The sequence below is a fragment of the Cibotium barometz genome, chromosome 5, assembly GCF_041138505.1.
Source record: "Cibotium barometz isolate CiBa-2024 chromosome 5, ASM4113850v1, whole genome shotgun sequence".
In the NCBI taxonomy this organism is placed as follows: domain Eukaryota; kingdom Viridiplantae; phylum Streptophyta; class Polypodiopsida; order Cyatheales; family Cibotiaceae; genus Cibotium; species Cibotium barometz.
The window spans coordinates 25,627,691-25,771,869 of NC_141050.1; the positions used below are offsets into that span (position 1 = coordinate 25,627,691).

Below are 144,179 nucleotides of genomic sequence, written 5' to 3' on the forward strand. Positions count from 1 at the left end.
GAGTGTTGGTTGACCTAACAAACCCCATAGCTCGAGGGTCATGAGATTGTGTTCTCGTGGTGGTGGATAAAGTTTTGCTTGTGCTGTGGTGATTTTATTTGCAATTTCCAATCCAACCAAAATCCTAGGGATCTTTTCAGTAAGATATGTTGGAAGTTCCAGCTCCTGCAAGGTTTCTTCCTCCCATAAAATAACAATTGTACATTGCTGGCAGAAGTGTTCAAGGTGACTGTTTGCATGGATTCATCTAGTGAATACAACGATTCACTTATCCAAGGTCCACCAAAGACGACATTATACTCAAGGGAATCAAGGGTAGCATGAAATGTAAATTCCATATCGCCATCGATTGTTTGAGTAGTGTATCTAAAGTATACACTGAGTTGTACCCTGTGCTCTGTGCTTCTCCTTCTTCACTGCTGCTCTTTTGCTCCTTGTGGCTCTGATACCACACTCTTGACAAAGTGTGCATGGACAGTGTGATGAAAATGAGACAATGACATAGAGTTCTTTAACCTTCCTCCATCTTCAGCTTCTTCGTTCCATAGTCTATTGAGTACACATACCTTATTTTCTCTACACTCTTACTCAACCCTATCTCACTTATTCTAAGGGTGAGTTCACACCACTGACACCCACACACACTTACATAATCACGGGGTTATATTTCAACATCTCTCTCAAGTTTCTTCAGTCTCCACTCTCCTCACATCATGGAGACTAGTGGCATGACCAGTCTTACCATTGATGGTTAGAAGATGGTCAAAGATGCAAGCGTTAGTTGGGGCTCGGGATATGGAGAATATTCATGGAATATTTCCTAAGATACCTAAGTTCATTATTAGTGGGCGGTGGATGGTTGTTGGTGGCATTCTTGATACACATGGGTAGTGAGATTGCATCCATAAAGGGTAACCGACCACGTTGTATATGCTTCTACCACACCACCTCTACAACACTATATATGGACATATTTATCACAAGCTAAGATATCCAATGCTTATGAGTATCCACACCCTCTACACTTAGTATCCAATGCTTATGAGTATCCACACCCTCTACACTTAGTACTTCCTCCATCTCCAGAGTTTGTCTAGATCACTATCTAAGCTCTACTTGAGAGCACACAGGTGGACATCGCCATCATATTGTACCTATCCTCATAAATTTTAAATTCTCTATCTATTGCATTGTCTATTGCAATCTATCTTTACATTGTGCTTTATTCTTATAGTGCTACTAAAGAATTTTGTGTATTATCATACATGTGTTTATTAATGTTTCATGAAAATGTCAAAAAACTGGACATTTTGATTATACTTTGAAGTTTATTCTAGAGAGAAGCTATTGGGAATATTAGAGACATTGAATATACCTCGTGGTCTCTCGACCATAACTTTGACAATTTGTTGTAAATAATCACCATTGAATATCTTAAGTAACACTCAACAGAGAAAAGCATTTTGTTGTTGGGAGATGTGTGCCAAGCATGCACACTCCACCATGATATGTAAAAGTGTTGAGCACTTGTGAGGATTTTATAGTGTTTGATTATGTCATTAGGTTTTCTTTAAATTGCATTGTCGATGCCAAAATTGATTTGTTAAAGTGGGGAAAATCTTCTTGTTGCAAGGCTTTTATTCGCGAGATTTTTCAGCAAACCAATTAAAACTGTGAGATTTTCTTAAGCCCTATCGTCATCCTCTATGCAAATCACCCCTTTCTAAGTGCACGTGCCTACCTTATCCAAATAGGCACTTTAAGCCACACATAATACTAACAAATGTTTTGAATGAATGATACCTTTTTCATTGTGGATAGATACCTACCAACTCCAATTAGTCATCCTAAACTATAAAGTATCAACAATTTGAATGAACAATATGAAATTTCCTTTGGCATTGCTTTAAATTCTCTTCACAAAGAAGATATAAACATAACATAGCCTTCCTCAAAATATCCTTGCCAATATATTATTTGGCTCACTCTATGTTGATCCTAGGGCGGTCGAGCAATGAGATGAGTCCAAAGTCAAGAGACTTAACACTATTTTAGAACAAGTATAGTCCATCAAAGAAAACATACGTAGTCTAAATTCTTCCAAAAGTTTCCAAACAAACAAATCTATACAAAAAGTTCTTCAAAGACCTTACAAAAAGTTTCCATCTATAAACGTTTATGTGTTTAGGATGGCAATGTATCGGGCCTACTTGTGTCCTACAAAGAGTTAGCTGGTGGATAAACGTATCCTCATTCTTATTTAAGCGTAAAACATGGAGAAAGATGAAATATATGTGTTCTAGAAAGAGTTGGCTGGTGGATAAACATATCCTCATTCTTATTTAAGCCTAAAACATGGAGGAAGATCAAATATATGTGTTTTCAAGCTAGGTAAGGTTTTCTAGAAAGCTCCCTCTTTTGGAAATCAGGACAAGTACACATGGGCTCAGTTTTGATGTGCACATCATAGATTTGGACAGTCTCACTTGCCAATTGACACACACAATGATGTCCAGACTCAATTGTTCTTTCCCCAACCAAATTGCATGCATAGTCTCTACACTATTCTCTTCTTGGCCTCCTTTGATATTCCATGCCTTCATTTTGTCAATCTTCTGGACATTGTTGATGTTGATTGTAGTGTATTTTCTTTGAAACCATGATCAACATCTCTAGGAGTAGCAGCAACAGCTGGGATGTTCTCAGTTAATGAAGGCCCATGAACTGTGAGTGCGTGTAGCGTATAACCACCTTTCAATAATTTGCTTATCTCAGAAGATGTGATATTTATCCCCACATCCACCATAATGGATTCAAGAAAACTAGGCTGGTATATAATGTTTGGATCTGGGTGCAAACAATGTGTATTTTTATCGAGGTAGAACCACATCATTTGTGGCTTGGATCACAAATGATGGCTTTGTGACATACTCGGCCAGGTGGCTTTGGACCACTTGGCCTAGTATGTCACCTCTCGAGTCTCCTCAGAGAAGAAAAAAGGAGTCACCACCCCCCTTGAAGAATTTGGAATATCGCGATTACACTTAATTTTTTTATCTATACACCCCAAGCACTTCACCTTTCAGTTTACTGGAGTTCTTCTTATAGCCCACATAGAACGATTCATTGCAAATTCTTGAACTAAATAAAATGGGTCCCCCTCTTTAACTGTCGGTGATTTGCCTATGTGTGACCTTTGTCGATCCTCAGCTAAAGGTGGAAATTTCTCTCTCCCTTGTCCTTGAGTTGTGTTCGCATTGCTTGGAGCTCTACTTTCAAACCTGATTTTGCGTGGTCTCCCATGCTGCTTACGTTCCCTAGTCTCCATCACATACCTTGGCCTATGAGAGTTTTTCTCGACATAAGTGCCTAGTGCTTGTCTTCTCTTCCTTTGCACTGTCTCCTTATCACTATGTAAAGTCCCTAGCTCTTCAAACATTAGTGCTCCTACCATAGCTTCATGCACCACATGTGCTACTTATGGTGGTGTGGGTGTGTGTCTACTTTGAGCCCTATCTAACAAATTTTCTAGGCTAGGTCCATCTACAACATGCATACCTACCATGTAAGCATGCTACTTCGCACTCATTAGTAATGCATTTACCATGTCAGAGAAACAAGAATCATACAATGTAATCTTTGTCTTGTACCTCTCTCTAGACAACCAGTTGCCATGCATGCTCTCTGCAAGGTTTGTCCTTGGTGTATGTGCCTCTTCCATAGGACTCTTCATTACCTCGGTCAAAAAACAACACAATGGAAGATTTCCTAAACGTGTGAAGTGAATATTTCACAAGTCAAGTCAATAATTTTTTATATTGGGAAAAAGTATATTGTTGTTGCCATGAGATTGCCTCAGTGTGCTATGTGTACTTCCCACCAACTCAACCATATGTCCATCACAAAGTGAAGGAATCCCTCCCTTATTTACACTTTGGGTTGTAGCTTCTTGCTTTATGCTACACAATCTCCATTTTCACACATATCAAGATGTTCTTTTCGTGAACCCTCTAGCACAAACTTTCTTGTGTGCCTATGCAAGCTTTGCTCTCAATGAAATAGGTAGGTACGTTCACGATGCACCATTATCTTATCAGGACCTCCGTTGAACACAATCCCCACTACAAGCCAATTTTCTCCTGCCTCATCGGCCATGAAACCATGGAAATCTGCTAGTGGGTACTCACATTGCTTCATTCTTGCATTCAGCATCTCCCAAAATAGAACCTAGCTTTGAGTGTCTTCCTCCTTCATTTTGCATCTAGTGATCGTCATGAGTTCTTATACAGTGAAGAGATGGATAACGATTTCAGATAATGATTTTATGGATTGAAATGGTCATAACCTAGAGGTCATTATCATACCTTGGATCATATACGTGACATGCCATTGTGTTCCAAACGAATGACTCGATGTGTATGATCAAATTGCACCCATGACTAACACAAATCTCTAGTGCCTCCTCACCTCATGCAATTCACAAGATCCACTCCTGATGCGGGACCCTTTGTCGACATTTTTAATACAAAGCACTTCTCATCAGCCCTGCCTGGGAAATCTACCTACCACGAAAGAAAGTGTACATTGATCTCCTTTAAGCAGCATTAGCAGGATATCATAGCCCATCCCCAATAGGCATCCTTGCTTTTTTCTCTTGTGTGACAATTTGTCGAAACATACAGTATTACACTCAATTAGTATTCATGAATACCACTGCTTTAGAAAGAGTCTATTTATCACAAATGTGCATGCCTCTGGTTCTCGACTAGTGGAACAAGTTCCTCCAAGAGGTTATTTATTTAATTCTGCATCTCCAACAATGTTATTATCAACAGAGTCGTACAAGGAAAACATGGGCATTTCCTTGGCCACGGTCATTTGCACTCTGCGAGGATCGGCCTTTTTATCCACTTTAACAATGTTCACTACTATAAGCTATTTTTGTTTTTTCTATCATAACCTTAGATGTTCCAATTTGTACCCGAATGAAGATGATCACCAACATGAACCATTATCCTCTTCATGGTTACATCGTGCGGCATGACATAATAAACTATACAAGGACAAGTGTCCACACAATAGGTAGCCCTACGATAATAGTGGCATATTATTTTGTGATTTCCTTCTTCAACTTGAAGGCCAAGTGCAATTTTCTTTTCCAAACTTCCTCTAAAGAAGGATGTGTTGTATTTATTATTATTAATATAATAAGGACAATTCACCCTATGACACTCCAATGCTCCTACACAATAGAGCTGAGTCTGACAGTGCACTGGATAGACATATTAGTTGCTGAAGGCCTCGTCCATATATGCCCATCATATTTCTGCTCCATACCATCCATTCCATTAGTTTTTCCAAAGGTAAGAGTAAATTACAAAATAAGATTGCCGTTGTACTCCCTTATTATCTCCTTCACATGGATCCTCTTTTTTTATGTTCATAATCTTGGTTTTTAAGATATTATTTTTCTTGCTCTCCATGAGGCATGGAAAAATACTTTGGCCTAACTAACAATCCTCATTATATTTTGAGGGTTTTATCATTGTCTCCACTATCTCCAATGGTTACATGCACTATCTTTTCCCTAACAAAAGTTGATGGACCTGCCCAGTGAGGCTCCAAAGTTGTGAGGTCCTACTTGTGAAGCTCCAAATATGTCATCAAGTTTGACATAGCAAGATTTTGAGCCTTCATATCTGATGCTAGCTAAACCCTCATCTTTATCTTGGCACCCTATACCTTTCTCAATGCACTCCACCTCATCCTCATTTTTGGCAATAATAGTTGTTGGTTTGACATGATCCTTGTCTACATCAACACCCCCCTCTTCTTCACATACAACATTAGCACTAGCACCCCGTATTGAAGGCCATGTATCTTCTAGATCATCAAAACTATCATTACTATCAAGTGCCCCATTAATGCATCATGAAGAAGAACAAACCTCTTTGACAATGTGGAATCAAGAAGATAATGTTCATTGCCTTCTATATCCCAATGTGAGGATATCTTCACCTCCATTGATGGGACTCCTTCTATAACTGTTTTGAGGCTCCCAAACTGATGGTGCCCAAGAGGAAGAAGAGTTTGTAGGAAATGTGAACTTATAATAATGCTCCCACCTCTCAGCGAGATAGAGTGGCTCAACTTATCACCATTGACTGTCTAATCTATTGTGGCCTCCTCTTCAGAAGCCATCATGCATTTGAGGAAAGCTCAGATGAGCATAGTGAGGATACTCAGCGAAGAGGGTCCTAATATTATTGGAGGCTACTGAGCAAGCAATAAGATGGTGGAAAATAAGAGCACTATAGAAACAATGCTATTAGAGGTTAGTGAGCTAGAAAAAGTTATGCAAGGTGGTTGTGAAAGAGAGGTCATGGCCATATTCACATAATGCTCCCATGAGGTTGTGGCCATATTTACCATGTGCATTTATTATATGTAATGGGTAACCCATGACAATTTGTCTACTAAAGGTAGACAAATTGTCTACTAAAGGTAGTTGGTATAGTGGACAATGTGTATGGGTTAAAATTGAAGGTCGTTGAAATGGAATTTTGGTATAATTATTGCTGATAGCTCCTATTAAATGCAAGCCACCCTTAATATTTGGTATTGTTATTGTTGATAACTCCTATTAAAGATCTTAGTACTAATATACATTACTAATATTACTATTATATTAATATTATCATACTAATAAATATTACTATATTAATATTACTAATAGTATTATTTCTAATAGTGCTAATATATATTACTAATATTATCATCTCCATCCTCTACCTTCTCCATCTCATCCTTGAATCGATGGCTCATCCTCGAATTAGAACGCTTCCACAACTAAGGTATTCCTCCGTCTCCATCCTCTACTATCTCCATCTCCATCCTCTACCGCCTCAAAGGCCAGTTTCATTGGCCTCATGAGGGAAAAAAAAGGGGAGGCTCCTAACCCCCTGTGGTCTGCATCATTAATGTAGACCATGTCCTACTTGGTCAGGGCTTTTTTTTTCTGCATGGTGGCTAGTTCTGTTGGCCTCATGAGGAAAAAAAGGGGGGGCTCCCCAACCCCCATGGTTTACATTAACACATACCATGGGGGGCTGGGGAGCCACCCTTTTTTTCTTGTTTTGGATAGTCTATTTGCTTGATTTTGCTTAATCTATTTTAGTTTTTGCTTAATCTATTTTTGCTTGTTTTAAATAGTCTATTTGCTTGTTTTTGTTGTTTTTGCTTAATCTATTTGTTTTTTTGCTAGTTTTTCTTAATCTATTTAGCTTATATAGTTTATATATTGTAGTTTATATATTATAGTATAGTTAATTATACTATTAATATAGTATGTAGTATTGTTAATATATTGTATGAAGTATAGTTAATTATAGCTATTATATAGTTTATATATTGTATGTAGTATAGTTAATTATACTATTAATATAGTATGTAGTATTGTTAATATATTATACTACATAATATAATATATAGTTTATATATTGTATGTACTATAGTTAATTATACTGTTAATATAGTATGTAGTATTGTTAATTATATTGTTAATATAGTTAGCTATGGTTAGTATAGTTAGTTATTATATTGTATATGTATGGAGTGTACATATGGAATATATGTAAATAGTGGCTAATGGTATTGTGCATATTGCAAATGCATGGAGTGTACATATGGAATATATGTAAACTATGTCTAATGGTATTGTGCATATGTATGAAGTGTACTTATGGAATATATGTAAATGGTGGCTAATGGTATTGTGCATTGCTCAATGTAGATTACTTTGTTCTAAGAACCATCATACCCACTTGTATTGCGATGACAATACTACATAACCAAAGATTGTGAGTATTTTTTGTAATAATTCTTTTGCATCAAATTCATAGTGAGTGAAGTCTCTTCTTTGACATTGTGACATGCCTTGTGTGCGTTTTCATGAAGGGTGAATGCATTCTTAGAAAAAGTGGATGCCAAAAACCTTTCATATGATGGAACTCCATGTGCCACAGTAGCTGACCTGGTATGGGCCGACTTTCCTATAGGTATGGGAGTGGAGATTGTGCCAAGTGATGGGTGCTCAAACTAGAATCAGTACTCGAAGGACTTGGCTTGGGAAACGGCCCAACTTGCCAACGTTTATGTGGCCGATAAGGGGTGGTATGTGACATGTGGGGTAGTTGCAGCATCCAAATGAAGGAAACCAAACTGGGATTCCTATTGTATCGTGTGCTTACCCTTCATGTTGGCTATGGATATATGTATGATAATGGAGATCATGTACATGACCATGAATGTTTCTTGTTGAGTTTCTTATTTTGTAAATTAGTCATTTAACTAACGTGTAGTAAATTTCTCAATATATCAAGACATTACACATTGCTTTGTTTTGGTAGGGGAAGTACAATGTCCCAAACACAGAAAGAGAGGCAGGACAAACAATATCCCCTATACTCTTTGATGCAAAAAGCAATTTAATAACTTGTGAATCTGGCCAACAATACCCTTTTGAGAGAACAAAGGTGGGCAGCAGTGTCTAAATTTGTGGAGGTGCAGAGCGGTCACTCCATTTGTATAAGTAAGTTACTAGTATCCCATAAGATCCTCTATGTAACCATCCCTCGCTTTGTAAGTAATTATACAAGTTATAATGTTCATGGCAGGTGGTTGCTTAGAACTTTCACTGATGAGAGTGATGCTGTGATTGATGTTTTTTTGTGGATGTGGGGAGCTAGGACGTCAAAGTAACGAGATGCTTCGACACTATATAGGCATCAAGAGTGACACCTCTCTTATTAACAGGGTCCTCTCAAACATTCCATATATTGATATTCCTTCTTAGTGTCATGCAATCCTTGTACTTTGACATGACCTTTAGCTTTTAGACAAACTCTTTTTGACATAAACCTTTGTCATATTTATGTCTTTAGAGGTCATGGTCTAACTTTAGCTTTATCCTATTGTTTTTTTATCTACTTGATAAGCATAACATGTTTCATACATTATATAACATGTTTCATGGATTCACATGTATGATTTTGATATAGAAAAGTATGCAATGGATTTGAACTTTCTAATTGCGATATATGAAAGTATGATATGGATATATAGGATACTAATTAGTTGGCCTAGGAAATACCATTTGTGTAAGTATTCAATCTATTGAATTGAATACTATTGAATTTCTCAATTCAATCTATTGAATTGAGAAATCGGTTTTACATTTTAGTGATATGTCTTGATCCAGAAAATGGGTAGTGTTTAGGGTGCTCTTTTTGAGCCCTTATATTTCTTAATTAGTGTTGAGTGTGAAAGTGACATTTCATATATTGTTAGGATATATGATGCACACTAGCCTTATGCCAAGATTCAGTCTATTGGAGTTGTATTGGCATGTTTTTGAACCTAATCAATGTGCCTATTCGTGAATTGTGTGGAATGTTTGAGGTCTGCTTGATCTTAAGTGCTTTTGATGGCCTTATTCTTTTCAGTTTGGGATGAGGCAAGGTGTATGTCTCAAGGGTTGAGAAAGAGAGGTTTGAATGGTTACTTGGGGGTTTGACTTCATAAGGGGCAAGTAGGGTCAATTCTAGTGTTGAGGACATGGAATCCTAAATTTGGCCACCTGCAAACATGTTTCAAGGCTGAACTAGATCTAGATTTGATTGAATGGAGTTGTCCATTGGATGAGGTTTCCAAGTATATGTTTGGTAGGGTTTTCTTGGTTTATGTTCATGATGCAAGTGAATGTCCTCTAGACATTAAAAATAGGCTTCCAATAGTGTGCATACTTGTTGGTAGCATGGGCCAGATTCACAAGGGCTAGATTCTTGGTTTTGAGGATGAGCTTGCAAATATGCCAAAGATGAGAGTGGAAAAGATGCCATGAGTTTATATGGCTCAATTGAAAAAGCTTGCAATAAATTGGGTTGAAGTCATTATTGATTTGATATTTTTCAAAAAAGCCTCAAATAACAAATCGAGTGTAAAGATTATTGGAATCGATAGCTTTTAATGATAAGGTGCTTGTGCGGGCTTTACATGAGTCTCGTATGAGTAATTTATATATATATATATAGAGTCATGGGCATAAAGCACAAAATAACCTTATCTTTTGTTCTAAAATTTTAGATTTGATCAATGTTGTCTCTTGGGCCATGAACCAATCTTCAACCTTGAAATGTGAGAAGCCTTTAATAATATAAGATTTAGTAGCCTTTGTATAAGGCTTATTGGAAAGCCTTGTAAGCTTTAATGGTTAAGTCTTAAGGCTATAAACCTTGCATAGGCTTAAGGCTATAAACCTTGCCTAGGCTTAAGGCTATAAGCCTTATAGCTTTTTCCTCACAAAAAAGCATGCCATTGGGTTGCTCGAGACATCGTGCACAATCCAAAAAAGAAGGAGAGTCGCAGCAGCCAGCCATTCATTGAAGAGAAGAAGCAAGAGTGATGTTAAAAATTCTTCTCAAAGTGGAAATTAGACCTTGTTTATTTGCTGATTCAATCCATGGAGTCAAATCTTAAAGAGGTTAAACTTTGGGAAAAACCACCTTTCATGAGAAGAATGGTTTTGAAAAGATGTAAACCCACTTTCCCTCCATCCTTTGGGTAGTAAATTATAGATTTTCTTGTCTAGTGGATAAAGAGACTTAGCTTTAACTCTTCCTTAGCCCTTTACCTTGTCCTTGATGTAGATGCTAATTCACTTTTTACAAAACCTGTTGACTTTTTTCCTTCATGTAAAAGACAATTTCAATATATATTGAAGCTCCCAATTCGATCAATTCCTCTTATGCTTCCACCAAATTTTTTTTTAAAATTCATCACAAACCCCATGCTCAAATTCTTCCTTAATTTGATCGTGCTTTGATACCACTATAAAAGATCTATCTCCTCATGGGGATTTGTTTTGTCCAAATAAACTAATAAAATAGTAGAAATCTTATGAGCATAAAAATTAATCTTGCAGCGTAGACCAAAAATCAAGGTAATAATCATCAAGAGACACAACATTGGGTACAATCTCCCCCCTGATGTGTGTGTCTCCCTCTCTTACACACACTAGTTAAATTATATTTACTAAAATAGCCCTTGGAGCCATTAATAGAATGCTTTTCCCAGTTTGGGCTTTACTTTTTATAAAAGTGACCTTTTGTCCAAAGCTAAGGTATCAACAATAATAAACCCTTTGCCCAATATCTATGTGCAATGGGCTTAACCATATTAATTCCTAAATGGTGCACACGTGCATTAAGCCAAAAATAGTGATGGCGACTAGGGAGAAGTTTGAATACGAAGCCATTTGAACTCACTCCTCTCATAACCAATTACTATCATGTGAATATGAAGTCATTTGCTCACTCAAAAGTAAACTCTCACATGCTTTCATGTGAATATAGACTTGTTTAGACTCGCTTACAAGTCAATTCTCACACGTATGGTACAAGCACAAACACAACCACCTAAACCCACACAACCATATATTTGACCTCAAGTATTAAATAGAATCACCGATGATACTAAGCCAAATACAATAACATATTAAGTATCCCCCTAGTGCACCATAGAGAGAGAGAGTACATGTCACATGTAATAATTTCCACGAATATAGCACCCAAAGGCCCACACTTGGGTAAGATGATGCTAGTCCAAATCCCAAGGATGATGAGAAAATTTGATGGAACTAGAGATCCCGTTTAATACCTAAAGAAGTTTGATCAATTTTACAAAAGCTATCATGGTGGGAAGGATTGATGATCCCACTAAGATCAGTTTATTTAGAATTTTCCTTCAATGGGTTTAGTGCTTTAAGGCACTAAACCAACGTGAAAAGCCCAACTACGTGGTCTTAAGACATTCATTGTGGGATTCTCACCCTTGTGAGACCCCTACCCTTTAATAACTCTATAAATCTATAGCAAAAAGCTAATATAAGGGTAGAATATCTCACTTCGGGGTCTCTTGTATCAATATCCTAACTTTATCTAGCTAGCAGCTTTCATGTATAGCGGAACTAGAATAATTCTTACATAAAGAAATAAACATGATTCCTCCAGATGAGTACTCCCTTCATAATTTCACAATTAAGGCCTCAACACGATGGCCTAATTCCTTGATTATGACGACAACCATGTTACCATAATCCCCTAAATTTTGGTTTCTATTTTTCCCAAGTATTTGTTATCAAAATAGGTTGGGTATGGTCCATGTTCCCATCCACTTTCCAATGTTTGATCCTTTATAACTAGGACTAGGTCAATAAGCTTAGCCTAGCCTCATCTAATCCCACGGGTCTCAATACCTGCATTCCCATGAAAATATATTATGACCATTCAAGGCAAGGTGTAAACTACAAGGGCATATACCCTATTTAACACATGGACCTTGCTTATAATACAAACACTTAATTCTCATGCTCTTGATTTCACTTATCTACTATCAATCATTCATGGGATTTTAGGTTTGCTTTCTAATTTTTTAGCCTTTTCTTGCTTCTTTATTTGTTGATGTATTTTATAAATATTTTTGCAAGCTTCTCTAACCATTTGAAGTTGGAACACCGTGTTCTCCTTGAGGTGTAGCTTTTTATCCATTATTTAAGAGTATCAACTAAGAATTTTTTTAAATACTTATTATGGAGTTGTTCTTGTACCTTTCGTATGTGCTAGTATATAGAACACATAAGGTAAAGGTACTAGCTTAGAGAAAACTTAAACAAAAATTACTAGTTTTGTATAAATCATTTCTATTTAATAAACTTATTTGAAGTGAACAAAACACTGCATGATACTTATTTAAGAAACTTATTTGAAGTGAACAACACATTGCATGATACTAATATAGGCTATGACTTGATAGCTCAGAAATTACCTTAACCACACAACATGCATGTATACATATTCTCTCTTAATTAGCAAGAATATAATAAACCTTATGAAGATTTGATAAGAGAAGACCCTTAGTAGCACTTAAGTAAGGTCTTTAATTACTTTGAAGACCCATAGTAGCATTTAAATAATGTCTTTAATTGCTTTCAAGATGCATAATAAACCTTCTAGTAGATTTGCTAAGTGAAGACCCATATTAGCATTTAAAGAAGGTATGTAATTTCTTTGAATGAATTTAATGTTGTAGGTTTTGTCTAAATTGAAACTTAGTCTTTTAGAGATCTAAAAAAATAAGTTCTTAAGACTTTATGCAAGTTGGTAAATATGCTCTCCATATTATATTATGGATGAGCTATAAAGAGAAAGATCATAAACTCTCTCTCTCTCTCTCTCTCTCTCTCTCTCTCTCTCTCTCTCTGCATGTGCACATGCACATGTGCATGTCATGCATGTAAATAGATAACTTGACATAGATTTACTTTATTAAACCTCTAAAGTCTTATGGTGGGATGAGATATTTTAGATAATTCAACCAAGAGTGCCTTATCATAGTTATTGTCACATAATATTAGGTACAATTGATGCACTTAAGATGAATTATTATCTATAAGCCTCTACGATTCTATCCTTGCATCAAGATTTAAATTAGAACCTTCTTTTTAAAATCAAACCAATAATATGAGAATTGGAGCAAAAAATGATGTTTGACATATAAAATAATTCCTTGTCAATCTTTGGGTGGAAGGTTTCATTTACAAGTCACAGAATCTTTGGAGGGTTTCATTACAAATCACACAATCTTTGGAGGGTTTCATTACAAATCATACAATCTTAAGCACAAGTGATGCTCTTGAGATGAATATAATCTATAAGCCTCTATAATTCTTTTCTATTCAAAATTATAACCTTCATATACCAAAATTTTTAACATTAAATCAACAAGATGGGAATAAAAAAATGAAGCTTTACATTCAAACAATTCCTTATACGTCTTGGGAGGGTTTCATTATAGAAAATAGATGAATATAAGTTTGTTGGCCTAGTAATTTATGTAATCGTATGTGTTAAAGAATATATTAGCATGTCTCCTAAAACAAAAACAAATAGGGCCATAGTACCTAAAGGGTTGAACTTTTAAATTTATTAATAGTACCTAAAGGGTTGAACTTTTAATTTTATTGATAGTACACCTTTGACTCCCTCAATAAGATGCAAGGTAGTTAAAGATTGACCTAACTTAGTTTTTAGTTAAGGATGCATGGGTAGAACATGGAAAGTCATCTGTAGTCGACAAGTTGAGAAATTATATCTCTAGGAAATGAGGTGTACTTGCAATGTTACTATCTACTATTAGCACGTGAGAAGTGCAAAAGGCTCAAGTGAAGCATCTAGTAAGTTGTGACACATTTCATGATGGTTAAGTTAAAAAAGGTTGACTTTCTTGATATAAAATTATAAACAAATATTTGATGTCATGATAAAAAATGAAGCATGGAGAGAGACCATAAGGACTTATCAAATAATCTAAAATTTAGTGGGTGGTATGGGATGTTGAGAAAACCATGGGGGGTTACATACTGGATAATGCTATATTCATCTTATAATAACTTTCAAGTGGTAAGAATAGGCCCCAACACCATTGGCCCATTGTTAAATTTTTTTAATCATGATAGCCACTCATGGGTTTCAAGAGCATGATAACACTTTCATTTAAAAATCTTTGAGAGTCAATGGCTACCCTCAAGTCATGGGTTCCATTAATTAGCTCATTAAGTTGGATGACTCCCTAGCTCTCATTTAAATTCAAGGACTTTATTGTCTTTTTGACTTTTTTACCAATAAATAGCTCATTAAGTTGGATGATTCCCTAACTCTTATCTAGATTTAAGGACTTTATTGTTCTTTTGACTTTCTTGCCAGTAAATAGAGTCATAAAGTTCTTTCTAACCATAAATGAGATAGTTTTTAAAAGCCTACAACATAAACATGTTATTTTACCTAATATGATCATTAAGGTAACACGTGTGGCAAGGCATTAAAGGAGGTATAACCAATTTGTAGATCAAATGGATGACCTTGAAATATTAGTACTACCTTTAAAGATGTCAAGTTCTTGAAAATGAAGATTTTCTTTGTCTAAGAGCAAGGGTTTTCTTTTGAGGTGTAAGAATGGGCTAAGAATGACCCTTACATGCTTGGGACATATAAAAAAAGTGGGAGGTGCATGAAGTGCTCATTGATGAGCCATACGATGGTTGTTAACCACACTCATAAGGTGAGGTGTCCCCTTAGCCAACTGGTCACATAGATTATTTTATAGTACTAGTTGGGAACCCGTGCGTCGCACATCTTTTGAGGCTTCCAAAATCAAATTCTACCCAAACCTCCTCCTCCCCTTCCCGAACCTCCAAATTCTTGCTACGTGGTAGCTTTGTGAAACTCTTCCTTAAGATAATATAGAGAAGAGAAGCTTAAAAGAACATGAATGAAAAAAAATGATTATTATAAATGATGGTTTGTGTAAGCTTTTACCCACCACAAAATGATGGATTAGGAATGACCCTTACATGCTTGGGACATATGAAAAAGTGGGGGGTGTACGACGTGCTCATTGATGAGCCATAAGACGGTTGTAACCACACTCATAGGGTGAGCTATCCTGTTAGACAACCAGCCATGTAGATTCTTTTAGAGTAAGCTTAAAAGAACATGAGCAAAAAAAAATGATTATTATAAATGATGGTTTGTGTAAGCTTTTACCCACCATAAAATGTCTATCACTATTGATGACTTTAGATCGTTCGCAAGGTGAAGCTAGCCTTTCTTAAAGCCAAATTCACCAAAATAATATGGAGAAAGGAAGGTGCCTTTCAAAATAGGCAACATTGTGTCTTTAGAGAGAAAACACACATATAATATAACACAACATGCATGAGTTAAAATTTGTTATTTAGACTATTATTTTTTCCCTTAAAAAGAAAGCTCTTGGCTAGAAGAGACTTATTTCATAGTGAAAGTGGCAACATCTAGTGTAAGAATAAGCAACAAAGTATAATCGAAGATAATCACACTGGCACAAATTTGAAGCTCTTCAAATGTTTAGAAGTGTTACATGGCCTTTCTTGTTATAGTTTGTAAGAGTTCTCAAATGCTATATGACCTTTGATACATCATAAGGGTGAGAAATTGATGGGTAATTAGTGACGTGAATATAGGGTACAGGAGGTGGAATGGGATCCTTAGCAACCCCCAATCACCCCCCCGGTACACAAGCTCCACTACTTGTAGATGTCTAAGGTTAACAACCTTGACATGTCAAATTTTGTTGGTTGATGCACTGATTTTTCAAATTTCCTCTTACCAACACTACTTTCAAAGAGAGACTAGGAGAGTATGATTGGGGATGCTAACCCCCTTCACCTTGGAAACTTAAGAGTTCTACACCTATGTGGATACTTTCTCTCTCACTAAAATTTCATTGAGGTGGTGGTTATTTCATACATGAGGTGGAAAGGTTGATAATTTCAAAGCTAATTCACTAGGAAAGAAAGTCATTATCAACCTTTCAAAGGTTGATAATTTCAAAGCTAATTCACTAGGAAAGAAAGTCATTATAAGTACTGTTAATATTATAAATATCTATTTTCCAAAAAAAAAGAACTTGGAAAGAAAGACATTATAAGTAGCAAGTAACCTTAGGAAAATAAATGATGTGGCATAGGTGTAACAATTGAGCTTACTTACCCAGTCACTACATGAGGGGGGAGGGGGCGGGGGTCCGCTTCAGCTTTTCTTTCATTGCGTAGAATGGGTCCACGCTAGGATGGCTTTGTTTGTGTGCTGCCTGAGTACCGCAAGAGTAGCTGGGGTTAGAGCCTAGCACCTACACAGAAAGGGAGTACCACAGGACTAGTAACTTGTAAGTGTAAGGACGAAGGGCTCGAGAGAATACCTAGGGCTACGAACGAGAGGTACAGGAGGGGCATCGTGAGAGATAAACAGCCAGGAGAGGAAATAGAGAGAACAGGAGCCTGCGGAGTGCAAGTGAGAATAGAAGATTAGAGAGAGGAGGATTTCAGTAGAGAGAGAACATTAGGAGATTGAGACGAGTATATAAATAATGACAGAAAGTAGAGTGAGAAGAAGTGGGCTTTTACAATTAGCAACAAGCGCTGCTGAAGCAGACAGCTCCGCTTCAGTAGAGCGACAGGTACAGGGGTGAAAATGGAAGGTGTTTCTGTTAAGGATGGTTGGCCAAGGTCGCCATAGCCAACAAACCAAGTGTGGGAAGAGACAAGGATCGCCATAGCCAAGATTCTCATCACCCACCATCCGCAGAAGAGCTTCAATCAAAAGAAACAATTTTTTTTCTTCACCAGAGAGAGAGAGAGAGAGAGAGAGAGAGTCGACCATCCATCTCTCGCAGGCTTTCTGGGCGGTTTTAGAGCCCCTTTTATTCGCTGAGAATTAAAACTGTTGTTGGGTACTCTTCTCCCGCCTCGCCTCTGCCTCTGCGTGGGTTTTCTCTATGCAATTGGGTCTCAACGTGAACAGGGACTGTTTGATCCTTTTTTTTTCTGTCTTCAGATTACATTTGATCGATTTGTGGATGTGGGTTTTCGATTCTGGAGGTGTGTTTGAGCTCGCAATTCGATTCGGGAAGCCTTGTAGCATCGCATTTTCAGTTTTCGGCGCATGGGGCTGCATTCTTTAGGCCGGTGAGCGATGCAGCGGATCGTCACTTCCGGCGCACCCCTCAGGTCTTGAATGATCGGAGAACACCCTTTCCGTGCACAGTTTTGGGTCCAACTCTTCGCAGGCCATGCCAATCTCTGCACAGGAAAGAAAGCCTCGGAAAACAGCAGCTCAGCTCTATTACATGATATCAGAATAGGGACCTGAAACCTCTCCCTGCACAGAGAGACCATGGGTCAGTGTTATGGCAAGAATGCATTAGACAAGCAAACCCGCCATAGCTCGAGAGCTTTGGAGAATGGCAACTCTGGCAATAGAGCCACAAAGTCCTCATTTACAGTGTCTCCTTTACCCTCTGCAAGCCCTCTTCCTACCTTCTACAGCCCCCTTCCCAGCACAAGTTCAGCCCCCAGCCCAAGCCCTTCTCCCGCTCGCTCCACACCACGCCGCTTCTTCAAGAGGCCCTTTCCCCCTCCCTCTCCTGCAAAGCACATCCAATCTTCCTTGCTCAAGAGGTATGGTCCAGCAAAGCCCAAGGAGGGACCCATCCCTGAAGGAATTGAACAGGACAAGCCTCTTGACAGAAATTTTGGGTATTCCAAGAGCTTCTCAGCTAAGTATGAATTGGGACATGAGGTCGGCTGCGGGCATTTTGGCCACACTTGCTTTGCAAGAGTCAGGAAAGGGGAGATGAAAGGCCAAGCCGTGGCTGTAAAAGTCATTACCAAAGCAAAGGTGGAATCTTTGGCCAATCTACTTGTGATATGTAAAGCTTGTATGAATGCATACGTTTTGGATTATCTGTTGGTTTGTAGCATGATTTGTAAAATTTTGAATTTGATCATATACTCATGTTAAAGGAAGGTCTGTTTGTTGTACTCTACTGCAGATGACAACAGCCATTTCAATTGAAGATGTTAAAAGAGAGGTGAAAATATTGAGGGCATTGTCCGGACACAAGAACCTTGTGCAGTTCTACGATGCTTGTGAGGATAATCACAACGTTTACATCGTCATGGAGTATGTGACTAATCACTTTTTATCTTTAGAAATAATAGAATGTTTTGGAAGATTGGATAGTTGATGTTATTAGCCTTGTAAGAAAGTACAATAACGGGAGCAGAACCTTCACAATACAAAGCACTGAATTGCAGAAAGAACCAGAGAGTAAATAATATTATTGCTTGCAAACTTTGATTACAAACTGATGGTTGTCTGTCCACCGGTGTGCTCCAGGTAAGGAGCTTTGTTGGCGATCTAGACAGACTGTGGACGGTGGATGTCTTGCTTATAAGAGCACTTGAACACAATGAACTCGACGATGAACAAAGGCTGCCAAACTAATCTATATATAGTGTCCATGTAGGCATGGACATAGGTCGGTCATGTCGGCATGGACGTGAGTTGGTCATGTCAGCCAATCTAGGACTTGAACGAAAATGACCAACTGACTATATCATGATCACAAATTGATTGTTGTCCGTTCATCCGTGTGCTCCAGGTAAGGAGCTTTGATGGTGATCTAGACAGACTCCAGAAGAGGATGTCTTGCTTACAAGAGCACTTGCACACGATGAACTCGATGATGAATAAAGGTTGCCAAACTAGTCTATTTGTAGTGTTGTTATGTATCTAGACACTAATCTACAGATGGAACTAATCCAATGGGGTTAGGGGGCTTTGTGATTAGGGATTAACAGGTTGGTACTTGGCTAGGGTTCTTGGATTGATAAAACAAGCTTAATGGCCTTTAATAGCGAGTTAGCTATTTATGGCGTAGTTATCACCATATAAGCGAGAGCTTGGGTTATTGAGAGACATAGTTGTGCGGATGCACCACTAACGGTCTGGCTTGGACTAGGAGAGCAGACATACGCATGCTACGCACATGGCGAGTATGTAGGTTGGCGTGTCAAAGGTCTACTGGCAGGCTTTGGTGGTATGGGACGTTGGAGTTAGACACGGGTCTATGGGATTGTGTAGGGAGTCCTAGCCTTGGCTTGGGGGAGATCGGTGGATGCCGGTCACGGTTGGGAGGTGAGCTAGCCTATTATCTCATGATTTGGTGGAGCAAGACACAAAGTGTGGTGATCACAAATGCAAGTCAACTCTTACATGTGAGTCACATCCATATAATATCCAAGTACAAAAGTTATATGGATAGAGTGTCCTTTCACACTTGATATTCAAGGGGAAAAAACCACATGGAAAAAAGTGCCCTTGGTTAAGCCCTGTTCACACGGAGCACTACTATAAGTGAGCATATGCCTATAATCCCCCCTGTAGTGTAAGTGTGAACCTGTACAAGGTAGCAGATCACTCTCGATATGAGAGTAAGCCCAAAGCTTTACGGAAAGCTTCGAACTTCTCTCGAGGTAAAACCTTTGTGAATAGATCTGCAACATTATTTTGATCTCCCTTGCATGTAACCTCTCTCTGACATAGTGATAATAAATCTCAATGTGCTTGGTACGTGCATGAAATATGGGATTTCGTGCCATGGCCATAGCACTTTGGCTATCAGGGAAAATAGTGGTAGGTGTCTGCTGACACCCATGAAGATCAATCAATAATCTCTCAACCATACACAATCTACTGTAGCTGTGAAGACTGCCCTGAACTCAGCCTCACATATATGCGGGAAAACGGGAGGACCGCCTAGCTCCCCGAACCCTGACCTGCGCCCCTCCGCCTCTGTGTGGCTGCTTCGCCCCCTCCTTCCTCCGCCTCCCTTCCTTCCTCCATCGCTGCGCCCCTCCGCCTCTATGCCTGCTTCGCCCCCATCCACACTCCGCCTCCCATCCTTCCTCCATCGCCATTCGCCCCTGCCTCTGCCCGCCCTTCTTCACCTCATCCTTCCCCACTGTTCGCCCTTGCCTCTGCCCGCCCTTCTTCGCCCTCCAGTTTGCGTTGTTTCGCCTCCCCTCCTTCTTCTGCCTCTTCCCTTTGCACAGCCCTGTTGTGCTGCCCTTCCCCCGCCCCTCTTCGCCTTTGCGTCCAGCCATCTCCCCCTTGCTTCCCTTTCCTTTTTGCTTTTCCCTTTTCCACCGTCCCTTCCTTTCCTCCGCCTCCTTGCCTACCTCTTCCCCTTGGTTCGGATTGCTCCTCATCCGGGTTCAAGTCGGTCTTTTTCTTCGATTAGCATCATGGCTAATCATTCTCCCTCGGCCGGGCGAACCATTGTTTTTTCCGAAGCCGAGCTTGCGGTCCTCTACGCCGAAATAGAGAAAGACTCCAAAACGACCCTCATTGCCAGAATCTTTGGATCTCACCCGTCTCGTCTCCAGGCTCGGGATTGGGTCCTGGCGGCTCTGCCCTCCGGCCTCGCTCTCTACTTTTCGAGATGTCAGGTTGCTTGGAAGAGGTTTCTTCCAAGTGGATTTTGATTCTGAGGACGCAACCTCAGAGGTTTTGAAGGGCAGCCCTTTGCCATTGGGCCCGAGGAAGATATTGTTTCTTCCCTACTCCAGCTATTTTGACCCTGTTGAGGAAGACCGGAACCATTTCCCGATTACTCTCAGATTCCCAGGTCTTCCTCGCGCATATTGGCCCATGTTAGAGGCCATCGAGTCTGCCTTTGGGCTGGTTCTTCAAGTGCCCCCACTTCACGTCTTGCCGACATCTTTTGCCCAGGTGGTCACTGCCTCGGCGGATGTTGTCCCCAGGGTCATGGTTCTTGCCTGTGACATTGAGCTCTTTGAGGACTATGTTATGCTTCCGGGCCCTTGTGGCCCTTTGAAGCAACATATGGAGATTGCAGGTAAACCCGATCAGTGCCGGGTTTGTCACCAATAGGGTCACTTTGCTCGAGATTGTCCTCGGGCGCGAGGTCGTAGGAGGCCTCGTAAGCGTGCTTCTCAGGCGCCACCTCCCTTGGTTCCTTCCCGTCCTTCAGTCCGCCAGGTTTGGCGAGCTGTCTCTCACGCCCGCCCCCCTGGTGCGATTGATGGGAAGGCCTCCTCGGATCATGTACAGATAGATGATGTTTCTGGTCAGAGGGATGTGTCAGCTGATGCATCTTTGCAAAGAGATGATATCTCAGATCAGGATGAATTTGTTGAGTCCTCTCTACTTGGAGGGGGCGATATGCAGGATGTTTAGCACAGTGGGGATCATGTATTGCAGGATTTTCAGCATGATGCCATTGCCCTTGATGCCCCGCAAGGCGAACAGGTTTCTCGTACATATGCAGGTACTGTGCAGGGCCTCGGACAAGGGCATGTCAGCGGACTTTGCCCCGTGGATTTTCCCGTCCTTCAGCATTATGAGAGGCGTCCTCAGGCTGCCCATTGTCTTCTTAGATCGGGGGTCAAACCCTCTTCTCTTCCATGAGAATCGTCTCATGGAATGTTCAGGGCCTTGGAGGGCTTCCCACTTGTGGTAGGAAGCACCTTCTAAAGGACTAGCTTCACCCTGCTGTTTTACAGGAGGGTCTATGGATGTGCTTTTGTTGCAGGAACACAAATTGGATAGATCTCAGTGTGGCAAAACTGGTAAGATGCTTTCTGGCCACACCTTCTGGTCCTCGGCATTGGGACTAGAGGGGGTGTTTGTATTTCAGTGGCAGCATCTATTATACCTCATGTTATTGGGCATGGTGTTATCATCCTTGCTAGAGCGCAGTGGATCTTGATCATGCATGAGAGGTGAAAGGGTGGCCTTTTGGGACACCATTACAAATGTCATTCCCCAGGTTGATCATTGGATAGTGGGAGGAGATTTTAATATGGTTGAGCATCCTTCTGACAAGAAGGGTGGACGCGAAGGGGGTTTACACCCTTTGGAGCGAACCTCATGGGAGAGGTTCACGCTTTCCTTTTTTGGCAGGGATTGCTGGACTAAGGATGATTTCCAGAGAAGGCCAAATTCCTTATCTTTCTCTTGGCATAAGCGCAGGAGCGGGGATGAGAGCATCTTTGCACGTCTGGACAGGTTTTATGTGGATGATTGGTCCTTGGACAGAGGAGGCACCATTGCTATTATGCCTGGCACCACCAAATCCGATCATTGCCCCGTCGTTTTGTGTCTCAGGGAGACTGGGGCTCGCTCGGCCTCTCCCCGTGTCCGTATCCCTGACTCTCTTTATCTTGATGCTGACATTTCCCTTGAGATCAGAGAGAGATGGAGATCTTGTGACGGTCCTGATCCTCATCATAATATTGCGCTAGCTCTTGAGAGGACCAGCCATCATTATCATAGCACTGCCTTGTCTAAGAAGAAGGAGGCTCTGGACAAGGAGAGAGCTATTAGGCATAGGATTGCTGCTCTTCAGAGGGAACATGAAAAGCATCCACATGCGACTTGGATTACAGACCTCTTGACCCAGTTAGAGCAGAGCTGCAGTTAGCCATGGACAGAAGGGCTGAGTTCGCCTTTCATGCGAATGAGGCCTTTTGGACTCAGATGGGTGGTAGATGCAACAAAGAGTTTTTTTCAGCACACAGGCCTTCCCATAGCAGGGATTCTGTGAGGTACTTGCAGGACTCACAGGGTGAGGTTCAGATTGAGCCCGATAAGGTGAGGGGTATTGCTTCAGAATTTTATCGGTCTTTGTTGACTGCAGAGGTGCCCTCTCCTTAGAGAGATGTGGCACGGCAGAAAGTTTGGGAGTGCATGCCTAGGCTCATTACAGATGCTGTGTGTTCTTCCCTGGATGCCCCTTTCTCGAAGGATGAATTCCTCCATGCATTGCATGCTCTTTCCAGTGGTTCATGCCTTTCTTCCGCCTTCTTTATTCTTTTTTGGGATCATATTGGAGATGCTATCACTGTTGCCCTTCAGGAAATGTGGTTGTTGGATATGATGCCTCCATACCTCACGGAGGGGCTGATTCACCTTATCCCCAAGAGTGGGGACAAGACTTGACATCAAGCAATGGAGGCCCATCACCCTCCTTGGATCTGCATATAAAATCTTAGCTAAAGCCTTGAGTATAAGGTTGCAGCCGATTCTCCAAAGGACTATCCATGATACCCAGAATGGTTTCCTCCAAGGAAGGAGTATATTTGATAACATTTTTTCTTTTTGGGAAGCTGTCGAGTGGGCAAAGTCTAGTCAGCAGCCTCTTGCCATTCTTTTGCTTGATTTTGAAAAAGCTTATGACAGAGTGGATTTGAATTTTTTGGAGGGCACTATGGCACACATGGGGTTTTCCCAAAATTGGATCAGAGGGGTGTCTTGCCTATACAGGGAGGCTCATAGCACTGTTTTAGCCTGTGGGGGGCACAGTGAGCGTTTTCAGATTTCCCGTTCAGTGAGGCAGGGCTATCCCCTCGCCCCTTTACTGTACCTCATTGTAGTTGAGGCTATGAGCAGGTTTCTTCGGGCTGCCCCTGGTGTTGTGGGTCTCAGGCTGCCTTTATGCACGGAGGAAGAGTTTTTGGACTCTGAGTTAGCAGATGATACGGCGTTGTTCCTTGAGGCTTCACATGCTTGTTTATGTTCTTTCCGGACGGCCTTGGAGGCCTTTTGTTTGGCAGCAGGAGCTACTATCAATTGGCATAAGTCAGTTGGTTTTTGGATCAGTGATTCTCCTCTTGCAGATTGGGGTACAGATGTTGGTTTTACTTGGATTGAGAGAGGATGCTCTGCCAGATACCTTGGTTGTCAGGTGGGTGTTGACATCTCCCCTCCACAACAGATTGCTCCAGTGCTCTTAAGCATTAAAAGCAAGCTTCATCATTGGAGTAGGAGGAAGCTCGACTTGGCCTCTAGAGCTTTGGTGGTCAACCAAGTTTTGCTAGCCACGACTTGGTTTATCGCTTCATGCTAGATTTTTCATAAGGGCTGCATTGGCCAGCTTCGTCGCCTTATTCGGAACTTTCTTTGGTCAGGGCTTGATGGAAATGCACACACCAGGGCTAGAGTTGCTTGGGAAACCATTATCAGGCCTAAGCAAGAAGGGGGATTGAATATCATTGACCCTGAGGTGCAATGTAAGGCTTTGCTTTGTAAGCTAGTTGTTAGGGGCTTTCTTCCAGGCACTGAGCCGTGGAAGGACTTTCTCATGCAGCAGATCACGAAGTGTGTCCTTGTTCGCGGAGGTGAGTGGACTCTCAGCTCACGCTTTATTTTTTCGGATGCAGTTCACCGCTCCCCTTCATCCCCCCTGGTTAGGTCCCTCCTACGGGCCTGGGACTGCCTGAGGAGTTTTTTGGTACACATCCCTCCGCGTTCAGCGGAGGAAGTTAACTGGCAGCCCATTCTGTGGAATGATTTGATCTTAGATGTGCATGGTAGGCCTCTTGGGGCAGCTATGCATATTCTTTGGGCTGGCTGAGAGACCCTATGCCCCATAGTACTGGCTTGGAAGAGGTTTCAGAGCCTCACCGAGGTATAGAGATTGGATTTCACGCAGCATTTGAGAGGCTCTAGCCGGAGGATTGCATAGATTGATGCAGCCATTCCCAACCACTGGATTATTGGATCTTTCTTGGAAGGCCGTCATCATTCTTGGTTTGGGGTTTTTTCTGGGACAGGTGTTCCTCTTTAGGTTATGGGTCTCCCCTTGCCTAGGGAGGATGATGTACCGGTCTTTTTTTCTGTACAAGATGGATGGCAGCTAGAGAGATGTGACGTGCAGGACCTTATTGAGGGCCCCTAGATTCGTCCAGTCAGAGTTGTTGGCAGGTTAGGGAAGCACGTCTTTGTTGACCCCCCCCCCAGGGATGATCACAGAGAGTGTTAGTCTTTGGTTGTATGGTGGGGGCTGCCCTATCAGACATTTGCATTGGGACCTCGGTGAGTGGGAGTGGAAGGATGCTTGTAACCCTTTGAAAAGCATGCCTTTTTTCAGTTATACGGTGCGGAATGCCAGACATCTTATCTTGGGACACATTCAGAGTGTCCCTACTCTTAGACTCCATTGGGAATCTTACGGCATTTCGACTGACATTCAGAGGGTTTTTTGGTGGAGATTGTGGCATTCTTATAGGAAGCCACATGTTTCCTCCTTTATCTGGGTTTCTCTTCGTGGTGGTTTGGCCACCAATCAGTGGAGGTGTGTTACTGGTGCTTGCCCTGCATGCTCTAGATGTGCAGGAGTTTTGGAGTTAGTTTACCATTGTTTATGGGAATGCAGGGAAGCACAAAGGGTTTGGTCTGCAATTGCACCCCTCTTTGGTAGGATTGGGATGCTATCATTTCTTTTGGTTCTATCATTTGGTTGACATAGTCTGGGTCTCAGCTGATATTCGAGGGGACTGACAGGAGCTTGGCCATTATGGTTAGGCAAGGAGTTGCTCGACAGTGTTGTCTTCAGGATTTGCCACTTTCACACTTTGTCCCTCCGGCACAGAGGTTAGACAGCTCTTGGGAGATTATTGCTAGCATCTCAGCCTGGAATATTTGGAAGGCTAGATGCACCGAGGCCATTGACGGTCTCGTTCTTGTTTCTCAGTGTCTTTGCAGGATTTGGAGTGATATTATTCACACCATCATGGCTACTTGGGCCAGAATCCAAGGATCTTCGAGGGCTGCGGAGAGAAAGCGCGGCGAGTTTATGAGAGAGAGGGACATTGGACCCTATTGGCAGCACAGGGCTCCTGATTGGTTGAGATCTCCACCTTACTTGGTGTGAAATCTCCACTTTGTAAAATTTTTTCATACTTAATAGAAGTCTCCTTTCTGGAAAAAAAAAAACTCAGCCTCACAAGTAGATGTGGCAACAATGGGTTACTTTTTGCTCAACCAAGATATGCATGAACTGCCAAGAAAACAACAATTCCCATTGGTGGATTGCCTGGTATCATAATCACCAGCCCAATCTGAATCACTGTATGCATAAAGCTGCAAGCTGCCCCCCCCCTTGGGATAGAGTAAACCAAGATCCAGGGTACCCTAAAGATAACGGAAAATGCGTTTGACTGCTTGCCAATGCTTTGTGCTTGGGCTGTGCATGAATTTGCTCAACAGAGACACCCCAAAAGATATGTCAGGCCTCGTGTTACACAAGTAAATGAGGCATCCCATTGCCTAGCTGTAAATGTTGGCCTCAAAAGGCTCACCAATATCATGCATAGTAAGTCATACACCTGGTTCTACAGGAGTAGAAATTGGCTTACATTCTTCTATGTGAAACCTTTTTAGCAAACTTTTTATGTACTTAGTTTGCTGCATAACAATGCATCATCTCTATGTATAAACTGTATGCCAAGATAGTAGTGTAAAGGCCCCAAATCTGACATATCAAATTCAGCTTTCAAATCAGCCTTGAAATCTGAAATTTGTTCTTTGCTAGTCCCTGTTATGAGCATGTCATCCACATACAAGATGACTATGAGAATATGGACACCAGTTTTCTTGACATACAATGTGCTTTCAGCTGGACTATTCACATAACCTTGGCTGGTTAGATGAGCATGTATTTTGTCATACCAAGCTCTTGGAGCTTGCTTTAACCCATACAATGCTTTGTGTAGCCTGCATACTTTATGTTCCTCACCAGGAACTACAAAACCAATGGGCTGATTTACATATACTTCCTCTTGTTAATCCCCATTTAAGAATGCAGTTTTGATGTCCAACTGATGCACTTTCCATCCTTTATGTGCAACCAATGCAATCACTGATCGGATTGTAGTCATCCTTGAAGTAGGAGCAAAAGTCTCCTTGTAATCTATTCTCTTTTTCTGAGAACAGCCTTTAGCCAAAAGTCTTGCTTTGTACCTGTCAACGGTACCATCAGACTTCCTTTTGACTTTGTACACCCACTTTGCTCCAATGACATTCTTGCCTTTTGGCAAGTGCACAAGATCCCAAGTATTGTTCTTCATAATAGAAGAGATTTCATCCTGCATGGCTTGCACCCAGTGCTCATTCTACTGCGCTTCTTCATAAGAAGAAGGCTCTTCTGAATCAAAGAGTGGTCATGGCTAATGCAGACTCCCCATGATGCATATTCAATGCATGGTTGGAACTAGCCCTGTTCTACCTATCAGTGGAGCTGTAAGTTCGCTATCTTGCAAAGTTTTCGGAAACCATCTTGGCACTGACTTGGCTATGTGTATGGCTGTTTATATTTCCTTGACAAGATCTTCAATTGCTTCCATAGAAGGGGGCTGAATTGCTGGCTGTTCCACGTGTTCTACATGAGTATTTTCTTGTGTAGGGGCTGGCTGATCTGAATCCCTGCTAATTGCAATGGATAATAGCCCATCAAACATGTCTTGGGTGGCTGTATCATTACTTTAATACAAGCTGTACATGGGTTGAACTGAATTTTCAGCAAATACCACATCTCTATTGACAAAAATCCGGCGTGTTGCTTGTTGCTGGATTATAAAGACAGTATCCTTTGCTTTCATTGCTGTAGTCCACAAAAATGCATTTTATTGCTTGATCATCTAGCTTTGTTTTGAGTTGTTTTGGCACATGTGCATATGCCAAACACCCAAATGTACATAATCCACTTTTGGCTTTCGGCTATACCAAGTCTCAAATGGTGTTATGGTTTTCAAAGCTTTCGTTGGACACTTGTTCAACACATGAGTTGCACACATTATAGCTTCCATCCAAAAGTTGTGAGGCAACTTCTGTGCTTTCACCATGCATCTTGCCATTTCCATGAGAGATCTGTTTTTCCTCTCAGCTACACCATTCTGGTATGGTGTATAAGGCATAGTACATTGGTGTTTGATGCCCTTTTGAAGCATATAATCTTTGAATGCATTTGACATGTATTCTCCACCTCTATTTGAGCGGAGTGTTTGGACTTTACATCCACACATATTGTCAGCCATTGCTACGAAGTGTCGAAAGCATGTAAACACCTTTGCTTTCGCTTTCAAGGAGTAAACCCAAGCAAACCTAGAGTAGTCATCAATTAATGTGACAAAATAAAGATGTCTCTCTATGGATGGTGTCCGCATTGGACCACATACATCACTGTGTATGAGCTGTAATTTATTTTCAGCTCTAATAGCTCCATCCCTTGGGAATGGTTTTCGATGCATCTTTTTCAAAATACACCCCTCACATACATGTCTTGCTGAAGACTCAAGAGGCGGCATATTATCAACCATATGATGCTTCTGCAAAAGAATCAAACTCCGAAAATTTACATGCCCAAAACGAGCATGCCAAAGTTCTGCATCAATAGCAGGAGTGTGGGCAGCCCTGTATGTGCATTGTAAGTACGCTTGTTGTAGCTGTCTAGCTTATACAAGCCCTTGTATTGTGTTCCGGAAGTGACTATTGCGTAACCCTTTGATGGATCTTTCACCAAACACTTCCCATTTTCAAATTCAGCCTTTAAACCTTGGTCATTTAATATGGATGAAACTGAAAATGGACTTGCCACTTATGTAGCCAAGTGTCCACGATCTCCTTGGTACGCTGCTTTTGCTCGCCCCCGAACTGTTCCGGAGTAATGTTGGAACCTAAAGCAGAGGCCAAGGTATCCATACCCAAAAGAGTAGATAGGGTAGTGGTCAAAAGAGAGATGGAGTTCTGCAAAGCTTGCATCTGCGCGGCGATTTGTGCCTGACGTTCCGAAGAAGAAGCTTCGAGAGCTACTTTGAACTCTTGGAAATCAGATTTGGACACATAATCGTCAAAAAGATCGGCATCGGTATCTTCCGTAGTCTACAAGCCTTCGTGATCGACAAGGGGCTCCAACTCGGATTCTTGGTTCGACATCGTGAAGAGGGCAAGTGGAGAGAAAATTCGATCTTGCACAAGAAAATTGCGAGAGAACTTGAGAGCTTGAGAGCTTGAAAACTTGAGAGATGTGTGGCAAGAAGCCCACTTAAGGGGTTTATATAATCTTCCCCAAAAGCAACTTGAGCTTTTGCTTTTGTGTTATATATATATATATATTCTGTTTTCTTAAAAAAAAAACTTTTAAACCTTAGGGGGCCTTTAAACTCTTAAAAAAAAAAGTTTAATCTAAAAAAAAAACAAAAGCAAACTGAAGTTGGCGTGAATGCTTTTACTGTTCTTTTTTTCTCCCCTTTTGGATTTAGCGCTGCCGGTGCCTGCCTGGCTGCCGTCGCCTACCTGGCTGCCGTTCGCAAGCTTTCCTGCCGGCGCCATCTTCACTCAGCCGTCCGGGGTGGCCTGCACCGGCCTGCGCTAGCGTACGCCTGGGCTTGGCCGCCTGGCTGCGTAGGCCCAGGCGCCCGCCAGCCTGGCCGCCTGCCTGCGTAGGCCTAGGCGCTTGCCAGCATGGCCGCCTACATAAGCCTGGCCGGTTGCCAGCCTGGCTGCCTGCGTAGGCATGGCTGCCTACACGCCTGCGCCTACAACTTCCGGTAGCCCATGACCAGCACGCGACCACGCTTAGCCCATCGGTCGCTTCTCTCGCTCTGACGGGCGGAACCTATGTACCAAGCTGGGACTAAAGGAGGATGAGCCGCTCCCATTCACTAGAGTATGGAGGACAACCCCAAAGGACTCCACCAAAGGCAAGGCCTTAGTGCTACAGCTGCTAGCTACAGAGGATACAGGGACCACTTGGATCTCCGCTGACGGAGGAGCTGACAGCACTGGATATGGGCAACATTTGCTGGAGCTTGGGGCCCGACACCATCTCATTATTTATAACAGGATGACTCAGTGGCCAGATTCAGGTGGGTTGACTTGCTTTCCAGTGGGGGGTGGCAGTAGTACAGTGGACTATGTGATGGGATCCCGGGAGGCAGCAGATATGGTCTCTCACTTTACCGTACCACCATGCCCCATTGGGGCGCATCATACATATCTATCCCTCACTTTCAGGAGCTTACTGGAGACCCCACCCACCCATCATACAGCCACCACGCACTATTTTCCACTTCACTCAGGACCTAGCCGATGTGTATGACTATCCTGTTCATGATCAGCTATTTGCCTTAGACCCATCGGCACCCATGGCTATGCTCACCTTCCAGCTCTCACATGTACTGCACTCCGCAGCCGCGAGGAGTTTCCCATACCACATACAGATAGGACAGCCACCTACATCTGGGAGCATGCCCCAGAACCGATGGTATGATGATGAGTGCAGAAACCTTTCCTGCAGTCTCCGAGTGCAGAGGGCTTGCGGGGAGATCACCCAGAGACAGGCAGGCAGGAGGATGCATACTCTCACCCGCCGTAAGCGGCGAGCTTATGAGGAGGCTCAGTACTCGGACACATATCACATGCTCATGAGCAGAGATGCTGCTGCCGCTTGGAGGAGACTCAGAGAGCCCCGTCCTCCCACACCTATTACCGATCCTCAGACCTGGCAGACATATGCAGAGAGACTCTATGATGTGCCTGCACAGCCCCCTATACCACAACCCACAGAGCCATGCCCACAGTCTCCGCCTTCTTCACCCCACCTATGGTTAGGAGGGCCATATGCTGACTCCAATATGGACGGGCGACAGATTATACAGGATCACAGGGAGAGCATCTCATCTATGCTATTGATACACTGGCACCATTTCTTGCTCATCTCTTCAACAGAGCTCTGTCAGAGGGGTTTTCAGCTGAGTGGACAATGCACACTATTGTGCCAATCCATAAAGCGGGAGATGTACTAGACCCCGAGAACTACAGGACCATCATGATTGGCCATATATTGGCCAAACTATACGGGGCAGTTTTGGAGGCAGAGCTGAGCACTCATGCAGAGGATGGGGGATTGAGAGCAGCTGTCACAAACCCCTATGTTCTAGGGACATGCGGATGCGTGTCAGGCCTAGAAACATGCGGATGCATGTATGTATTATACCTGGGCATGTGTATGGATCATATGAGTGGATGCATATGAGTCCAAGGACATGGCAGGACATTTGTGGACTTTCGGGCGGTGCCCGTGTGGATTCCGGCCATGCACACATGGTGTGTTATGATGGCAGGCGGAATATTTTCAAGTACAAGAATGATGATAGGTGGTTCTCCAAGTTTACATGTGCACAATGCATAAATGATGCATGCCATAACTTTATTTTACTTTGTGTGACATTGTCTTGCTGCGTGGACAATGCTTGTTATTTTGGCTTGTGAAGTCCGCGGGACCGGGGACGCCCGGGCACCTTGTGGACGCGTGTGTGCACTCCTGTTTGGGCCTAAAACTGTGGGCTTATGGGTTTTGCAGGTGGTAAGTGTGCCCACACTCAATTTACAGCTTATTTCATTTACTACTAAAGTTTATTGGTTTGTGGGTCCACACTCATTAATAAGTGGCTGGACAACTTATAATGCGTTCGCATTTGGTTGGATCAAAATTAATGAAGTCCGGACAACTTATGGCCATTTCCCATTTGGTTGGACCTAAACTTATACAAACAGGACAAATGGAGCACTACGGGCAGGACACCTACCTGGACACCTTATGGGGACACTTGTCAGCCTGTATGTGTACCCACCAAGCCCCTTAGGTGGCACTGGAGAAAGGCACCTCCTTCAAGAGGCCTTTTGGGCTGTTTTATTCATTACTCAACACATTGGAGAGCTGGTTGGAGCTTTGGGAGTTGCCACAGGGCTGGTTGCTTGCTTCCCGGACTCACACAAGCTTGGATAATGATCCCCACACTCTTCTAAAGGGCTGGTTGGTAAATTTCAGACCTGTAATTTCTGGTTATTGCGAGTTTTGGGCTGGTTTCAGGTGTCCAAAGTCAACTTGGACAGTATAGGACAGCTCTAGGGACCTCCACAGGGCTGTAGGACCCTTTACAGGTGGATTTCTCGCGATAGAAAGTTGCTGTTTTGAACTGGTTATTGCACAAAACAGGCCGGACAGCAATGGAATATGTGAGTATGGATGTGTCTCAAGGTTTCCTGGTATAACAGGTGCTTAGGGCAAGCATTGGGGACACTTGCTTGCGGAGAACACAGGTTTCTGGATCAGTTTCTCGCGTGGAAACAGGGCCTAATGATCCATTTACATCTTGTGCAGGGCGGAGTACCTGTGAGGATTGTGATACTCTTGTGCAGGGCGGATGTACCTGTGAAGAGACTTGTGCAGGGCGGATGTACCTGTGTGTAGGGCGGATGTACCTACAGATTCTCTTGTTTGAAATGTATTCATTCATGATGTATTTGGAAGAATCAGGTGCAGGCTGGTGGTGAATCCCCAGGCACCCGTAATCTTGTACTTTGCAGACTCTTTTGGTAATATAACCTAAAGGGGGGGGGGGGGGGGGGTCAGCCTATCATCGGCCCCTTTATGTGGTGTACTGTCATTTTCAGCTTTGTGGTTGTAATACTCAAGTGTTAAGTGCTCAGAATCTTGTTCACATTTATACGATTCCAATACACGCGTCCGCTTCCCGTTACATTGGTATCGGAGCTCAGTTTTTCCCCTCATTGGAAAACGGTTTGAGGCTTGGAATCATAAGTGGTGACCTAATTTGAGTGTCATGGACAGCCACATTTCTGACAGTGTGGAGAACACACAGGACCGTGAATTTCATGGTACAAGGGATGCAAGAGATGCTGCAGGCAATGATGTCTATGGAGATGCAGGTACTCATGACATTATGCATTCTGATTTGGAATCTTTGAGGCGTCAAGTGCGACGCTATAGGGCTGAAACCGAAGAGCTTAGGTCATTGAAAAATGACCCGGATGTACAAAAGGTGTTGGCTGCAAAGGCAAAGGCTTCGGTCCATGAAGTCACTTTTGAAGCAATTGCAAAGGAAATGGATGTTGAGAAACCCCGAGAGCTTGCACTTGCATACCTAATGGTTAAGGGTGATGTATACACTGAAGCAGATGGTAGTTTGGCTTTCAAGAAGCCACCCCTCATGGCTACCCGTGGTGATGCACATGATGCACAACAAGCAGAAAGAGCACAGCAAGTGCCAAATGCTGAAAGGACAAGAGTCCCTGGTGCTAGGCTTGATGCAGGTCAAGAGAAGAGTAAGGATGAGGGATCCTCTACTCATTCCCGCTTTACTCCAAGAAGACATATCCGTTCTCGTGTTGAGCTTTCCACTCATTTGGAGAGTGTGGCTCAAGAGAGAACGAAGAGGGATCGTGAATCTTCATCGCGGCATCATCATCATGCAGATGAACAGGATGTACATAGGGATGCATATAGAAGGAAGAAACCTCGAGAGTTCAAATCCGGTGACAAGGATGTAAAGTTTGAAAACTTTCAGGGACGGATGGACTCTACCAAAGCACTTGCTTTCATTAGACAGTTTGAGATAGCTTTTTGCAATGAAGACTTTTCAGAAAAATCTATGCTTAGGCATGTGGGAATGCATCTCAAGGATACGGCAAGTGATTGGTGGCTTGCAAAAATACTTGATGGAAGTGCTGCCCCAACTTGGTCTTCTTTCAAAATTCAGTTTTATGATCAATTCTTACCACCAAACTTTGCAAAGGATGTACGCAAGGAGTGGGATTGGCTGTCCCAAGATGAGGGAGAGTCCGTTGCTTCATACATATCAAAGTTTTGGAAAGTCCTTCTCAAGGTTACTCCCTTCATGAAGATTGGAGAGGACGAGAAGAAGAGAAAGTTTGAATCGGGGCTCCATCACATCATCCAACAAAGCTTGGGAGTGTACCCAAATAAGACCATACAAGAGCTTATACACTCAGCCATGATTGCGGAGAACTTGCACATAAAAGCACCCACAAATAAGCCATTTGCAGGTCAAAACAAGAGCAAATTCAGGGCTGGTTATGACCAGAAAAAGGGTGGACAGCCACCTAAGAATGCTCCCAAAGATGGCCGAGATGCAAAGGATGACTCCGAAAAGAAGTCGGGGGGTAAACGCCACAATTTTGGGCTCTCAAAACAGCAATTGGAAGAGTACAGGAAGGCTGGAAAATGCTTTAAGTGTGGCAGTAAAGATCATATATATCCTAAATGTCCACAGAATCCTAAGAATGCTGAGCCTAATGTGGAAAAGCCTCTTGTGAATGTTGTACCCGATGTGCAGGGTAATACAGGGCATGAGCCCAAGAGTAGAGTCATATGCAAGGCTTGGGGCAAATTGAAGGATCAGCCCGCTTTGTTTCTTTTTGATGATGCTTCCACAGATAACTTTATATCCATACAGATGGCTGCCGCCATAGGTCTCAATGTGGAAGACATGGGAATGCAAATGAATGCAGATGCCGCCTTTGAGGGCAAACAGGTTGATGTAACTCCGGTCATTGGTAAACTCCGTGTACAAATACAGGACTACCTCGACTATGAGAGCTTTCTAGTGGCTCCTCTTACAGGTTGTGATGTTTTGTTGGGGATGCCCTGGCATCACCGTTTAGAGCCTGTTAAGGCTTACAAAGAGAAGAAAATCAGCTTTGTACATAGAGGCCGTGAGCACTCTATAGATGCTGGTACTACTGGAAGTACCATACCTCTTGTAAGCCATGTACAAATTAATAAGGCAATAAAGAAATCAGCTTGGTTCTTACTTGGTTTTTGTACGTGATACCATTGAACATTCTAGTGTTGATGTTAGTGCATTAGATCAAGACAAGCTTAACTTTTTGAATGAGTTCAAAGATTGTTTTGCAAATGCTTTGCCAGCAAGGTTGCCACCAGAGAGGCCGGAAGATCATTGCATAGATCTAATTCCCGGTAGCTCTCCACCTAATAGGCCACCATACAGGGTGAGTGCTAGTCAACAAGAAGAGATTATGGCTCAGGTGAATGAACTTTTGGACAAGGGTTTGATTCGGTCTAGTTCCTCGCCATATTGCTCGTCGGTACTTCTTGTTCAAAAGAAGGATGGTACTTACAGGATGTGTGTTGATTACCGTGCCCTCAATAAGTTAACCATCAAGAATCGGTTTCTGATTCCGCGCATTGATGACATCTTGGACAAGCTTGAAGGTTCGGCATGTTTCAGCCGAATAGACCTCAAGAGTGGGTATCATCAAGTGAGAGTGGCACCTCAAGATGTTCACAAGACTGCATTTAGAACAGCCTTTGGCCTTTATGAGTTTTTGGTGGTGCCTTTTGGTCTTACAAATGCACCCGCTACCTTCAACAGGATGATGGACAGGGTGTTCAGAAAGCATAGAAAGTTCACAGGTATATTCTTTGATGACATTATTGTATTCTCAAAGAATGAAGCCCAACATCGTGAGCACCTGGCTATTGTGTTTAAAGAGCTTAAGGAAAATCAGCTCTACATAAATGCAAAAAAGAGTGAATTCTTCCTCCCAGAAATTCACTATCTTGGTCACATTGTATCAAAGGATGGTGTGCGCATGGATCCTGCAAAGATACAAGCCATGCAAGAATGGCCAGAGCTGAAATCAGTCCATGAAGTAAGGAGCTTCCTTGGTTTATGTGCTTACTACAGGAGGTTCGTCAAGCATTTCGCTTTCATTGCCGCTCCGTTACATGACTTAACGAAGAAGAAAGCAATCTTTAAATGGACACAAGAAGAGAGAGATGCCTTTCAAAAGTTGAAGAGTGCAATCATCTCGGGACCGGTACTCATTATTCCGGATTTGCACAAACCTTTTGTGGTGGAATGTGATGCATGTGGGGACTGCATAGGGGCTGTTTTGAACCAAGAAGGACATGCCATTGCCTATGAGAGCAGACGCTTGCAACATGCAGAGCTTCACTTACAGGTTTATGAGAAGGAGTTGTTGGCTGTAATTCATGCCCTTACTATTTGGAAACACTATCTTTTAGGGGCTGATTTTATGGTCAAAACTGATCATCAAAGTTTGAGATACTTTTTGACTCAAAGTAAGCTCTCAGAGAAGCATATGAGATGGACAAATTTCCTCTCAATGTTTCATTTTCAGATTTTACACACTCCAGGGAAAAAGAATGTGGTGGCAGATGCTTTATCTAGACGACCACAGGTTCATGCTATTACAGTTGCATACCATGAGGATTTATCGGATATGCGTAATACTTATCATCTGGATGAGGATTTTGCACATGTATGGGCTGATTTGCAAGAGGGTATTGCTGTCCCATCTTATGTCATAAGAGATGGATATCTCATGATGCAAAATCGTATGCGTGTGGTAAAGAACCTTCGCCATAAGGTTATGGATGAGTGCCATGCTCCTCCATATGCAGGTCATAGAGGCATTTTGGCCACAGCACAAGCTTTGGAGAGGTATTTCTTTTGGCCACATATTCGCAAGGATATTGAAGCATTTGTACGTAAATGCATGGTATGTCAAAAGGTTAAGTTTGACCGACATAAAGCACCTGGATTGCTTCAACCTTTGCCTATACCAAATGAACCATGGGAAAGCATTGCTATGGATTTCATTATGGATTTGCCAAGGACGCCACAGGGAAATGATGCTATTTGGACCATCATTGACAGGTTTAGCAAGCAGGCACATTTCATTCCCGTGCGCAAGACATTAAAGCCAGATCATATGGCTAGGATGTTTTCGGCACAGATATTCAAACACCATGGCATGCCTAAATCTATTGTGGGGGATAGAGATCCTAGAACCACAAGCTTATTTTGGCGCGCATTGTTTGACAATATGGGTACAAAGCTGAACTTCTCATCAGCTTACCATCCACAGACAGATGGGCAAAGTGAAATAGCAAATTCAGCCGTCCTCGACTTGCTGAAATCTTATGTATCCGACCGCAAATCGGATTGGGAGAAGTATTTACCACTTGTGGAGTTTGCCTACAACAATACGGTACATACTTCTACGGGCAAGCGCCCTTTGAAATTATCTATGGCAAGGTGGTACTACCGCCCATCCTTCGTACAAAGGATGAGATTTTTGCAGAGCAGATGAGTATGTCAGAGACTTGGATACTGCATTTGCACAGGTACGGACAGCCATAGAGAGGTCTCAAACCAAGATTAAAAAGGCAGCTGATAAGCATAGAAGGGATGTACAATTCAAACAAGGTGATTGGGTCTTGCTGAAATTTGAAAAGGCACGCCTTCGGAAGAGGCCAGGGAAAGAGGGAAAGTACCCTAAACTTTCCAACAGGTATTATGGACCTTTTCAGATCTTGGAGAAGATCAATGATGTTGCATTTCGGCTTGTACTCCCTGATCATTGGAACATGCATAATGCTTTTCATGTGAGCCTATTGAGGCCTTATGTGGGACCGACACCGTTTGAGCCGGTTTTGGAAGACCCACCCGAGGTGGATGAGCTAGAAGAAATTCTTCAACCTGAACAGATTGTTTTTCACAAGGAACGAAAGCTTGCGGGAGGCAAACTTGTTCGTAGGTACCTTGTGAAGTTCAAGAATTATTCAGCTTTGGATGCGAAATGGATGGATCAGGCCTACTTCGAGGATTACCCAGATCTTTTGAAGGCCTATCTGGAGGCTTTTCAGTTGCGGTCAACTGATTAGAAGCCGGGGGGATGTCACAAACCCCTATATTCTAGGGACATGCGGATGCGTGTCAGGCCTAGAAACATGCGGATGCATGTATGTATTATACCTGGGCATGTGTATGGATCATATGAGTGGATGCATATGAGTCCAAGGACATGGCAGGACATTTGTGGACTTTCGGGCGGTGCCCGTGTGGATTCCGGCCATGCACACATGGTGTGTTATGATGGCAGGCGGAATATTTTCAAGTACAAGAATGATGATAGGTGGTTCTCCAAGTTTACATGTGCACAATGCATAAATGATGCATGCCATAACTTTATTTTACTTTGTGTGACATTGTCTTGCTGCGTGGACAATGCTTGTTATTTTGGCTTGTGAAGTCCGAGGGACCGGGGACGCCCGGGCACCTTGTGGACGCGTGTGTGCACTCCTGTTTGGGCCTAAAGCTATGGGCTTATGGGTTTTGCAGGTGGTAAGTGCGCCCACACTCAATTTACAGCTTATTTCATTTACTACTAAAGTTTATTGGTTTGTAGGTCCACACTCATTAATAAGTGGCCGGACAACTTATAATGCGTTCGCATTTGGTTGGATCAAAATTAATGAAGTCCGGACAACTTATGGCCATTTCCCATTTGGTTGGACCTAAACTTATACAAACAGGACAAATGGAGCACTACGGGCTGGACACCTACCTGGACACCTTATGGGGACACTTGTCAGCCTGTATGTGTACCCACCAAGCCCCTTAGGTGGCACTGGAGAAAGGCGCCTCCTTAAAGAGGCCTTTTGGGCTGTTTTATTCATTACTCAACACATTGGAGAGCTGGTTGGAGCTTTGGGAGTTGCCACAGGGCTGGTTGCTTGCTTCCCGGACTCACACAAGCTTGGATAATGATCCCCACACTCTTCTAAAGGGCTGGTTGGTAAATTTCAGACCTGTAATTTCTGGTTATTGCAAGTTTTGGGCTGGTTTCAGGTGTCCAAAGTCAACTTGGACAGTACAGGACAGCTCTAGGGACCTCCACAGGGCTGTAGGACCCTTTACAGGTGGAATTCTCGCGATAGAAAGTTGCTGTTTCGAACTGGTTATTGCACAAAACAGGCCGGACAGCAATGGAATATGTGAGTATGGATGTGTCTCAAGGTTTCCTGGTATAACAGGTGCTTAGGGCAAGCATTGGGGACACTTGCTTGCGGAGAACACAGGTTTCTGGATCAGTTTCTCGCGTGGAAACAGGGCCTAAAGATCCATTTACATCTTGTGCAGGGCGGAGTACCTGTGAGGATTGTGATACTCTTGTGCAGGGCGGATGTACCTGTGAAGAGACTTGTGCAGGGCGGATGTACCTGTGTACAGATTCTCTTGTTTGAAATGTATTCATTCATGATGTATTTGGAAGAATCAGGTGCAGGCTGGTGGTGAATCCCCAGGCACCCGTAATCTTGTACTTTGCAGACTCTTTTGGTAATATAACCTAAAGGGGGGGGGGGGTCAGCCTATCATCGGCCCCTTTATGTGGTGTACTGTCATTTTTAGCTTTGTGGTTGTAATACTCAAGTGTTAAGTGCTCAGAATCTTGTTCACATTTATACGATTCCAATACACGCGTCCGCTTCCCGTTACAGCAGCAGGCCAGGCAGGCTTCCGACGAGCCTTCTCGACCATCGACCACATTTTTACATTGAGGTGCCTGATTGATTAGGCCAAGGCACGGAGGCAACAGCTCTATTGTTGCTTTGTGGATTTCCGCAAGGCATTTGATACTGTGCCCAGAGAGCACCTCTTTCAGCGACTACAGACACTAGGCATACCCTCAGACATGATGTGGGGCATATACAGGCTATATCAGCAGGTCTTTGGGAGAGTCCGATGCCCAGGAGGCTTGTCCGACACAGTTGCTATAGCACCATTGGTGTGAAGCAGGGGTGCCCGCTCTCCCCCACGCTCTTTGGGCTCTATATTGATGAGGTGGACAGGGAGGAGGCTCTGGGGTTGAGCACTGTCCATGTTATGCTTTATGCTGATGACATCGTCTTGGTATCCGACACGTAGGTTGGGCTTCAAAGACACCCTATGGCTCTTGATGACTTCTGCGCACAGCAGGGTCTCACAGTGAACCTTGGGAAAACCAAGGTTATGATCTTCCACACGCAACCCAGCCACGATGTGCAGCCAATGCAATGACACTCCTAAGTGTTGACATACGGGATGTAGGAGCAAATGTCTCCTCATAATCAATGCCCTTCTTCTGTGCATAGCCCTTTGCAACTAGACGGGCTTTGTACTTGTCAATGGATCCATCTGCATGTCTTTTCAACTTATAGACCCACTTAGTACCAATGGCTTCCTTGGCTGTCCTGTAATGTCCTCAAATACCATCTAGGTATATGTCTGACGTGTGGAGCCTGTTGCCCCATATGTGGCTCAACTTCTGGCTCAATCTCCTGCTGGATTTATGCACCACCTTCATGATTAGCTGGCTGTCCTGCACCCTCATGGGTTGGATCACCAACCGTGGAATGAAACTCCATAGGTAGTAGACCTTCAAACACATCATTTTCAGCCTGATTTGCATCATAACTAGCCATGGATAATTCTGATTTTTCATCAAAAATCACATCCCGACTAGTGAATATCTTCTTGGACAGTGGGTCATATAACCGGTAGCCCTTTCTCTCACGGCTATACCCAACAAAAATACATTTTGTGGCTTTATCATCCAACTTCCTCCTCAACTCTTTGGGTATGTGTGCATATGCAAGACACCCAAAAGTACAAAAGTGTGATACCGAAGGCTTGCGGCCATGCCAAGCCTCAAAAGGAGTAATGGAAACCAATGCCTTTGTGGGACATCGATTCAAAATATGACAAGCACACATAACAGCTTCCACCCAAAAGACATGTGGTGGCTTCTTTGCCTTTAACATACATCTGGCCATCTCCATGAGTGACCGATTCTTCCTTTCTGCAACCCCATTTTGCTGTGGAGTATAAGGAGTAGTATACAGATGCTTGATACCTCTACTCTCAAGAAAGGAATTCAACATGTGTGACACATATTCCCCCCCTCGGTCAGAACGGAGAGTCTTAACCTTGCATCCTGACTCTGTTTCAGCAAGTGCTACAAAGGCCAAAAATGCATCATATACCTGTGATTTCCGTGTCAACGGATAGACCCAGCATATACGAGAGAAGTCATCAATAAATGTAGCAAAATAGAAGCAACCTCCTAATGACTTCGTCTGCATGGGACCACAAAGATCACTGTGTATAAGCTGCAACTTTGCAGTTGCTCGTAGAGCCTGATCACGTGGAAAGGAAAACCGATGCATTTTTCCCAAAATACATCCTTCACATATGTGATCTGGAGGCTTCTCCATAAGAGGTAGGTCTGTCAACATGTTATGTCGCTGCATAAGCATAAGACTACCAAAATTTACATGCCCCATGCGAGCATGCCATAACTGCGCATCAACCATAGCTGGAGTAAGAGTGAATGCATTATAAGCAAACTGATCCACTGGCTGAAATGCATCCAACTGATAGAGTCCATGACATAATGTACCAGTAAGCATCAAGGTCAAGGCATTAGCTTTGTCTCTGACCATGCATTTGTCATCATCAAAGTTGACTTGCATACCACACTGTGCTAAAGAAGAAATGGACAACAGACTCTTCTTTATCCCTGGTACATATAAGGCATCTGTAAGGTGAAGAATAGAGCCATCAATGGCCGTGAGCTGAATCTCCCCAATGCCACGAATTGGATATGAAGCATTATTGGCACACTGAACAGTTTTGCCAACAGGGACAGGGCATACATTACAAAACAAATCCCTGCGAGATGTGATATGCTTTAAAGCACCACTATCAAAATACCAAGTTCATGCATGCTCAGTCACACTGAGTGCCTGTGAAGACCAAGAGGCATCATAACTGCATGTGTAGAAACAGTAATCCCTGTCTTCAACAAAAGAAGCAGTCTCCGGAGGAGCTTTAGAGGCATCGTCTACAGACATCCCAGATTCCTTCGCCTTCTCTTTGGCAATCCTCTTTCTACACTCTGTGATGCAGTGACCTGGCTTCTTACAGTAATGGCATTTGCCCTTTTTCTTGGGCTGCCCATCACCTTTCTTGGTATCCTGAGATGAACCACCATCACCTGAATTCTGATTTGAACTCTTTGGCTGAGACTTGCCTTTCCCTTTTTGACCTGTCACAAATGCTTGTTCAGCACTTGTGTTCATGTTCATGTTCTTCCTGATTTGCTCTTCCTGTAACAAGAGAGCAACAAGTTCCTGATACTTTAGGGGCTCAATAGCATTCCTCATGCTGAGGTTCAAAGAGGTATGAAAAGCGAAGTAGGATCTTGGCAAAGAGTTTAAGATGGTGGATACAAGCTGTGTCTTAGGAATAATCTCATCCACATTGATGAGTCGCTCTCTCAAATCCTGCAGCTTGTTCAAGTGGCTAGACATATCATCTCCTTCATGCATCTTTTGATTTTCCAGCTCTCTTTTCAAAAATGAGATCCGTGCCTCATTACGAGCAGCATACATCTGCTCCAAAGTCACCCATGCATTCCGTGAAGAGCCAGTTGAACGAATATGAGGTATTGTATTGACAATGCAATAAGTGATAAGGCTTGTGCATCTTTGGCATCCCATGTCTTCTGAGCATTTGTTCTTTGAACAGGCAGTGGCTGACCTGGTGCCTATGCCTGTTGTCCTCTTCCATGAGCACCCCCTTGGGGAGGAGTCTCTGGAGCCAATGGACCTGGACGTGGTTCATCACCACCAACAAAATCCCAAAGACCTTTTGCCACGAGCACATTTCTCAGCATGAAACTCCACAATGAGTAATTCATGCCATCCAGCTTGTCTTCCTTAGACAAGTACGTGAACACATCACTCTGCTGTTGATTTGCCATTATGCCAGTGCACAATGCTGTACCTGTGTATCAAAAAACCCAAAAGCAACAACCCTGAAAGCAACTGTACTCCACTGAGTACAACTGACCCAAATATGCTTGCACTCTCAATCCTCTGAATGTGCAAAACAATGCACCACTGACTAAGTAGAGCAACAAAAGTGGCTCACAGTGTGCCAAAATGCCCAAAATTTCTGCACCCAAAACCTTGCAAAAGCTTGTAGAGGTTTCTTTGCAAGAGAACCTCACTGTATCTCCCAGAAAAGCTTTCACAAAAAAAACGCCCAAGTTTCAAAAAATGTAAAGCTATAAATTTTTACCCAAAAGATTTTGCAGGTACACTCGGCTGTAGGCTGTACGGAACAGCAGCAGGTACTGGTCGTCTGTAGGCTGTACGGAACAGCTGTCAGGTACAGGTCGACTGCTGTCTGCTGTATGGAGCAGACTGTGTACTGAATAGCTGTACGGAACAGGGCAGGTGCTGGTCTGCTCTGCAGGTATACGCAGCAGGTGTTGGTTTGCTGCAGGACTGTACGGCTGTCTGCGCTGGAGTGGCTGCAGCTGATGGCGAGCTTGCAGGTGAACTTGTACAGGCAGTTGTTGGCGAACTTGTACGGGCAGGACAGGCGAAGGCAGCTGGTGGCGTGGAACTGTACGGGCAGGGCAGGCGAACCAGCTCTAATACCAAAATGTGGGATTTGGCTGTTAGGGTTAGGGTTTTGGAAGGCACATCAACAGTAGGCGTGAGAGTGAGAGAGAGGAACACGAGTAGGCGTGAGAGTGAGAGAGAGGAACACGACTGCTCATGTATTGATTGTGATAAAATCAAGTAGTGTGTTTACATGGTCCGGCCATAAATAGTGCCAGGTGGACCAAACCACCTATAAACCTTTATAAGTGAAACTAAGCTAAATTGGGGGAAAAAACCTCCACTAACTGAAGTAAAAAGTGCCCCAGTAACCTATTGATGATCGCTAGCACTCCCCTGGGTGCATACACAGCATAAAACCCAACAACATAAATACTTAAATACTTAAATACTTAAATACTTAAATGCTTAAATGCTTGAGTAATTAAATATTCTTAAATATAATTAAAGAGATTAATACTTAAATACTTGAGTAAACATGAGGCAACGACCGGAAAGCTGTGCTGTGCTGCATGAGACACAAGGCCTTGTTAAATAGGGCTTGAATAGATACAAATGAAGAGGCACATCCCTAACGAAAGGGTGTGTCTCTTGAATGAAAAGTTATGTCCTTTGGATGTAGAGATGTATCCTTTGATCAATAGATGTGTCTCTTTTAAGAGATGTGTCCTTTGGTGATGACCCATGTGACAGGGTGTGACGCTTCATTGGTGTCCTTTCCATGATTGAAGGCTAATCAATAGTAATTAGAGAGATTAAGTCAGAATTGTGACAACTGTCCACACCCAAAGAGGGTGTTCACACTGACTAACTCCGAAATACCCGACAAACCTCCCTTCTAAGTGATGGAGGTGATGCTTGACAAACCTTCATCAGTTATTGTGATAAGGACTGACTCAGACCAAAATCATAAAAACCTCTAAAAACTAGGCTAAACTAGCTCTCGAGGGTCGGGGATGTGAACCCATAATCTCACGTGAAAAGATGTATGCATATGGACACATGAGCCGTGAGTTTAGACAGATGAGCCATGGGTCTAGATACATGAGCCTTGAGCCCTTTAGTATCGGATTATCATATACTGAATAGTTATATTCTTGACTGTAATCAATACTTACACAAAAAAGGCTTAAGGCTTGTAAAGAGGAATTGGAAAGAACAAAGGACAAGTTGATAGTAGGAAGATAAAAGAGGAGTAAAGCTAAGTGGGTAGATGCATGGTAAGGTGGTACACTTTGGACTAGGAGAAATAGTGGTTTGTAGGTTGTGGTTGGCAAATTGGAAATGAACTTTGAATTGGAAAAAAATAGAAAATATTTTGAAAACTAAGAAAAGAAAATTTACATAACTGAAAAGATAGTGGGGGGGATAACTTAAAGTGGCGGGGTAATTATTATTTTTTGTATGCATTCTCTACGTGCATTGTCTCATTTGAAAAACTTAGACTCAGTAGATCTTTTCTCTCTTCCTCCCCCCCACTGATAGTTGCTTGAGAACATGTACACACACACACACACACACACACACACACACACACACACACATGTCGTCAAAGGGTGTCTTTGGCCACTCTCAGATCAAAATCTTTGAAAACTTGAGCCTTGCTTTTTTCTCCTACAAGCGAAGATGATGTGGGTATTCACATAAATGATGCTATGGGCTACTTCTTAACCTCCCAAGCCCTTGCATTTTGCAGAGAGGAGCCAGTTCTGATTTGGTGGACGATGCTGTGGAGGCTCAAACTCACAGCTCAAAAAAGCGCATCATTGCTTGTTTATGAAACATAGCTAAGGTGGCTCTGATAACTTGTTAGCATTCATGGTGCTAGGAGTGGAGCATGTGCAAGAGAGAGATGGAGGTTCAAGCCCTGATGAGTTGATGCACACACAGAGAGAGAGAGAGAGAGAGAGAGAGAGAGAGAGAGAGAGAGAAATGAAATGTTATATTAACGTCTTCAAAAGGCCATAATGACCTATGAGACCAAAAGTTACATCGTGGTGGATCTGATACAATGTCTGGATAAAAAAACCCAGAAAATGAAAAATAAAGATGATACTACTGGCACCTAGAAAATGAAACTGGAACTGGAATATAGTGAGGGGAGGGTACGCTATGGAGGTGAGTGGAATATAGTGAGGGGATACAATATCATGTGGGACGGAGGGGTACACTATGGAGGTGCCTCCATCTCATAATATGTGCCGCATCGGACACTGGCGGATCTCCTCAATATCCTCTGTGGTCAACACCCTGACTGGGTGTCCGGCATGCCTCGCAAGAATAATCCGAATCTGCCGCTGCAACCTCCGTCTATGTTGGGATGCCGCTGCAACCTCCGTCTATGCAGAGAGAGAGAGAGAGAGAGAGCAAACAAGAGAGGAAGATTGCACAGCTCAAATGATGCTCAATGTTAATAGAACCGCCCAAGTACATGCTTTTACAGGTATCAAGCCTTATCTTTTGACCAAAAGCAAATAAGGGCTGTTCACACCAACTAACTCCGAATGTCACATGCGGAAGCTTCTGTGGCCAGATCATTACTCAACGGAAACACACAGCACTCCCACTGGATGCTTGATGCACAAAGAACTGCAGAAAACGCAAGAGAGAAAGCAGTAACCTAAACTACTCAAAATCTTATTCATATACTTGTCTGTTACAATGCCATGATGGAAGCTGACCTTCCCTTGAAAAGGTAACTTGTACTCCTATCTATGACCCAAGTCCCAAGTGGGAACTTGAATGATTGACATAAAGACCTGGCCGTGGCATGCACTGACACCGAAGTACCCAACAAGCTTGTGGGTGATCCAAAGACTATCAGCTCTCTAGTCCAACAATACGATGAAAACAAGATCAATCAAATATGTCGATGTCATAGGTTCACCGGGATCCTTGCCTGCGAGCTACCAACAAGAGAATCCCATCACAGGTGTGGTGGGCTATATTTATCAAAATGGCCTGATGTAATGAAACTAGTAACTGTCCAAAAAGACTATTGAAGCGAAGAGGAATGATTGGGAGGAAAAGCTACCATATACCCCCTAGGCTTACCACATTGGACCAAGAAGCAACAGCAAAACCATCTATTTGAAAGCAAATTTTCTCTGCTATCAATGCCAGCCTCAAATAACGAGCATCGAAATTCAAAGTGCTTGATTTACAACAGCAAGAGCCTCACAACTATACATGGATTGGTAGTAGAAATAGTGACTCTGCATAGCCAAGAAAGGAGCCCATTTTTGTTTCTAGACGAGTTCAAGGTTGTGCTCCCCATTGGGCATGCCAAGTGTTGATGTGGAAAAAAAAGATAAAGAGGCTGGACAAACCAAAGAGGCGCAAAGGCAGCTTGGAAAAATGCTAAATGAATAAGGTAACCAACCTGGTGGCAAGCAATGCAAATTGTACAAAAATGAAACTGCAAATGGATTGCAAGTTCCAATGCCATGTTATCATACCACATCATCATAAGGACATATAACATATTTTTCATATGATATTTTCAATAAGAGTTGCATAAGGATATGTATCTAGATTTCTGTGGGAAGAATAGAAAGATTAGTGTCAAACACACTCCAAGGATTGTGTAGAGCTGTAATCATTTTTTGGATTTAAGGGCGACCAAATCCAACTTGTATGTCAATGGTGTGGAGATTTGTTGGGAGTGCTGTTGGGGACCGGTTGGCTGGCAAGTTGGGATGCAAATGTGGGAAGGTCATTGACAATCTTGGCATACATGAGAATGGCATTGGGACACCAAAAGTGGCCATTTTGATAACTATCAGATAGAGGCCAATCAGCAAAGAGGTGGAATCAAGCAACAATAATAGCAATAAAGTTTCTCCTTTACTTCTAGAACGGGCTCAAAACAAACATTAGATGCCAGTGCCAAGGATGATAGGCTTGGGTATTCCGGTTTGTGCTTCAATCAAGTTAACAATGCTACTTCAGGTCTTACACATGCAACAGGTGGTGGCGGGAGGGGTGGTACTAATAGAGGATTTAGTTAGAGGGGGTGAAGGGGCTTGTTGAGGTGTAGTTCTCCACACACAAACCCAACCCCACCCCCCGTCCCCCCCCAAAGGTACCGGGGGTTTGCTGGTGGGGCCCCTGAATTCTCAGGGCTTGCAAGAGTAATTGAAGTGGTTTTTTGTAGGGGTTGGTGCCTTGGGCTCCGCTCTTTTGAAGGTATTTGTTTTTTGATGGTTTTTTGGGACTATATTTGCTTGATATTCATAAGCTTGTAGTTTTATCATGTTGAATCCTGTATTTGCCTCACATGGTTCGTCACAAGTATGCACACTTTCCAGGCTATGCGAGGGAGGAGAGCTACTTGATCGAATTCTATCAAGGTATAGTGATGTGGGGATTTTTGCACATGTTGCAAGTCTAGGTGCTTATTTGGGAGGCTTCTGTGTATACTGGTACAAAGCTCTGTTGGGGTGACCCTTAATTTTCTTTGGCAGGGGTGGAAGGTACTCAGAGGAGGATGCCAAAGTCATTGTTGTACAGATTCTGAACATAGTGTCTTTCTGCCATTTACAGGGTGTTGTTCATCGGGACCTCAAGCCTGAGGTCGATTATCCCACAATTAATTCCTGTTTCAGTGCTCATAAGAAAATAAGGTGTCATTGGTTGGTTGGTTGCATTTTACAGAAATTAGTTAGTGGATGTGTGTGTGCGTGTGAGGCATATGCGTGCTTGAGAGAGAGAGAGAGAGAGAGAGAGAGAAAGAAAAGAAAGTTGTATTAATGTCTACAAAAGGCCAAAATAACCTATGAGAGAGAGAGAGAGAGAGAGAGAGAGAGAGAGAGAGAGAATATTATAGTAAATGTCCACAAAAGACCCAAAGGGTCTATGAGACTTACATGAGATAACATGATCCTGGAAATAAAATAAAATAATCTAGATACATCATCATAGTGGGCACCATGGGGAGCATGCGGATACATGCGAAAGGTATATCTCCATACACAAAAGAGCTCATGTGGGTGTGATGTCATCCTCATCCATTGAGGTTGTCCATTACAGGGGAGTCGATGACTGTAGAGACTTGCTATGTCCACTGCTAATGGGAGGGTGTCTCTATGGCATTGGAGAATCTCCTCTGTCTGGAGCTGTCGTGTGGAGGGCTGCTGCCAACTAGGTCACTGTACAGGTCGAGTGCTTGTACCTGGTGGTTGTGGTTGAGGGTGACTGAGGAGGTCGAGGTAGGCCATGGGTCGGTGCAGGATGTCGTCTGGTCCTCGTGGGTGGATCGACAGGCTCAGTCACCTCGCTAGGTCGTCAGCTCTTGTGCTTGAAAAAGCTAGTAAGAGAGAGAGAAAGAAAGAAAGAAAGTTATATTAAACGTCTCCTAAATACCCAATTTGTATATATAGTTTTTAAGCCTAGGAACCACAGAAACTTGTGCATAAAAACTCAAGAGTGAACAATTTGAAGCCTATGGCTATCATAATTCATTAAATCATAATGATATACATTCACATGGCCCCAGGCCCCCATGGGTCTGGTGGTGGCAATGCCAACTTTAATATTGATTTACCAATAACCATTCAACATTAAGCATTCTCGTTTTTAAAAAATCGCGTCCCAAAAGAAAATTATTTTTTTAAAATTTTAAAATTGTTATTTTTTTAAAAACTGCCTTTAAAAAAATGCGTCCCAAAAACTGGGACGTTTTGAAACGTATACGTTTTTTATTTTTTCAAAAGAACGCTTTTTTTTTTTTGGGGGGCAAATTTGCTCTCCCTCCCCCTCCCCCTCTCCTCCTCCATTCTTGACACCGATTGTATCCGCAGTAGTTCACTCTGCCCTGTCCTCATCATTCAGCCCCCCCTCCCCCTCCCCCCCCCCTTCCATCTGCCTCTCCAGAGCACTCCCGTCGCCCCCCGGCAGCCCCTGACCCGGAGCGGAGACAGCTAGCGAGCTCCGTTCGCCGCTTCTCTGAGCCGGTTGAGATGACCATTGCCGCGTGTCGATCTCTGCTAAGAGAAACACCTCCCACGAGCTTGAGCTGTGACTGGTCAATGGCTTGGTCGGTGTGGCGAGGGCACTTGCAGAGGTGAGTTTCCTCGGCATTGTGGTGATGGCCAACGTTTGTTGGCTTGGCTCTCCCAACGCACCACAGTCTTGTTACAGGGTGGGACACACCATGTAGGTGACCGCTATGGCCTAGTGGTGCCCTACACCAGGCCCAGCGTGGAGAGAGAGAGAGAGAGAGAGAGAGAGAGAGAGAGAGAGAGAGAGAAATGAAATGAAATGATATATTAACGTCTTCAGAAGGCCAAAATGACCTATGAGACCAAAAAGGTTACAACAATTGGTGGATCTGATACAATGTCTGTGTAAGAAAAGCTAAAAACAACTAAAAAACTAACTAAAACTGAAACAACTATGAGGAAAAGTAAGGTACTAGGAGCTCCTAATGGATAACATCTGGGAGGAAAACTCCAGCAATAAAAGTAAGCATCATATACATCACTATCCAAAGATGTCTCTCATCGGTCGATGGCGAATATCCTCATTGTCCTCCATGGTGAGTACTCTGACTGGACGTCTCCCATGCCGTGCTAGTATGGTCCTGATCCTCTGTTGTAGTCTCCGCCGGTGTCGAGATGGGCCTCGCATCTTGGGGCGCCTGGACCGCCCCAGCTCTATAGCCCGATCAATCGCTGTACCTATGGTGCGGCTATACTCTGGGGCTAGCTGCAATGCCTGCTGGCCTGACTGCTCAATCTCTGGTCGAAAAGAGTCTGTAATCTGCCTCTGTAGGTGTCTCTCCCTCTCTGATCCCCTCCCTCTCAAGAGACCCTCTCTATGTCTACGCAGCTCTAGCAAGTATAATCCGAGGCATCTCTGATCTTGGTATCTCATGACTCTAGAAAGTGGTCCGAAACCCTCTCTGAACAGGTAGTGAAAACGGCGTCGTATCTCATAATATACTGGACAGTGACATATGTAATGTAACAGCTGTCTCTGGCTCCATTTGGCACAGCTGACAAATCTTGGCCTTAGCTGCTACTCCTCTGAATCTGCTAGTCTCAATCTCTAGCTGGTGTGAGGATGTGCGCATCTGACCAATAGCACACCGTACCCCATGAGAAAGATGAGTATCCATGTAGCTGGGTCTAATCACAAACCCATCCTCCGTGATCTGGAGGAGATGATCTCTATAGAAAGCCATCTTCGTACCAAGCTCGCGTGTCGGTTGTATCCATGTCCTCCTAGTGTCCAGCTGAGTCAAGTCATGCGTGAGAAGTCTGGTAATCTCTGCCCGTGTGAGAGAGAGGGAGGGTGCATCCAGGGAGTACTAAAATGGAGGTAGCCTGTCCATACTAAAGCCATGCAGTTGGAACCAAGCTGTCATCTCTGCATACCAACATGATCCGTCTCCCTGTGATGCCAACTATCGTGAAGACTCCAGGGCGAAGCGAGCATAATGGGGGGGCAGCCATCTTTGCACGGATAATATCATGTGGTACGAAGGCCTTGGCCCTAATCATCAGGGAAATCATAGAAACCAAGGGCCTCTCCATACATCTCCATCCATCAGTGCTACCAGCTTGGCTGTGGTGATCCACTGAGGGTCCCCATATCTCCACTCCATACAGCATGGCTGAAGTGACCAAAATGTCAAAGAGCCAGAGCTTTGTTCGAGGTTCCGGAAACTGAACCTGCGAACACATCCTCTCTAGTCTCCCCAATGCTGCATAAGCTCTGGTCAATCTGGTCTCCGCTGCTCTCCTCAAGGAAAATAGTGGGCCACTAAAAACCACACCAAGGTAAGTATATGCATCTGTATACTCCACTGTCTCCTGACCATATGTAAAGGTGGGTACTGACCTCCTAACCCACTGTGTTGTGGTGTTAAACACCATCACCTTGGTTTTACCAAGGTTAACAGACAATCCACTGTCCTGTGCAAACGTGTGCAATGCATCCAAATGACGCTGCATCCCCTCTGGAGAATCTGAGATCAGCACAATATCATCAGCATACAATAACAGTGGAATCCATGTCCCTGCTAGCTGTCCTCCTCTGTCACCCTCCCGCTCTACATAGTCCGAAACCTCATCCACATACATCCCAAATAAGGTGGGAGAAAGGGGGCAGCCTTGTTTCACCCCAATAGTGGAGTGAACCATCTCAGATATACCCTAAGTAGTACGTACCTGCCCCACAACTGTCCTGTATAAAGCCATGATTCCCCAAATCAGCTTTGTGGGCACTCCCATCTCCTGTAGTCTGCGCATCAGTCTGGCTCTCGGTACTGTGTCAAAAGCTTTGCGGAAATCCACAAAGCAACAATAAATCCTCTTGCCATATAATCTGCCCTCCTCAATAATAGCTCTGAGTGTCAAGATATGGTCAAGAGTGGAGAAACCTCTCCTAAACCCTGCCTGCCCTGATGCACGCATGCCCTCTCTCTCTGCCCATCTACTCAACTCCTGCTCAAGAATAGATGCATATAATCTGGCCAATGTGTGCCTAATCATGATTGTATGATAATTCCCAGGAAGCATGGGATCCCCTGACTTGAAGATAGGCACAATCGTGGACATATTCCAAGTCTCAGGAAAACCCTCACACATGGCTCGGTTAAACATCATAGCAATAAGCTCTGCAAGCATATCGTTGGCATGAATAAAGTGTTCTGCTACCAAACCATCATGATCATATGCTCTCCCAGTCCTCATCCTGTCAATAGCTTTTCTTACCATCTCAGCAGTAAAGAAAGCACATGTCTCTGGACATGGCTCCGATGGGTCTGGTAGGGGCGGCTGTCCTGGTGCTGTGTACAGGGATGCTGCATACTCACCCCAAATCTCTGTGGAGGTAATGGCTGGTGATGGTGAATGCTCATGGAATAGTCTCCATGCCTCACCTGAGTCCTGACTCATAAATAACTGATACAAATCCCTCTCTAACTGAGCAAGATAAGCTCTCTTCTTCCGTCGCACTAGGTGCCGGAAGGTAATCCGTGACTGTCTGTGAGTGGTAACACCCATGAGCACCTCTCTCTGTAATCTGATCCTCATCTCTCTGCACTCCTCATCATACCAGCTGTTCTGGGGCATGTTCCCAGATCGTCTCCGTGTAGGTTGACTATGGGGATATGCCTCTGATGCTGCAGCATGAAGCGTCCCGGCTCCTCGGCACATAAGCGTCTGTATATCTCATCTGTGTACACGGTGTCAGTCTCCCTCGTAAAGGTATAACGAGTGTGTGTGGAGACCTATCCCAATGGAGCGGTGCTGAACTGAAATGTGAGAGTGAAGGACAAGATAGCATGATCCACTGCTATTCCAACCGGCCTAGTGCCTACCATAAAATCCTGAAAAGAGGGAATGAGACTGGGCTGAGCCATAACATAGTCCACTGTACTAGCACCATGCCGATGTGGAAAGCTAGTGAAACCACCCGATGTCGGGAATCTCTGTAGGCCATTCAAGATGGCCAATCCATGTGCAGTCCCCATGTCTATCAAATACCGCCCATACACTGTATGTTCCTCATCCTGTAAGAGTCTACATAGGCCCATATCCCTAACATCAAGCTCCCTCAACATCTCCTCTGAGGTATCATAAAATACTGTCTGGTTATGGGCAGTCCTGGCATTGAATTCACCCAGGAGAATGATGTCACCATCCCTGGAGAACTCCCAAATGTCATCATCCAAAATAGAAAAGGGAGACTGCCCGCTAGGTGATGCATACACTGATGTACTAGGAGCAAAATAGCATATAGCAATGTAGAGATGCCCTCAGTCTAATCCACATGTACCTAGCCTGCTCATCTCTGCGGACTATATGTATCAGTGGCTGTAGCTCCTCTCTAAACAATACTGCCACTCCTCCTGAGCCCTGTCCTCTATGCTCTGAACGAGTCTCCTGTCTACAAGCTGTCTCCCATTGGTATCCACTAACATGTGGCATGGATTGTCCAGGAGCCTGATGCGTCTCATAGTAGAAGATGATGTCCCTCCCAGTGAAACTATCCTCAAAAGCCCCTACATCAAGGCGTAGAGATCCATTACAATTCCAAGTAGCAACTTTGAGTGTAGTCCCATAGGTCTCGTGAATGGGAGAAGAAGAATTAGGGTTAGAGATTCATGTGGGAGACATACATAGAGAGAACAAGGGAGAGAGAGAGTTGTGGGGATAAGTCAACTCATGATATGAGTGTGTGACTCCCCTATCACACATGTATATTGCACTAATACACATAGTGCACTTAGTACATTAAAAGTACTAAGTGTACTATGTACTATAACTTATGGGCTTGTACACACTATAAGGGTGGGCATAATGCCTTTACCCCAACAACCTCCCACTTAAAGGCAAAGTGCCCTTAAGTAAAGGAAAAGAAAAAATCAGCATGTACATGATAATATACAAGGCCATATCAAGGCTGAAACTGGCCTCATCCAATGCCCATCAAGTGTCTGCAATGAGCAAACCGCTCCGGAGGCAAACTCTTTGTCAATAGATCAGCCGGGTTGTCATCCGTATGAATCTTAACAAGCTGAATTTGCTTGTTCTCTATCACCTCTCTGATGAAGTGATACTTCGCATCCACATGCTTCGTCTTTGCATGAAAGACAGGGTTCTTTGCCAACTGGATGGCACTCCGATTGTCACAATGCAACAATGGAATATCCCCTGTATAGCCCAAATCAACCACTAACCGAGACAGCCATAATGCCTCCTTGCAAGCCTCTGTGGCTGCAATATACTCGGCCTCTGTAGTAGATAAGGCTGTGCACTTCTGCATCCTGGATATCCATGACACAGCACCTCCTGTGAATGTAAATACATAACCGGTAGTAGACTTCCGGTTATCTGGATGACCGGCATAATCCGAATCCGTGTAGCTATGCACTAATGCATCCTGTTTGCCAAAACATATGCACATATCCTGTGTGGCCTTCAGGTATCTCATGACACCTTTCACTGCTTCCCAATGCTTCTTGCCAGGTTTAGCCATGTATCTAGAAACTACTCCCACTGCAAATACAATGTCCGGCCTAGTAGCAACCATGGCATACATGAGACTGCCACAAGCTGAAGCATACGGAATCTTGGCCATATCAGCCCTGCCACTATCTGACTGTGGGCTGTCCATAGCACTGAGTTTCACATATGGAGGCAAAGGAGTACTAGTCTTCTTCCCCCCGTCCATATTGAACCTCTGCAAAACTTTGCCAATGTATTCCTTCTGAGACAAATACAACACATGCTGATTTCTGTCCCGAAGTATCCGCATACCCAAAATGTGATTTGCATCACCCAAATCCTTCATATCAAAGGTTTGATGCAGCCTCTGCTTCAAGGCATCCATCTCTTTACGAGATTTCCCGGCAATCAACATATCATCAACATACAAGATGAGGATCAATAGACTGCCATCCAAAGCTTTCTTGGTGTACAAGCAGTGATCTATGTCACTTCTCCTGAATTTCTGGGATTTCATGAATGTATCAAATTTATGATACCATTCCCTTGGTGCCTGTTTGAGCCCATAAAGACTCTTTTTCAGCTTGCATACAAGCTTCTCCTTTCCACTCATTGCATAACCCTCTGGCTGCTGCATATATATCTCCTCATGGAGATCACCGTGAAGAAAAGCAGTCTTCACATCCATCTGAATCAAGTCCAGATCATCATGTGCAACCAAAGCTAACACAGCTCTAAGTGTGGTCATTTTGACCACTGGAGAGAAGATCTCCTCAAAGTCCACACCATATTCTTGCTTGAAGCCCTTAGCCACTAACTTGGCTTTGTATCTTGGCTTTGCATCTGGTGCAACTTTGAGCCTGTAAACCCATTTGCATGGCAAAACCTTCTTGCCTGCAGGCAAATGCACCAACTTCCATGTTCCTTTTTGTGCAGAGAATCCATCTCTGACTTCATGGCACGCTCCCAAAGAGCCTTGTCTGCCCTCTGTAAAGCCTCCTTATAACATGAGGGCTCCCCACAGTCAGTAAGCATCAAGTAGTCAACCCCTGGAACAAACTTGTCAGGGGCTCTGGAGGGTCTAGTGGACCTCCGTACCCAATGACCATCATTTGCAGGTTGCTGTCCAGGCTGCATATCACCCATTGGTGGCTCCTGTTCCATGCCATAAGGCTGAAAAATCATGCCCGGTATCTCCTCTAACTGTGGCATATCCATAGGGATATCTTCTGCCATCTTTGGCTGTCCATTTGGACCATTTTCAGCACCATTTAAGGGCTGGTTTTCCTGCTGTAATGGCTGATTTACAGCCCTTTGTTGTTGTCCATGATCATAGTTGTCACGGTACGAAAATACGATACCGTACGGTACGATACCGTACGGGAATATTCGGTACGATATGAAATTTTGGGATACGGTACGATAAAATACGGTTTTTATTTTTTACACTTACAAGCTATGGAGCTTCAAGCTTGAATGTGAGGGAAGGTTGGGAGGGGAGGAGTCTACAGTGCTTGAGAAACCAGTACATGGATATGTGTCTCTCTCGGTTGGATCTCCCGATTGTCTCCAAAAAAGAACCTGGATGGGTAATGCAATACCAAAGGTCTCCCAGTGTAGCGTTTATGACTAAGGGACCGTCCTTGCACAAATACGAGGAGTGCATCTAGGGTGATAAGTTTAGGGACTCCTCTCTAGATCAAAATGGCCATGTCCAAATGTTCTCCCTTGTGCATAACTTGAGAATCTAATTGTCTAGCCTACCTATACCAGGGATCCCCAAGTGATGTAGCAAGATTCTCTCATCCTACCAATCAAGTGTACACTACCAGTCTACCTCGCCAGATTTTTTAGGTCTCTCCACAACCCCATATGGAATACTTAGTGGACACGAAAGTTGCGAAGTATTGTTAGCATTTGGGATCTTCGTAAAGCAGGGTTTCTATTTTTTTTTAGCATTTGGAATATTTTTTTCAAGGAAAAAAAAACTTTTTGGAAAAAAAAAAAAAAAAAACCTAACTCGTACCGTACGATATCGTACGGTATCGTACCGTACGACTCGTACGTACGAATAGGTTCGTACGCGTACGAGAAACAACTATGTCCATGATGTCCATCATCATCAAAGATGACTCTGCTAGGCTCCTGTTGCCTTGCAGGCTCCTTATACATGCATGTTTCATAAAAAATGACATCATTGCTGCGTATGATCTTTCTATTCACGGGATCCCAAAGTCTATATCCCATTTCACCTCTGTCACCATATCCTAGGAATATGCATTTGTGAGACTTAGGATCAAGTTTGGTGCGCATTTCCCTGCGTATGTGCACATACGCAACGCAACCAAACACTCTCAAGTGCTTGTATGACGGAGGCTTCCCTGTCCATACTTCTTCTGGCACTTTCCCACCAAGTCTCGTGTTAGGTGATCTGTTTATAAGGTGAACGGCTGTCATAACAGCTTCAGCCCAAAAACCATGAGGTAACGCAGCATGTGACAACATAGAACGGACCTTCTCCTGAATGGTCCTGTTCATCCTCTCTGCTGTCCCGTTTTGTGGAGGATCATAAGGAGTAGAGAGCTCCCTCTTGATGCCTTTAGCATCACAAAAGTCCTGAAACTGTTTGGACATATACTCTCCACCATTGCGGAACGCAAAGCCTTCAGTGTTTTGCCAGTTTGATTCTCAACATGAGCAACAAACTTCTGAAACACTGAGAATGTATCACTCTTCAAACGAAGAGGATAGACCCACACCTTGCGTGTGGCATCATCAATAAAAGACACAAAATATTTCGCCCCTCCCAAAGAAAGCTGAGGCATCTCACATACATCTGTATGCACAAGCTCTAACTGAGCATCTTTCTGTCCAAGAGCTTTCTTGTGGGGGCACTGTAGTTGCCTACCATATATACAATGCTCACAAAACTGAAAACTTGAAAACTTTAGAGAAGGCAAGTAACCCAAACGAGACAATTGCTCCATTCCCTTGACACTCATGTGTCCCAACCGGCTATGCCACATAGAGATTTCCGGCAGCTCGGTTGCATTTACATTAGCATGGTGACAAACACATGCATGCATGAAGTAAAGAGTGTCCACCTTAGAGCCTCTGGCAACAACGAGTGAGCCCTTACTAATTTTCCACTTTCCACGACCAAATGTGGTAACATAATCAGCATCATCAAGCTGTCCAGTAGAAAGCAGATTCTTCTTGATCTCAGGCACATGCCTGACATCATGGAGCATAAGTTGTGAGCCATCTGAAAACACAAGCCTCACATCACCTCTGCCAAGAATCTTGCATGCATGGTTATCACCCAAATAAACCACTCCTTCATTGCCAGCAGTATACCTGACAAACAAGTCTCTGCAACCTGTGACATGAAAGGAGGCACCTGAATCAATGATCCATGAGTGCATACCATGACCACCTGTAAGAAGTGAATGGGCATCAAGTGAAGACGTAAATAGGACCTCATCCTCACTGTCACCTGCATGTGACACATTGATTTCTTCAATCTTGACTCCACTTTTGCCCTTTGGCTTTACATCTTTGGCTTCATCTTTGTCTTTGTCTTTGCCTTTTCCCTTTTCCTTTTGATCATTTTTCCATTTGTAGCATTGCTTTTTGATGTGTTCCTTCTTGCCACAATAATGGCATTCCAAGTCCTTTTTGGAGCGAGACTTGCTCCTTCCCCGTTCTTGGCTTTTTTCCCTTTGCTGGGATCTCCCACGTGCATTCATTGCATTGGACTTTCCAACAGAGTTGTTTTTCCTGTTCATCTCTTCTTGAAGAAGAGCACCCTCAACATCTGCATATGACAGCATAGCATGCGAATTGCTAGTGGCTGTCCTGAATGTGTCCCAACTCTCTGGCAAAGTGCATAAGAGAAAAGTGGTTTTTGGAGCGAGACTCGCTCCTTCCCCGTTCTTGGCTTTTTCCCCTTTGCTGGGATCTCCCACCTGCATTCATTGCATTGGACTTTCCAACAGAGTTGTTTTTCCTGTTCATCTCTTCTTGAAGAAGAGCACCCTCAACATCTGCATATGACAGCATAGCATGCGAATTGCTAGTGGCTGTCCTGAATGTGTCCCAACTCTCTGGCAAAGTGCATAAGAGAAAAGTGGCTTTGAACTTATCGTCCATTGCCAACTTTTGATTTATAACTTGGCTGACAATACCATTAAACTCATTGAGGTGGGCTGCCATAGACGCCCCTTCCTTCATCTGAAGACCTATGAGTTTCTTCAACCAATACACTTTGCTTGAGGCACTTTGCTGGGCATACAAGTCCTGCAATCTCTGCCACATTCCCCAAGCTGTCTTCTCTTCACGAATGCTGAAAAGTAAAGAGTCTGACACAGACAACATGATAGTAGATCTTGCCAGCTCATCCATATCTTCCCACTCTTCAGCAGTAAGAGAAGCGGGCATTACACCCCTTTCTTTGATAGGCTTGTGCTGCTTCTTCTGGAGCAACACATTATAGCACTGGGTTTGCCAAATATCATAGTTATGTGAGCCTTCAAGCTTCTTGATGTGAAGCAATGAAGAGCTCTCACCTGTGGTTGCCATAGCAATATGCAACCTGTCAATGCCTGACTCCCTGCAAATTGTGCAAACACTGCACCAAAGGCACACAAAGTGCTCACAGTTGTTCTCCCAAGCTTTATCTCCCACTGCGGAAGCACAAATGCAACTTTTCTCCCACTTTATGTGATGAAAACACCAAAATCTGGTTGCTGCAGATTTAGGGCAGCACCTTAAATGTGCTCTGTTGCCCTTCCAAAGTACTGTACAGTTGTACTAAGTGCTCACCAATAATGTACTAAACCTGTACCGGCAAGTACAGCAGCTGAAATTGATCCTTTTCCTCACTCAAATCAGTGTACAGCCATGCCAAAACTTGTACAAAGCGGTACCAAATCTGTACCAGCAGGTACAGTAGCAATAAATGCTATCTTGGCTGTCCAAATGAGTGAAAATCAGACTTTTACAGTCCCGAACACTGCATACAACAGTTCCGAACAGAAATTGGGCAAAAGCCCCTTGACTGCAAGCTGATTTTTGAGGATTCAAGGCATAAATGTCTTGCCTGCTGCTTTGCCAAGCTTAACAAGCATAAAATCTTGAAAAGCCCCTTGATTTAAGATCAATTGCTGATCATACATGGTACATTGACGCACATGAAGGCATCCAGAGTGTTCGCGATGCTTCCCCCAGGCCACATATACATCCAATACATGAAAGCCCCTTGATTTACAGGCACATTGAGTGCTTGTAAGGCATCAACACATTGCCCAAAGCATCAACTGCGAGTGCCTGCATGCAAATCAACCAAATCAGCACAGAAGCCCCTTGATTTGCACTGCAATTTGCTGTAATTTTGCCCGAATGTGCGATTTCTCACACCATACAGCATGTATGAGTGCTTAATTGCACAATTACATCAAAAACCCCAAATTTCGACATCCAATTTCCTGCAAATTGATCCTGATTGTGACCAATTTCCTACAAATTGATCCTGATTGTGACCAATGTCACCCAATTTTGCCAATTTTGCTCAAAAAATTGAGCAATTCGGCACCTGTATCTGCTCAATTGATGATTGTACCTGCTCAATTGCAAATCCCAAAAAAAATTGAAGCAAGATACCTTGTAATTTTTTGATTTTCTCTGATATACAGGCTGAATTTCTGTTGTTGCATTTGCTGTTGATGCTGCTGTACACACTGACTGTGTGTATGTTGAAGGTACTGCTGATGCACCTGCAGCTGTACGGATGGCTGGGCAGCGTAGCTCTCCTCAGCAGGCAACGTGTTGCTCTTCTTGGGCGTGGCTTTGAGAGGCGCCGTGGCTACCACCCTCTTCTGCCAGCTTCACGACATAGGCCGCCTGGTGACGTAAAGGCGGGCCTTGGCGGACTGCACCTTGGGTGACGTGGACACGTCGCCTGCTGTATTGACGCCTAGCGCAGGTAGCCAGCCGACGACCAAAGCCTCCACACCTGCTTCGCCTAGCGCCAGTCTACGCCCAGCGCTCGAAAGCCTTCGCCTAGTTGTATTGACGCCCAGCCGACGACCAAAGCCTTCGACGCCTCCACCTAGTAGCGCTACACGCGTTGTGCGCCTTCGCCTGTGTTCGCTCCACGCTCAGTTGCCGCCGCCTTGGCCTGCGTATCTTACGCCTTGTGGGCCAGCGCTTCTACACGCCCTTCGCCTAATAGCGCTACAAGCTTCGCTGCTCGAGCTTGCATTCACGATTACACGCCTGCGTAGCCTTCGCTTCACACACCTTGGCCTTTCCAGAGTATACACAGACGAAAGGGAGTCTTGGGCTTTCTTTGCTCGATCAAACGGAGAGGACAGGCCTGCTCTTGCTTCTGCGCTTCAGCTACGCGTTTCTGAAGAAACTCAGCGTCAACCCCTAGTCGACCTGCAGGCTCTGATACCAGTTGAATGGGAGAAGAAGAATTAGGGTTAGAGATTCATGTGGGAGACATACACAGAGAGAACAAGGGAGAGAGAGAGTTGTGGGGATAAGTCAACTCATGATATGAGTGTGTGACTCCCCTATCACACATGTATATTGCACTAATACACATAGTGCACTTAGTACATTAAAAGTACTAAGTGTACTATGTACTATAACTTATGGGCTTGTACACACTATAAGGGTGGGCATAATGCCTTTACCCCAACATCTCACGCCGTCATGAAGAGCGCCTCTCCATAATCACCACTCTACCATCTCTATAGAAGGCCACTTTCCCTTTCTCTCGGGCTGCCCTTATCTCGGGCATAACTTCTTTCATGTGGGCAAGTTGCGAGAGTGTGAGGTCATCTCCAAGAAATATTCCCGTCTTCTTGAGTGTAGGACGTCTCTTCAAGAAGTCCTTCTTCGCTTCCATGGAGGGGAAACGAATGATAAGTGCTCTCTCCTTAGAAGATTCGCCACTACCTTCTCTCTTCTTTCCCACTCTCCATGCCTTTGTGTGCGTGGCTTCAATGCCCATCATAGAGAAGAGCTCCTTGGTTTCCCCTTCCGCATCATCACGGGCTTTTAGACCGGACACTCGTACATGTAAGGCCCGGGTCTTCCTCCTTTGCTCCTCTTCAAGGGTCATGTTGATGATGGTGGGAGTGGGGATGGGTGGCGATTCTTTACCTTTCCCTTTCTTGGCGACCTCGATCCATTTCTCCGCCTCGTCCATCTTCTTTTGTGTCTTTGTGATCACCTCCACCCATGAAGATGTCTTCTCTTTATGTTGCTTCTCCTCCTCTCGAATGATCCTCATTTGTTCCTTGATGGTATTCAGCTCTTCAATAAAGGAGGGCTGAAATTTTCCATCCTCAAGCTTGCCTTTTGAAGTGGCTTCCAACTCCTTTTTGAGGGCTGAGATTTCAGCCGCTTGACTTTTAGCATGCAATTTGGCCTCCACTAGTTCCTCCTTTAAGGCTGAAATCTCAGCCTCTTGTTTGGATCTTCTTGTTTTCTTTGATAATTGTGCCGAGCTTGTCCTCCGGAGCTCCTCTTTAACTCCGGTCTTGGCCATGACTTTTTGCAGAACTTCCCACAGCCAATGGACTGGAAATTAATCCATGACACCAGCGCGAAACAGCAGCAGCAGCAGGGGGGGGGGGGGGGGGGTTCAAGCCATGTAGGGGAAAGAGAAAGAGAGAAGAGACTCAGCAGAGAGAGAGTTATGTTGCTGCCTTGGGGGCCTGGCGAAGAGAAAGAAAGATGCAGGGGGCGCATAGATGCAGGCAGCGGAGAGAGAGAAAGATGCAGGCGAAGAGAGAGATTCAGGCAGCGAAGAGAGAGAAAGATGAAAGGAGCGCAGAGATGGAAGTAGTGAAGAGAGAGAAAGATGCAGGGGGCGCAGAGATGCAGGCAGCGAAGAGAGAGAGATGCAGGCGAAGAGAGAGATTCAGGTAGCGAAGAGAGAGAAAGATGAAAGGGGCGCAGAGATGGAAGTAGCGAAGAGAGAGATTCAGGCAGCGGAGAGAGAGAGAGAAATGAAATGAAATGTTATATTAACGTCTTCAAAAGGCCATAATGACCTATGAGACCAAAAAGTTACATCATGGTGGATCTGATACAATGTCTGGATAAAAAACCAGAAAATGAAAAAGAAAAATAAAGATGATACTACTGGCACCTAGAAAATGAAACTGGAACTGGAAGGCAAGCAGAAACCCTAGGGTGTGAATATAGTGAGGGGGGGCTACGCTATGGAGGTGAGTGGAGATAGTGAGGGGAGACAATATCATGTGGGACGGGGGGGTAAACTATGGAGGTGCCTCCATCTCATAATATGTGCCGCATCGGACGCTGGCGGATCTCCTCAATATCCTCTGTGGTCAGCACCCTGACTGGGTGTACCGCATGTCTCGCAAGAGAGAGAGATTGTATTAACGTCTCTCTCAGGCCAAAGAGAATTGGCCTATGAGACAAAACCATGTACAATGTATGTGGTATCTCTGAGTATCAGATGGCGCTCAGTGCACAATACAACAACTGGAAGAAAACTGCTACTGTGAGGTCGGGATGTATGTACATATATAAGGATGGAGCACTACTGGGGTAAATGCACAACTATATGCCAGGGTGATACAACGATGCTCAATGTAGGCATGCTCCTAATCAGCTCCATCCTGTGGTGAGGGGGGGTGTAATATGTCATACATGTCAGCACCAGTTGTAATGATATGCAAGATGGCCGCCAGATCAATGGGTCCCGATTGTCCTCTCTCTTGTAGTCGCCTTTGGTGTCGTGCCCAAATGTCCCTGATCATATGTCGATGTCTGTGGGAATGTCGGTATTCGGGCGCTCGTGGACGCCGCAATGCTCGAATCTCCTCTGCTCTCCTCAAAGTGACCCCTCAGCCCATCACTCTGGGATCTGGCATGGCTGTCCTCTGGAAGAAATCAGTCAGCTGAGTCTGTCGGATCTGGGCTCTCCTCTCTCTTGACTGGAGTAACTGCTCACTGTGTTGGTACATCTCTAGTAAGAAGCGCCCAAGTACTCGTTGGTCTGATATCTGCAGGATGGACTGAAAAGATGTGTTTGCTCCTTTGAAGAGAGTAGGGTAGGTGGCTCTGACCCCATCATAATATGGACATCTGCATACAAAGTGTGACTCGCTCTCCACATCCTCTCTGCATAATCTCTCCTCCCGCGGGATGCGAGCTGCTCGTCCAGCCTCAATCTCTAGGGGGTGTGATGAAACTTGGAGCTGTCCAATCACTACTCTCAGAGCATGTGGAAGATATAGATCCATGTAGTGCGGTCTCTGAATGAAACCATCATAAGTCAGCATCAAGAAATGATCCTGTAGTATGCCATCTTCGTACGGAGAGGCTGTGATGGTGTCACCCATGTGCGCTTGATATGTCTTTGAATCAGCTCCTGCCTGATGACTCTATTCCTCTCAGTGTTTGAGAGGGAGAGGTGTGGGGGCATGATGTAGATCATACTGGGTAGGTGGTAATCAGTCCATATCATACCTCCATATCATACCCAAAACTCTGGAGCCACTGGACTACCTGTGTATACCATGAGTGATTGTCCCCCGACTCTGCAAGCTGCCTGGATGCCTCAAAAGCAATGCGCGGGAGTCGGTCCACCGGCATGTCACTGAGTCTGTGCAAGAAACATACTGTCTGAAAGAGTGCCTCCGCTAGCATCGGTGGTGCAACAAACTCTGCTCTCACAATGTCATGGGGAACGGATGGCTTGCTACGAACCATCCGGGATAGCAGTATGACCTGCGGGCGTTCTATCTGGCTCCATGTGGAGTGTGCCAAGCCTGGTGTCCAAATTGGGGCCGTGTACATCAGGGCTGGGGTGACTAAAGTGTCAAAAAGCCACCCTTTTGTACAGGGCTCCTGGAAATGTGCCTGATGGCTCTGTCTCTCTAGCATAGCCAAGGCTGCATAGGCTCGGGTGAGTTGATCATGGGCTGCCTGCGTCATAGAGAATCGCCCGGCTCTGCTGGTGAATGTGTAGAGACCTCTACTTGGCTGCCCTCAAACATAAAAACAGATCTCCTCCTCATTGCTGGCGATGTATGGAAGATCATAACCTTGGTTTTCCCAAGGTTCACTGTGAGGCCTCTGTCTCTGCAGAAAATCTCTAGAGCCCCTAGATGCTGCTGTAGTCCCTTCTGTGTCTCTGAAATCAGGATAATGTCATCAGCATATAGCATAATATGTACCTATGTGTCCGAGATCTGCCCGCCGACTCCACCTCCTCACTGAATATAGTCTGCTACCTTGTCGATGTATAGCCCGAAGAGGGTGGGAGATAGTGGGCATCCTTGCTTCACACCAATGGTGCTAGCAAAGTCTGCAGACATACCTCCTGGGCATCTGACCCTGGCTGCCACACGCTCATAAAGAGCTTAAATTCCCCACATCATCTCTGTAGGTACTCCCAGTGTCATGAGTCTTTGAAAGAGCCGCTCTCGAGGAACTGTATCGAACGCGTTGCGGAAATCCACAAAGCAGCAATGTAAGCGCCTGGCTTGCTCAATCAGTATCCTGAGAGTGAAGACATGGTCAATGGTGGAGTAGCCTCGCCGAAAACCTGCCTGTCCAGGGGCTCGGAGACTGTGGGCCTCTGCGTAGTGACTAAGCTCTGCCTCCAATACTGCCCCATATAATTTGGCCAATGTATGACCAACCATGATAGTCCTGTAGTTGGCTGGGTCCATACGGTCCCCAGCCTTATGTAAAGGTGCTACAGTATGCATAGTCCATGTCTTAGGCAAACCCTCTGCTAGAGCTCTATTAAAGAGCCAGGCAATGAAAGGTGACAGTCTCTGCTGCATATATAAGGTGCTCTCCCTGGAGGCCCGTGTGATCCGTGGCTCTCCCATGCTGTAATCTCTGTATAGCTCTAGTGACCATCTCGCTGGTGAATAAAGTAGGGGCTGTGGGGCGCTGCTCTGATGGCTGAGGGATCGGTGGCTGGGCTGGGATCTGGTATAGTCTCTCCGCGTAAGCATGCCATGTAGCAGGGTCCTCTATCGGTGTGGGTGGGGAAGGCTCCGAGCTGGCGCCAGGCCACACCTGCATCCCGGCTCATCAGCAAGTGGTGGATGTCCCAATATTGTGCCTCCTCATATGCCCGTCTCTTACGTCTAGTAAGGGCGGACATCTGTCGTCCAGCCTGGTGTAGTGTAATCTGGCCCAGCTCTCTCTGTACTCTCAGCTGTCTGCGTTACTGGCGGCACTCATCATCATACCAGCGGTTCTGGGGCATAGTCTTAGAACGGGTGCTCTCCATGCCATGTGTAGTGTGGGGGAAGCTCTCCATGGCTGCTGAATGCAATACTGACGTTAAGGCCATCTGTGAGTGTCGATAGAGGTGCTGATGGACCTAGATGTAGTATCCCCTTATAGACATGGTTTGTGTATATATCCTCCAACTCTTCAGTGAAATGGATGATGGTGCGAGGTGGTCATGAGGGTGGTTCTAATGGTGTGTGGCTGGTTGCTAGTGATAGCACAAGATGTGATTGGTGAGCTCCAATAGGGCATGGGGGGATAGTAAAGTCCTGAACAAGATCCATGCCTCCTATGGACCCCATGACATAATCGACTGTGCTGCCTCCTCCCGCTCCTCCCTTCTGGAAGCATGTAAGCCCTCCAAAGTCCGACCAGCGCGTCATACCATTATAGATAAGGAGCTGGTGTGCTGCACCCAAGGCCAGTAGGTGTGATCCATAACTTGTGTTGTCAGCACCTCGGTCAGATGATACTCTCCCCAACCCGACTGCATCCATACCAAGAGCATCTAGTAGTATAGGATCTGCAAAGTCAAAAATCTCACACTACCGGCTCTGGGTTCGGGCATTGAAGTCCCCCACAAGGAAGACTTCACCCTGCTGTGAGAAATGAATGATGTCCTCAGATAAGATCGAATAGGGTGACTGCTCCGTCAAGGAACTCTCCTCCACCGCCTCCTCATATGTGATGTCCAACTCCTCCCCCATCTCACCAGCATCATTAGTGTCCTCCTCAGCCTGTCTTTGAGTCCTCCTCAGCCTGTCTTTGACCCCTTGGGTGGAAAATAGCATAATGCGAAGAAAGCCGCTCTCGTATCTGAGAGCTGTATCCGTATCCACATGTATTTAGCCTCCTCATGCACCTGCTCCACCCTCACCAAGTGCTGTAAGCCACTCCTCACAAGTACTGCTACTCCTCCAGACCCCCTGGAAGTACCCTGTCGTCTAGTCCTCCTGTATGCAGACTCCCATTGATAGCCCTTTACTCGTGGCAGTCCCCTCTCCGGGCTCTGATGCCGTCTCTGTGATCATGATGATGTCTTGGCCCTCCATCACCTCCTCCAATCTCCCCGGGTGTGTCCACAAGGAACCGTCACAGTTCTGTACGGCAATCTGTATCCTCGAAGTGATGTCCTCCGTCGATGTCTCATAGGCCGTGAGTCCCTATGCAACCGGCCGGCCGTCAATGAAGACCCGGCCATCTTTGTAAAAGGCCTTCTTCCCCTCCTTTCTTGCTTGAATCACCTTGGGCATGCAAGCTTTGTGGTGCTCCACTTGCATCTTCGTGAGATCCTCATCAATATATATGGGGCTGCCCGGTAGACTCCTCAAGATGATCCTCTTGTTCATGAATGTTATCTTGTCCTCTTCATTGTGAAATTGGAGGACAAGAACCCTCCTCTTCTCCTCTTTCCCCACTCTCCAAGCCTTTGTGAAGGGCAATGGAGTGTCTTGGGAATACCCGAGTGTGGTACATAGAACTTTACCTTCTTGCGTGGGTGTATCTTTGGATGCAGTACTAATTATGTTGGCATTGAGGGATAAAAGGTTGGGAGGAATAATTGAAAAATGTCGGATCTATCTCTCAACCTTGCACTACCTCTTGTGGCTACAAAGCAGCACTAGCCATGGCCCGTCAAGCTGGTCACCTATGTCGGCCATGACTCGACCCTAGTTAAGCCTTGTTTCTTACCTCTCTCTCGACCACCTTTCGCAGGTAAACACGCCCTTTTACTCGGCGTATAACAGCTTCCCAATGACGTAGCTTCAGTAGGGCATCTGTGATCATCAAACTGCATCATTTGTGCAAGTAGACCATACCCCTCATGGAAGAAGCAGTGGAATCTCCCCCGTATCTCATAGTAGGCCGGACAGCTAAGCATGCAATGCGCCCCATTTTGTGCATACGCTGGATATCTAATCCTTGTGTGGGGTATCACAACTGTGCCACTCTCGACTCTGAGGTGGTGAGAAGACACCTTGAGGTGGCCAATAATGATATGCATGGCATGTGACATGTGGATCTGCATGTATCTCGGGATCATGATTCGGTTGATCTCTTGCTGTGAGAGGTGTAAGAATGGAGAGCCTAGGATACTGAAAGGGGGGAGATAGTCCATCTGGAGGCTGTGTGCATCAAACTAGTCGACTACCTCTGAGTACCATGCTGATATGAGAGAAAGAAAGAAAGAAAGTTATATTAAACGTCTTCAAAAGACCCAGTGGGTCTATGAGACCAAAAGTGATACACTAGTGTCCATGTAATCTCATCATGGTACAAAAGAGAACAAAAAGCTAGAGCTATGAGCTGGGAATTTCAAATCCGAGCCATATGATACGAAGTGGGACCATCATCATCATATAACCAATGGAGCTACCCCCCTAGTAGGGTGAGGGGGCCATCAAGGATATCGAGCATGGGGTTAGCCTGTAGAAGGCCCTGTAGATCCACTGGGCATGGGAGGTGGCTCTGTGCCTCTCCAAGATCTCCTCAAGCTGGGGCTGATGTCTGTGTTGCTGGCGAGGTCCAGGGAGTTTGGGATGTTGGGCTTGCTGTAGTACCGTGGCCCGGTCTAGAGTCACACGAGAGTGGGGTCTGGCGGGTGGTTGGGCACTCCAGAACGTGTGGCTCGATGAGGCTGTGGGTATATCATCCATGGCTGGTGGGGTGTCTTCTCGTGGTCGGAAGAACTGAGTGATGGTCTCCTGGGGTTGGGGTGGTGTCTCCCATGGGGTCTCGACTCCCTAATCAGTGAGTCTCTGTGGTGATGAAGCTCTAGTAGGAAAAGGGCCAGGCATCGCTGATCTGGGAAATCCATGATCGTGGATAAGGGTCTAGACCCCTCTCTGAAGAGACAGTGGAACCTCCCTTGAATCTCATAATATACGGTGCACCTGCATATAAAGTGCTCCTCTGACTCGACCTCTTGTTGGCACATAGTGCATATCCTCTCCTCACGAGGTATCTGCATGGCTCTCCCTGTCTCTATCCTTAGGCAGTTTGATGACACTTGCAACTAGCCCACTGCAATCCGCATGGAATGTGACATGCATATGTCAAGATATGTGGTCCTCAATATGAAACCATCCTCTGTAAGCCTCATGAAAATATCCATGTAGTATTGCCGCTTGTGTGAGAGTGGCTCGTGTGTTATGATCGAGGTATCCTGTATGTATAGTCCGAATAAATCATATCTGATCACCCAGTTCTTGTCATCCTGAGAGAGCGAGATGAATGGGGAGTCGGGGTCATGCTGGAGTGGGGGGAGGCGATCCATCCTGAGTCCTTACCTCGTGAACCAGGGGCATACTCGGCTATACTGTGCCCATTTTCTACTAGCTGTTGGGAGGATTGTAGGGCGAGCCTCGGGAGTCTCCAGGGGGTCATGGCACTGATCCTGTAAATGTATGTGATTGTCTGGAAGAATGCCTCTACTACCATGGGCGCTGGAGCAAACTCTACCGGGAAAATATCATATTGGACCGATGGTTGAGAGCATCCCCGAGGCCTCTTTATCTTCGGCCATTTGGCCGCTGTAAGATCAGGTGCCCAAAAGGGTGCTCCATACATCAATGCCGGAGTGACCAAGGTGTCAAATAGCCACATCTTGGTCCTCGGCTCCTGGAAGTGGGCCTGGAAGCAGTGTCTCTCCATGAGAGCAAGAGAAGCATACCCTCGCATCAGTCTAGCCTCTGTAGCATGGCTCATTGAGAAGACCGGTCCTGTAAAAGTGACTCCCAGGTACACATATGAGTGTGCAATCTCCACTGGGCTGCCGATGTAGGTGAAACTCAGTCGAGATGTGAAAAGAGGGGATGTATTGGAAGATCATAACCTTGGTTTCTCCAAGGTTTACCGTGAGATCCCGCTGTGCACAAAAGTCGTGTAATGTGTCAAGATGCCTCTGGAGAATCTGCAATATTCAGAATGTCATCATCATCAGCATAAAGTAGTATGGAAACAAGAATGCTTGCTGGTGATACACCTCCTTCCCTTTCTCTATCAATGAAGGCTGAAATCTTGTGGATGTAGAGGCCAAAGAGAGTGGGAGATAGTGGGCATCCTTGCTTCACTCCAATGGTACTGGAGATCTCCTCTAATAATCCTCCTGGGCGTCTCACCCGCCCTAAGATTGACTCATATAATGCTATGATCCCCCAAATCATGTCTGATGGTACCCCCCTAAATCTTGGAGTCTCTGCAATAGTCTGGCTCGAGGCACTGTATCAAATGCTTTGCGGAAATCCACAAAGCAACAGTAAACTCCTTGATGTCGTGCTCTAGCCTCTTCTATGATGGCTCGGAGGGTGAAGATGTGATCCAAAGTAGAGAATGACCTGCGGAAGCCAGAGAGAGAAATGAAATGAAATGATATATTAACGTCTTCAGAAGGCCAAAATGACCTATGAGACCAAAAAGGTTACAACAATTGGTAGATCTGATACAATGTCTGTGTAAGAAAAGCTAAAAACAACTAAACAACTAACTGAAACTGAAACAGCTATGAGGAAAAGTACGGTACTAGGAGCTCCTAATGGATAACATCTGGGAGGAAAACTCCAGCAACAAAGGTAAGCATCATACACATCACTATCCAAAGATGTCTCTCATCGGTCGATGGCGGATAACCTCAATGTCCTCCATGGTGAGTACTCTAACTTGACGTCTCCCATGCCGTGCTAGTATGGTCCTGATCCTCTGTTGTTGTAGTCTCTGCCGATGTCGAGATGGGCCTCTCATCTTGGGGCGCCTGGACCGCCCCAGCTCTATAGCCCGATCAATCAGTGTACGTCTGGTGCGGCTATACTCTGGGGCTATCTGCAATGCATGCTGGCCTGACTGCCCAATCTCTGGTCGAAAGAAGTCTGTAATCTGCCTCTGTAGGTGTCTCTCCCTCTCTGATCCCCTCCCTCTCAAGAGACCCTCTCTGATCTCTCTCTCTCTCTCAAGCGAGAGAGAGAGAGAGAGAGAGAAATGAAATGAAATGAGAGAGAGAGAGAGGTGGCCTTATTACTTTGTTGATGTGTCTAATTATGCTTATTTCTAATGCTGGCAGAACTTTCTTTTTACAACGAAGGATGAGGGTGCTCCGATGAAGGCTATAGATTTTGGGTTGTCAGATTTCGTCAATCCGGGTAATTGGGCTGTTGCCATTGTCATCATGACATTTAAGGCCATAGAAGTTGTACCATTTATTTAATATTTTGATTTTCTTGTTTTTTCATGAATTCGTGCATGGATGGCATATGGCACGAGTTTTGCATGGATGACGTGGATGCCATATGGCATGAAATTTTTGCATGGTTCGCATTTGTCATGAACTTTCACATAAGTTGAAAGAATTTTCCTGTGGATGGCATGGATGACAAATGGGTTGATTTTTGGCATGGTTAGCATATGATATGAATTTTGGCATGCATGGCACATATAATGAATTTTTAATAGATGGCATGTGGCATGAATTTTGTCATGGATGGCACAGGACATGAATTATGTCATGGATGGCATATGATACGAATTTTTGTATGGATGGCATATGACATGAATTTTTGTACGAATGGTATATGGCATGCATTTCTGCATGGAGGGCATGAATGGCAAGAAACTTTCTGTGGATAACATGGATGACATTAATTTTTGCATGGATGTCATATGGCACAAATTTTGGCGTGGATGGAATGCATGGCTTACAGCATTTTCAGTAGCTTTATTTCATAGTTAAAGTACTTTTACAGAGGAAAGACTCAATGACATTGTCGGAAGTGCCTACTATGTGGCACCTGAAGTTCTTCATAGATCGTACAGCACAGAAGCTGATGTTTGGAGCATTGGGGTCATCACGTACATACTTCTCTGTGGCAGTCGCCCTTTTTGGGCTCGAACGGAGTCCGGAATTTTCCGGGCAGTCATACGAGCTGATCCCAGCTTCGATGAGATGCCCTGGCCTTCCGTGTCTTCGGAAGCGAAGGACTTTGTCAAGCGCCTTCTGAGCAAGGACTTTCGGAAGAGAATGACAGCTGCTCAGGCATTAAGTAAGTTTTATAGGCTCTTTATCGTCAGGAAGCTGGTCATCAGTTTTTTTGGGAACACAATTTATTTGGTAAAATTTGACTTTTTTCCCCATGTGTTGCAGCGCACCCATGGATGCGCGGAGAACATAAAATCCCTTTGGATATACTGGTGTACAAATTGGTGAAAGCGTATCTCCGGTCCTCGCCTTTGAAACGAGCAGCCTTGAAGGTTTTTTTTTTTTTTCAGTGCTTGATAGCTAGATTTAATTCAAGACATGGTGCAAATGTTTATGTTGCATGTGGAAGCTTGTGGAACCTTTTACTTGAATAGCAGAGAACACTTCACAAACTGAAATTATGCAAAATAGAGGAGGAGTGTAGAGGGGGAGAGAGAACCGTACACATGATTGGGTCCCAATAACCCTCAGAAGGGCCTCACAGTTTGGTGTATTGGCTTTATTGCTGTATGAATGCAAAGACTGACTGTAGGGCTGTAAGTCGCTGATTTGAGCTGACTTTGAGGACTTGCAGATAACTAGGGTGAAGGAGAAGTACTGGCCGGCCTGAAATGCACAGATGGACAGCCCTTAGATGGCTCCGTTTTCCTCCAACAGCCATGTTTTGCTTGCGTTTTCAACGGTTGCCCTGGCTATGCTGTGTTTCCCCCCAATATGGATGCAGATGCTTGTGTTTTGCTTGTGTTTTCAACGGTTGCCCTGGCTGTGCTGTGTTTTCCCCCAATATTGATGCAGATGCTTGTGTTTTGCTTCGACATACAAGTACAACAGGGAGGTGAGGTCTAGCTGCTTGCGTTTTTGGCTGAGGGCTGCTCCAGATAGTAGCATTCAGCCACCCAGATGTGGAAGAATGCTGAGATGCCAAGATGGAAGGGAGGGGAGTTGTGTCATGGAAGTTGGCAGATTTGGCCAGTAGGACAGGCGGACCACCTTTCCCATCCATGGCCACCTGTTGGGGTGGCCCCAAAGTTTGCCCAAAGGCCATACTAACCCCTACATCCAAGTCCCCTAAGTCCAATGATGTTGTTAGTGCCTTATGCAATGGTTCACACACACCAAGCGCTGCCAAATGACTTCGACAGGATGACAGATACTTGACCAAGTAGTCTAATAAGTACCCGAGATGACTTGACATGTTTACACGAAGAATAACAGTGTTAGAACTACAAGACTAGACACTAGAAATGGAAGACTTGTAGAACACTTAAGGAAGTGTTACATGTGTTTGTATTATGTACAAGAAGGAAGTGTTACACGTGTTTGTATTATGTACAAGAAGGAAATGTTGCACGTGTTTGTAATGCTACAACTGTACTTCAAGTACTAGTGACGACTAGGAATGAAGATGTCAGTACACAGCCATGCTCTGCTGTAGAATCTCCTTGGCTAGCTCTTACGCCAGAGAAACGCTCTGTAGGCTCCAGCTGTTGGAGAGATGCAGATGGAAATGAAGATTTTCTAATATGCACATTGCATATATATAGATAGCATCACTATAGCTGGTCGGCCTGCAATATTCTATCGTGGCGAGGTTAGAGGACAGTTCACGATGTGTACGGCACTAGCGGACTGGCTCTGATTGCCACATGGCACATGCGTCTGCTGCCAGAAATATGCCTGCCTGTCTTACCCACACATCCGACTCCTGTCTTGTCTGCTGTCCACATATACCTACAGGTGGACAGCAGTCAACTCCTGTCTTGTCTGCTGTCCACGTGTACCTCAGGTGAGATGTGTCAAGTTCTCCCCCACTTGCATTGTAGCTGTAGCTGCACTGTGGTCATATCAAGTGCCCTCTCATAGAAAGAAAAGACCAAGCAGCTCATCCACAGTACACCAAGATCCCGAACATTGCGAGACCACTTTTCGTCTAGTGCAAAGGCTCACATTCCGTCCTCTCTGCATTAGCACAAAGACCTACAAAGAAACCTACGGATGACCAGCTCTGGCACGATCGAGTGCCATCTGTGCATAAATCACCTCTTGTTGAAGAAAGTGAAGGCTCTTCAACCAACCCTTCCGATGGCTTTGAAGAATTTGCTTCTTAGCCTCTAATGTGTGATTGAAATCCCTACAATAGAGCCTTGAACTTCTTGAACTCTTTGGCAAATGACAAGGGTGACGTCACTCTACCACCAGAAGGGGCCTTACCTGTAGTGATCGAAACCATTCCTCGTGTGTGACCGTCCATACCTTTGTAACGCTGATGATGATTGTCTTGAGAGCGTTGATGCCCGCTCTCGTGCTGCTCTTCCTGAGTGTAGCCATGGCGATGATGGCTTTCTAGACTAGAGTCACGGTAATGCGGTCTCTCGCAATGCCTCTCTGGATTATAGTCAGAAAGATGTCTGCCTGCATGATGATATCAAGGAGAATTTTCACAACGATGGACATGGTGATCTTGGTGGAAACGTCTCTCATGCCAATTGCCATGGGCGACTTTGGGGTCAACTTCTTGTGTCCATGTGAACAACATGTAAGTAGTGATATTAAGTAGTGATAGAAGGGATGGTGAGGGTTGCACCCTTCACACCAAGGAAGGATGGGTCAGACGGGGCACACCCTTACCGAGTAGCCAACCCACACAGGTGATAAGAGAATTCAATTAGTGACTTTTTCCGACTGCGACTTGTGCACTCTTGGAAACTAGGGCTCTACCCTAACCAAGCAGACAATGCACACGGGTGATGAAAAGAAAAAGTTTGGCAATTTCCTAAGCTGTGAAACCAACTGTAGAACACTCGTGCCTATGTGCCAGGGTTTATAGAGAAAAATAGCAGCAAAATAAATACACACAACACACACACTACTGTTTGTATTATGTACAAGAAAGATGTACTACAACTGTACTTCAAGTACAAGTGACGATTGTGAATGAAGTACAAGAACTTGGCCAGCCCTTATGCCAGAGAAACGCTCTGTACGTCCCAATTACTAGACAGATGCAGATGGAAATGACAACTTTCTAATACGCATATATATAGCATTGCTACTGCTGGTCGGCCCGCATAAATGGTATCAGCCATGTCAGAGGACAACCCACAAACTCTATGACACTGGTCGACTAGCTAACTTCTGCCACGTGGCACATGCACATGTCAGAAATCTGCCCGCTTGTCCTGTGCACACATCTGACTCTCGCCTTGGCTGATATCCATGTGTACCTACATGCGAGATATGTCACAAGACTGCAAAGCACTCCTAGGTTCTCCTTGGATGATGATAGCCTTTGGTAATGTCTATGTAATGCACAAAAAGTTCTCATCCCACTCAACCATGGGTTTGCATTGTGTGAACCATTTTACACCAAAATCACATCTACACCAAGCAGTGGTGTGACCAAGAAATTGCATGTTAACTCTACTTGCAAGATTACAAGTGTTGCCTTCTGGGCAATGCACCTGTGAATCAGAGTCAAATCTAACCTAGGGGTATCCTGCCAAAGTGCCACGACAGATAAGGAGATGTTCTTTCTTGACTTGAGTCTCCTCTTGTTGACTGGATGGGGGGTGTCCTGCCAAAGCGCCATGACACTTTAGGAGATGTTCTTTCTTGATTGGAGTCTCCTCTTGTTGAGCTTGGAGCTCAGGTGTAGTACCGGATGGTGCAACCTCTACTATTCTACAAATGATGTAATTGACAACTGGCTCAAGCGAGGAAGACTCTACCAGCTCAAATATGGCAACGACTCTAGGGCTTGAGACTGTGGTGGAAGTGGTGGTTTTCTTTGGGCATTGTCCAATTGCATGCCCCACTGTGTGGCACCAAAAACAATGGTTCTCATGCTGATATACTATGCCCTTTCGGTTTGGTTTAGATATCCACCTGTAGGCTGTTATGCCTTATGTGGCTTTCTCATCTAGGGTAAGTCTAGGTGTAGGTGGGTGGAACTGGAAGCTTCCATTGAGTGCCTTCTAGTCTTGTTGAAGCATGTGTCATTGGGTCTTGCCTTCAAGCTGCAAATGCAACTTTCCTTTGTGGGTGCGCTAGCTCGTCCGTTGCGTTCTCACTCTGTTGTCACACCGGAATGCTCCTTGCCAAAGGGGTGAAGGGAGAACTCTCAATGCTTAGATGGAGGCAAGAAGAGATGGTCTTTCGCGATGGTCCTCTCTCACAAAAGGTGGGAAAAAAGAAGCTAATGGAAGAGGGAAACCTACAATCACACCTATTCAAACAAGCATCCATGAAGCATGAAAGAATCCAATGGCATGAAAGCAAGAAAGAACGGAGAAGAAGGAGAGCTCACAAGAACACTATTGCAAGGGAATGATTGTGTATTGCTTATTGTAAAAAATGATTGTGTATTGCTTATTGTGTATTGCAAGGGAATGATTGTGTATTGCTTATTGTAAAAAATGACCTATATGTTAATGACTAGTTTTCACACTAGGCTGGCCAAACTTAAAAATGGTCTGGCCTCTATTACTAGGCTTAAGCAACTATGTACACTAATCCGTAGACTATCCCTATTTGTTGACATTAAGCGCATGGTAAGGCCGCTTTATATGTTCCAATGCTGTCTTACAAAAGATAAGTGCCCGTTTACGCGGATAAGATGGCAAAGTGTCTTGCAACAGGTTGGGCGGGTGAAACCATTATTGGTATATATTATATGGTTGTAGTGCCACATGTGAACATGGCATAACTAGGGGAACTTTTTCCCTTTGGGTTTTCTCCCTAGCACATATGGTGTGAGAGGACACCTTTTTATTATTGTTGTACTTTGATATTATATGTGGGTCAACTTCTCACCTCCAATGCAATCTAATGTTTTGCATCTCTATACATCACCATCTCTGTGATCTTTGTGTACTGTGTACTTCTGGGCCAACTGTGGTATTAGAGTCCCGCTGTTTGACTATTGTCACGTCTTGTCACACCGCTCGTTTGAGCTTTGAGCTTGCCAGCCAGTGCTGAATACTTGACAGATAGTGGATGAACATACGAAGCGTAGGTGACGGACATGTTCGAGTTTTGCAGGCACAGCACACTTGGTTGCAAGTGTTTACATATCTCTTAGCAAAGATTTCAGCATTATGGGTGGGAATACAACTGATATATTTGGGGTTTTGTCCCAAGAGGACAAACTGGATGCCAGTAATTATTCCCTATGGAGTTTCATGGTTCAAAACCTTCTTGTGGGCAAAGGTTTATGGGGTTATGTATCAGGTGATGATGTACGCCCTAGAGACGTAGCACCTAACACACCTGGCCATGGTGCTCAGCAAGCTGCAACACCTACTCCTCCCTCATAGGAGGAGAAGAGATGGGATACTCGTGATGCCCAAGCGATGGCTTTGATTGCTTTGTCACTAAAGTGATTAATTATACCGCATATTAGGTCTTGCAAGACCTCATGACGAGCTAGGGATATATTAGAGACCATGTACCAGGCTAAGAATGAGGCTAGAGTTGCCTTTCTTATACGGGAGTTGAAAAATGTGTCCATGGAAGATGGGGACAACATGGCTGATCATCTTACGAAGATCCAAGATCTTCGAGAGCAGTTGCTTAACGTTGATGAGGTCATTCCTAAAAAGGAGTTGGTCTCCAAGACGCTATCATCACTACCAGAGACTTGCTTGAATTTCTTCACATCGCTCACTCTGTCTATGAGGGGAAACTCGGAACCAATCTTGTTTGAAGAGTTGGTTGGTTTGTTGCTACAAGAGGAGTAGAATTGGAAGAACAATCTTGTGTCATGCGTGGCAGTGATGGGGCTTTTGTTGCCCAAGGCAAGGGAAAAGGAGAAGCCAAAAGCGATTTTCAGCCAAGGTTTGATTTGGAACAACCTTCACAAAAGACTAAAAATGATGTAGGCAAGCCCAAGAAAAAGAGCAAATGTTACAACTGCAAAAAGCCGGGTCACTATGTAAATGGTTGTAGAAAGCGGCTTGGAAAGGAAAAGTAAAAGGAAAGCGGCATGGCTGTAGATTCTTCTTCATCACCTACAATGAAAGATGATGCGTCAGTAAATCTTGTGCAAGGTGAGTGGACTTTTCTTGTATGTAGTTATGATGCATTATTAGAGCATATGTCTCTCAGTGTCAATGAAAGACTCGACACATGGTACTTTGATGACAGTGGTGCTTCTAAACACACAACCTCACAAAGGAATTTGTTTAAGAGGCTTATGCCTGTCCCTGAGGGCAAATGGGTAACATGTGCAGACAATTCTTCTTATCTAGTCAAGGGGTGTTCCTTACAATAGCAGATGGTGCAGACTTATGTCTTCCATTTATATTGTATGGGATTAAGAAGAATTTAATGTCATTCTCCTCTTTTGCTAAAAGAGGATATGCAGTGAACTTTGAGAACGATAGGTGTACAATCCAAGACTGTGAGAGTGCCTATGCATTAGTTGCATCCGGGACATTGTACCATGGGTTATACCAGCTTGGTAGTTTGACATGAGAGAGCATGATGCTCATGTGGTTTCCACACCTGCCATGCAAGAGGAGGAATTGTGGCATGCCAGGTTTGGGCATGTGAATTATGGTAGCTTGATGCTATTGCAAAAGCATCAAATGGTGCAGGACATGCCTCGTGTAGGGAGTCCCTCCGTATAGATCGAGGGATAGAATACATGTCTATTGCTTTTAAAGATTTTTTGGCAGAAAAGGGCATAAAGCATTAATGCACAATGCCATACTCTCCTTAGCAAAATGGTGTTGCTGAGAAAAAGAAAGAAAAAAAGCTGTATTAACGTCTACCAGAGGCCGAACTCGACCTATGAGACAAATCAATGTACAACTATCAATGTCCTCTAGATGTCCAGAAAAAAAGGACAAAATGAACATCAAATAAACTATGAAAGTACTGAGCTAGTGGTTGGGTTTCAGGATTGTAAGCCCATCTTTACTCCAATGGGACTAGGGCTCAAATTGGTATGTATGATGTTAGAGAGTCTTTTGATATGAGTGTTTGCAGCCAAGTAGTAGGCTGTCTCATATACTTATGCAACACACGCCTGGATATTCAGTTTGGCGTTTCCTAGTATAGCAAGTTTATGCATAGTCCAGGTACAAAGCATTGGCAAGTAGTGAAGTAGATCTTCCGCTATCTTCAGGGCATCCTTGAATTTTCTTTGGTATATCCCAGGGGAGGCAGCTTGCAGTTACATGCTTATGGGACTCAGACTGGGTTGGTGACTATAGCAATCCACCAGTGGGAATTGTTTCTTTTTGGGGAATTCATGCATATCATGGTTGAGCAAAAAGCAACCTAGTGTTGCCACATCTACTTGTGAGGTTGAGTACAGGGTAGCCTTTACAGCCACAATAGATTGTGTATGGCTGAGGAGATTAATGACTGATCTTCATGAGTGTCAAGAGACGCACTACCATATTTACTGACACGCACTACAATATTTACTAACAGTCAGAGTGCTATAGCTGTGGCACGAAACTCAGTGTTTCACGCACGCACTAAGCACATCGAGATTCATTATCATTGTGTCAAGGAGAGGATACATGCAAGGGAGATCACATTATCTAAAAGGATAATGTTGTAGATATGTTCACAAAGGTGTTGCCTTCAGAGAAGGTTGAAGTAGTGCTACATGTGAATAGGGCATAACTAGGGGCATCTTTTTCCCTTTGGGTTTTTTCCCCTATCACACATGGTGTGAAGGACACCTTTTTATTATTGTTGTACTTTGATATTGTATGTGGGTTGACTTCTCAGCTCCACACACATTCCAATGCAATCTACTGTTTTGCATCTCTATCCATCACCATTGTGAGGATTGTATTGTTAATCCCTCATATTGTGTACTAATTACTACTTAAGTACTTAACTTAGAGAACAAGAGACTTCAGGAGAACACTTGAGAGAAGGTTGAATTGAATTGATTAAACTGATTACAATAGGTCTCTTATATAGGAGATGAAGAGACACATTTGAAGAGGCATGTCCTTTGACGAAAGGACATGACCATAGACGAAAGGATACAACTTTAGGCTAAGGAATTGTGTCTATTCGATGTAGAGGCACAACCATTCATCAAGGGATACAACCGTTCGTCGAAGGGAGGTGGCTATGCGATGAAGAGGTACATCCTTTGGCGAAGAGTTGCAACCAGTCGAGGGCAGGGGTTCCCTTGGTTGGTTACTCTTTGCATCTGCAACAGGAATCAGCAATGAAGAGAGGATCTGATACACACATACGTCACAATTGTGACATTCCCTCCCATTTAAAATAAAACCCATGTGTCAAATGATAGACATCCGTTTGTCAAAGAACTCCTGAAGAAGATTTGGGTGCTGCTGCATGTCTTCATCTGTTTGCCAAGTGGAATCAGACTCATCCAAATCCATCCACTTCACAAGAAATTCTGTAATCAACTTTCTTCTTGTTTCCTTCTGTCGTACGTCAAGAATTACTTCTGGAACAAGGATAATATGGTCATCTTCAATTTCTGGTACATATGAAGATAAGTCTAGAACAGGCGAATCTCCTTGAACATACTGTTTGAGCCAAGAAATGTGAAAAGTCGGATGAACCTTTCCCCATGAAGGTGGAAGTTCCAACTTATAACTGACAACTGAATTTTTCTTAAGAATCTTGAAAGGTCCATAGAAGCGAGGTTGCAACTTTGGTGGAAAAACTGACTTCACTGTTTTGTAGCGGTGATATGCCACATACAACAAGACCAAATCTCCTTCTTGAAAATCTGCATGTCGACGATGCTTGTTGGCCTGTTTTTGATATTTTTGTTGCACATGGACCAATTTATCTCGAACTTGCACAAGCACATCTTGCATCTCCTGAACCAACTGATCTGCCAACGCCACTTTGTGTTGTAAAACAAAGTTTGTAGGCACAAGAAGAGTATGCCCATATGCTGCTTGAAATGGAGTTAATCCAATCGCTGAATGATGGGAATTATTATAAGCGAATTCCACGAGTGGCAAATAATCTTCCCATGATGCCAAACGGGCTTGAATGTAATGAATCATTTCTTCCAAAATCTGATTGACTCGTTGAGTCTGTCCATCTGTTTGAGGATGATAGGCTGAATTGAACAACAAATTCGTGCCAAGAGATTTGAACAAAGACGTCCAAAAATGTCCAGTGAACTTTGGATCTCTGTCAGAGATGATGGTCTTCGGCAAACCATGCAATTTGAAGACATGTTGCACGAACAATGACGCCACATCTGGGGGCTGAAGCAGCTTTCTTGCAAGGAATGAAATGCGCCATTTTGGAAAATCGATCAACTACCACAAGAAACTGAGCATTGCCTTTGGATGAACGAGGCAAAGTGGTGATAAAATCCATACTGATACTTTCCCATCTCTCATTGGGAACTGGCAAAGGTTGAAGTAAACCTTGAGGAAATTGTCGAGAGGCTTTCATCATTTGACACGAATGACAAGCTTTGACAAATTTGATAACATCTTGCTGCATCTGAGGCCAGAAGTATGTAGCAGACAAAAGCCGATATGTCTTTGTTGATACCAGGATAGGATGAGCAGCATAAGGAACGTCATGATGCTCTTGAATGAGAATCTTCCGCAATGAAGCATTGTGAGGCACACAAATGCGATCAGAAAAGAACAGCAATTCATCCATGATGGTGTAGGCTGTAAACATGTTCATTTCTGCAGGGCTGGGATTAGAAGATTTGAGAGCACGGAACGCATCTCCAAAATCTCTATCAGTCAAATACTCATTTTTTAAACAAGCAGGAATTTCCATTTGCACATCTGTGATGGCAAAATTAGTGGCTCGAGGCATGCGGCTCAAAGCATCTGCAACCACATTCTGAAGACTAGGAACATACTGGATAGTCATGTGGAAATTAGCCAAGAATTCAACCCATCGGCCTTGTCGAGAGTTCATTACAGGCTGAGTGAAAATGTACGTCAGAGATTGATGATCTGTACATACAACTGAATCTGCTCCAAGAAGATAATGTCTCCAAGTCCGAAATAAGCATGCACGATTGCCAAAAACTCCTTATCATACACAGGATACCTGCTTTGAATGGCTGAAAACTTCCTGCTGTCAAAAGCAATGACACGATCATTCTGCATCAAAACTCCACCAGAAGCACGATCTGAGGCATCTGTCATTACATCAAAGGGTTGGGTGGGATCTGCAATGGCCAAGACCGGGGTTGTCGTCAAGGTATGCTTGAGATCATTGAAGGAGTGCTCAGCTTCAGAAGACCACTGAAGTTTGTCTAGCTTTGTCAATTCTGTCAAAGGGGCAACAATCTCTGAAAACCTATGCACCTTGTTGTGATAAAAGTTAGCAAGTCCCAAGAAAGATCGAACATCTGAAATGGTGAGAGGCAAAGGCCAATCCACAATCGCCTGAATCTTCTTAGGATCTACTGCAATCCCATTAGCAGAAATGATGTGACCAAGATATTCCACATGGTTCTTGAAAAATTAGCTCTTCTTCTTGTTGATGTACAGCACATTGGTCGTAGTACTTCAAAGACAATCTGTAAATGCTCTTTGTGATCGACCATAGATCGGCTAAAAACCAAAATATCATCAAGATAAACGATCACAAACTTGTCCAAGTACGGCCCAAAAATTTCATTCATCAGGGTCATGAAAGTGGCCGGGGCATTGGTTAACCCAAAAGGTATGACCAAGAATTCATAATGGCCATATTTTGTCCGAAAGGCTATCTTGTATTCATCACCATTACGGATATGAATTTGATGATAGCCGGACTTCAAATCAATCTTGGAAAACACCTTTGCACCAAGCAGCTGGTCGAACAACTCATCGATGCGAGGCAAAGGGAATTTGTTCTTGATTGTGAGCTTGTTGAGAGCACGGTAATCAATGCAAAGCCGCATTGATCCATCCTTCTTTTTGACAAGCAAAACCGGGGCTCCGAAGGGACTTTTGCTGGGACGGATGTGACTTTTGTCCAGCAACTCTTGTAATTGCCTTTGTATCTCTTGAGATTCAGAGTAAGAAACATGGTATGGAGCTCGGGTTGGAGGAGGTTGACCTGGGATAAGATCAATCGGGTGATCCACAGGACGACGAGGAGGCAATGTCGTCGGAAGATCATTCGAAAACAGATCCTGAAAAGGCTTGAAGAAGGGTTGCTCCAAGAAGCAGTTGTTGATGACGAGGCTTGAGATTGCTCACTAGTTTCTGCTTCAATCTCCCGTAATATGACCAAGGCTGTTGTACAGTCACGTTTGCGGACGAGGCGCTTGACTTGTAGGGCAGAAACAACAGTGATGGGTTTGGCACAGAAAAGGCCACGAAGTTCCAGCTCTCGACCATCATGATATAACTGGATTGAATGAGAACGAAAGCCGATCACTGGATCATATCGATACAGCCAAGATTGTCCCAGTATCATGTCATAATGTGACAATGGCATCATTGAAAAATTAAGGTGATCTTGGTAATCTTGAATCTGGAACTGAAGCTGTTGCACCTTTTTGTTACAATTAAGGAAGGAACCATCAGCAAGCTCTACTTGAAAAGCATCCACAAAATGTCGGGTCTGCAGGCGAAGCTTGTGAACCAAAGAAGTGCCCACAAAATTAGTGGAACAGCCACTGTCCACCAGCACATTGATGGGATGATCGCCAATGAAACCCAGAAGACTAAGGACCTGCTTGGAAAGATTCACCGGAACAAGGTTGGTACTTTGGTCATTAAGCATCAGGGTACTGACAACTTCAGAAACGCGAACAGAGCAAGCTGTTTGTTTGTCTTTGTCTTTCACAGGAGGCGGGTCATGATCAGCATGGTGGCAACTGTCCACCTAAGAATTGCGCTGAGTGTTGGGGGGTTTAGGGCGCTGAGGACATTCATACCACGGGTGATCGCCAGAACAAATTGTACAGAGGCCTGGACGACTAGGTTGGGATGAAGTGGCAGTCGATGAAGAGGTTTGCTGTCCTGAAGAGGTTTCTCGCTTGAAGTTGCGCCGATCAATGCTGCGACGGTCCTGTCGGGACCGATCTCGGTTTCTGCTGCTAGAGGATTCGGCCTGAGAGGATCCTGCGTTTGATGCGGGAGCTTGCCCGGAGAAGCGCGACCGGAAGGACTGTTGTCCAGAATATGGTCGTCGCCTAGAGTTTGGTTGTCGAGGATTGGGATGCTGGGGTTGGCTAGTCCCATTGGATCTATTCCGCTGGTAAGAACGGGCGCCTAAGGAAAAGTTCCTGGTAGGATGCTTGTAATCACTAATGCGCTCGACATACGAGATTGCTTCATCTAGGGTGGCAGGATTGTACTTATGGACTTCGTCTTGGATCATGGGTTCAAGCCCGTTAATGAAGCTGTGAAGCTGGTCGGAGAGGTTGAGTGTCTCTATCTCGAGAGCCAGCTTTTGAAACTCTGAGATGTACGCGGCCACGGAGCTAGTTTGACTCAGGCGGCTGAGAGAAGACCTGGCATGAAAGTTCGCATTTGCAGGCTCAAAAGCCTTGCGAAGAGCACGCCGGAATTTATCCCACGTGGGAGTAGACTTGCCATCTGAAATCCTGTGTTGCCACCAAAGGAAGGCAGTATCTTTCAAGAGGGTGCTGGCCAATGCCACCTTTTTATTCTCGGGCAAATCGGTATTTGAGAAATAAACCTCCATCTTGTAGAGCCAGTGATCGATTAACCACTTATCGCGACGGCCATTGTAGGGCTCAGGCAACTTCATATCCATCTTTCTTGTCTGTGCTGTGGTCATTAATTTATACAAAAGTTGAAGTTGAACATTGTCTACCTCGGTGGTCGGGTCGGGAGGAGTTGAGGGATCGTCCTGCTGGCCCACCGAGGAGGATGATGATGTTGGTGAACGCGATCGACGCGCTCGCTGTGACTTCCTGGATCCCTCGCGCTGGTGTTGGTTCCGTTGTTGCATGTCTTCCGTTTGTGATCGCATTGATGCCATACTGTTGAAAAGGGCCCTTTGCAAGTCCTCCATCTGTTGTTGAAGAGTGGTCATTTGCAACGCCTCCATCTGAGGATTGGCGGGTGGCACGTTGTCGTGCGAAGTCGACATCTGGAGAACTCAGAGAGAGTATTGAGGTGAAGCAGGAAAGGTCCACTCGGGATATAGGATGGGAGGAACAGCTGCTGGAGAGGCAGTAATGGGATCCTCGTACTCGAAGTCGGGGTCTTCCACTTCCTCGGGATCGTCCTCGGAGGCTACTTCATCTGCTTCCACTTCCTTGTTTGGTTTCGCCAAAGGGTTGGGCACCGGAGATAATAGAGTATAATCGGGGACGAAGATCTCCTAGTAGAATGTCACAGGAGGGCGCGTGGAGAGGATATTGCGGAGGCCATCCACACTGCACTTTGGAAGAAAGTGTGCCAATTGAGGGTACCGTGACAGGAAGTACTCGAAATGAGCAAGGTGCAGTGGCTTGCAGGTGAGGAAGATAGTCCAGATCGCCCAAGTGTGGGGTTCGGTTACATGCGGGCTGTTGACATGTATGCGGTACACCTGTGAGGTTGGGGCTACTGGGATAGGAGAGTCCAGGAGACTTGGAATCCACCCAGCATCGGCAGAAAGTGGCACTGGTTCCAGAGTGGGGACACGCAGAGGGCTGTGTTCGGGAAGGAGAGCCTAGGGAATTTCGTCGATGTAACTAAGGTAGGGGGGGATGTGCATGTAGGGATCCTCTGGAAAATTGTCCATGAAGCATGCACGTGAATGGCAAGAACGCGCACACAGTGTGACGTGGGCAGAGCCGGGAGAGAGGATGAAGGCGAAAGTGCAGTCGACGACATCCTAACAGCTGGGGGTAAGCGTCGAATCGCCAACGGAAGAGGGGGGACGCTTCACACTCGCGTACACTTTTTTTTTTTTTGATTAGGGGCCCAAATGCCACGTAGCGTGCCTAAAGATTTTTTTTTTTTGTTTATGGTTTAAGGGTGACGGCGGCTTGGAATCGTCACGTACCCGACCGGAAGAGGGGGTGTGCCTCTTCGAAAAGGCGCCACAAGCTGCATCTGCACGATGCGAAGAGGGGGCGGTCGATACTCACTAGCAAGGGGGGTTGAGGGCCGGTAGCTGCACGAAGCGAGGAGAGGGCTCATGGCCTGCAGCGAACGGCTACCACCACCGGCAACAGGGAGGGGGTAATCCAGGTATGCAGAAAGGGTTTCCTCTCGGAGACACGAAAGGTGCGTGTGCGTGGGTGTGGATAAAAAAAAAAAAAAACCATCACCACGGGCAAAGCTTTACGCCAAGTCCACCATCGCTCCGCTGCTTCCATACAACATTGAGAAGAGGGGTGGAAGGGGGAGTGCCGCGGAGAGGGTGAGGGCTTCACAACCCATGGGTAGGAAAGGTTTTAGCTCTGATACCATTGTGAGGATTGTATTGTTAATCCCTCATATTGTGTACTAATTACTACTTAACTACTTAACTTAGAGAACAAGAGACTTCAGGAGAACACTTGAGAGAAGGTTGAATTGAATTGATTAAATTGATTACAATAGGTCTCTTATATAGGAGATGAAGAGACACATTTGAAGAGGCATGTCCTTTGACGAAAGGACATGACCATAGATGAAAGGATACAACTTTAGGCTAAGGGATGTGTCTATTCGATGTAGAGGCACAACCATTCATCAAGGGATACAACCATTCGTCGAAGGGAGGTGGCTATTCGATGAAGAGGTACATCCTTTGGCGAAGAGTCGCAACCAGTCGAGGGCAGGGGTTCCCTTGGCTGGTTACTCTTTGCATATGCAACAGGAATCAGCAATGAAAAGAGGATTTGATACACACGTACGTCACAATCGTGACAACCATCTCTATGATCTCTGTGTACTGTGTACTTCTATGTGTAGCTGTAGCCCTCCTAGGCCAACAACCATGTTAACCTACGGAGTGGTTAACATACCCCACTCCAATACTCTACTTTCATCGACACTTATTCGTCTGCTTTCTTTGACCCTTCTCAATAGGGAATTGGTGGTTGGTGTGGAGTGAAGATGGCCGATAAGGCAGATGTGAATGAGGCTGGGCTGTCCATGATAATGGAAGAATTTAGGACACCCACTTTGGCAAGTACATTGGGAAAAGGAAGTGGGTACAGATATCCTTGACATCGAAAGCCAACTTCTCGGTAATTGGTATTGTTTGAGGGCAATGTATCTTTGCATTTGCAAAGCATTGTATCGAGATTTTCAGAATAAAAGAACATTCACAAGGGGGGACCCTTCCATCCTTTGGTTCCTATTGCAGTGTCTGTGAATGAAGCACACACTAAATTCTCTGTTGCATAGCACTATCGCATGATCTTGTTGTTAATTAAGTTAATTATTATGATCTTATGGGCAAACCTTGTCACAACTTCTCTTCCCTTCCCCCTCTCCTCCTCCTCTCTCCTTCTTTTCCCTTATTTGCATCACCCTTGCTAAAATGACATTTCCCCTCTCGGCTTCCTTAAAAGTGTCGTTACCTTGTTTCCCATAGCTATGGTCATGTTTGTTTCACAGGTATGCCTTGTTTGATATCAAGGAATTGATGTTGTTTCGTCTTTTAGTTTGATGTTTTAGATACATGCTAGGAAACAAGGATTGTTACACTCAGGAAAAAAAGGGTTATTTACAGCTATGTTGGGGTCTAGACCTGTACTCGATAACCACTAAAAGGTTGTGTGCTGATGCAATAACTTACTATGCAGGCCCTATCAAAGACGCTTACAGAAGATGAATTAATCTATCTGCGTGCACAATATATTTTACTTGAGCCCAATAAGGATGGGCGTGTTACTCTGGACAATTTTCGAGCGGTACGTTTTGATGTCCACCTAGGATTTGGGCAAAGAATTCGCTGTTTGTGGTCTTGATTCTTGGTTTTTTCGTTGCTTTTTATGTTGGTCTCAACATTCTAACTATACACTTGATGTGGTGCAGGCTTTGGCAAGAAACACAACTGATGCTATGAAGGCGGCGAGGTTATTTGAAATTTTGAATTCGGTATGTTACTTGATGTGCATGTGCACACAGGTGTGGGTGCACGCGCGCGTGTGTGTGTGTGTGTGAGAGAGAGAGAGAGAGAGAGAGAGAGAGAGAGAGAGAGAGAGAGAGAGAGTTTTATAAGCACATGGCAGAGAAAGAAAGAAAGTTATATTAAACGTCTTCAAAAGACCCAATGGGTCTATGAGACCAAAAGTGATACAATAGTGTCCATGTAATCTCATCATGGTACAAAAGAAAACAAAGATGAGAGCTATGAGCTGGGAAAGTCAAATCCGAGCCATATGATACAAGATGGGATCATCATCATCATACAACCTATGGAGCTAACCCCCCGGGAGGAGGGGGCCGTCAAGGATATCAAGCATGGGGTAGCCTGTAGAAAGCTGTGCAGATCGATTGGGCGTGGGAAGGTGGCTCTGTGCCTCTCCAAGATCTCCTTAAGTTGGGGCTGAGGTCTATGTTGTTGGTGAAGTCTAGGGAGTTTGGGACGTCAGGCTCGTTGTAGTGCCGTGGCCTGATCTAGAGTCACACCAGAGTAGGGTTTGGCGGGTGGTTGGGCAATTGAGGATGTGTGGCTCGATGGGGCTCTAGGTATGTCATCCATGGCTGGTGTGGGATCCTCTCCTGGTGGGAAGAATTGAGTGATGGTCACCTGAGGCTGGGGTGGATGTCTCCCACAAGGCCTCCACTCTCTAACGAGTGAGTCTCTATGCTGATGAAGCTCTAGTAGGATGAGGCCTAGGCACGGCTGATCTAGATAATCCATGATCATGGATAAGGGCCCAAACCCCTCTCTCAAGAGAAAGTGAAACCTGCCTCGGGGAGAGAGAAAGAAAAATATATTAAACGTCTTCAAAAGACCCAGTGGGTCTATGAGACCAAAAGTGATACAATAGTGTCCATGTAATCTTATCATGGTACAAAAGAAAACAAAGACTAGAGTTATGAACTGGGAATGTCAAATCCGAGCCATCTGATACAAAATGGGACCATCATCATCATACAACCTATGGAGCTAACCCCCCCGGTAGGAGGGGGCCGTCAAGGAGATCAAGCATGGGGTTAGCCTGTAGAAGGCTTTGCAGATCCGTTGGGTGTGGGAAGGTGGCTCTGTGTCCCTCCAAGATCTCCTCAAGTTGGTGCTGATGTTTGTGTTGCTGGCGAGGGCCAAGGAGTTTTGTACACCAGGCTTGCTGTAGTGCCGTGGCCGGATCTAGAGTCACATCAAAGTGGGGTCTGGCAGGAGGTCGGGAACTCGACAATTTGTGGCTCGATGAGGGTGTGGGTATATCATCCAGGGCTAGTGTGGCATCCTCTCGTGGTTGAAAGAACTGAATGATGGTTGCTTGGGGCTGGGGTGGAGGTCTCCCGTGGGGTCTCGACTCTGTAATCAATGAGTTTCTTTGGCGATGAAGTTCTAGTAGGAAGAGGTGTAGGCACCGCTGATGTGGGTAATCCATAATCTTGGATAAGGGTCCAAACCCCTCTCTGAAGAGACAGTGGAACCTCCCTCAAATCTCATAATATACGATGCACCTGCATATGAAGTGTTCCTCTGACTCGACCTCCTGTCTGCCTTGTATGCATGCACTTGTGGGCCTCTACTGTATACGACACTTGGTTAGGCCTGCCTCCATACTTGTGTGTAACAAGCAGACAGCGCTGTTTGGCAGCCAGAAAGCATGCCACACCACGCTGCAGTTCACAGCCACTCCTGCGCCCTTCTGTAGTTACGCCTCATACACATCCCCTCCTCTCAAGCGGACAGTGCTGTTTGGCAGCCAGAAAGCATGCCACACCACGCTGCAGTTCACAGCCACTCCTGCGCCCTTCTGTATTTACGCCTCATACACGTGTTAAGGTCTCCCCGTCCCCTCCTCTCATGCAGTTGCTCATCCAAGGTAGTGCTGTTTACAGCTATATACAGCAAAAGCATGCGGTGGAGTCCCAAAAAGCATAAACTCCTGTGCACAACCAGAAGTGCACAGGTTTCAGCCTTCTGCAGAACTCGACCAGCTCTCTGTATATTACAGCTGACAGTCATAAAGCCTCATGTGCATAAAAACCACCAAGTCCAGGCCTAGGGTTTCACCCTCAAACACATGCATACAGGGATTGTCAAGGAACAAACAACATACACAAAGACGACAAAAAGCTCTTGCTTTTTCCATAGATATGCAACGATTTAAAGAACCGCTTGAGCTATCTTACCATAGCATCCCGTTCACCTCTGATTCTACTCCATCCTCCACCCTAAGTGTCCCATACCACTGGGCCTTGGAAGACAAAAAAGCACCCCCAAAATAGAACCCAGATGATCCACGTGATGGATTTTCTCCTCTTCCCACTTAATTCCAGCAAAAAGGAAAATATACAGACTTAGGCATCTAGCTCATTGCCCAACCATATAGCCATTTAGGCTCACCTCCAAGCACATGGGGATGGTAGCATCCGAGACATGGCTCCAGGTGCAAAGTCCTTGGCATTCAGTCCCAAAGGCAGTGACGCTGGGACTGCTTGTGGGGCCACACCTCGAATAGGCTGCTGGCCTACCTCCTATGGCCAGCCAAATGCCAGCCGCACCGGGCTCTGATGCGCCAGCTTCAACAGAAAGAGAGATCTTTCGCGGCCAAAAACTGTCCCACAGCCTCTTCCAGAAATCTAAAAGAAACTGAGGAGGGAGCGCCTTGAGACTGCCAGTGCCGTGCCTTGTCGACAAGCCCACTCATCTACATGAAACTGGTCTAATTTGGAGAGGTTGGGGCCTGCTTTCCTCCTGTAGGATCGCGAAAAGCGCACTCCCAAGGCTGCGTCCAAACTCCAATAAATGCCAAGGGTCCTGTCCCCTCAAAGCAAAAATGAACTCCTCCCAGGGCAAGTATTCCGTGCATGACACTATAGCCATGCCACCTCCAAGCCTATCCTCTGTCGACTCCTAACATGTTGAAATCACCACCCATGCACCAAAAATCCACTTGTGGGAGGGATTGTCAAACCATGCTCTAGAAAGTGGCTTTGCCTACTGTGGCAATCATCGCGTATATGTTCAGAAAGCCCACTCTGACCTCTCTAATCTTGATGATCACCCACTGAGCTCTCTCAGGGACAGCGGTGCTAGAATCGACCACTGCATGTAAGAGTTGCTCGTTGATGGAAATGCATACCTCACCCTAGGTCCCAGAGGGGCTAAAAGCATGGGACCAAAAGGTGTGACACTTGCCCTGAGGGATCTTCCCGTAGTGATAGTATGCCCCTCGGAAAGATGATGCTCCTAGAGGAGGAGAATGTCAATCGGCTCGTCAACTACAGCTCTGTGGAGCTCCTCTCCAAGGGTATCGAATCTTTGTAAGCACTATGGCTCTCCCAAACCCTGAATGTTCCATGAGACAATCCACATAACTAAGAGCGGTGAGAGGCGGAATTGTTGGAACTACCCTCCTCTCGAAAATTTTTGGTTGTGGGTTTGGACAGAGAGTAATCACTATCTGTCCTGGGGCGAAGCTGTGCCAGATCGGCATGAATCCTCGTGTAGCCACTCTGTCCGTGCCCTAGAGTATGCATACTCTGGGCTCCATCTGTCACAATGAAGGTATTTGTATGAGGGGGGGAGAGGCACTACCAAAGAAATACAAAGAGAAGCACCTCTAGACTGGAGGACACCAGCTTCCCTCCCGGGTCCTTGTTGCCAAACCCACCCACCTCCATGCGTGCCTATGGCCAAAAGTGAGTGAGCACGTTGGCGATACGCAGATCATGTAGATGGTGTGAGAGCTCTATGGCCTGTCTGTGAATAGCAGTACACACCGACTCTGTGCTCCAAGTTCCAACCTCTGCACTTAAGAGGGAAGGAGAAAATCATTGCGCCACTCTCTGGGGTTACAGGTCTGGAGTGATGCAAAACCACATAGATGCAAATGGAGGCCACCATCTCCTCGAAGATGCCCGCTACCTCGACAGGGAGGCCTCAGAAGTTGTAGTCAATTGGCTGCCCCAAAACCCGGGTGGGCTTAGGGACGGCGGGGGGGGGGGGGGGGGGGGGGGGTGGTTGTTTGCTGGCGACTCCGGAGGGAGAGCATGCACCGGAGAGGCCACAATGGTCATCGCTACCGGCTCAAAGGAATAGTGGATCAAGTGGTGAACCCTGCTAGCCTGCTGCCTCCTCTCTGGGTCAGGCAGCCGGCGATGGCTGGCGGGAGTGTTGTCGAGGCGGAAGAGGGGGGGGGGGGGGGGTAGGGTTTTGATGAAGCCGGGGCAGAAGGAGCCAAAGGGGGGGGAGCCAGAGCACAAGATGGGGTCCGTGGGGGGGGGGTGGGGGAGGTCGGGCCCGCTAGAGGCTCTGAAGGGCCAGAGGGCCTCAGGGGAATCTGGATGCCTGGAGCGGGATCATGACGAGGCAACGGTCTCCAGAAAGGGGGGGTGGTGGCGGGTTCCTTGATGGTATTGGGGAGGGGGCCCATTAGCGTCGGGAGGTTGCTGAGTAAGTGCTGACAAAATCGTATCCTCATGTGGCCTGCCGACTGGTGCGCTTGGTAGCACCACCAAGTCCGACGGTGATTTTGGACTGGCGGTTTGCCACTCTCCTACACCGGGATCCCTAGGGACCTGGACCTAGTGCTCTTAGTCGTGGGGGGCGTACCTGGTTTAGATTCAAATTGGGATTTAAGGTGAGGAGACTGTCCCCCCTTTAATGGTCGGTGCAGACAGCCGTAGTCGGCGGGTACTGATGGGGCGAGCACAAGGGTAGCAGCAGCCAATAGGTTGGATGGTGGGTACCCCAGTAGACAGCAGCCGGCGGGTACTGGAGCAGCCACCACAGGCGGGTACTGGCCGGAGGAGCCACCACAGGCGGGTGCAAGCGCAGCAACCGTCGGGTACAGGGGCAGCAGCAGCAGCCCGTTTGATGGCAAGTACAGGAGCAGCAGCTAGGCGGGTACAGGGCAGCAATAGCAGCAGCCCGTTTGATGGCAGGTACAGGAGCAGCTGGGTACAGGGTAGCAGCAGGAGCCGGGCTGATGGTGGATTCAGGAGCAGCAGCAAATAGCGGGTACAAAGCTGCAACCGGCAGGTGGGTGAAACCATTCCCCCCCTCCTCCAATCCAGTAGGTGCCTCCTTCCATCAACCGCCCCCACACGCCATCCACGTGCTGGAGAGAGTTTTTCCATGCAATCCTTAGTCTTAAAATATTATTGAGCCTAAATCAATGGTTAATCCTTGGGTACCCACATTGGAAGGTGTCGAGCCATAAATTTAAATGTGTGAACACCCAATCTTATAAATATTAAGGTTTACACTACTTTATAGATTTTACATTTGAAAAAGGCCAAAAAGGCAATATTTACCACCTATTCACACGCCACACCAACTCATCAGCAAACAACACACCCACGGTACACTGGGGGCGTCCCCGTCTAGTGTACTGGTACGTCATAGTAGGCAAACACACGAAAACAAGTCATGTGAAAACAAGTCATGCAAAAATAAGTTTATGCATGCAAACATGAATGCATGTGCACATGTAATGGACGAAATCTCCCTTTCACGAAACTTGTACAAGAATTTCTTGTCGGGCACAAAACTGGCGTGACAGAAGTGTGAATCTTGGTCTTCCTATGGAGTGACAATCCCGTAGGCAAAACACAAATCCTGGCACGGGTCTTCCTATGGAGTGACAATCCCATAGACGAAGCTCGGCACAAATATCAGTCCTACCATGGAGTGACAGTCCCATGGGTAAGACGCAATCCTCGTCATATATGGGTAGTAGAAAACAGGTTCTCGTCCATATGGCATAATACTGGTCACACACGGGTGGCACAAAACTGGTTCCCGTCCATGTGACACAAGATGACTAACCCTTTCACATGGGACACTGGCCTGGCCACATGTGAACATGGTACAAATCTGGCCGCTCAATGGAGTGATAGTCCCATAGAAGTGGCTCCAGAAATGGAGATGGACCAAATGGCACAATACTGGTGACACATGGGTGGCACAAAACTGGTTCCCGTCCATGTGACATAGGATGACTGACCCTTTCACATGGGACACTGGCCTGGTCACATGTGAACATGGTACAAATCTGGCCGCTCTATGGAGTGACAGTCCCATAGAAGTGGCTCCAGAAATGGAGATGGACCAAATGGTGACCCCCCCCGGCTTCTAAACAGTTGACCTCAACTGAAAAGCCTAAAGATATGCCTACAAAAGCCGTGGGTAACCCATCCTCTCCTTCTTTGAGATCACCCTTTCGGATGACATAGGAGAGTGCCAACTCCCTTGGCTTCTAGCCCAGTTCACGAGCCATAGACTTAAAGGTTATATCCACCATAGCATCATCTTTCCTTGCTTCAATGACACTTTGTATATGGGGATCTTTATGCAAAAATTTCAGCTCTTGCTCCTTTGCTTGCAAAATCTTCTTCATGTGTTCCAATTCAGCCCTCAATGCATTGGGCTCATCCTCATGCATAGGCTCTTTTCCACGGGATGACTGTCCCATCAAAGCACTGTCATAAACTCTCTCAAGAGGCTTGTGCCTTCCATGCAATGCATCGGAATCGTGAGAGGCACTTGATTGACCTCTCAAATTTGGCACTTCCAAAGAGTTGCCTTGGCTGTCCATTGAGTCAAGTGTATGTGTTTGCTTCCGATCTCAAAACACCGTGTCTTCTCTTGAGAACGAGAGACGATTGCCAGGCAGGTACAGGGCAGCAGCAGGCAGCCCTGTACTTGGGTACAAGGCTTATTAGCAGCCGGGTTAAAGGTGGATTCAGGAGCAGCAGCAGATCGCGGGTACAGAGGCGGGTACAGAGCTGCAGCCGGCAGGTGGGTGAAACCATTCCCCCCTTCTCCAACCCACTAGGCGCCTCCTTCCATCAATCACCCCCACACACCATCCACGTGCTGGAGGGAGTTTTTCCGTGCAATCCTTAGTCTTAAAAAATTATTAAGCCTAAATCAATGGTTAATCCTTGGGAACCCACATTGGAAGGTGTCCAGCCATAAATTTAAATGTGTGAACACCCAATCTTATAAATATTAAGGTTTACACTACTTTATAGATTTTGCATTTGAAAGGCAATACTTACCACCTGTTCACACGCCACACCAACTTGTCAGGAAACAACACATCCACGGTACACCACGGTACACTGGGGGCGTCCTCGTCCAGTGTCCTGGCTCGTCATAGCAGGCAACACATGAAAACAAGTCATGCGAAAATAAGTTTATGCATGCAAACATGAATGCATGTGCACATGTAATGGACGAAATCTCCCTTTCATGAAACTTGTACAAGAATTTCTTGTCGGGCACAAAACTGGCGCAACAGAAATGTGAAGTCTTGGTCTTCCTATGGAGTGACAGTCCCATACGCAAAACACAAATCCTGACATGGGCCTTCCTATGGAGTGACAATCCCATAGACGAAGCTCGGCACAAATATCAGTCCTACCATGGAGTGACAGTCCCATGGGTAAGACGCAATCCTGGTCATACACGGGTGGCAGCAAACAAGCTCCCGTCCATATGGCACAATATTGGTCACACACGGGTGACACAAAACTGGTTCCCGTCCATGTGACACAAGATGACTTTCCCTTTCACATGGGACACTGGCCTGGCCACATGTGAACATGGTACAAATCTGACCGCTCTATGGAGTGACAGTCCCATAGAAGTGGCTCCAGAAATGGAGATGGACCAAATGGCACAATATTGGTCACACACGGGTGGCACAAAACTGGTTCCCGTCCATGTTACACAAGATGACTGAGCCTTTCACATGGGACACTGGCCTGGTCACATGTGAACATGGTACAAATCTGGCCGCTCTATGGAGTGATAGTCCCATAGAAGTGGCTTGAGAAATGGAGATGGATGAAGTGGTAGTGGGGGGGGGATTCCATCACTCTCCCGATGGCTCCACCGATCACTGGGAGAAGAGGAAGGTAGTCCTTCTTGAGGCCTGGGAAGAAGACTGTCACGGGAAAGCTTGAAATGCTAGCCAGTGGGTCGGATGCTGGGTTGAAGCCGTGTTGCCATTGTGCAAAGAAGGCAAGGGCCGTACGCAATGCAACGGGGCTCAGCTGCATGACTCGATCTGAGCCACTGGTGAGTCGAACTCAACTTGGTAGTAGCCACACCCCAGAGGATGAATGTTAGTGATCTTTGCAAGCCCACCAAGGTGGCTAGCCTAAAGATCTCTGAGTTGTCCATGCATAGGGAGGCTACTGACAATCTTGCTTACCAAAGTGGAGGGATGCAAGAGTTGTAGCGTGGAGCTGAAGGTTCACTTCAGAGAAAGATAAGCAAGTTACGGCGGCCTCAATTAGGGGTGACGGAGTAGTTGCCATGGAGTCCTCCTGAGGGTGAAGACTAGAAGGGGCCGTGACTTGCCAAATGAAAACTACCCAAGAACTGAATTCGCTTGTCATGAAGTAGATTTGGTTGCACATGCACATGGGGGATGGGGCCTAGGCACTTAAGCTTAGGGTCATTTACATGTGTACTTTTGGGGGCCTTGGGCTATATTAGGCATAGGGCTCATGGGGATTGTACCTTTTTGATCATATTTCACTCTATAGACATCTATGTCTTTTTGGAGCTTATGCCCAAGCGTAATGAGGTTGGGGTGGGTGGGTGGTGTGTTTGCAAAGACGATGCGGGGAAAGGGGGAGTAGGCGCAGGTAATGCAGATCGCAAGGGGGGGAGGTGCTCGCAGATCCAAGCTTGACTTGGGATAAGCAGAGTTATTAGCACATGAGATTGCTTTTTTTCCTCTGGGGTATCCCCTAGCCTGGTAAACAAATCCCTTCTCGATGTGACATGCGCAGAGGCGCCGCTATCAAAGTACTATACAGCCTCTAATGTCTCGTTAACACTGAGAGACATGTCCTCTTTGAAGGCATCATAGTTGCAAACAAAAAAGGCCCAATCCTCTTGCACAAAGTTTGCAGATGCATCATCCTTACTTGCATTAGAAGTTGAGGAGTCTGCAACAAACATACCGGACTCTTTCTTCTTGGCAATTGTTTTTCTACATTCATCAGTGTAATGCCATGGCTTCTTGCAATAGTGATAGTTGTCCTTTTTCCTGGGCTTGCGTGCATCATCCTTGGATTTGTTTGATGGCTGTCCGGAATCAACCCTAGGCTGATAGCCACCCACTTTGCCTTGCCCTTGCTATTTGCTACGAAAGGTTGGTCTTGGCCACACCTACCAGCAGACATGTATTTCCTAGTTTGCTCTTCCTGCAAACCCACCAATTCCTGGAATGTGAGTGGGTTAGGGTTTCCCATCGTGGATAGGTTGAGTGACGTGTGGAAAGCCAAGTATGTCTCTGGCAAAGAGTTCAAAGTGGTGGACACACGTTAGCTGTCCAGAATCACTTCATTGAGATGGTGCTCTTGAAGAGTCTGGATCTTCGTCAAGTGATTCGACATAAAGTCCTCCTCATCCATGTGTAGCCCTTCAAGTTCCTTTTATAGGTATGCAACCTTGGCTTCATTTCTGGCCTAGTACATGGCTTCCAAAGTGGCCCATGCATGCTTTGGCGGCCTGCATGTCCGAATATGAGGCTTTATCAACCTCTTGAGCAGTAAGAGACTGTGTGTGCATCTCTTACATCCCAAGTTCTTTGCTTGTGTGAGGGTGCTGCAGATTGACCTCTCCCTTCACCTTGGCAGGCACAATGTCTGGACGGGTGTTATCCTCACGCACAAAACCCCATAGGCCCTTGGCCACCAGCAGAAGATTTTTAATCATGAAGCTTGGCAGGCGCAAAAAATCTGGATGGGTGTTATCCTCACACACGAAATCCCATAGGCCCTTGGCCACCAACAGATTCTTAATCATTAAGCTCCACAAGGAATAATTGCTGCCATCAAGCTTGTCCTGTACCGAAACCCCAAATACATCCCTTGCATTCTGAGCTATTTGCAAATGCCCAAACGATCTGCAATCACATCTACAGTGTGTGTGCCCACTGACAAAAAGCCAAATATTTGGCTTATAGTGCACACCTTTGCCAAAATACCTGCAAATCCCCTTGCAAATAACAAAATGGTGTAGGGTAATGAGTTATTTGTTACCAATTGATGAGTTTGCTTTGATTTTGCGGAAACTCGCAAATGCAGAAATGTACAGGTCCAAGTACAACTGGGGAAGCAGCAATGTGTGTAGAGGCTAAGAAGATCCGACCGGATAACCCGGTTGGTATCCTCGTGAGACAGCCGGAAAAAAGGGGAGTCCAAACTGTACTGAAGGGGGGGTAGGCGGTCCATGCAGAGCCCATATACTGAGAACCAAGTGGAAACTAGTGCATACCATACTCCAGAGTGTCCCTCAAGTGCTAGGTGTTTGGAGGACTCCAGGGCAAGCCTTGGGTACGTGTGGGGATCCATGTGACCGATGCGATGAAGGTACGTGACTGTCTGGAAGAGTGCCTCCACTACCATCGGGGTTGTAGCAAACTCTGCTTGGATAATCTGGTGTGGGACTGATGGTTTGCTGCGGATCATACAGGAGAACATCATGACCTGGGGCCTCTCAACTCGCTGCCAATCCTCATCGGATAAATGTCCCAAAAAGCTGCTCCATACATCAAGGCTGGTGTGACGAGGGTGTCAAAAAGCCAGCCCTTCGTCCTGGGCTCCTGGAAATGTGCCTAGAAGCACTGCCGCTCAAGTAAGCTCAATGCTGCATATTCCCGCGTCACTCTAGCATGTGCTGCGGGAAGCGTGGTAAAGCGTGGACCACTGAAAGTGACACCAAGGTAGACATAGGATGAGACAATCTCCATAGGATCCCCTCTATATGTGAAGCTCAACGGGGCGAGAGGTATTGAAGACCATTACCTTGGTTTTACCAAGGTTAACAGAGAGGTCCCGCTAAGTGCAAAAGTCATGTAAGGCATCCAACTGTCTCTGAAACCCTTTGGTTGAGTGATGATGTCATCTGCATAAAGTAGTATGGGGATCAATATGCTTGCCAGTGTGGGACCTGCCCCTCCTAATCCATCAATGAAGCTCGAGATCTCATCAATGTAGAGGCCGAAAAGAGTGGGTGATAGAGGGCAGCCCTATTTCACCCCAATGGTGCTGGAAATCTCCTGTGATGTACCTCCCGGGGCTCTCACTCATCCGGTGACGGACTCATAGAGGGCGATGATGCTCCAAAACATGTCACATGGGACTCCGATCTCCTGTAGACGGTGTAAGAGGCGGGCTCGGGGTACAGTATCAAAAGCTTTGCGAAAATCTACAAAGCAGCAGTAAATCCTCTGGTGTCGTGCTCTACCCTCCTCGATGATGGCACGGAGGGTGAAGATGTGGTCAAGGGTAGAGTAGCTCCTCTAAAAGCCAGCCTGTCCTGAGGCTTTGCATCTGTGGCTCTCTGCAAATGAACTAAGCTCCGCCTCTAGCACTGATCCATAGAGTTTGTTTGGCCAATGTGTGACCAATCATGATCGTCCTGTAGTTATTAGGATCAAGTGGATCTCCGGCTTTGAGGATGGGGATGATGGTGTTGGTGGACCCAGAGGGTGGAAATCCTTCACAAAGGGCTCTATTGAACATGTAGGCTAGTAGGGGCGCTAGGGTATCATGGGCATGCGAGATGTACTCGGTAGTGAGTCCCTCGTGATCTTGGGCTCGCCCATTGCGTAGTCTACGAATGGCCTTGAGGACCATGCCCTTTGTGAAGAAGGTGGAGGTGGTGGGACTGGGGTCTGGTGGTGGGGGTAGGGTTGGCTGATGGGGGATATGATAGAGGGAGCGTGCATAGGAGTACCATGTGTTTGGGCAGGTGATAGGTGTGGGAGGGCGATTTTCTTGGAGTTTCCTCCATGCCTTTTTGCAGTTCGGCCCTAAGAAAAGTTGGTATAATTCATCCTCTTTCTGAGCATACCAACAGTTATGGGCCATGGAACCGCAAGGTAGCTTGGCGGTAGACCGCCGCGTGCAGATGAAAGAAGCTGTGGCGGATGTGTGGAGTATGGTGGTGAGAGAGAGAGAGAGAGAGAGAGAGAGAGAGAGAGAGAGAGATGATGATGAAATGAAATGATATGATATATTAACGTCTCTAAGAGGCCATAGTGGCGGCTGGCCTATGAGACCAAAACTGAGAGTACATTTGAAGTTGGTGTCTCATCAAAGAGAACAACTAAATGAGACTAAAAAGTACAATAAACTGATTGTCCTACAGTTATAAGAACAGAATTGTAAGACTCCGAGATGATACTGAGTAGAAAATACTGGAAAATACTGAAAAATGTATATCAGGTAGATTCATGTATGCTGATCAGTTGAAGTGTTGCCCTCTCCTTAGATCAAGTATCTCCGCCATGGGGCTGTCTAGAATGGAGAGGTCGTAGAAGCGAGGTAGGCGCCTCCGATGCCGAGCAATAATGGCTCTGATCTGGCGATGGTGAGGATGCCGTGGTCGGGATCCTGGTGGGCGTGGCCGATGAGCACAACATAAGATAACTGCTCTATCAGTGGTGACTCCCTGGGAGCGTGGTCGGTGCCCTGATGGCCCAATGGAGGAGGTATCAGGAGGTGTGTGGGCTGGGTTGCTGGTGCTGGTGCCGAAGAAATCTGTCAGGGTCCTCTGTCTAGGTACATCATGGCTCGGCCTCCTGTCTGCCAAGAGGGTCTCTCTGTGTCTCCTGAGCTCAAGTAGAAACAATCCGAGGCATCTCTGATCCTCAAACTCCATGACCCTGTGTAATGGCCCAAAACCCTCTCGGAAGAGGCAGTGATATCTCCCTCGGATCTCATAATAGACTGTACATCGGAAAATGTAGTGTTTCTCTGTCTCTACCTCCTGGTAGCATAGCTGACAAATGCGGTCATCCACGATCTGATGCACATATCGCCCTGTCTCAATCCGCAGCTGGTGTGATGAGGTCCAGATCTGTCCAATGGCACAACGTATCCCATGTGATAGGTGTACATCCATGTACGCCGGGCAGGTGATAAAATCATCCGGTGAGAGGTGTAGAAAATGGCTCTTGTAATGAGCCATTTTCGTGCCCAAGGGCTCAAGGGGGCTAGTCCATGTCATCTTTGTGTCCACTCTGATGATATCCATCGTGATCACGCGGTTTTGCTCTGAGCGGGTGAGATCCAAAAATGGACAATGCAGACTATATTGAACGGGTGGTAGTGCCTCTATCCGCAAACCATGTAGGTCAAACCATGATCTCATCTGAGCGTACCAACAATGAGTATCTCCATCCTCTGCCAACTGTATGGATGAGGTCAATGCCAAACGGGAGTACCTTTGCTGAGGGAGCTCCCATAGCCGTTGTAAAAAGGTAACTGCTTGGAATAGGGGCTTGGTTACTACTGGTGGGGCACCTAGCTCAGCCTGAACAATCTCATGTGGTACTGATGATTTGCTCCGAATCATGCGGGCAATCATCATGATCAGTGGTCTCTCCATTTGCCTCCATCCCTCATCTGTCCCTCTCTGAGATCTGTAATGTATACTGGGCCCCCAAATTGGAGCTCCGTATAGGAGGGTCGGTGTGACAAGCGTATCAAATAGCCACAATTTGGTGCATGGCTCCTGAAACTGTATGTGTGCACACTGCCTCTCAAGTGCCCCCAATGCTGCATGCCCTCGAGCTAATCTAGCTGTTGCTGCCTCCTTCAGGGAGAAACACGGTCCTGTGAAAGTAACTCCCAAGTAGACATATGACCTGACGTACGCTACCGGCTCCCCTCAGAAAGTGAACTGAGGCTCTGATCTCATCACCCGTGCCTGTGTGGTGTTAAACACCATAACCTTGGTTTTCCCAAGGTTCACTGTCAGATCTCTATCCGCACAGAAAGCCTGTAATGCATCCAGGTGTCTTTGTAGTCCCTCTGGAGAGTCTAAGATTAGAACAATATCATCAGCATATAACAAGATGGGTATCGACACCCTTGCCAGGCATGCCCCTGGGCCTCCCAATCTGTCTACATAATCAGGGACTGCATCAATGTACAATCCAAAGAGGGTGGGCGATAGCGGGCATCCCTACTTCACCCCTATCGTGCTGGTCACCCTATCAGATAGTCCGCCTAGAGCTCGGACTCTGCCTGTCTCAGAGACTCATACAAAGCATATATCCCCCACTGCATATCCTCAGGTACCTCAATATCATGCAATCTGTGCATAAGCCTGGCACGTGGTACGGTATCGAAGGCTTTGCGGAAGTCCACAAAGCAGCAATATATCCTTCTCTTCTGTGCCCTGCCCTCTTCATGTGCCCGAAGTCTCAGTATGTGATCCAAGGTAGTAAATCCTCTCCTGAAGCTAGCCTGCCCATGTGCTCGATGACCATGCCTCTCTGCCCATCGGCTCAGCTCCGACTCCAATATAGAGCCATATAATTTGGCCAAGTAATGACTAATCATGATCGTCCTGTAGTTGCCTGGTACCATGGGGTCCCCACTCTTAAAGAGTGGTACAATGATATGCTCTGTCCAGCTTGTCAGGAAACCCTCACAAATGGCACGATTAAACACATGTACGATGAGCGGAGCCAACGTGTCTCGTGCATATGAGAAGTGCTCTCCAACTAGCCCATCATGATCCTGTGCCTTTCCATTCTGTAACTTGTCTATCGAATCTAGCACCATCCGCATAGTAAAAAAAGGTGCTGCTAGCCGGTCTAGCTCCCAGTGGAGGGGGGGTGGGGGGTTGTCTTGGTGCATCATATAGCTCTCTAGCATAAGTATGCCATGCCTCAGGTGCCGTAATCGGAGTACCAGGCTGTCTCTCCTGAAACATCTTCCATGCCCTCTTGCTGTCCTTCCCCAAGAAGAGTTGGTAGATCACCTCCTCTAGCTTAGCCAGATAGGCTCGTTTCTTCCTCCGCACAAGGCGCCGAAAGATCATCCTGACCTGTCTATGCGTGTGAGACCCAATGGCAATCTCACGTTGTAGCTGTGCTCGTGTCTCACGACACTCATCATCATACCAACTATTTTGTGGGGCAGTGCTGCGGGGGTGGGTGGAAGGGATCATAGTGTAGGGAAAGGCATATGAGGCGGATGCATGTAGAACACCTGCCAATCCTGTCGTGATCTCGTCCAGAGGGCTATGCGGGTCTAAAGCGAACAAGCCATCAGATACTGCATCCCGATAAACCCCAACTGTCTCACGTGTAAACTGATATCTCGGGTACCTAGGTAGATGAGTGACTGGCCCATCTCTCGGGGATCTACCTACTAGTGTGAAACTCAGGTATGCATGATCGACTGCTATGCCAATGGGCCTACTGGAAATCGTGAAACCCCGCACATTAGGTATCAATGATGGAGATCCCATGAAGTAGTCCACTGTGCTCGCTCCCCCTTTAGAGTTCTAGTGTGTGAGAGCATATGATCCTTGCCATCTCGATAAGCCACTGTATATGACCAACCCATGTGCACTCCCGACTGTGAGAAAATGCCTGCCATAATATCACTGTGTTTAAAAGTATCCTCAAAGTATCCTGCATTTGTTCTAAGGGCTCCGTTGCAATTCCACACCGTGAATCGTAAGGTCTCATAGGCCGCGCACCGTCAAGCGGGCCTTCTCTCCGTAATGATGACTCGGCCATCTCTGTATACCGCCCATTTCCTCTCTTTCCTTGCCTCAAGCACACGCGGCATGTGTTCCTTCCGGTGTGCTATCTGTGCTGGTGTAAGATCCTCATCCAAATAAATCTTTTCCCCCTAAAGGGCCATCCTTTTGGAGAGGAAGGCCTTCTTCTTCTCCAAGTCACCAAACCTGATGATCAATATCTTCGCCTTGAAAAACAACATAACAAAGTCTAACACTTATCCCTAGGTAAATGTAGATATGTATGGATCATCATCGTCATCCTCATCCTCATCATGGAGGATCACCATCCTTATCATCGTGGATACAAAGTGGGTGTAGAGGATACGGGGGGTTGAGAGAGAATCTATGAACGTCTACAAAAGACCAAAGGGTTCATGAGACCAAACGTGTTACAATGAATCCATGATGTCGTAGTATCATGGCAAAAAACTAGAAAACAAACTAGCCAACTAGATAAACCATCACCATCATGTGACTGATCATGTTACAAGGATCACGTGACAAAGTTACAAGGTAGCCCTAGAATGGATGAGACGTGTGGTGTGGTAGGAAAATTTACATGTCCTCTGTCCAAAGAGGGAATGTGCAGTCATTGTGTGGGCTCGGCATCTGTGACCTCATGTAGCTCTCCACATCTACTGTTTGTGGTGGAGTTTCCTTGTGCATCTGGAGTGTCTTGCGGATCTTCCGTGTGGAGGGTCGCCTTGGCCATGGTGCTTGCTGCAACTGGAGTTGCTCTCTCTAAAGTTGCACTTGGGAGGCAGTCTGGCCAAGTTGGGTGTAGCACCATCAATGTGGGCTACGTGGTCTGTCAAGTGAGATCATCCGAAAGTGTGCCCGGTAGTGGTGGCTGCCAGGCATGCATCCTGGGTCGAAAGAAAGAACCTGGTAATGAGGATGAGAGAGAGAGAGAGAGAGAGAGAGAGAGATCTGAAGGAGTTAACATGCCATTTTTCATGAGGTTTTTCACTGATTATTCTGAATGAGTATGCAATTTAGATGGATTCTCTTGCTTTCAAGAAGCTGGATTTTCAAGAGTTTTGTGCTGCTGCAATCAGCGTACACCAGCTTGAAGCACTTGAACATTGGGAGCAGTATGCGAGGACAGCGTATGAATACTTTGAAAGGGATGGCAATCGAGTGGTTAATGTCGAAGAATTAGCTCGAGTAAGTCTCTCAGGAATTCACTAACATGCATGCCATGCTTGTGCATGGGCCATGTTCATGCGCATGCTCATGCATGGACCATGATTATGCATGCCATGCTCATGTACTGCATGCTTATGCATGCCATGCTCATTCATGGGTCATGCATTAGTATACAAAGCATGCATAATCTATGCATTTGTAAAATATGAACACGAGGGCCTTATATGTGTTTTCACTCTTACATCTGTCTTTAACAGGAGGTAGGCCTTTCAGCCACGGTGCCCGTCCATGTTGTCTTTCATGATTGGGTCCGACATATGGATGGAAAGCTGAGTTTTACCGGGTTCACAAAGCTGCTGCATGGGGTCACTCCACGAACAAATACAAGGCATCGATAGTGTCTGCTGTATAGTGGTATTGGGTAGCCCCTAGCCTCTGGCATCATGTAAGAATTCCCTACTCTAAGTGCACTGATACCATACTGCGGCATTGAGTATGGGAGCAGGGCAAGCTTTTTCATGCTGTCAAGCTATTGGCAAAAAAAAAATTCCTGCATTCTTGTTCAAAGTACCGCTGTAAGAATGATCAGGTTGTGTCATAGTATCTTTTGAGATGTTATGGCAAGATGCAAAAAGTAATAGTCAGGCTGCTTATTCTTTAATTGCAATTTTATGGAGAGTTTTTGCTTGATGCCTTCTGCTGTTGCAGACATCCCATGTTTACCCTCTTTAATGGCATTGTGCCATGTCTACACATGCTGGTTTTTGCCTCGAAGGGTGCAGGCTTGTTGACTTATCAGGCACCTGCACCGCATGGTAATATTTTTAAAGTGTTTCTCATGTAAGGCTTCATGTATCTCGGAATGTTCAACTGTGCTTAAACAAAGCACTGAAAGATTGTGTGTCCAAATTACCGGGTGGTATTGATTTGGTAGTACAAAAGGTGCTATTGGGGTAATTTTAAAAGTAACAATCGCAATGCCGTAGTTGCTGAAGGGTTTCATTATGCTATTATGCCTACAGCCAGTGAAATAAGTTTTCAAACTATTTATGACTTCAACAGATCTTTTACATTACCATGAGAAGGTGTAATGATTGCAAATTGATGCAAGGCAAATCTTTATCATGGAGTGCAGGTTCCTACTGCCCATTGGTAAGCCATCATTCATTTTGCCATGGTGCGGTACATTAGAAATGGTTGACGGCTTCAAGTAGCCACATGTAAGTAGCCACGAGCTTGACTAATTATGGTATCTTTTTGATGGAGCTTTTCAAAAAGTAGAAGAAGGGGAAGCCATTGCATTTCAACGTGTAGCAAGGGTCCTTTGTGTGATGCCCTTGCACGACACTTCAATTTGTGGTTAACAATGAATAAGACAAATGCTGGTTTCTCTGAGATGTTTTCGTAGTTGTCGCGCCTTGAGCTCAAGAGTCTCAAATGCACTAGAGTGGAATGATTTGTTGTTAAGCTAAGAAGATACTTGCCTTCAGTTAATTAAATTGCTTGCACTGCATGGTATTCCATTCTTCCAAGTACACTTTGACATAGAGGAGGCAGCCTCAAAAGTGCTCAAGGGCAGTCCTTTCCCTTTGGGCATTTTCTTCCTACCTTACACTAGCTACTTCAACCCTGTCGAAGAAGATCGCAACCGTTACCTTGTTACTCTCAGATTCCCAAATCTTCCTCATGCTTATTGGCCATTGTTGGAGGCCATTGGGGCAGCGTCTGGGCTGGTCCTAGAGGTGCCTATCATCCTAGCTTTTCCCACTTCTGTTGCCTAGGTAGTCATATCACTGCCTCGGCTAACGTTGTGCCCAAGGTTATGGTGTTGCCCTGTGACAGTGAGCCCTTTGAGGATTTTGTGCTCCTTATAGGACCTAATGGTCCCTTGAAGCAACATATGGAGATGTCAAGCAGACTCGACCAGTGGCGGGTTTGTCACCAATGGACCACTTTGTGCGGGATTACCCTAGGGCTAGGGGTTGTCGGAGGAAGCACAAGCACGCTCCCCAAGCGACACAGCCTAATGCTCTGCCTCGGCGAGTCTTTGCTAGGAGTGGCAGGTCGTCTCTCATGGCCGCCCTCCAAGTGGGAACGTTGGGGCACAGGATGAGGCTCTTCCCAAAGGCAGTTTACATAGTGATGGTGTATTGGATCAGAGTGATGAGTTTACAAAGTCATCCTCACAGAAGGATATTGCAGCAAGGCAGAATCACTATGTTGAGTCCTTGCTTGGGATGGATAGGATGCACTTGGTATGGATGCACAGGACATGTTGCCATCTTATGAGGCCTTGTAGGATGTGCAACAAGATGTATGCCGCAATGTGCAGTAGGACATCCATGCATTGCTTATGCATGCAGAGATTGTGCAAAGTCCAAGATAGAGTGAACATGCTGGCATTGGACTTTGCTATAAGGATTATCCCCTTCTACAACATTATAAGAGGCGGGACCAAATTCCGATCAAGTGGTTGATGAGATCTGGAATCAAAACCTCCTCTTTATCATGAGGATTATCTCATGGAATGTGCAGGGTCTAGGGAGGCTTCTTAAGGATTAGCTCCACCTTGCCATTATAGGAGGACCTATGGATGTGTTGTTTCCAGGAGCACAAATTGGATATGCTTCAGTGTGGTAAAACTGGTAAGATCCTTTTTGGACACTTTTTTTGGTTCTTTGCACAGAGGACGAAAGGTGGGCTATGCGTCTCAGTGTCCGCATCACTTTTGCCTCATGTTATTGGCCATGGTGTTATCAAACTTGCTAGAGTACAGTGGATTATGGTTATGTAAGAGGGACAAAAGTTGGGTATCTTGAATATCTATGCAGCCTACTGTACCGAGAGAGAGAGTGATCCTCTGGGATACCATCACAGAAGTGTTGCCCCATGCTGATCATTGGATTGTTGGAGGAGACTTCAACACGGTTGAGCAGCCATTGGACAAAAAGGGTGGTTCTGAGGGTAGAACACAAACCCAGGAGGGAGCCTAACTACATTCATATTCTCCTTCTATCGGCATGGATTGTTGGACAAAGCATGATTTCTAGGAGGCGGCCTAACTCTTTATCTTACTCGTGGCATAGCTATAGATGCGGGGGTGGATGCGTCTTTGCACAGTTGGATATTTTTTATGTGGATGAGAGGGGCTTGGATAGAAGGTTCAGTTTGTATGCGGAAAGAGATTGCTGGCAACCTTTGGTAACCTTCGAAAGACTTGCAAGTTGAGGAATGGTGGATTTCTTGGATGCATGTGGGGTACGTTTTGGTGGTATGGGATGCTAGCATGTATGGTATGGGTTGACAAGGTTCCGTCTCGAGGGAGATGTTTTAGCTTTTGATGGGATAGTTATCCAAAACTTGGGGTTGTTGGATGCTTAGTTCATGGGGTGAATGCACTAGCCTCATATGGCAGATGTCCAATTCATTAGCCACATCTTTGATGTGTATGGTTTATGGACCACGCCTCTAATGTGGCAGATATCTAGATTATCAATGTTTCCTATGGCTGATATCTAAGACTGTGTAGTGGGGTATTGGCTGGCGGGGTTATTCTAGATTGACTTGGCTCTAATAGAGAGGTTGGTAGATTTCACTTGCATCTTGATTATCTTGACGTGGTAGACTCAAGTTGGGACTCTTTAGGCAATCAGAGACTAACTGAGATAGGTTCCTACCCATGATAATTGTTCTCAGTCTATGAGGCAACACAGACAAGACATCAGTTTTGATGGAACAATGCACATGTTTAGCACTAAGAGATCATTTGATTGGTCAGGATTTTTCCATGATAATACTGAACATGTTATGTTTGGTATGGGTGTCAATCAAAGTTTCTCTTGAGAATTAGAAGTTGAAGACGTAGTTCTAGATGCAAATAGTCCTCGAAAGAATTGGCCTTTTGTACAACCAATTCCACAATTGTGCATTGGAAAAATATATCGGATAGAAGAAGAATTATATCATGGGTGCTCTTGTTTGGACACAATCTTGATAGGAACACTTTCAGAGGTCATTTACGACAAGTGTTCATGTATTTTATAGTTCTGTAGTTCTTAGAGAGGAAAGGTATTTTTTAATATCCCCAAGATACAAGCAATTTCCTAGTATTGATATGATATGTAATTTGATTGACTACGATAATTGTCAATAAGACGTCAAATCATTTGGTTCCTTGAGAGTTGGATTGTAAAATTGCTGTGTTTCTCATGACTCTGGGTTGAGCTTCTTTGTCTTTAGTTTCGTTGAGATAGTTGTAGGAATAGTAGTTGCAAATTTAGTCAATTCCTATGGCAATATGAGTGGAAAAATCAAACATGGTGTACTAGATTATGGAGTCATTCGTCGCATGTAGTTTAAGTTGATTGGTTGATAGCTATCAGACGCAAGTTGGCTGCGCTTCAAAGGAACATGAGAAGCATCTTGAGTCTTCTTGGATCCCAGATCTCTTGTCCAGTATTAGAGTTGAGTTACAGGTGGCAATGGATAGACAAGTCGAGTTTGAATTTCATGTTAATCACGCATTTTTTACACAGGTGACAGATGCAACAAACTGCTTTTCTTAGCATGTGGACTTATCCACAATAGGGAAAGTTTGAGATACTTGCAAGATTCTCAAGGGGAATTTCATACTAATCCAAATAAGGTGAGGAGTTTTTTTATCAGACCTTGCTCTATGCAAAGGCCCACTATTTGGATAGAGATGGCATTGACATCTCGCGGTGCACAATAGTTCGCTCCTATGCCCAGGAGCATTAAAAGCACGCTTCAGCATTGGAGTAGCAAGAAGCTTGATTTGGCCTCTAAGAGCCTACCTAGCAACTGCTTGGTTTGTCATGGCATGTTGGGTTTTTCACAAGAGATGCATTGGCTAGCTTTGTTGGCTTATTCAAAACTCCCTTTGGTCAGGATTAGATGGCACTTTACACACCAGAGCGAGAGTGGCTTGGGATACCATTATTATGCCCAAGTAAGAGGGAGGATTGAACATCATTGACTCAAAGGTGCAGTATATGGAACTGCTTGATATTCTTAGTAGGATGAAAGTTCTTTTAAACATGTAAATACTAAAAACAAAATAAAAATGTTGTAATAGCCTTTGCTTTTCCAAGAGAAGTATGTTCTTTAGTTGGTGAAAGGTGTATGCTGATGGCTGAATAAATAGACAAGAATTTCTTTATTGAATTTATATTGTGCTTAAAAGACTATTTATGTCATTTTCAAAAAGAAAAAAGTCTTTTAGGTAGAAGGTTAAATGATAACTATGGAAAATATGTTTTGTAAAGTTTTTGGCAATGGATGTTTTTTCAACTAAATTCTTTTGATAAGAGCAATCGAACTTCGCCAAATTTTCTTGTTTGCTAAAGAAATTCTTATACAATTTCATAGTAAAAGATTTGAATATTTTACAAAAGACTCTTAACACCATAAAATTATCCTTTTTACAATACAAGTGTTGGGATAAATATTTGAATTTATCTAATAGCCTTCTTGTAAGTCAAAAGGGTGTGGTTAGTAGATAACATACTTCATATAAATGTAAATCATTCTTAATAAAAAGTAGTCTCATGTATGTAATGGTGTCCTTGGGCTTATCTCAAGCTTCAAATAATGCAAATCTCCATTAAGGTCCTCGACAACGACGTTTTTCAAAAAGTCCTAACATTTTTGGCATTTTTTATCGTTTTTTCTCTAATTTACGTATTATCCATTGTCCATTATCTTGATTAATGGTTTTTCATGAAAAAGATGTGGATTTGATGGAGATTTGTGTGCGCTTTTGTGAGAAATAGCTCTTTTTTTGTTTTGTAAAGAATGCGTTTTTACTTAATTTTTAGCTTAATTTATTTTTGTGATTTTTAATGTTCTTAGGGTTTGCACATAGTTTGTATTAGGCGTAATTTGTATCCATTGCATTAAACAATACAATAGAATGTATTTTTTAGTGAATGTTAGCTCTCTTTGGTGTTAAACATAGAACTAAAATCATTAATTTTAGCTTAATTTGTGTGTTTTTTGTTTAAATTGTTTGCATTAGAGTATTAGCAAGCATTAGGAGTAGCTTAATCTTTTAAAAAATAAAATAAAATTATTTTATTTAATTCGATTAAGTTTTTTTAATGGATTGATTTTTATCTCATTAAGGGTGATTAATCTTGTTTAAGAGGTTAAAAACTTAAAAAATATATTAATTGGGATCCAAATTGATCATGTAAGTAGTTGAAATTAGTATTTTTGAATGTTTTGAGAGCATCCACATGTTTTAAAACACTTAAATATATTAATTTTTTCATTAATTGGAGGAACTTAACTCTTTTTTGCTTGATTTTATCTTAAAAGAACGGATCAAAATTAAGAATTCAATTAATCTCTTATTTTAGATTAATTACACATTTATCGATATACATAGCTTAGCATTCCCTTGCTCTATCCAATGATGTGCTCAATCGTGTGAATTAATTAGAGATTAGTGATTAATTAGAGTCTTTGGATAGTATAAAAGAAGAAAAGATTAGTGAAAGAAATAATCTTTGATTAATTTTCAATCATTGTTTTACATAACTCTATAAGGCTCATGAGCAGTAGATGTCCATGAGTTGTCAAATTGAAGGTGTTTCATGGCGTGAAACAGTCCTCGCGCAAAAAAAACGTGAAACGTGTCACGGTTCACGGCCTAAGTGTCTCACGGTTCACAACCTAAGTATCTCACGGTCCAAGCGTCTCACGGCCCAAGTGTCTCACGACCTAAGCGTCTTACGTCTTAAAAAAATAAAAAATAAAAAATAAAAAATAAAAAATCCATGAAGTCCGCTTCACACTATGAATTGCACCTTGCTAGTTTACGATGTGATGGGAGATCCGTTGACTCTCGAAAACACCCTTGTTTGGAGGCTCGTATCTTCTAAACCGTGAATTCGATGAAGGCGCTCTAGTACTCATCGAAAAACCGACATCGAACTCTTCAAATTTAGTCTTGGCTATCCGAAGTCAAAATTGATTGTTTTGGTCTCTGACTAAGAGCCTCAAAATTTCGACCTGGAAATCAAGATAAAAATAGCTCGAAAAGTACTAAAAATCGTAAAAAAAACAGCGCGAAAATGACTCTGAACCATATTCAAGCTACTTTTTAAGGGTCTAAATGATAAAATCATGAACGACTCAGAAAGACAAAGTTATAGTACTCTAAAAATACTACAACTCTCTCATATAGAGTTTTTTCAAATTCCTTTTAGAACACTCTAAAAAACATGCGAAATAGGAAAAAAATTATTGAATTTTTTTTTTTTGGTCTTGAGACAATGATGGAAAATAGGTTTTAGGATCTCCTCTTCCATCTGAGAAGTTACTAGCATGTACGTTTTTTTTAAAAATATCCCTAAGATCATTCACGTGTAGCATCTAAGCTAATTAGGGCAAACGGACACTTGTTTGACCTAACGAAGAGTAAGCCAGGTCTTTTGAGGTTGTAACGGGCTGTGAGAAAATCTAAAAAGCAAATAAAAAAACGTGTACTTGCTTATTAAAAAGCAATTGACAGTGTTAGATATGGCAACGATAGAGGAATTACGTGGGCCGACACTCTCACTGAACCCAATGACTGATATCTTCGAGCCATTGAGATCAATGTCCCAAATGCACCTCCCAATACCATTGGCTATGCCTATAACAAGCATGTTATCGGGTTTTACACTCCCTGTAACTTCAATCCCACCGGGCTTTGATTCTTTACCTAACATTCCCACCAATCTTATAGCTACCAATCCTTTTCAATCCATAGATACCCACACCTTAGATATACTTACTAGTCTAGGAAGGAGGGTTGTCCAAGGACTGAGTGAGTCCTTACCCACAAGAGTACTCACATACGGCCTCAGTGACTCGTACAAAAATACGACTATATAGATCTCCAAAATCATGGGCAAATACGACGGAATAACATATCCTGTTCAATTCATTCAAATGTTTTGAACAAAGATGTGAAGCCTTTGGAAATCCAAATTGCCTCACCAAGGTACATGCGTTGAACCTATGCTTAGAGGGAAAAGCTAGTCGATGGTTCATCACATTGATGTCGGTGATCAAGACTAACTTCAGAACCTTGAAAACAATCTTTATTCATGGCTTTTTCAGACAAGGTGATCGGTGGAGTGTAGCAAAAGAACTCTATTCAATTGAGTGTCAACCAAACAAAACCATTAGAGAATTTATCCTTCAGATAAAACTCTTGGACTCACGATATGAGTCATGGAAAAAATTAAATGATTCTTAATTAAAGAGATGTTTCATGATGGGCTTAAAGAAAAATAGCTTACACAATTTGATCATTGTATCCAATCTAGAAACATTTGATCAATGCTGTAAAGAAGCTATACATTTAGATAACATAATGGAAGATAATCATGCTAGGAGATGTTCCTCATCTAAACCAAGTGAAGCAATGGTTAAAGAACGATCCATCTCGAAATTGTCATTCCTCGAATTCTACGCAGCCTTGCTTAAAAGCTTTTAATCGACATCTTTAAGAGAGAATGAAATCCTTCAAAGCCAAACATCCTTAATGCCTCCACAAGTGAGGAGCAAAATGCCTTGTGTTCAGTGCAATCACTATGAGCATCCCAATCACCATTGTGCATACAAGGTACCTGTTTTTCTGTACTGCATATATTGTAAATCCTTTGGTCATGTTACTACAAAGTATCCCAATTCATCAACAATCGACTCAAAACCTCCAGCTCCCATGCACCAAACAGAAACAGTCCAAAGGGTAGAAACCGCTCAAGAAGAAATTAATCGAACACTTTAGTGTTTCTATTGCCGTGGACCGCACAAGGTGGTTGATTGCACAGTTTGTAATATTTCCATGTCCATAGTCATTGACACTTTGCAACCCATGTGTGAACGATGTGGCATTGACCACATGTTCCAAGATTTTCCAAGACGAGTTGCTTCAATATGCAACTTGTCTCACAGAAAACAACTCTTAACATCTGAAGTGTACAAAACGGGCAATTTTCCATGGTATCCTTAAATGTGCTTACATGCTTATAAGCCAAGACATGAGAGATAGTAAAAGAGAATGAAAAAGATAACACTTTGAAATGGGTAGAAGAACATGCCTTAAAACAGAAACCACAAGAGAAAACAAAACCTTCTAAATCCAAAAAAAACAAGGGGCATCAAACTATCCAAACCAAAGCTGAATTAAAGGACAAGAAAAATGAACCTATGGAGGACATAACTCCAAAAGAGCTAAAAGTTACACATGATGCAGAAGCATCCACCTCAAAGGCCACCACATAAACCACAAAACCCATATGTGCGACACAGGATACAAAAGCCCAAAAGAAAGTTTGTTCTCGTCGCATGAGCAAACATAATGAAAACTTGACAATCCAAAAAAAGTTAGAAGATGAAAAAAGTTCTAGTATGTTATTTAGTGAGGATGAAACAAGTTCTGATTCATCACTCAGTGCACTTAATAGACCAATCAAGAAACTAGAGCCCACCCAATCACCCCAAATTGAAAATAATGATCACATGACATGCGGAACGCAAAAAGTAATCCTAGGAGAGCATGCTTAGCATGGTTGAGTGTCTTACAGAATCACCGGTTGTGATTGAACCTAATAATGCCAATCCTAAAAAAGAAACCAAAATACAAAACCCATAAGAGTACCGCTTTCCCTTTCAAGAGAAACACATACTCTCTACTACAGAAGAGTCATTGGAGACAATGCACGAATTATGCGGTTAAGAAAGCACGTGAGGAATTGGATGAATCCTTTACGAAATTAAAGCAGTCTCTCAAAACCTCATTTGGAGGAATGCTCCTCTCATGGTGAAGCCAGCATAGCAGCAGCACTTGCACCTTTAAGGGCTCAACATGATTTATACCAAGACATAAAGAGCTACATAAGACAGGACTATGAGGATTCACAAGTTTCTAAATAGAACTCAGTTAGAAATGTCAGAGGACCAAGTGTGCCATTGTACACATTGGGTACTCTTGAAAAAGTTGAGAGCCAAAAAGAGGACAAAAGTGAATGGGATTATGAAATTGAAACAGGATCTGAAGCTAAAACAAAAATTGAAATATCAATGGTTCCTCTTGAAGATTCTATCATGATATGGTTGGATTTTCCTACATGCAATGATGTTAAACGTAAATGCGCATTGATTAGGCCTCAAGAAGCTAGTCATATAACATCTTGACAATAGACACTTGGGTGTCATTGGGACAATCGAAACTCATCCCTACAGATAATGGTCTTACAAGAGGAGCCAATGGACAAAACATTGAAGTTCTTGGTTACTTTAGCTATGCTACTCAAACAATCGGTGGAGATGTAGAATTTACATTCCATGTTACCCTAGATTCCCTTGAGTATGATGTCGTCCTTTTGGTGGAGCTTGGATACTTGACTCATTGTATTCAATTGATGAATCCATGGAAATATGTCACATACACTCTGCACTCAGTGCATGGTGACAAACTGGCTCATCATCAGCAGTGCAACATTCGTACATTATTAGAACCCAGTAGGATGATATTTGTCGTACACCGTGACCCCATTGTACATCCTCAGTCCAGGATAAGTCAGGCAGGAGCTACGTAGGTCATTCCTCAACCTTAGTGGGGTTCAGTCAGTCTCAGCAGTCAAGTCCCTTAACCCACTTGGAGAGAATCATTCATGCATGTAGAGTTAGTAGAAGCCTTAGGGTTTGCATCAAAAAGCACTTTCCATCCTGCATAATATGCATTCATATGCTTGTGCATAATTTAGAATATCCTAGAAGCCTTAGGGAATTTACTAGGATTTATTTGGTTTTTTTCTCATACTTTATGGTATTTATTTAGCACATTTAATGTCATTTATAAACATAAACTTTATAAAATTATGACCAGCCAACTTGACCAACCCCTATCTAGTACAAATAGGCTTGCATAGGGCTTAGTTCTTCATTCAGCCATCAGAATCCAGGCGCCTCATATCCTCATCCCTATGAGCATACCCGCCGCCTACTACAGCCAGTAGTTCATCCAGTCCTCTGAGCATCTGCGTTTGCTTCTCTAGCCCTCTGAGCTTCAGTCATCCACAATCTCAAGTGCAGTAGTTCAGCAGTCCCAACGCAGCAGTCCAGCAGTCCTAACGCAGCAACACAGTAGGACAGCCTTTAGGTGGCCGTACAGTCCTCCATAGGCCCTAATCAGCAAAGCATACTTGCGTTTTCTGCACATCCCTCAGCCAGCCTGTGTAGAGTACCTCTATAGATCTGCGTTTGTAGTTCTACAGCAGTTTACCTTGCGTATTCAGCCCTACAGCAGTGTCTCCGCCCTCTGTGCATTATCCATACATGCTACAGTCATCTGGTGAAGGTAACATATCATTCATAAGCATTTACAGCATAGTTACATAGCTTAGAACAGTCCACCGCAGTCCTTTCTTAGCCTTAGGTGTGCAGCTCTTCCTCATGCCCTTGGGAAGAGAGCATAGACTCGAGATCAGTTCATTGAGGTGTTTCTACAGCTGTGTACAGTTCAACCAGGCTTCCAATCCTCCAAGATCTTGCATTTGGCTTATCTACAGTCCACAGTCATTCTCTCTAAAGTAATAAAGCAAATACTATCTCGTTATCGGGATAGGGAGCCCTTTAGTGAGTAATTTGGGACCCACTCTCGTGTATAGTTCTCATATCTCTCTCTCATATCTCTTTAAAGTTTGAAGTATTAAAGTGGATTGCTAAACTCAGAAAACTCAGGATAGAGAAGACGATGTGAGCATTTGTGTGATAGAATCTTCCAATACAAAGACTTCCATTGCATATTACATTGGTATCAGATTCAGCTTGTCCACACACATCGTATCCTAGCGTGGGGGCATCCTTGGATGGTTAGATTGCATTTCGGCATGACCACCAAATTCAGCATCATGTCTACAGAAGAGAGTACTCATCAGCCGAAAGACGTCTCCCTCGAAGGAGACCATGTTCTTTTGTCTACAGCAAACACCATAGCTCTTCTTATAGCTTAGAACCAGTTGCTCATGGAGCGTCTCCAACTCTTGGAGAGGCAGTAGCAGCGCGTCCTCCTCTGCCTCTAGCAACACCCGACTACATCTCCCTCTTCTTTTAGATGGAAAAACAAAGGAGAGAGGATGAGGCCCGAAGGAAAGAAGAAAAAGCAGAAAGGCGGGACTATGAGGAAGCCCAATGTAGGATCGACAAAGACTGGCGTCAGGCTAAACTCGCCGCTCGGGAATACCAACATGAGCTTGATCGAGAATGTATGTATGATGTTACTCGAGCACCAATGGGAAAAGGAGGCCATACACTTGAGGTATCAGCAGCTCTCCTCAGTCTCCCCAGTCATAGGTGTCACCAACCTACAGTCCGCAACATCAATCACTGTCATTCGTAGTTAACCAAACTTCAGTAAGTATGATGGTAAGTGTGATTATGTATTAGTTAATCAATTTATTCATCAGTTTAATGCTCATTTTCCATTAGCTAGGATCACAAACCCCCAAGATAAAGTCCACTTAGCGGCTCCTCATCTCACTGGTGAGGCAGTCACTTGGTGGCAGCATTGGTCTAGTATTCATACAGACTAGCAGGCCATAGGTGTCACAGCCTTTGACTGGGACATCTTTGTCCATGACCTGAAGACCAAATTTCTCCCGCCCCAGTACATGACTGATTTGAAAGATGAGTTCTATGGACTTAGACAGAACGGATCCCTAGTGCTTCAGTTTTCCAGTAACGTTATTACTTTAGCACAACAGTTAGGGTTATCTACGTAGGCCAAGATGGAGCAATTCATTCGTGGATTGGACTCTAACATTCGGTTCACAGTCCGTAACTTTGAACCAAGTACATATGACCGGGCTCTGACTCTTGCTCAGAATGAAGAAATGAAGATGAATGGAGGCAAGCCCAAGCAGTCATCACAGTCCAATACCAAACCCCAACAGGGGAAGGGTAATTCGTCTTCTAAAGACACTAAGACAGACAACAGTCCTAGCTCTAGTTCAGGGGGTAAGGATTCCAAGCCTAAGAAAATCCCTAAGGAAAAGGATCAAGCAGGCATTACTAGAGATTATCTTCCTCTAGAGGAGCAAAGACAGTATCAGTAAGAAAATTGATGTTTTTTCTATCATACCATTGGGCATGGTAAGAAGGATTGTCCAAAAAGGCAAGTGGAGCAAGCCTCCAAAGAGCCTTCTGCCACAGTTGCCGCAGTATCCCCCGCTCCTCTAGACCCGCCCGCTGTCTCATCATCTTCAGTCCCTCAGTTGGCAGATCTCCTTTCTCATTCAGACATTTTGAAGGATGATCTCCTACCCAATATCCCACAGTTAGCAGAACCTCCTAGCAAGTTTTCCTCTTGTCTTTCCAAGACTTTCAAAGGCAAGCTAGAACAGCAGTCAGTTCTCAAACATTTGAAACATGTTCCTTATGGACACATTTTCATAGTCACCAACCACAGACCACCAAGCACTTAAGTGGCTACCGATGATGCCAAGTGCCCAGTGGAGTGCTCAGCACACTAGACAGGGTCAGCTCTTCTGACAGGTTGGAGGATTGATTAAGTACATCCCTGGTCAGCATAACCCAGTAGTAGCAGATGTTCTTAGTAGAAAGACCAGCATCCAGACCAATTAGGAGTCAACCATTCTCAACATCTCTGGAAAAGACTTAGAAGATCAATATGTTGATTCTGCAGAGTTTAGTACGCAACCCAGTTTGACCCTCAATTTTGAGCCTGCTTGTGAGTTTGTCTTTGATACGCTCATAAGTTTCTGTTGTTTTTACAGACGTGGAAATTGATTCTTGAATTTTTGGCTCTGTTGTCGAGGTGGTAGGTAAGACTGTTGGTTGGTTACCATTGGGGTTGCTTGAACACACAAGCTCTTGTGTAGGTGTTGAATGCACGAGAGTGGTTAAGTGACGCTTTGGTGTTGCTTAGGTTTCCATTCTTATCAAACTTTAGGTGAAGTTGGGGTTGAAGTCAGTGGTGAGGCTTTTTCCACGTTGTTCGATTTTGGAAACCATTTGATGGGATTACCATCATAGTATCCTTGTTGGTGAAGCACATGCACTGCCACCCATCTTTGATGAACATTATAAATTGGGCTGATGCTTTTGGTGTTGAGGTTTCCTTCTTTATGCAAGGTTAGGGGACCTTATGATACACTTGAAAATCCAAGCATTGGTATTTTCTTAGTAGTACCCTTGTGCTTATAGTAATCTTTTGGGTACCCACACTTGCTGAGATGTTAGAGTTTGCTACTCAGAAACTTGCATAGGCTTTTATGGACAGTTTTGTGGAGTATTTTTCTTTTTCCTTGGCCCCTGAGTGCTGCATTGAGCAAGAGGCTTTGACTATCGAGGCACCCAAATTTGATTGGAACCTTCGTAGTAGCCTTGAGCAACAAGTAGCTATTTTTCCACCCACATTTTGATACCATTAAGATACCTTGATTTTTGTTATCTTGGTGGATTTTTCTTTTTGGTTGAAGTGGAAGGTTGTGAGCCCTCCTTCACATTAGTTGGCATTGAGGCTGCAGGTTTGAGACTCATGGGCATTGTTGATGATGAGGTTTGAGTCTCTTGCAGAGTGGCATTTGATGATGAGGCTTTTGAGCATATTGCCATCTCCTTCGGTGAGGTTTGTTGATAAAGAGAAGTTGGCTCTAGGGATTTTCCTTTCAATTCTTTGTTAAAGATAGATGGTTATGTGTGGGGAACTTTTTGAGGAATAGGTGCTGACTGAGAGGTTTTGGCGGCATTGAACTTCATTTGTGGTGAGGATGGGGTTGAAGGAGTAGATGCTTTATCACAGTCGATCGTTGACGCAGATGCTAGGTCATTGTGTAGAGGGGCTTTTGTAGTAGAAGAGGCTTGTAACTTTTTACGTTCAGCATCATAGAAATCCATTAAGGTTGGATCCTCTTCCTTTCAGTATGGTATTGTAAACTTTGTGTCGTTGACCATCATGATGACTCTATTGCTAGCAAAGCATAATGGTACTTGGGCAGCAATAGTCCATTTATGCCCCAAGATCAAATCTGCTTCCAACACACACTCAACCACAAAAAACTTGCAAGTAAGAGGGTTAGTTTGAATATACATTGTATGTTTAAAGTATCCCAAACATGGCATGTTCAAGTCTTGTGTAAAGGGAATTCTTTCAAGATGAGCCGTGAGTGTTGGTGACCTAACAAATCCCATAACTCGAGGGTCGTGAGATTGTGTTCTCATGTTGAATAAAGTTGTGCTTGATTTGTGGGGGTTATCAATCCAACCAAAATCCTAGGGGTCTTTTCAGTAAGATATGTTTAAAGTTCCAGCTCCTCCAAGGTCTCTTCCTCCCGTAAATAGCAATTGTACAATGCATGCAAGAGTGTTCAAGGTGACTATTTTGTAATATGCAGCGGAAGTCTTTGTATTGGAAGATCCTGTCACACAAATGCTCACACCGTCTTCTGTATATCCTGAGTTTTGTGAGTTTAGCAATCCACTTTAATACTTCAAACTTTAAAGAGAGATGAGAGAGAGATATGAGAACTGTACACCAGATTGGGTCCCAAATTACCCACCGAAGGTCCCCCTATCCCGATAATGAGATAGTATTTGGTTTATTACTTTAGAGAGAATGACTGTCGAATGTAGATAAGCCAAATGCAAGATCTCCGGAGGATCGAAAGCCTGACTGAACTAAAAACACCTCAATGAACTGATCTCGAGCCTATGCACTCTTCCCAAGGGCATGAGGAAGGGTTGCGCACCTGAGGCTAAGAAAGGACTGCGGTGGACTATTCTAAGATATGTAACTATGCTGTAAATGCTTATGAATGCCTTCACCAGATGATTGTAGCATGTATGGATGATGCACAAAGGGCGGAGGCATTGATGTAGGGCTGAATACGCAAGGTAAACTACTGTAGAACTGTAAACGCAGATCTGTAGAGGTACTGTTTACAGGCCGCCGACTGAGGGATGTGCAGAAAACGTAGGTATGCTTGCTGATTAGGGCCTGTGGAGGACCCACTAAGGCTGAGGAATGACCTACGTAGCTCGTGCCTGACTTATCCTGGTGGACTGAGGATGTACAATGGGGTCACGGCATACGACAAATATCATCCTACTGGGTTCTAATAATGTACAAATGTTGCACTGCTGAATGATGAGCCAGTTTGTCACCATGCACTGAGTGCAGAGTGCATGTGACATTCCCTAGAAGAACTCCTCGTCTAGCCATATGGCTTCATGGGTACCTCGATCTCAGAATTTTGTGTAGAACTGACGTATCCGTCGGAACCATTCTTCCATCGATGAAGAAGGATCTGCATGGGCTCAATAACTTCTGCTTCGTCTACCACGTCTGGCTTCTGAAACATCAAAAACTTCTGGACCAACATATGGTTTTAGCCAAGAAACATGGAAAACATCATGCACTGTCCAACCGGTAGGCAACTTTAACTTCATGAAGAAATCACTTAACTTTTTGACTATTGGAAAAGGGCCAAAACTATGGAATAAAAGCTTGGGACAATGTTTGCCTACTTGTTTCAAACTTTGGTTCATGATGCGCTGATAGACCCAATCCCCTTCCTTGAAGTGGATATCTCATCTCAACTTACTTGCGTGTTTGTGAACTGAATACCCTCTAGATGTGAAGTGTAAGTGCAAAAGCTATGAGGCAAACATAAGAACCTATTCTCTCAAAAAGGAGAGTAGCCACAAGAACTAGTTGCTCGTAAGGTGGTGGTATTAAAAAACAAAACACACGAGGGAGTCACACATATGGCCTACCTAGAAGTGGTAGAATATCACAAGTAATTCCCAAGGATCTTCAAGCCATTATATCTTGTTAAGCTTATCGCTTGCTATTCTTTTGGCTATGTTAATGTAGCACCTGCTCCATGAGTACATATCCATACTCACGCATTGGAGGTTACGCATTGGAGGACATTTGCACCAAAGCTTCACCATTAACAACTTTCCAGGTACATCTTTGGATGGGGGGGACATGGTGGGCTAAAGCTTGGTCAATGGTACAACCCATTGCTTGGAATTTTTCTTCAAATTACAAACTGCTCCAAATGGCACTACCATCTTCACAAATCAATGATCTCCAATCCTTAGTGAAGATATCTTAGCCTCGCAAAGTCGACGTAGTTCTTTTAATCCTCACCAACAAGTGGCTACTTTGACAAAAAGCAACAGCTTAATAAGAGTTTATTTGACTCAATTCTTGTACTTCATGTACATCTACTTCATAAGAGCACTTAAATATACATAAAAACATAAAAAGCGCATGGAAAGAAGCATGCAGGAACATGTCCTACTCAACAACATTTGACAACTTGAATCCTTCCACACACAAAGGGACCTCATCAAAGGCCAATTTCTTCAATGATGAATGTCGCTTCAATGAATCAAATGAGAAACTGAGAATCACTATCTCGTTCTGATGATAATGTCTACGTTCCTCAAGATTGTTCCCTCTCTTCTCTCCCATTATTAACATCTCTTAGTGTCTCCATTAACACAAATCAACTGTTGTAACCTTGCTTATGATTGCACCTTAAAAAAATAAAAAAATAATAAAAAAGAAAAGAAAAGAAAAAAATAAAACATGCTCACACAAATATAAAAAATGCAATCATTCGTAAAAAATGCCACCCCCCACTAACCTTTTCATTTACTAACTAACCTTTCTTATTCCTTCTAGAGGAACAAAACACAATTGAATGTCAATCAACATTAAATCCATCTACAAGCATGTCAGTTCTCCCCACACAAAGGTCTTCAATGCGATCACACGATCGCCATCAGGAAGGGGAGAATGTTAACCCATTCCTAGGGTGAACAAGAGATACCTCCATTATCTTAAATCAAGGAGTCAAGGTAGATACACCAAAGGGTCATAGATTTAAGATGATTTAAGATATGAAGCAATCAGGAAGGAGGGAATGTTAACCCATTCTCCTAGGGTGAACAAGATATACCTCCATTATCTTAAATCAAGGAGTCAAGGTAGATACACCAAAGGGTCATAGATTCAAGATATGAAGCAATGGTGTCCAAAGCTACAACTTGGACGGGCATTCGTAATGGAATACTTAAGGTGATTCTCGCTTTTTAAGAGCATGTGGTAACATGCATGATGAAGTCCCAAGTAATGTACTTCATGGATATATTATGACAGTAGTCATTGTAATATCATTAGGCCTCTTATGAGCCTAAAGTGCCCAGTCGGCAAACAGTTTAAGTGAGTGTGAACACTTATGGCCATGTATATAAGTGAATTTCTCTCATAATACAACAGACTCTCCCATTGTTCAATTGAGTCTTGGTCTCACTAATCCTCTTGCTAATCTCTCTCTCTAATGCATGCTAGTGAGCGTGTGTGGGTGCTGTGAGGTGAGAGGAGGGATGAGTACCCATAGTGTAACGCGATGGTGTGACAACGCTTCGGCGCAGGAGGTGCAATGGAATTGCTTCTCAAAGGAGTTGTAAAGCTTGGAGACATCAAGGGTTACAAGCTTGGCCATTGGAAAGATCCTCACACGACAGTTGTGGTTCACTAGGTAATCTCTTGTTGGATGTATTTCAAGAGGGGTTAGGGTGAGCCATAACACTTTTTCTCAAAGAAATCTGGCTCCCCATTGTTTTAAGGGAAGAAAATAATCCCCATGGCCCTTCCCCCTTTCAAACATTGGTGTGTAATCTCCATTCAAGAACACAATCTTTATGTCCAATTGATGTACATTCCAACCATTATGAGCTGCCAATGCACAAATGCTATGAATGGTAGTCATACGACAAGTGGGAGCAAAGGTCTCATCAAAATCAATGCCCTTTTCTTGAGCATAACCCTTTGCAACAAGTCTAGCTTGATAGCAATCAACACTGCCATCTGGCTTTCGTTTCAACTTAAAAACCCACTTACATCCAATGACCTTTTTACCAATAGGCAAATCACACAAAGACCATGTACCATTCTTCATTATAGCATCATATTCACTTTGCATTGCAGCCAACCAATTTTTTGATTTTTGTGCCTCATCAAATGAAAGAGGTTCTTCCTCTTCACACATACTAAACACAGCCAAAGCATAATAATCTGATGCATAAGAGGCATGCTGAAAACCTGAATGAGTACGACTAGACATAGGTGCATCATTTTTACTATCACGTAAGGTTTGCACCAGCCATTTAGGCATACCTCTAGCCTGCTCATTTTCAGCCCTATCCTCATAAATTACATCCTGTAAATCTGCATCAGAAATAGGCTAATCTATGATGTCGTTTGAAATCTGCATAGGCTGAATATTTACCTCATGAGGACTTACATTTGAATTCCCACCTCTGTAAATAGAGGCAACAACGTATTAAATACATCCCGTGAGCTCACACCTGTCTCTTTGGTACATGATAACAAAGGCTGCACAGCATCTTCCACAAAAACAACATCTCGACTAATCAAGATATGCTTTAACTGTGGATGATACAATCTGTAACCATTGCTCTCAGCACTGTAACCAACAAAAATGCATTTGACAGCCTTATCATCCAATTTTCTACGTTGTTGCACAAGCACTAAAGCATAGGCCAAGCAACCAAAGACACGCAAGTGACCAATAGAAGGCTTCCTGCCTTGCCAAGCTTCGTATGGAGTAACAGACTGCAAGGCCTTAGTGGGATACCTGTTGAGTACATATGCAGCACACATGATAGCCTCAAGCTAAAACGCATGTGGCAAAGCTTGGCTCTTGACCATACATTGTGCCATCTCCATAAGTGACCTGTTTTTCCTCTCAGCAATACCATTTGCTGAGGGGTATACGGCACTGTACATTGGTGTTTTATCCCACGACTAGCCAGAAATGCATCAAACTCTTTAGACATGTACTCCCCCCCTCGATCAGAACGGAGGGTGTCCACAGTACAATTGGATACATTTTCAACCATAACCAAAAACTGTTTGAAGCACAAAAACACTTCGGACTTTGCCTTCAATGGATATACACATGCATGCCTTGAGTAATCATCAATGAAAGTCATGAAGTACAAGTGTTTACCAAATGACGGAGTTTGCATAGGCCCACATACATCACTATGTACAAGTTGCAATTTGCGAGTGGCCCACACAGAACCATCCTTTGGAAACGCAGAACGCTGCATTTTGCCCAAAATACAGCCTTCACAAACATGTTTTAATGGTGCCTCAAGAGGGGGCAATGAAGCAACCATATCAAATTTCTGCAAACGCAACAAACTAGCAAAGTTCAGATGACCAAAACGAGCATGCCATAGTTTTGCATCAGAAACTACCTTTTCATCAAAAACTGTATTTGTTGAATCTTCCACACACTTGTCACATAAGAATTGAGCCTATACAGCCCATGAAACAAGGTGCCAGATGCAATAATCGTATCACCAAAAGTCAAATCATGAACAATACATCTGTCATCCATAAATTTGACTACAAGTCCAAGTCTAGCAAGCGGCGCAGAGACAGACAATAGATTCTTCTTTATCCCTGGCACATACAAAGCATCTGAAAGTGTGAAAGCGCTGCCATTTATAGCAGTAAGCATAATTTTACCAACGCCCTTCACTGGGTAAGAAGCATTATTGGCACATGTGACAGTATTCCCATTAGAGACAGCCTCAAGACAAGTGAACATATCACGATGCGAGGTAATGTGCTTTGTAGCACCACTGTCAAAATACCATACATCAGAGTCAACAGAAATCGCCAAATATGCATCATGTACAGATGGGTCATACTGGCAATACACGCTAAACGCCCATTCTGTATCCTGCACAACATTTGCAGAATCTGCATTTGTAGAAGCATCTGCTATTGTGGCTGCATTTGACTCTTTCTTCTTTGCCTTTTTAGCCTTTAGCTTAGGGCAATTCTTAATGACATGATCAGTTGCCTTACAATAGTTGCACCTGATTTTTTTCTTGCCTTTATCAAGAGCCTTCTCAGACCTATTGTTGCTACCTGTGGAAGGAGAAGAAGTTGCAGACCTACTAATAGGAGAAGAAACAATGGAAGGGGCTGCCTTACCACTTCTTCTCTACTGGGCAGCAACAAATGCCTGATCAACTGCAGTGCGCTTCTTGCAAGAGCTTGTTGACTAAAGTATCATACTTGACAACATTAGGTCTGTCCTCAGTAACAAGTCTCCATGTGGAAGCAAAAGTCTGATATGACTCAGGTAAAGCATCAAGAACAGTCTACACAAGAGAATGATCAGGAATAATCTTACCTGCAGAAATCAACTGTTCCTTGAGATCTTTAATCTCAGCAAGAAAAACATTCATGTCATCATCTTCCTGCATAATCTTCGATTCTAGCTCTTTACGTAGGTAAGAGATTTTTGCCTCGTTACGACCTGCATACAAACCAGCTAGAATATCCCAAGCCTGTTTTGCTGTTTTAGCTGAACGAATATGTGGAGTGATGTTACGTTTGACAGAAAGTGCAATCAAGGCATGAGCTTGCGCATCTTTACCATCCCAACGAGGTTGTTCAGCAGTGGGTATAACAGTAGCAACAGTAGAGCTGCTAGAACCTACAACATCCTCAACAGATCCTACATCCAAAGAACCTGGATGTACATCCATACCCTGCACAATGTTCCACACTCCTTTTGCAACCAAAACATGCTGCATCATGTATGCCCAAAGTGGGTAGTTGTTGTCTCCATCCAATTTGTCATCAGCAGGCAGACACAACATGCGAAATACATCATTGCTGTTATCAGCCATGGCCACTAACTGAAACTGATGCAAAAGCTACCTGTAATGAAGCAAAGACTGAACAGAAAACAACTCGTGCTATGTAGCACAGTCCACAATAGAATACGTATGCCTGTTTTTTGCAAAAAAAAAACTGTACTATCAAAATTTCTCAATCGGAGAACGTGAGTCGGAGAGGGTGCTAGCGGCGTATGCCTGCTCTAATACCAATTGTTGGAATTAGGGTTGCAGGAAAGCACACAAAGCTTGAAGAAGAAGAAGCAAGAATGCACACAACACACTGTGTATTAGATTGTGTGAATGTACAAATATAAGTTAGCCCTAGAATAATGGGTGTATATACAAGCCGGGGGAAAAAACCTTCTAAGGAGGGAAAAAGGACCCCGACGGTCCTAAGTTTGTTCACACACATCATTGCCTATATATAAGGCAACAGAAACATGTACACAAGGTGTTAAAGATTCTAAGAGGATACAAGCTCTTTGCCAAAAAGGGTAAGTACACCTTGTTCAATTGATTGTATTGAATACCTAGGCTTTATAGTAACTAAGGATGGGATTTTAGCAAATCTAGCTAAGATCCAAATAATAATAAATTATCCACGAAAAGTCAACAAAAGAAGCTAGGGGATTTCTAGGGCTGATAGGTGGTACAAAATTTTCATATCTAGATATGCCAAAATAGCCACACTTGTAATTTCTCTTCTAAAGAAGAATCTACTGCTTCTAGTGAACTCCTATGTGTCAAAAGACATCTTTAGTCTCACCAATCCCATTTTAAAGCTACTTGAGTTTGGCAAACTAGTTATAGTCATAATAGATACCAGTGGATTTTCTATTGGAGAAGTTCTCTTGTAAGACAAAAGGTCAATAGCCTATGAGCCTCAAAAGCTCAGAGGAATCATGCAGTCCATGATTTGGAGTTACTAGCAATTGTTTATGATTTAACGTTATGGAGACATTTTTTGCTTATTTATGTGAATACGATTGAGGCATTGATTTTTGGGAGCCGTGATGCTCTATGTATATATCAAAAACTTTTGATAATAAACGATGTTTTGTAAAAAAATTCCAAATTGTTTTCATGATTGTGAATATGGTTAATAAAATTATCAGAGTAAATCTTGTTTCATGATGTATGATGAAATAATTATCTGTTTAAAGAATAAATTGCAAAAATTATATAATCATAAATATGTTGTCAAAGTTAAGTTGACAAAAATCTCGTTTTGTCAAAATCATGAGGCGTGCGGGCCGTGCAAGGCAGTGATTCCTCCAAGCGACCCTGGCCGTTTCCACAATCTTTAACCTGGCGAGAGCCATCTTGCTTCTCTCATTGTAGCCAGTTACATCAAAGTATTCCTCCATTGCCTCAATCCACTTTTCCACTACGTCACCTAACTGTTCCCCTTCACCCTTGAAGGGAACAGGTTGGGATCTGTGCAGGGCTTTTTGAACATCCGGGTCTAACTCTTCGTCATTGGTTAGAGTTATCTTCTAGGGTAAAGGTTCAAACTTGTCACACTGACCACATAAGAGCCTAAAGTGGATATTCACTCAGGATGAGCTTAAGATGCACCAAAGGAAATGGATGCAAACTCTCTAGGAATAAGACTTCAAAATCAAGAAAATGCTAGGGAAGGAAAATGTGGTTTGCAGATGCCCGGAAAGCTTCTTTAATGGTAGTAAATATGATTTCAAAACCGTTATGCGCAAGTGATAAATTCTTTTTGCCAATCGTATCACTACTTTTACAAGAGAGGAAGTCCCCTCAAGAACTAAGTAAAATACAAGGGTTTTAGATTAGAGGATGGATATTTATATTTCATGAAGGAGCTAAGGTTTTTGCCAATTTTGGAGGTGAATTGGAAGAGCTAATGTTGGTGTTGCATACCCCCTTCAAAGATGCCGATTGAGATAAATGTGAACATATAGCATCATTCTTGACATAATCTTCAAAGATGTCCTCAAGATAGTTATGCCATTTGTTGAAGGATGGGAAGCTCTCCCATCTCTATAGGACTTTTTCTCTCTTTACTCTTCTTTTTTCTCTCTTTCTAAATTCTCTCTTTTAAAAAAAATGAAAAACTCCCACACACATGCACACGCACACACATACATGTAGACAAAGTGAAATAGAAGCACATGTGTAAAGTAGGTGTTAGGATGACACATTGATTTAGCCAAGTGTTACTTATATTGTGTTCTTATAAGGGAGTGCATGAAGGAGATAAGGTCGCCAATTTTGGAGGTGCATTATAGGAGCTAAGGTTAGTATTACCCACCATGATTGAGGTAGACAATAGTGAACATATAGCTATCATTGTTGATATAATTGTCAACGATTTCCTCAAGATGGTTGTGCCATTTCTGATAGATGGAGGGCTCTCCCATGTATTTATGACTCTTTTCTCTCCTCTCTCTCTCTCACATCTTTTTTTTTCTCTCTCTTTCTAAAAACTCTCTTTTAAAAAGATGAAAGAAACTCCCTCTCTCTCTCTCTCTCTCTCTCTCATACACACACACACACACACACACACACACACACACACACACACATTTTCTTTCAATATTCTTCCTCAAATGGGGATGTATTTACTAATGAAATTATATTTGAAGAAGTATGAGAATAATCACAAACAAGATATTAGAATACGAAGATAGAGCTCTTCTTTAGCATAACTTGAATTTGGATATCGAACAACGAGCAAAGAAACATTAAAGAGATAACATCTTGCAACAAGTGATGTATTTGAGGAACTGGGAAGGTATGAGCCTCATCGTGGAGAAGTCTTGAGGACTCAAATATTTATGATCAAATGGGTGTGTGTCTTCTCCCCTATTAGACCGCCTTAAGCAACGAGTAGAGAAGCATGGAGAGGATAGAGTGTGATGCCATAAAATACTGGCATGAATCGCTATGCTATCACTCACATTCAACTTACAATTAACATAATAAGAGGAGAAAAGATCTAGCTTACAAATGAGGAGTGTAGCTCATACACAACTGGTCACAATAATAAAACATAAGATAGTAATGAGGCTCAATGCACATATATACAAATGTAAATAAGGTCAGATATAAACACATGTGTAAAGTAACTTGTGTTAGCCAAGCAAGATTATGTAGGTGGGTTTTCCAAAGCCAATAAGATGACATTTATTTAGCCAAGTGTCCTTATACTTGATGCATGCTACTATTGCAAGGTTCTCAACCTTTGATTGATTGAAATTATAACCCGTTTTTCTATACTAAGATAATGTAGGTTACCATCATGACTTTGAGTGCTTAAGGTTATAAAAGAGGATTATGCTATCAAACCAATCAAGATGTGAATACACGTGGACTTTTTCCACCAATATGAGCTACCCGTGAAAGATAATGAAATTTGTGGTACCACATAAGATGGCCATGTGGCACCACCCATGTATAAATACAATTGTTAATGGAGGTGGGTTGTCCAAAGCCAACCAGATGATAAATCAATTCATCCAAGCATCCTACTACTTAATGTGTGCTACTACTTAAAGTGTCTTTATTGAGATCCTAATCGCTTAATCTACACCAAGGTTTAAATCCATAACTTATCATAAATAATTCAACTTTTTAGGTAACAAAAGAGGATTGTGTTATTAAAGTAGTCAATATCTAAATGCACCTCCACTAATGACAAGGTTACCATAGAAGCCTAGCAAAACTTGTGTAATGGGACATGTACTAAAAGCATCACTCAGTTAGTGCGAAATAGTCTTGCTATATAGCAAGGCTAGTTGATTGAATCATTATTATAGAGTGTCTAATCAACTTGAGGCTATTGGATTCAATCTAGTATTGGATCAACTAGTATGGACATGCATTATGTTTGGTGATATTGCAACTACCCCATGTTATATATTGGATAGCTAAGAAGGCCAAGGAACAACAAGAAAACTACCCCATGTTACATATTGGATAGCTAAGAAGGCCAAGGAACAACAAGAAAACTTTCACCACTATATTTTAGTTTTAAAAAAATCATTCTATCTAATAGACTTGTACACAAACGTTGCTTTTGCAAGTCTTATTGCACACGTGACTACACAAAGAGAAAAAACATTAATTATGCTTATTTTTGCACATCTATTGCCAAAACTTGGTTCCAAACCTTTTCTTCACGTCATAGAAAAGGGTGCACCAAAATATTCCACCAATAGCATTAATTAGCTAGGGAGGTGGACCTTGAAAGTGGAAAGAGTCATTCTTGACTTTCAAGGTCTACAAGCTTTCACCCAAGAGAGAGGAGGGTGAAGATTATGAAGCTTTCACCCAAGAGAGAGGAGGGTGAAGAATATGCCAACTTTGGGCAAAGACTTGCATTGAAGCTCTCCAATATATAAGCATGAAGCAAAAACTCGTATTGTGAGCTTTGTCCGATTTCTTTCTATTCGGAGGAGACTTTTGATGCAAAAGAACACAAAGCCACAGCCACTTGATTCAGAAAAAACGTCAGCTTAATAATCCTCTGACAGTTTGGCCGAGTGGCTAAGGCGTTGAACTCGAAATCAATTGGTCGCGGACTTATAGTATTATCCAAAATAGAATTTGCTCCTTGCATGTCTTTTTACTGCTGCTTGGTTAAAGTATCAATAACAAATGATTAAACGGGATAGGAATTGTTTTTGTGCCCCGCCCCATGCTTGATCTTATTTATTGGTAAAATACCAATAACAAATAATTAAAAGGGACGTGAATTATTTTAGTGCCCCCACCCCATGCTCCACCTGAATTCTCTCCGCACATTGACATTCGTCTGCCTCTGTGTTGTGGTGTTAGGAATCCAAGCTCGCAAGTCATGTCTATATGAACATTGAGTTATATGCACGACCAAACAATTATCACTTACTTGTAAGTCATGTGTATATGAACATTGAATTATATGCACCAAACAATTATCACTACATCTACCTATGGGGTGGTGTTATACACATGATTTGCAAGTCACGTGTTTATGAACATTGAGTTATATGAACATTGAGATATATGAACATTGGTCATGTGTATATGAACATTGAACATTGGGCATGTGTATATGAACATTGAGTTATATGCACAGCCAAACACTGATCACTACATCTACCTATGGGGTGGTGTTATACACATGACTTGCAAGTTACTTGCAAGTTGTATGTATATGAACATTGGTCATGTGTATATGAACATTGAGTTATATGCACAACCAAACACTTATCCCTACATCTACCTATGGAGTGGTGTTAGGAGTAATGCCTGCAAGTTACTTGCGAGCCATGTGCCTTTTTGCCATAGCCATCTGGGCTCATCTTGAACCATGTTTGGGCCTTGCAATGTTAGGATAGGGTGATCAAGAGTAAAGTCTACCTACTCTATATGTGGACCATGCATCAACCTAGTTAGAGACCATTTATTTATTAGAAATCTATGTTCCAACCCTCGTCTCTCACTGTCACTATGTGCATGTACCTTATTTGGAGCATACCAAATCTAATCCAAGCCGTCTCTAAACCATCTCGCAGTATACCAAATCTAATCCAAGTCATCTCTAAACTATCTGGCCTGCTAAGCCACCTTCTTGTGTGAATAAGGGGATGGTGAATGCCCCAATTGCTCCAACCATGGCCAGCGCCCATCGGTCCATGTATGTCTAAATTGGTTTTACATTAGGTTTGCGTGCATGTAACAGCCAGTTACACCTGTTTTCATAGAAAAATCCTTGTTAACCAACTTGTTGGAAAAACTATATAGCATGTGCCTAATGATAAGAACTCCAAATTAAAAGTGTAGAGAATATAAAAGATTAAACGAAGTGGTGGTATGTTCCAAGGGCCAAGACAACTAAGGAGAAAGAGCTCCAACCAAGGTGAGTAGTGCAGGTCAAGATTCTGCCTTTATTTTTTAGATTTACATCATTCTAATAAAGTAAATATACCATTCGTAGTGGGGGGCCTACAGATGGTATTTGGGACCCAATAATGTATCCTCTTCTCTCTCTCTCTCTCTCTCTCTCTCTCTCTCTCTCTCTCTCTCTCTCTCTCTCTCTCGATATATATATATATATATATATATATATATATATATATTCTCTACACATCTTCTTTAGTATTATGTGTTATATTCATCGTGAATGATTACTAAATTCTGAGCATTGCAGTTTACTGATTCTTCCACGAAGCTTCCGCATGTGACATTGATGACAAAGCCTTCTTCACGTGTGAAAATTCAACTAAAAAACCAGAAAAAAAGAAAGAAATTTTTTTCCCTCACTGTGTGGTTGGTTTCTAGACTCCGGTGAACCACCCCCTTTCGATGTGACTTTTGTCCCTAGAAGGACATTTGGTTTTCAGCCTCCGAAAGTCTCCCACATGCATAGTGGATGGTCAGATTGCGCTCCAGAAAGAAAGTGCATTTTCTTGCTATGGAGAGTTATGACAAAGAGAGAGAATTATGAACTTTGGAACAAAGTGCACCAAGCAGTCCTTCGTGGGCGACAGACATGAGTGTTAGGATATGTTCTAGCAGATGATGCGAGCACTTGTAGAACAGAGCACAAAATTGGAAGAGGAAAAGGACAGATCTTGGCCTTGGAAGAGCGCACCTATTTTCCATCCCCTTTTTCTCCATCACCTCCTCCCTCTCCTTCCATTTCCTAGATCCCGTAAGCAAATCCTCTACCAAATGACCCTTTTGAAGGGTTACGACTGCAGCCGAGCTCGACACTTTAGTTGTAGATGCGAGCAATGGAGGTTCAAAAGATGGAAGACCGTGCGATAGCATCCCATGCTGCTGCATAGGAAGACGCCAGAGGCGACACATGGAACACAAAAGTTACCTTGCGACTTTGGACGCAAGAATGACACCAACGGCTTCCTTAAGTCATTTTTTTTGAGAAAATAAACTTCAGTAAGTGTAATGGTGAACTCGACCCCACAACTTTTTATTCCTCGTTGCATCAATTTGAAGCTTATTTTAGTGCAGTTAGAAAAAATGATACTCACAAAATGACCTTGGCTACTTGAATGATATTTGGAAGGTGAGGCCATTCCTTGGTGGAACCAGTGGGCTCATGCCCACACCAGATTAGGTATGGCATCTTATGTTTGGGACGAGTTTGTCCTCGACCTTAAGTGGAGGTTTCTACTGCCCCATTAGCTTGAGCAACTCGAAGACAAGTTTAGGAGGGCATGTCAAAACATGCAACTACAGTTTGCCAATAAAATTTCAAACTTATGTTTGCAATTTGGCTTATATGATGAGGACAAGAAAAGGCAGTTCCTTTATGGCCTTGACACACAAATCCAATGGGAGGTGCATATGTTTAGGCCAGCCACCTTTTCGAAGACGCACTCTTGCTTGCACATAGTGCTGAAATGAAGCACAATGGCGAAAAGTCCAAGACTTCCCAGCCTGCCACTACCAGGGCAACTACCTCAGGGGGAAAAAGCCAGAACCAGATGGGATCTTCCCGAAGATAGAGTACGGGAGTCTCTGGCTCCAAGAAGTCGACTAATGCGCCCAAGCTTACTCCATACCAGAAAGCTCAGGCAGGCAAGACCGGTGGGAAATTGAGTGCTTAGGAGACAGCTCATTAGAAGAAGGTGTTTTGTTTGTCACACAAAGGACACACTTCTAGAGATTGTACAAAGAAGACTACCACTCCACAAACAACCACCCTAGTCCCCATGGCTTTCGTGTGAGCCTAGATCCCACACAGACCCGAACGGTTGTCCCTAGTGCTTCGGATCCCAGTGCTTCGATTGGTGTAATCGTAAGCCACCATGAGCTCGAAGATAAGTAGAAGGGTACCCAAAACCAAGGGACTGAGAGCAACGAATTTCTCAAGACCTTTGGCTACATAGTCGTTATCTTGTTTGACACGGCATCACGGAGGATGTGGTCAACGGACCAGGCTACCGGCAAGCCCATTATGTCATGACTTCGATGGACAAGAAAGTTGCGGGTTTTATCACAAGCATGATGATGAGCATCAAGTTTTAAGTTCAAGGTGCTAAATTAGTAATTCAGGGCATAAAGTTTGCATGCGATTTTATGGTTGCTCTTTTGTAGGAGTAGACATAATTTTGGGAATTCATAATATACATCCACACTACCCAGATGGTGGCCCAGTGCTTCAGCGAAGTACCAGGCTCTCCATGACAAGTTACAAAAGATTTTTCTTTGAGACGATCTCCCTCCCTAGATCCCCCCGTCTAGATTGGGGAGGACCACAAGATAGACATCCTCCCAGACTCGGATTTCCCAAGAAAGTTTCCATACCACTTGTCCAAGAAGGCAATGGAAACGGAGTCGGACTGCCAACTCCAAGAACTATTGCAATCTGGCTTCATACGTCCTAGTGTGTTGCCATTTGCAGCACCAATCGTGTTCGTCAGGAAGAAGGATGGTTCTTCTCAATTGTGTGTTGATTATTATGCACTCAATAAGCTAACTATCAAGAGTTAGTTCTCGATGCCTCGAATAGATTATATTCTCGAGAGGCTAAATGGGTCCACGGTGTTCTCAAAACTCGATTTAAACAGCGAGTACCACTAGGTGAGGATTGTTGAGGGGGAGATCCCCAAGACAGCCTTCCGTGTATAGAACGAGCTCACTATGAATTTGTAGTCATGCCTTTTGGCTTGACGAACACCCCGGTCGCATTCAATTGCATGATGATGAATGTTTTTAGGGACTTAATAGGAAAGTGTGTGTTTATATTTCTGGACGACATGTTAGTATTTAGTAGATAAGTTTTCTGACCTCTCTCACACCGATGTGCTAAAGGGTATCAAGACTAGAAGAAGGCAGCGGATCCGAATGACTCCATGAGCATTGGAGGTGGCTTTGTTAGAAGCGCCTTGTCTACGCTTGCCTCATGGGACGAGGCGTTCCAAGTAATCCCCGATGCGAGTAACATCGCAATTGGAGGTGTGTTATAATAGAATGGCCATCCAGTAGCTAACATGTCTCGTGAGTTACTGCCTGCGAAAAAGAATTACTCAGTCTATGACCGAGAACTCCTCGTAGTAATTCAGGCCTTGAAACATTGGAAACATTTCCTTTATGGCCGTGAATTTGGCATTCGTGACCACTAGACTTGACCATGCTCTTGCATGAGCATGGGGTAGGCTCCACCCTAAGGGACAAGGAGGGCCCCAAGGTGTGCCCACCAGTCCTAGTGGACTGGGCAGCCAACCCTAGGGGCCCTGGCCAAGCAGCCGATAGGGCCTTGGGCCTTGCCTAGCCAGTCGGCTAGATGTGGGGGTAGCTCACATTGCTTGTGCTAGGCTGCCTAGCAGCCTAGTCCATGCGCAAGACTGGTCAGCCTCTTGTCGAGTATGAAATGATGGATTAAATTAGCATTAAATGTAATTTTTCTCGGTCATGAGAATAATTAGCAAGTCGACCCTGTTCGGGCCAACAAACCAACCATCTAAAAGAGTATAAATACCCAGCGTTGAGCTAACTTTCAGCATCTCATTATTCACGAAGTGGTGGTGCCAAGGGCTAGGACAACCAAGGGGAAAGAGCTCCAATCAAGGTGAATAGTGCAGGTCAAGATTCCATCTTTATTTTCAAATTTACATCATTCTAATAAAGCAAATACACCATTCGTGGTGGGGGCCCTACAGAGGGTATTTGGGACCCAATACTATGTCCACTTCTCCCTCTCTCTCTCTCTCTCTCTCTCTCTCTCTCTCTCTCTCTATTTTCTATACATCTTCTTTAGTATTTTGTGTTATATTCATCATGAATGATTGCTGAATTCTGAGCATTGAAGTTATCGATTCTTCCACAAAGCTTCTGCATGTTACACCCTTGCATTAAAATTGCCCCCAATGGCTTCCCCACTAGTGTCTGTTTTCTGTTTCTATGACAAATGGCTCATTAGGGTCCACTATACTCAAGATAGGTGTAGTTACAATTGCAACCTTGAGTTTCTCAAAACTACTTCATTGTAGATTCTCCCAACAAATAGTTTTGCCTTTACTTCTCAACTAATGAGTCAACGAGACTACGATCCTCGTGTAGTCCTTTATATATTTTTGGTAAAACCCCAACAAACTTAGAAAAAATTATAGTTCTTCTAAGTTTTTGGCTCAGGCCATTTGAGAATAGCATCCACTTTCTCAGGATCCATCTGCGTTCCCTTACCATATATAATATGGCCGAGAGAATGAATTTCCTTAGCAAAGAATTCACATTTTCTTTCCTTCGCGCAAATAATTTATTCTTTCTAAGTAATTCGAACACTAAGCGTAAATGCTCCACGTGTTCCTTTCTTGACTTACTGTAAACAAGCATGTCGTCTAGGAAAACCACTATAAATTTTCTTGAGTATGGATGCAAAACTTTGTCCATCAACATCATAAATGTTAATGCATGGCACATTAGTCAAACCAAAAGGCATGACTAAAAACTCATAATGCCCAAATCGAGTTCTAAACACAGTCTTGTGAACATCATGTTCCTTGATTCTAACTTGGTGGTAGCCCGACAAGCTAAGATCAATTTTAGAAAAATAATGTGCACCATTGAGTTGGTCAAACAACTCATCATTGGATACTTGTTCTTAATCATAATATGATTAAGAGCGTGGTAATTTATGCACATACGCATAGAACCATTTTTTTTTAAACCTTATGTGCTTCAGATGGCTAGTCTATAAGTAGGCTTGCCTATAGGCTTGGAACCTAGTAGTACATCAATGGAATGGCTACCCTAGATGGCAAGACACCATTTGGCAAATCTTCAGGAAAAACATCCCGATACTCTTGCAAATAAAGAATTTAAGGTATCGATGTACTTACCATTACTTATTAATGTCTTGTTTTCATCCTTGGATTTTTTCATCTCACACGTAAACAAAACAATGTTTTACAAAGCAGGGGTTTCGTCCAAGGCCATTTATATTTATTGTTTCATTTACGAAAACATTATTTACTTCTGTTTCATATACGAAAATAAAATTATCTAGAAGGTTACAAATGTATACCTGCTAAATCTCATCGATCTCGTCGGCACGACACAACTCCATGGATGTAAGGACAAGGGTAGGACTAAGAGGAGTTGGACGGTTGAGGGGAGTCCGGACTGCCAAGGCTATAATAGTTAGCCAGCTAGTGTCTATATGTGGCGGTTGTTGGGTGGAGAGTTTCCCTATTCTCTTCTAGGAGTTTGCATGAGCTAGAGGCTCTTGGCCTCACACTGCTATCAGAGCAAGGTCCTTCTGTCCTTCCTTTTCTGCGCGGAAAGCTCACATAAACAACAAAAGTATCCAGCGTGGCTATGGCGCATACAGCCCAGCCATAGCACGTAATAGCCCACAAGGGCTTGCACGTATAGCAGCACAACAAGGCGGGCACATACAGCCGCCATGAGAGGCACCAGAGGCAGCGCGCAGCAGCCATAACATCACACAGCGGCGCTGCAGAGCTGGCCACAATAGCAACCATAGCAACCCGTCAAACACCCACGACGGCAAAGATATAGCGTAAAAGACAGCCCGTCAGAGACACCCCACAGCCAGTCATCAAAAGGGAGTGTCGTGTGCAGCACCACAATAGGGACGTGGAGAGGACAGCGGTGCCACAACAACAGACAGCACCGCCACAACAGGCCTGAGACCAATAGCCCGACATGACATCTCTCTCCATCTCCTTCTTCAGGCCACAGCCATCGATAAACAGCATCAAAACGGCATAGCAACAACAGTCATTTGCGGAAAAACGAAGTGGCACAACACGCATGGAGGGAGCGCATACCTACACCCGCGAGGAGAGGAAGTTTCCCTCTTTCTCTTTCTCTTTCTCCTGCAGTAAACCGGCGCAACCCATCGGCCACAGTTCTGCGTGGAGAGTAACAACACTGTATACAACAGTGGGAAGTGAACAATAGCACCGCCACACAGCGTGAAAGAGAGCATCGATAAGCACTACAGTATCGCAATCTACAACAAGAAGCGTGTGCAACAAGTCCGATCACTTTAGAAATAGTAGCAAAAGTCCGATCTTCGGTGAGCCGGTTTTGGTCAGTTACTAGTCTTATCTTGCACACGAATTTGATTTGTTACCATGACCTCTGAAGTTTCTGAGAACCCCGAGATGGCGGTCATCCACTTTTGGATACCAATATGGCTGATCTGGATGCGGGTGATTACGGATTTGTGGATTTACACACGCACACAATGTATTAAACAAAATTTACTTGTTCTTTCTCAAAGTTTATAGATCATGCAAGCGACTCTCCGACAATTGGTCGTCACTAATTCAAGGTTTTGGAGTGTCTCGGTTGATACTCTAGGGACATCTACCCTTGGGGAGTCAACTCAAGACACCAAAATGCCCAGGAATCAAGAAGTGGTAGCATGCTCAAGAGCATGAAGGCTCCTGTGTTCCACGGGGAAGAGAAGGAGCGTAATAAAGATGCAATGATCACTTTTTTACAAAAGTGGACGAACTTGCACCTTTTGAAGCATTCTCCTGATGTTGTTCGCGCTCTTGAGGCAAGTCCCACGCTTGAGGGCAAGGCCTACAAGTGGTGGACGAGTCTTGGTGAGAGCGATCGACCTAAGTCATGGGCTACTTTTGAGGCACTGTTTCGGAAAGAATTCTTACCCGAGAACGAGAAGGATCGCAATTGGAATGCTTGGGACAGCTAGCAGATGGAAGGTCTTACATTGAACCAATATATTTCTAAGTATCGCAAGATAATTCTCAAGCTTGAGGATTCATATGATTTCCAGAAAGTACGAGGTTTTTTGCATGGTTTAGATAATGAATATAAGACTAAGGTTAAAACCCAATGCCTTAAAACTTTAGAAGAGGCCATCAAGAGTGTGCAGATCTTGGATGATAATATTGAGAAGAAACGCACAACCAAGACATCTTAGGTTGGAGCATCCGACTTCCATAGTTCTAAGGGGAATAAATGGAAGGGGGCCAAACAAGGTAGTGACACGGTTAAGAAGGCCCATGGCTCCTTTATATGGATCTGTTGGTTGATCTTGCTAATCTTCAACGGAGAGTCCATCTAGATTTTTATAAGTGAATATATTTTTGGGTACTATGAGCTAGGAACTATTGAAAAGGCCCCTGAGTGGACAGGTGGTGAGCGTTCTGGTTGCCAATGGTGCCATAGGTACACCAATGAAAGAATGATTGGAAATTAGAATTCAACCAGATATTTTGGAGGATTATGATCAGTGATACTATGGTTTCATTAAAAGATTGTTTTAAAGATAGCTAAATCTATGAAACAAGCAATTTCATATTGGGTGTGTAAGTAGTGTGACTATCTTGAAGTTTGCTTGAAGCGCTGGCTAGGGGACCTAGAAACTCTTTTCCCTAGTACCCAGGACAAAACATAACCAAATTCCTAAATGGTCCTATCACTACAGTGGTTGGGCGGTTGGCTAACCCATGGGACTGATGGATCCCTAAAATGAGACTCAATTCTGTTATGGTACGATAGATGAATTAAATCTCGGATAGCCTTTATTCTATGGAAAAGAATCAACGGTTGTGCCTCTCGATGAGGAAAAAAGTGTTGGTCTCTATGATCCAAGTGTAAGTCTTTTCCTAGATCTGACCATGTGACTTACGGTCGATCGAATCAGTTTGGTTAGTTAAGGCTCTTGACTACGTTAGAATAAAAATATATTAGAGGGAGCGAGGGAAGTTTTTTCGGGTTCGGCTTTGGAAGAACTGAGGGATTAGTCTCTTGTCCGGATATCCGTGGGCAAGGTCCCACGTGAGAGACTCTGTCCTGTGTAAGAAGTGCTACTTCCGCTACTAGCATTCCCGAATTCGTTGCCCGGAGGGGATAGGGATCTTTTAGCAGCACAATGCATCAGATTGGTTTCTATTTTCCCCTTGTTTAGTCTGAAATCTCCCTTCTTATAAAAAATTTTCATACTTACTAGCATATATTCCACTCTAGGGATTACCTTGCAAATAAGCAATCATTTTTAAGATCATCGCATCATGGATCGTTTATTACAAGACATCATTTTGCACTCCACGTTCTTAAGCCCTTACATGCTTTGTTCATAATCATAATGATGACTAGGAAAACTAGAATTCGATGTTGTGAGACCCCTCTGTCCCCTCCGTGCACCGGATTCCCGGTTGCTAGCAGCAGAAGTAGCTTCCTCTTGCGCGGGGCAGGGTTTCCCACTCGGGGCTTCGCCCTCGAATGTCCGGACACGAGACTAATCTGGTGGTCATTCCAAAACCGAAACCGGAAAATTTTCCCTTGTTCGAAAAACGGGGATGATTCTACCTTTTTGATTTTCATAACGAATTTTCTAACGGGCTCAAGAGATTAAACTATCCTTCACCTGATTAAACTATCCTTCACCTGATTAAACCAGATAGAAGGAAAACTATCACTGACTTAATGTGAGATCCCTATTCCCACCGAGCAACGGATTCAGGATACGTGAGACATCCTCCATTGACTCTCCGTCAGCAGTTGCAACTTTATCAGTTAGGTCTCCACGACCTTAATCACAAGATGGTCAAAATGCTTTTCCAGCATTCTTGACATAAAACAGTCATTTACAAACAGTCACAAAATACAGTTTCTATATTAACTCTCATTTTTCCACATTATCCCTCATCAATCCACATTGCTTATTCCACATTCCATTTATATGTGTACTCATCCCATCCCATCATTTTCCATCTCATCACTTCAGATTCCTTCATATCACATATCATATATTCACATCCATACATATATCCACATCCACATCCATACATATATCCATACATCCACATTCACATCCATACATCCACATCTACATCCATGCATCTATTTTCACATCCACATCTACATGCACATTCATGCATCCTCATCCATACATCCACATCTACATGCACATTCACATCCATACATCCACATCTATATGCGTACATTCACATCTACATGCATACATCCACATCCACATTCGTACATCTACATCTACATGCATACATCCACATCCACATTCGTACATCTACATCTACATGCATACATCCACATCTCCATGCATACATCCACAGCCACATTCACATTCACATCCATACATCTACATCTACATGTATACATCCACCTCCACATTCACATCCACATCTATACATCTACATCTACATGCATACATCCACATCTCCATGCATACATCCACATCCACATTCACATCCATACATCCACATTCATATTCACATCTACATGCATACATCCATACATACACATCCACATTTACATCCATGCATCCACATCCACATCCTCATTCACATCCTTACATCCACATTTATGCATCCACATCTACATGCATACATCCATACATACCCATCCACATTCACATCCATATTCTCACCCTATCACAACCCATATACATCTTATCCATCACATACACTTCTTACCTTATCCCATACAAATCCTATCACTTCTTAACTCATCTTATCACATCCTAACTCATCTCATATGCATCTTATTACATCTTATCACTTCCCATATCTTTTATGCATACCTCTATGTATGAAATTCAATTATGCTAAAAGTAACACTTTTATAATAAAATATTCATCTCTTATGCATACCTCTATGCATGAAATTCAATTATGCTAAAAATAATACTTTTATAATAAAATATTCATCTCTTATGCATACCTCTATGCATGAAATTCAATTATGCTAAAAGTAACACTTTTATAATAAAATATTCATCTTTTATGCATACCTCTATGCATGAATTTCAATTATGATAAAAGTAATACTTTTATGTTAAAATAATAATCTTTTATGCATACCTCTATGCATGAAAATCAATTATGCATAATATAAAAATCAATTTCTCTAGGCTTACAATGAATATCTCTCAATTAATCTAGGATGATAATTCCTAGAATATGGTAGGAATTCCTCTTTTCATGCTTTAAATGAAATTATTTTATGTGTAAATTTTTATAAAATTTTGCCATAGCTCCGCTACTATAACTAATAAATCTCAATTATTTTAAAAGATAGGTTATCTTTAAGGGAATGATTAGAATGATCCCTAATTGGATCATTAACCTTTAATGGATTAAATCAAAATTATTATAAACTAAAAGCATAGATAAAAAAACTATTAATTTATTCTCAAGCATAGATTATTCTTGGATTAAGAAAAAGCTTTATGAAAAGCTTCATTTGGATTGAGAATGGGTCATGAGTATGACCATTTCTTAAGTGAGAGAGAGAAAAAAACCATTAGAATTAAACATAAATGAAAATTTATGTAATTCTTTACTATCATTAATTAATTAACTTCAATAGCATTTCAAAAACCATACCAATTAAGCTTCTCAAGCTTGAGAGGGGTTGAGAAGAGAGAAACATTGAGAAATTATAGAAAAGATCAAAATTCACCATACTTACCTTACAATTTGCTTGATTCTTTGTTCACGGTAGAGGCCCCCAACCAATCAATTGGTTTAGTATGTTGATGGAGCCACCAATGGGGATTGAAGAAAGAGAGAAGTGTCAAAAACTAGTGAATTATTAAAGAATTCACAGTTCTTGGCTTAGGTGGAGTAGAGTAACAAAGCATAAGACACTATATTTTTTTTCAACAAGGGGAGGCTTCTATTTATAGGAAAAATTGAGCTCCTAACCAAACAAACTGATTCTAGAATTTTCCAAGTTAGTTTGGTCACTTTTTGACCATTTTTAGGTCAGTTAAGCTAACTTTTTGGAACTAGACTTGAATGAGGAGAGAGGAGAGATGAAATATCTCAATTTTTATGAGTTTAAAACTCATTCAAGCATGTGAAATATGCACCTCCTTTAAAGAACTCCCCTTCCTTACATATGTGTCAAAATGGAATCATTATACCCAAAATATCTCATATTTTTAATATTGCTCATAGTTTTTTACTAATAAACCTTGTACATTTTCAACTCTTCATCTTATGTGAAATATGCACCTCCTTTAAAGAACTCCCCTTCCTTACATATGTGTCAAAATGGAATCATTATACCCAAAATATCTCATATTTTTAATATTGCTCATAGTTTTTTACTAATAAACCTTGTACATTTTCAACTCTTCATCTTATGTGAGCATTTACTCATTTACTCATTTTTGGATACCCAAAAATATCTCATATTTTTAATATTGCTCATAGTTTTTTACTAATAAACCTTGTACATTTTCAACTCTTCATCTTATGTGAGCATTTACTCATTTTTGGGTATCTTCTTTTACAAATTGGATTTATCTCCTCCCTACACATGGATTGATGCTATTGGCCCATAGGAACCTTAATTGGACCATAATCCAAAAATTTCTGAAAATCTAGACCCTTAGGCTAAGGTCCTTTATACCCATTTCCAATAAATTCTAATTGCACATTGGAAAGTTCTTTTTGAATTTCTGTTTCAGGGGAACTTATTTTAATAAGATGAGATAATTTTCTATCCAAAAATATTAAAAATTTGAATATTCTCTCTCTAGAATATTTTCTCTCTCTAGGTTAAAATAGTTAGAAACAAGGTCTTTATATTTCTGAAGAGGGATTGATTACAGGGGAAGATACTAGACATCAAAAGGGGATTGGGAGAGGAATCTTACACTTAATTTAAAGAAATCAACACTTTTTTCTAACCGAAATCAGGCACAGCCGTTGATCTAATCATCTAAGGAAATCAACGCTTTTTTCCTAACCGAAATCAGGCACAGCCGTTGATCTACTTTGAGAAATTCTTCAGGGTTTTGTTTAACTACTCGAATTCTAAGCGTATTCCTATTATTTTATTAAAACTCCACTGATTCCAGCCTAACCCCATCCGGCCCATGGGTTTAGCCACCAGAATAACACTTTTATAATTAAAAGACTTCCTTTATGCATCTTTCTATGCATAAAAATTAAATTTAATAAGAATAATACTTTTATAATAATAAAAATATCCTTTATGCATTTTTCTATGCATAAAAATCAATTTTAATAAGAATAACATTTTTGTAATAAAATAAAATTCCTTTA

The 144,179-nt window shown here is 43.8% G+C and overlaps 1 protein-coding gene across 2 annotated transcripts; it reads left to right on the forward strand.

Annotated features, from left to right (window-relative positions):
• Window positions 1-16,608: 16,608 nt before the first annotated feature.
• LOC147638288 (CDPK-related kinase 5-like) lies at window positions 16,609-105,208 on the forward strand. 2 transcript variants are annotated; one of them, XM_086798191.1, is made up of 12 exons: window positions 16,609-17,382; window positions 17,487-18,329; window positions 18,484-18,614; window positions 47,718-47,759; window positions 47,874-47,982; window positions 70,723-70,801; window positions 71,402-71,698; window positions 71,800-71,906; window positions 87,323-87,430; window positions 87,555-87,617; window positions 104,221-104,388; window positions 104,628-105,208. In XM_086798191.1, exons 2-12 carry the CDS (start codon window positions 17,826-17,828, stop codon window positions 104,766-104,768), a joined length of 1,749 nt encoding a protein of 582 aa, XP_086654317.1. In that variant the 5' UTR covers window positions 16,609-17,382; window positions 17,487-17,825; the 3' UTR covers window positions 104,769-105,208. The 2 variants fall into 2 exon arrangements, 1 of the variants encoding a protein (XP_086654317.1); XR_015265835.1 differs by having other exon boundaries at window positions 16,722-17,382; window positions 104,280-104,388.
• The last annotated feature ends 38,971 nt before the right edge of the window (window positions 105,209-144,179 follow it).

Bases quoted from the DNA above. Each gene is read 5' to 3' on its own strand.
- LOC147638288 (XM_086798191.1), top strand. From the start codon at position 17,826: ATGGGTCAGTGTTATGGCAAGAATGCATTAGACAAGCAAACCCGCCAT. The intron at 18,330-18,483 runs GTGGAATCTTTG...ACTCTACTGCAG, and splicing joins AAGTCATTACCAAAGCAAAG to ATGACAACAGCCATTTCAAT. The intron at 70,802-71,401 runs GTAATTGGGCTG...GTACTTTTACAG, and splicing joins GTCAGATTTCGTCAATCCGG to AGGAAAGACTCAATGACATT.